Consider the following 144,179-nt stretch of genomic DNA (forward strand, 5'->3'; position numbering starts at 1 on the left):
GGGAGCAGAGCGTGTGGAGGGCTGATTTAGGGCGTGGGGGAGGGGGGGCAGACAAAGACTGAGGGGGAGTCCGAAGGAGGAGGGCCAGCGAGCGTGTGGGGACAGGGCGCGGGCGGAGTGAGCCTGTTTCATGGATCCATTGCTGATCGCTGGTGATGCGGCATCTGAATGACCCACGCAGGGGAGAAAGTCACCAGCGCGCAGAGGGCCAGCGCCCTCTGCCTGTGCAGTCGCCAAGCCAGGACTAGGCCGATGGCCCATTGCTGCTCTCAAACACACCTCGCGGCCTCGTGCTGCCTCCCTCCCTTCAGGGCCGAGGGGGAATTCCTCCATACGGCAATAAGGGAAAACCTGTCTTTTGACTCAACAAATGTCCCCCTTTAATGTATTTGTCCCTTCGTTTTGCCATGTCTCCATTACAGGCCACATTCCAGTTGTGTCCTAAAACAGCCCGTAGACCCACCCAAAGCCGCCTCTCCAAACCGGGGGTGAAGGAATGAGCGCTAACAGCAGATGCCATCGAACCTTGACACAGGTAACCCCCTTCCCCCCCAGTACTGAAAAATAGCCTCACCCTCTCAGGGAGAAGGGCTTCAACAGAGAACAGCCCCCGGTACAAGCTTTTCATGAGGCTTCATGTGATGATTGCAGTTTAAAGGGCGCGACAGACGCTTCTCCTGTCTGTTTCCTCAGTGATGATAATAATCTGGTTTGGTAGCACACAGGCGCTGCAGCTGAGAAGGCTGGGTGGGGTATGAACACAGAGAGACGGTCCCTGTGCCCAAGGGTGTAGAGTCTCAATCAGGAGTGCCCACCCTATGGCCAACGGGCTGTTCACGGCTCACCGGGGCGGCTCGCTTCATCACAATATCCTGAGGCCGATTCGTTAGCGTTTTGTCATCACGTTTACACCATTTTAGCTTCCCCAAGTTGTATAAGTCGACAATATTGTACACAGAAACAACCTAGCTAAATACATATGAAAGAAGCTGAACTTAAAATAAAGATCAGTGCAGGTGACTTTAAATCTTATTCAAATATGTAGACTCTTAAGTTTATGTGGCCCTCCTGTGTAATAAGATTGGGCACCAGGGGGGTAAACGGCCTAGATAGACACAAGGTGGTAGGAAAACAGAGCAAGTGACTTGCCCGAGGTCACATGGGACTAGAATTCAGGTCTTGTGATTCTCAAGCCAGTGCCGGCTCGGCTAGCCCATGCTAATCGCTCCTGTTGGCACTCCCAATCTGCTCCAAGTCCAGCTGCCGCGTGCTCACTCTGAACAGCAGTAGGGATGCATGCTGATTCCTCGTGCGTACGTTGTTCCCTCCCCAACACCACTGCCTTTGCCGACTCCACAATATTTGAGGCCACCGGCGTCCTCCCAATCTGCTTTGCCCCTGTCTGCGTTCAGCTGGATGTCTTCAGGGCAGCAGCCTGCCCTAATTGCGATGGGTCCATCGCCAGGTCACAAATGCAGCGTGGTGGTATTAATAAGCCACGTCCAACTCCCTGAGCTCTTCGTTGGCATAAGCCAGGGAATGTACAAAGGGGACCAAGTCCCAGAATGCAGCTCTTTGGTTCCACCCACTCCACTCCCTGCAAAAAACGCAGACCCGGAGGAAGGAGCCTCCAGCGCTCTTGTGGATGCTGCAGAGCTGGTCCTAACACACAGACACGCCACCGCGCTCTGCTAGCTCTGCCAGCTCTGCCTCCTCGCCACTCATGGAAGCAGAAGGGGAGCGCATGGCCTAGTGTTTGCTCATGTTTAGAGTTAGTGGTTTCCTGTGGTGCACTGGGTTTGATGGCAGCCTTGCCAAACTGCCTGCATCTGAGCTGCCCTGCAGCAGCCTGTGACTTGACTTGCCTGGTTTTCTGACAGGACGACGTTGTTTTGTTTTTCGCTTGGCGGAGGAGAATGCATAAAAAGTTGCCTCTTCCAAACAACCCGCTCCTGAAGGGCAATGCCAGCTCTTTAAAAGGCTGTGCGTAGCCTGTGGGTAACTGCAGACCTCCAAGTGGCTGCGGTGTTCTCTTCAGCCCTCCCCTCCCCCCAGGGAAGGTGGTTTTTTTCAGTGTTTGAATGGGGATAGAGCTGGTAAATGCAGCTCAGTGATGCACAAAGTATAAGCGAGGGCAGAGAACAGGGGCCTTTGCCTCTTTTCCTGCTGCCAGCCATTGATAGGCTTGTGCAATTGGTTTTCCACAGCCGGCTGGTTGTTATTTTTATTTGTATAATTGTAGCACCTGGGAGCCCCAGTCATGGACCCGTTGCGCTAGGGGCTGTACAAATACAGAACGAAAGACTGTCCCAAGCCCACAGGCTACCATCTCCAAATGCATTCACTGATTTTGAGGGAAGGGAGGGGTCTCGGTTTCTGGGGCTCCAACTTTTGTAACACCAGAAAGGGGCCTGATCTGAAGCCTGCTGGAGAACATGGAAACATTTGACTTCACTGGGTTTAGGAGCCAAGTCTGTTCAAAGGTGGGGAGCACCCATAATTCCACCTGAAGTAAGTGGGAACTGCGAGTGCCCAGCATTTCTGAAAATCAGCTTCAGTTTGGGTCAAATATCCATGGCCTCGGTGACTCCAGCTATTTAAAGGGTTCAACTAAAGAAAAAACAAATGAAGATCCCTTCTCATCCAAGGCTCCCAGAAGTGTTTAAAATCTCAAACTGTGTGTCCACAAATGAAGATAGAAGTAGCAATCTTCTGAGGAGATCTAGGGGCTGTTTATGTTGCAACAGCATCCAGAGAGCCTAATCAGAAGTGAGACCCCATTGTCTTATTCACTGAACCAACACCTTTGAGACATGGTCTCTGGCCTGAATAAATGTGCTCATGTAGGTGTATATAATATCTAGACGTATCTCTCTCTATTGGGTGTCTGGTTTGATCTATCAGTTATTAGCATGGGCATCTATAGTTGGTTTTTTTAAATGCACCCGTTGCACCAGACTTTGGGCACATGTACACGCCCTTAATGACGGCTGAGTCTCAAACCAAAAATCCAAATTAAAAACAAAGGAATAATTTTAGATTCTTTTGTACTTTTTATGAGCTCACCATTTTACCCAGTTTTGGCTCCATTTCACTTCGCAGCTCCTAAGTTAACAACCTCCTCCCTCACCCAACCGTTTGTAAACGGATCTAATACTTTTTGGCGTGCTAAAGTTTGTCAAAAGTTCTTAGAACGCCGGATAGCTGCTTTGTACTTCCACGTGTAAATGGTCATAAATAAATAAAATATATCAGCACATACATTACACACTCATAGATGCATATGAATGCACAGAATGAAATGCAATGCCTGAACTAGTTGTTAATTTCCTTGAAACACAGTGTAAGCTTCTGGTACAGTATATAGATAACATATGGAATACCCATCAATTTCTAGACCACATAATAAGCCCTTGCATTTGCCTGCATGAGCAAAATTGGAGTATTTAGATTTAGAGACACACCCATGGAAAAAATGCAGCAATTTAAAGAGGGGGGAATTTTATCATAAAGAAAACAGCTGGGGATAATTTCAGAGATGAGTATAACAAGGAAAGCACCCAGAGGCAGGCGCCTTGGCTACACTGTGCTGGAGCAAAGCATGTGTAAAGCCAACTTATCTGTGCCTGGGAGGATTAACGCAGTGCAGAGTAGAGTAAACCTGGGGTAGCAGCTTCTACTCCACCTTGGCTGGTGAGTTAGGGGGTGTGGCCCAGGAAAAGGAGGCGTGACCACTTTTCTCTGCACTTTAGTGATCCCCAGCTGTCCTAATGATCAGAGGGGACATCTGTAGTTGGTGTAAATCAGAACAGCTGTGTTAGGGGTCCAGCCTGGCATGCAAGGATCAGGGATAAAGAAGGCGGCTTAAGTCATCTCTGCTCCTCGTCTCCACTTTCTAAATTGCACTGTGTGCTTCGTGGGTGGGGTTTTCCAGAGTGTCCTCCTTGGCCTAACTCTGCTCTCCTTGAAGTCAATGGTTTTGAAAGTCCCAGTCCTTTTCCTCAATGAAGGATTGGGGCCAAGGAATCAAAACCTAGCATAAAATCTGAATGAGACAGTGGCACACGTTCATGCTACATACTTTTAGTCTTGCTGTGCCAAACATGAAAAATGTTGCACTGTAGGGAAGATAAGTCTATTATCCACCTTTTGCACATGCATCAGTGAGTTCAGTGGGATCAAGGCATGTGTGGAGACAGGAGACAAAATCCCTACTTTATAGAGCGGGACAAGGTTTGAGGAATCTTCTGTCCCATCCAGTTCACCACAGACCCTGACTTAAGCCCTGTCAAAGGACTCATGAAAATGGCCAGCGGCCCTGGAGCTTTGCACGCTTATAGTACTGCAGGGCCAGGCGGCAGCACGCAATGTGGAGAAGTGGGGAAGTCTGGGGAAAAGGGAGCAGGTTGACATTGTGGTCTGAGAAGATACAAGGCAAATGGAGACAAGGTGACATTGTCCTACTCCACAGGCCCTGCGGGTGATGGCTTGCGTTGAACCTTTTAAAAGCTCATTTGATATTTCCTCCTCCTTTTGTGCTGTAAAATGATCAGCATACCTTCCTCTCCCCCCAGCTTTGTGTTATCACCCTGGAGACAGGGGTTCTTTTAGTTACTCAGAAACGCATCAGGCACTGGCTGCTGTCAGAAGACAAGATATTGGACTGAATGGACCATTGGTCTGACCCTGCATGGCCACTCTTATGAAGGACAAACAGAGTCCCAGGATTTTGAGCCACAGTAAATAAGATCAGCTCTTACACATCTCAGTGTTAATATTCTGGGTGTCAATCATGTCTAATACTTCCAATTCCCCTGTGAAAGCCAAGACTGGGGCCCACAGGTACGTCCAGCAAAATCTAGCGAACGCGGGATTGTATAAACGCTGTTAGATCACACTTGTATGCACTGGAAATGCCACAAACCTTGGTACTTTTTGCCTGCAGATTTCATTCAGACTTAATTTTCTGTGAGTTTCACTTCCTCAAACATCTTTTTTTGGAAGAAAAATCTCTCCGCGTTTTAGTTAGTCACTTCTCCACCTATGGGGCCCCAATGAAACTATTTCTTAACCTGACATGACAGTGAGTAGGTCTCTGCAAAAAACACACAGAGAAAGGATCATCTTTGAACGGTGATTATCACCAGGATGTGAGCCACCCATGCCCACCAGATAACACTGCAGACGATAGGCATAATACCAGCCTTGTGTCAACTTGGTTCTCGAAACTAATGATGACTCATAAAAATAAAGGGCCAAATTCTGTTCCCATGTATGGCCCAAACTAAAACCTCTTTAAAACCAACAGCAAAAACACCATTGACTTCATTGGGCCTTGGACCAGACCCCTAGACTGGGATAAATATGCAGGAAATCCATCGGTTTCAACAGAATGTAGTGTAGTGGAGAACAGAATTTGACCCAATGGGATTTTTGCCTGATTAAAGAGAGCAGAGTCTGATGTAAATGGAGTTACTCTGGATTTACGCTGGTGCCAGTGAGACCGGAATCTGGTTAATGTTGACTAACTGGCCACTAACATGGAGGGACCTAATAACCTATTAGGAATACCTGAAGGGTGTAAACACTAAGAAGAAAGAGGAAATTTGAAGGTTGGTACAAGGGGCCTTTGTCTGGGTGTGTACAGGGGGACAGTACTGGAAACCAGTAATAATACGGGGGATTAACCGAGGGCAAAGAGGAGAGCGTGAGAGGGAAATTTAGGTTCAATATCAGGAAAAGTTTTCTGACCCTGAGAACGGTTAAAGTGGGATGATCTTCCAAGGGAAGTGAGTAGAACCATAGACATCTAGGGCTGGAAGAGACCTTGAGAGGTCACGTCGTACATCCCACCATGCTGAGGCAGGGCCAGGTACACCTAGACCATTCCTGACAGGTGTTTGTCTAACCAGTTCTTGAGGGGGATTCCACAACCCGCCGGGGACGCCTGTTCCAGAGCTTAACTACCCTCAGAATTAGGAAGCTTTTCCTAATATCTAACCTAAATCTCGCTTGCTGCTGAGTAAGCCCATTACCTCTTGTCCTGCCTTCGCTGGACACTGAGCGCAATCGATCACCGTTTTCTTTGTAACATCGTTATCAGGTCCCCCTGCAGTTCAAGCACTTTTAAGTAGTTAAAAATTGTGCTGCTCAAAGGACTGGGGAATGGACTGTAGGCACCAGGCGGACACTGGCAAGGAGGTGACCTAGATGACGTTCTCATCTCTGATTTCTAGGATTCTCTGGGCGGAATTCCGAAGTGCTGTGTCATTACTTCCATTTGCGGGGGTGTTCGTGTGTTTTTCACCTTTGGCTTGGGCATGTGTCTTTGGCCAAATCCTCAATAACTACTCACACGAGTCAATACTACTCACTGTGATTAAGGGAAAAGGAAAGCCCAAAACGTACAAGTGTAAGTGGAAAATTAGTTATTTGTAAGGTAGGAGCTCCTAAGCGTCCCAGTGAGGAACCAGGCACCCACTGCACTAGGAGTAATTCAAACACAGAACAAAAAGACAGTCCCTGTCCCAAAGAGCTTACAATGTAAATCTAAGACAAGAGACACCAGAGAGATACAGACAGACCGACGCCGGAGCACAGGGAAATAGACAATATTGGTCAGTGTGACTGGCAGTGGTCTCCGTGCACCAGCTGTCAAGTTTTCTGTAGGCATCAAGGCAAAGGAGAGTTTTAAGGAGACATTTGAAGGCCTTGCAGATGTTGATGCTACCAGTTCTGAGGGATCTTTAAGTTACGTTTTTACTAATGACCCTGCACCATCTAGTGCCACAGGACTTTATGCAGAACTTCCCTGGGAAATCACGGGGGAAGTTTGCTTAAAATGTGACAGCCCAACGTGCATCGCCCAGGAATGTTGTGAGGTTTATTTCCTGAACAGGTGAAATTCACCCCTTGGAGAAGGCCAATGTAGAGTAGTGTGACCAGATAGCAAGTGTGAAAAATCGGGACAGGGGGTGGGGGGTCATAGGAGCCTATACAAGGAAAAGCCCCAAATATCGGGATTATCCCTATAAAATCGGGACATCTGGTCACCCTAATGTAGCGTCTATGTCCCATTTAAGCCTTATTTTGAGGGCCATGGGGACAGATTTTCAAAGGGATGGAGGCACCTATAGATGAAGATAGGTACCTACTGGGATTTTCAAAAAGCACCTAAGTAGGTTGGGTGCCAAACCTGCTTTGATGCCTAAATACCTTTGAAAATCTGGCCTTTGCACTTCCCCACCTGCAGATATCAAAGCATCGTCGTTAATAATCAGCTGGTGACTATTACTCCTGAAAAACAAGGTGCCAGTCCCTGCAGTTTTACCCAGGCAACATTCACATTGACCCCAATGAATAAGCACTACGCAGCATGAGCAAGGGCTTCAGACTGTGGGCTTGAGCACCTTCCTTTCCCTGGAATGCGATTCTACACCTTTAAAGAATGATGAATGGCTGCAGTGCCTCCTCTTCAGCTAGCCATGTTTATTCTGCCGCATGTGCTTTGTGTCTTGCTTAATACTAATTCACATAAAATCCCCGCGAAGAAGAGCCACCCATCCACACATATGGAAATAGTCTCGACACGCAGTAACAATAATCAGCCAAGAGAGCTGGGAGTTAGAAAGCCATGTACAGCTAAAAATTATGATACAGACAAGTGGTAAATGTGGGAGAAAAGGCAGTTAAAAGGAGAAAACCACTGAATGTAAATGGGTTATTACTTCAATCAACCAATTAGAAATCTGAAGTCTCTCTTCTGTCTCTTTTGGGGCAACAATATAATTAATTAAAAGGAAATGTCTCGATGCTTCTGAGTTCTGCTTCTGTATGTCATTCACCATAGGGTCCGGGAGAGTCAACCAGGCCTCCCATGAACTAATAAATATAAACCATAAAAAAAAAAAAAAAGAAGAAGAAGCCACAAAGATGTTTCATGCCCCGTTGACATCACGGGTCAGCTGACTCTCCTCTTCCACTCAGCGAATGACTAGCTGGAGTCTTTTCTGTCTCAGAACCGGGGTTGAGTTAACACTCTTTCAGGCCTCATAGGAGACCACAGAACCACAAGCAAACTGCAATCTCCAGTTTAGAAGAGTACCTGTACCTCAGCGAGGAGGTTTCTCCCCCCCCCTTGGTTGTTAACACCAGCTGTATTTTTGTCTGTCTAGGGTAAGTTCCATTCATTCATTCATTTTGCTCTCCATACCTTACACCGCCCTCTGTCTATCTCTTTGCAAAGCCTGTTTTCTTCCCCCCTGTTCGTACTACTGAGCCAGTGTGCATATGCTTCTGTTGAAAAACTTGTGGCTAAGCATTCCTGTGGCACGGCAAAGCCAGATTCTTGGTTACAAACAGGCACTTAGCTTCCTTGTGGATTTCTCTCTCTCTCTCTCTCTTTTGTATTTCAGTTCAAACTTATTTTTTCAAGACTAGCGGGGGGAATATAAACAAACCACAAGGACTGGCCGAAGAATCATCTTGGGCTGGGGTCATGGCTTCCAACAGCATATTTGACTCGTTTGCAACCTATTCGTCAACCTTCCTCCGTGGTGAGTAGAGCCCTTGTTTTCATCTTCTTCAGGGCAGGAAACGTTGTTGTTTGTCACTGAACAGCAGCGTATTTTAATAACTTCGCTGGCACATCTTCAGTTGCATGCTAGCTGCTCGTACAGTGGGCTGTCGTGGGATGAGTTTTCTGTTGTGCGTGTGACCCATGCTTAGAGCACTCCATTGCTATGTGAAATGATGAGCTTCTGGATCTTCTCGGCGCTTTTGTCCAGGCCCTACTTTGATGTGCCTTTTCCTTCATGATGACTTTTTCACACTGTTGTTGACTCACCAGGCGTGGCGTGAAATCGGTTGTAGGACCGTGAACGTTAACTGAGTGGTAATTTGTCCAGAGGGCATTGCTTGGTGCTAGATATATGCTATATTTCTTTCAGTCCTACTCTGCCTGCATAGCCAAAGTAGCTAGTATCCAGGCACTGTGGGGACGGATGCCTTAGAATATGCATAACCAGCAGGTGAAAGAAAAGAACTTAAGTCATCAGGTAAGAGCTGCAAAAGTTAATATCACTCAACATTTTCCGTTTCTAAGGGGAAAGCTAGCTGTCCAGGGCACAAGAGGGTTTGAGGATGGTTGCTTTAAAGGTAGACTTGAAAGGCTTTCCTATAGTGTGTGTGAGCATCTAGTGTTTCACTTTTGAAAGGCACTTCAGAAATGTAATTGCTTTGGACAACGTTTATTCCACCTACTCGTTCTGCTCCAACCCACAGCAAATGCACAAAGATGAGGCTTTATATCTTTCTGTTATCACAGAGGGACCTTACATTTCCGACGTTCAGCATGTAATTAGGAGGTTTAGCTCCGTCCTAGAGCATTGCTGAATTGGGTCTTGTTTACAGAGTGCAAACGTCGGATCATTTTCCGCCCTCATTTTCTTTATCAATATAAACTGGGGACCACAACTGGGTTGAAAGCTTTACTAGGCCACACAATGAACCTTTTATTTGTAAATTTCAGCACGAATGTCCAAAAGAGTCCAAGTGTGAAAACTGTTGCTTGAATCTGAGTGCCCTCACTTCATTTTTACTCGGCACTTTTGCCTGCGTAAAAACAAAGCAAGGTGCCTAGGATCTGACCCAAAGAATTTAAACTAGACTGCATTTATTTTTTGTTGTATGGCGAAGGCACCTTTTTCTGCCGTGCATCAGTGTGGAAGCAGGCTCCAGCATATCATTCTGTCACTCTGTTACTTGGGAGAATACTGCAAACTGGGACAGTGTCATTTTTTTCAGCCTATTGGTGTAGAGGGACTATCTCATGCTCTGTGACATATTGCTAAAATCGGGGGTGTTTCTCAACGTTACCTGCTTTTGTAAATCCAGTAAATTGCACAAAATCAATTTGTGCGATTGCAAGTCCTGCTATCTGGGATGCTGGTTACAGAATACTTTAAAAACTTAACTCATCAGGACATAAAGAATGTGCAGGGGGTCTTCTCACTGACTTATTTTGAACTGGGGAGCTTGGCATGTTCTCAGTTCTAAAATCTGTGATGGATCCAATCTTTCATTCCTTCTGCAATCCAAATAATCCCTCATTAATTCCCTGAGTTGAAGATGTCTCAGGAATGCAGGATTAGACCTTAACATTAGAGTACTACAGATATGCCAGAACACTGTAAATTGTGGGGGTTTGTTGGATTTTTTTATACTTGTTTTGTAGCTGAATTTCTAAAACAAGATAAGACGTTCAAGCTGATTCCAAAGATAAAAGCATTAAAAAAAAAATTCTCAAATAGCAACTTAACACAATATACTGAAACTAAACGGATGAAAGAAAACGGTGTCAAAATCAATCAACTTGATACCCATCTACAAAAATGATTGGGGATAAATCTTAAGTTGAATGTTATCTAGAATTAGCAAAATACTACAGAAGTCACTAGACCATATTAGGGTTTTACCAGTGTCAGAGACCAGAATTTGGCATAGTGTTCAAAAATCCAAAAGGTTACATAATATTAAATGGATTAACATTATTAAATCTGTCTTAGTACATTTACTGTATTTGAATTTTCTTCTGAGCGGAGTGTGTTGGAAAGTGAGAATAATGAGCCAAATTCTATTTTTAGTTACATTGGTGTAAATCCAGAGTAGTTTCCTTGACCTCAGCAGAGTTACTCCAGGATTTACAATGGTGTAAATAAGAATGGAACCTAGTCCAAGGTTGGTACTTATCAAAGTACTGGAGTACAGTGTGAATATTCAGCAATAAATATAGTAGATTTTTATATCCTCCGCTGTGAGATGGTGTCATGTATCCTTTGTACTCCACAGAGCTAATTAAAGGCAGTCCTATGGCAAGAAAATAAGAGAAGTTTATAAAAAACATTTGCACGGTCCTTTTAATCTGTGCTTTTCCCGCCACAAGCCAGATGAAGAAGTGCTGAGGATCGGTCATAAAAAAAAAAAAAGAGAGAGAGAGAGACAGAAATATCACATCTTGAATTCAATTTCCATACAAATAGGAACTCATAAAAGTAATAAACATTTTTGTTTCAGACATAATTTTATTAAAGGGGGGGGGAGAAAAACGATTACACTGAAGATGGAGAATAGCCAAATTGGGAAACATTTGTTTACGATTAAGACAAGAAATCCTTGTTTCTTTAAGAGGTTAGATGTGTCCTTTCCAGTGCAGTTGGGTGCATAGCTGGATCTGGGTGAATAGTTAAAACATTCACGAATGTTTCATTTGAATTTCAAATGGCTTTCTGATTCAACTACATTCATATTGTGATTGATTTTCTGTCCCTGTCCATGCAAATGGCTATTTGTTTGCACAAATATTTAAGGAATGAAACAAACAAACAATTCCAAAAGCTATTCACTCTTCAGACTGGAAATGCTACCCCCCCCCTCTCCTTTTTTGCAGTATTTTTCACTTACCCAATCATGAAGCAGAGGCAATGCCATGTGATTTAGGATAACCAATCACAATCCAAGTAACTGGCCGAGGCTGAAATGTAATTGCATAAAGTGAACAATTTTGGATATAAAATCTAATTTAGAAAAATGGGCTGTTTGAGGGGAATTTGAGACCAGAGAAACCTTCCTTAGAGGTTTTTAAGGCCCGGCTTGACAAAGCCCTGGCTGGAATGATTTAGTTGGGGATTGGTCCTGCTTTGAGCAGGGGGTTGGACTAGATGACCTCCTGAGGTCCCTTCCAACCCTGATCTTCTATGATTCTATGACTGACTAACTGCATAGGAGAAACTCTTTGCCTACAAATAATTTGCCCAGCTCTTCACATAAATCCAGAGTGAAATGTAATGAAGGTGCAGAGCACTCCTGCAAAGTCGGAGAATGCCTCATTCTTGCTTAGAAAGGAGAAATACGCATGTAGGAGAGATACAGTCAAATTTTCATAAGTGTTCTGGTGCCGAGATCCTCAAATGCCCACTGATTTCAATAGGTGTTAGGCTTTTAAATACCTCTGAGCATCTGAGTTTCAGCTCCCACACAGTCACCAAAATAAGTGGCATGTTGGGTTATCTTGAAAATCTGACCAATACTACACGGCCAAATTCTGCTCCTAAATTTGCTGGTTTAAATTGGGAGTGACCCCATTGATGTCTGGTGCTTAATAGTTCATTCCTGCGTGCCATGAATAATCAAAGCTCCCAATGAAATAAGGGGAGGTGAGGCATATGGGGAAGATTGGATTTCTTTGCCCCCACAAATACTTTCTGTTCCGTAGGTGTTACATTAATGCAGAGTATTTTCCATGTCTCTCGTAAAGAAGAGGAGTTATTAAACTGTGCTGGAGGGAATCTTTCTCCAATCTATGTTACTCATCAAGACCGTTGACACTGAGGACTGTGGCTGGTTACAAGAACCATCGCCCACTATAATTTGATCTTGAAACTGCTTTAAGTAAGTCCATTATCCCGTTGGCATCTCAGTCCACCTCTATGAGCGTAGCTCATCCAGCCACAAATGTCACATTCATTAATCATACTCGTGTTATGCTGGCAAAGGCTTGAGAAATGATCACCTGGGCCTAATTTCTTCCCAAGCACCCTCAACTCCACAGGGGCTTCAGTGGAATTAGTGCCCACCGGGCAGTTTAAATATAGACAGCGAAACGGATCATGAGCAGTCGTCCAAGGGACCAGCAAAACTCCGTTGCTTCACAGAGGTGGGTCTTAAAGGTAGTTGATTTCGCTCTGTCCTTTCACTGGAGATTCTTGAGTTACTTCATGTACACGAGTGGTTCTCAAACTTTTGTACTAGTGACCCCTTTCACATAGCAAGCCTCTGAGTGCGACCCCCCCACTTATAAATAAAAACCACTTTTTAATATATTTAACACCATTATAAATGCTGCAGGCAAAGCGGGGTTTGGGGTGGAAGCTGACAGCTCGCAACCCCCCATGTAATAACCTCGCGACCCCCTCTGAGGTCCCGACCCCCAGTTTGAGAAGCTCTGATGTACACCAGCTAAGCCTTACAAGACTCATCTGAACAAAGGCTCCTCCTCTTCCGGCTGCTCTTTGGGGGCAGGGACTTTTTGTTCCGTGTTGGTCCAACACTCTCCCAGTGGGGTCCTGGGCTGCGGCTCCTGGGTGCTACTGCAACACAAAGAACTGTGAACCGCAACACTACCCAATGGTTCAGCACAGGAAGTGCAGGAGAGATCTGATGCAATTTGGAAGGGAACTTAGAGAGATGGAATGAAATTACCAGGGCTGAAATTGGGCCAGGGCAGGGGGTTTAGCACCTGCTGTTTCAAAAAAATACCATGGGATCTTTAAAGGCCACAAGGGCACTAGGATATACATCGTCATCCCCAGGGCTTTGATTTGGTGAGGATGGCTTTGCCAGACTCCAACTTTTCACCTGAAAAAGGAAAACTTCCTCCCCTAATTCAAGTATCACCCCCAGCACCCTGCTGGTCGGGCACTGGCTCAGTGAGGAGATCATCTCTTGCTGACCTATGTGCTCTAGTAGCTGGGACTCCTCAGGAGACCTGGGTTCTATTCTTGGCTCTGCCCCATGCTGCGAGGCTGGTCACTTCATCTCCTATGTCTTGCCTATTTGGTTGTAGGAGGCAGGGACTATCTCTTTCTGTGTGTTTGTACAACACCTAGTGGCTCTGATCGCCACTGGGGTCTCTCAGTATTTCCATACTACAAATTATTGATGGTAACTGACACCTCATCCTGGAGATGTTGCTTAAACATCTCCCATCAAAGTACTAAATTAGCCTAACTTGTGACATAGGATTTAGGGAAGCTGGCATGACTGCAGCACACACGAAACTGTAGTATACAAGAAGTCCTTATGGATACTTTAAAACGGGTGCTTGAGGCCAGAGTTTGCCTGCGGTTGCTGGTGAGTGCTGACTTCAAGGATGTCAGGAATGTGCTTATTCACGCTGTTTCTTCTTAGCTCGCAAAATTGTCAGTAGCTCTACATACTATTGAACCAATGGCTTCCCGCCATCCTTGGCTTCCAAGCTGCCCAGCTCCGAGCATGGTATCCCTGCAGCGTGCTCTGCTGCAAATCATCTAGGATGATTCTGAGTTCACGAACAGGCTTAGGTTTCAGATCACTGACGTTTTATATTTTTCCAGTAAATGTCACTTGGGCCCCGTAAATCTAGTAACGCAAAGGTGTGGCTGGTCAAACGCTGCCATCTGTACGTTTCCCAGTGAAAAGAAAATTATGATTTTTCTTTCCATCATCTTCCCAGCTGCGACATGCCCCCCGTGAGTCTCCTAAATCTCAACAACATATCGTGGCTTACCTTGGGTCCTTCTACACTGCAGGCCCAGTCCTGCTGCTTTTCCCCGGGAAACTCTCTATGAGTTCAGTTTCAGTTGAGGTCTGCCTGTGTGAGGACGGCAGGATCGGGTCCTCTGCTGGGAGTTTAAGGCTGAGTTTTATCTGCGCAACCAAACCTATATAAAATTTCAACATTAGCTGAGACAACGTGGTCTAGTGGGTAGGGCCTTAGAAGAGTTGCGTCCTACTCCCTGCTCAGCCGTTGATCTTGCATAAGACATTTCTCGGTTCTGCATCTCAGTTTCTCTTCCCACCTGTGTCTCTTTAGATTGTCAGATCTTCAGGGCAGGGACATGTCTTACTTTATGTATGTACAGTACCTACCACAATGGGCCCAAGATCTCGGGAGAGGCCTCTAGCTGCTACTGTCATACGAATAAGAGGCATCAGCGGTGCCGTACCACAGAGCTGTTAAAAATACAGCAGCCAACAAGAGGGAGGCAAGGATCAGGGTGCAATTCTCAAACTTCCTGTTTGACCTGGAGCAGGTTCCTTAATAATCTCTCTGGGCTTCAGTTCCCCATCTGCAAAATGGGTTTAATACTGACTGAGCTTGTAGGGATGTTCTGATGCCAAACAGATACCTAGGCAGACACAGAACTTAAAGCAGAGAAGAAATGCAGGAATACAGGGGACACAACATGGTATAATACCAGTATAAAGGACTTCCCACTCTGTACGAATATTGGATCTGCAACAGCATCCCGTTTAACCATCTCCTGGTCAAATCAGAAGGGCCACTCTGATTAACGTCCTAGGCTAGGACTCCCCTTTACAATCAGCGCCCCTCCCAACCCCCCGAGGATAACGCATGCCTCCTTTCACCCCGTCTCCATCTCCAGCGATATCTCTCACGCTGCCTTCCTAATTTATGGGGCTCTGGTTTTCCAGAGACCTACAAGTTCTATCCACCCGCTACAGTATTATCCATTAAAATGTCCTGTCTAACCTGGGAGAAGTGGAAAATCCTCCATGAGCCAGTGCTTGCTGCAGAGAGTGATAATCCAAAAACAGACTGCATGCTCTGTGTGATGGGTTGGGTGTACCCCAACCGCCAGGCTCTAGCGGTTAGTGTGTGCTCACCCCTGTCATATGATAGAGATCAGAGCCTTCTTAGCAACCGTGTCCCATGTCATGTGACTGGAGCCAGGAAACCAAGATCTCAGTCTTTTACCGGCAATCCCGTGTGTCACACTTTTATTACACACAGATTGGCAGAGACGGGGCTAATTCTCTCCCTCTGGCTAGAGGAAGGCTCAGTGTTGCCTGCCTTGGCTGCAGGATGGCAGGGCTGGGGAACTAATCCCCACTGCACCATTAAGGGTGCGCTGTGGGAAACTGCAGACCGTTGCAGGCATTAAGGAAGCCTGGCTCCTGGGAAGAAGGATGGAGCTGAGAGAGGAGAACCAGGAGAAAGGGTCTTTGGTTCTTCTTCCTACCTGGAACTTTGAACCATGCTTCAGATCTTCGTTTTTCCCTGAGCTGAAACAAACTGGGCCTTTCCCCGCTTCTACTGCAGACTTGGGCTGAGGGAAGCCCTGCGGACTCTGTGTCAGGGAGACTCCTTCCAGTCACGTCTGTTTGACAGTAAAACCCACTGCAAAGCGGTCTAGGCGTGCAGGCCCCTCTACCACTCCCACCAACCCATTCACCGGCTGTTAGCGTTGATCACCTAGGGGTTAAAACCCTTTTCTCTGTCGAAGGAAATGGAAGGAACCAAAGCAGAGTGAGCTCCCGGGACAAAGAGGCAACTGACTTCCTCACCAGGCATGTCTTACCAAGGTGTCCCGAGAGTTTCAGGTCTGCTGCTATTCTGAAAGGAGACCACTTGAAAGCCAGTAAATTGGTTCCAGACTCCAGCAACATGCTGGCCCTAAAGGTGTATTGAGAAGCTACCCCCCCCCACACACACACACCCTCCCCCAGTCAAAAACCTCAGCAATTTAAAGCCCTGGCCCTGAATCTAATAACTCCTTGTTGATTTTATTTCTAAACTGCTCCTAATTTGCCCGAGCTGAAAGACCACCCTATTTGACCAAAGCCACTACCCTGGGCACGGGGGGAGAAGGTGCAGAACTGGAATATTCCTTTTGATCGCTCCGTTCACCACAATCCTGGCTGAGTCTCTTGCGTTAGCATGAACACTTCCGCCCTCTCGACACATCTGTAAACAACTAGGGCTCTATGTCAGATGCCTCAGGAGAGAACAAGAGCAACCTCCCATAACTGCCTTATCCTTATGAAACGCGAAGGTTCTGCCTCGGAGAGGCCACAGAGCAACAGGCACAAAAAAATCACGACCCACCAGAAGGATCTGACAGGAACAGATCAAATGGGATGCCAGTTTTGATCTGCTTCCAAGCAACTGCTCCCACCGGAGCCAGGAAACATTTGCGATTTTTTTTTTTTGGAGTGTGAGTGGTGCCCAAAAATATCTTGGTTTTGCTGTCTTGATCTGTTTCATCCTCGCCCGAGGAAGTCTGAAGGCACTGGCTCCCGCCCTGCACAAAGCATTCTTGACATTTTCAGGAGCATTTTCTGGGACATCTCTGAGAAAATTGTCTTCCCCATAATGGAGGCTAGAAGACGAGAACGTTCTCGAGCAGCTATCCAACTCAGCGACTCAGACAAAAGAACTGAGTTTGCTGGACCCCCTGAACATCTCGCCACCAGATCTTCCCCACTGATGACTCTGATCAGGAAAAAAACCCTTCCTTACAGCAAAATCTACTTGACTGTGGAATAGCCTCCCAAAGGAAATCAGGGAAATCCCATTGTACAATAGGGGACGATGCTGCACTTGCTTGGAAGAAGGACCTGATAGGTCTTTTCTATCTCTAATTTCTGTGGTTTTATTAAGATACAAGGAGACAGGACTGCTGAGGCAGCAAAAACAACAAGCACCCAGGAGCGTAAGTCAGCTGTATTGCTAGCCACCAGAGATGAGTCTGAAATGGAACAATAGGTCTGCAGCTGATGAAACTTTGCAGCAGTTTTAGCTGCAGATCCGGATCTGGATCCGCTTTGTAGTACAAGCCTAGCTCTGTAATTACCTAAATTGGAGCATCCAAAGCAAACGCCCCTACATTTGGGGTGAATTTCAGATTCAAATCCAGAGCTGATTTCCACACCTCGGGTCTCTCTTGTGTTAGCAATATATTAGCATGGTCGTTCATTCCCTTCCCTTGGGAACGAGCACAACCCAAAGCACCAGATGAGCCATTATTTCTTCATCTTTTCTCTGCAAGGTCAGAAATGTCACTGAACTTGAAATTACACCAAGGAACAGACCAGAGCAGATTAGTCAGAGGTTTCACAATGACTGTTTTCTAGAGATTGTGGTCTCGGTCATTCAATAAACACTTGTAGGCCAATGTGCCACTTGGTTTGGGTCACATCCTGCTCTCAGTTACATGGGACGTAAATCCAGAGTAACTTTGCTGACTCCAGCAGCGCTACTGTGGATTTCAACAGTGGTAGCGACGAGCAGAATTGAGCCCTTGGTCGTTGTGTGCTACTCCGTCCACGCTCTCCTTGGAGACGTCAGAGCAGTATCTGTGTGGGTGGTGCGAAAGGGTAGAACTGTGAAGCCCAGGAAATAAATGGGAAGGCCACGCACAGGTAGAGAGGACAGCGATTCTTGGTAATGTTCTGGTGGACAGAAATTTTAGCCAGTTCATTTTTGGCGGCAAACCAAAGGCAGAGCCAGGAACCAATAATTCCTATAAATCAGCGGTTTTCAAACGGTGGGTCGTGACCCCGTTTTAATGGGGTCGCCAGGTCTGGCGTTAGACTTGCTGGGGGCCTAAGCCGAAGCCCGAGGGCTTCAGCCCTGGGTGGTGGGTCTCAGGTTACAGGCCCCCCATCTGGGGCCAAAGCCCTGGGGCTTTGGCTTCTATGCCCCCGCCCCCGGCCCAGGGCAGTGGGGTTTGGGTGGGCTCAGGCTTTGCCCCCCCCCACACCCGGAGTCATGTAGTAATTTTTGTTGTCAGAAGGGGGCCCCGGCGCAATGAAGTTTGAGAACTGCACTGCCATAAAATGAGGGGGAATGTCCAGGGCAGCCATTCAGGATAGAATATCCCGTGTCCTCCCTTGGTTTTCTGTCCTTCCCTCCTCTTTCCTTCCCTCCCTCCCCTTCATTGCTTTTGGTCACTGGCTCCCCCTCACGCGCTGGAGAGGGTCTCTCCAAGCTGGGGTTCATGTCTGAGGAACGCCCGCCGCTCTCTGTCAGCTCGAAAGCGGGCGTCTCTCCCCAACAGAAGCTGGTCCAGTAAAAGATAGTCCCTCGCCCACGTTGTCTCTCGGATAGACACAACGTCGTTCTCCGGGTGTGTCCAGGCAGCGCAGCCTATCACAAGCACCACGGTCCCCCTGAAAGGACACTCTGAAAAACACGCCGTTCGGGGGCTAGGAAGCAGCAGTCCATACGCCAAACCATGCTCCAGATCCAAACCAGGAAATGACGGCGGGAGATACCCATCAGAGTTCATTATAGGCCCTAGCATGGGGGATGATGAGCATCCTCAACTCTCCGGGAAGTCCCATAACAACCATGCATTGGTATGGTCGTAGGGCCAAGATGGGCCCCCCAATGCTAGTTGATGTCCTAGTGGCAGATGGTCCCTACAATCTGAGCAAACAAGGCTGATGAAGGAGGTATTGTCAGCCTCATTTTAGAGATGGCAAACTGAGGCTCAGGAAGGGAAGGTATCTTGCCCCCAGGCATGGAAGGGGTCTGTGGCAAATGCAGATCTGACTCACACTCTAGTGCCTTACCGAGGCCATTCTTCTTCTCCAGATGGGCCAACAAGCTCCCGTGCTCCCAAGGTCATTGCAGAACCTCTCTCCTTCCCATGCCAGCGCCCTGCCCTATTCCCTAAGCCAGTGGTCCCCAACGCGGTGCCCGTGGGCGCCATGGTGCCCGCCGGGGCATTTATGTGCGCCCGCCTAGTGCCCAGCAGGGGAGAGAAGCCGCGGCCCCACGCCTGACGAGGACAGAGAAGTCAGGCTGCGGGCGCGGTGTTCTCTGTTCCCGGCAGGCACAGGGCCTGCCTAGTGCCCAGCAGGGGAGAGAAGCCGCGGCCCCACGCCTGCCGGGGACAGAGTACTCCGGGGCTGCGGGCGCCAGTGTTCTCTGTCCTCGCGGCTTCTCTTCGGCTTCTCTCTTCTCTCTGGATTCATATATTATGTAATATTAAATATGATGGTTTTTTTGTATTATTTAATGTACAAATACAAAATAACCCTTGAAAAATTGTTGGCGCCCGCCCCACTCTTCTGAAAACATGAATGTGCTACTGGCCACAAAAAGGTTGGGAACCACTGCCCCAAGCCAGGTCTAGCTGAGTGGTTGCTTGCTTTGAACGGAACTCTTTCCGGTTTCATGGGATGAGCGCTGCGATAAAATGCCCCACTTGTCTCATTTGTTGTAGGCTGGAGGCAATGTCCACTTCAACACAAGCAGAGGTTTTTGATTTTATAATCTTCCCGTAATTCACCACCTCAGGATGCCTGCTCTACAAACTTTTCCTTTTAATGGATTTCTGTGTTGCTTTTTAACCACGGAAAACTGTAACCCTGACAATATTTCTCTCTCTCTCTCTCCCTCCTGCCGTGTTATGTGAAATGCCACATCTCAAAGCGGAGGAAGAGGGGAGTGTAGGAATGACTCATCTATAATGCAGTGTACGATAGGGGTAGATTCCAGACAAAAATGTCTGTGGTTTCATCAAGACTTTCTGGAGTATTTCTCTGAACTAAAAGAAAGGAGAATATTTTTCCACATTCTAAATCGCACCTACATGAATCGCCTCACGTGGCAGAGCTAAACTGGTCCCTTTTCTCTTCTTGTTTAATTTATGTCATAAAATCCTGGAAAGCATTGTGTATTATTTTACTACAGTCACACTCAGAGGTCCCAACTAAGAGCAGAAGGAGACATGCATTCCCGGATCTGAGGCACTTACGATCGAAGGCCCCGATCCTGAAATCTGATCCCCATGGCCAATATTTATTAGTCTTACAATAGCACCTAGCAGCTGCAGCTGAGATCAGGCTCCCTGGTGCTAGGTGCTGTACAGACACATAACGAGACAGTGCCTGCCCTGAAGAGTTTATAATCTAAATAGACAAGGCAAAGGGAGTGTTAACCCCATTTTACAGCTCCTGAGGCACTGAGAGATTAAGGGATTTGCCCAAGGTCACAAAAGAAGTGAGGCCCCCTTTAAATGACAGAACCCAAATACGTGTTTTGAGACCATGCTACAAAAGGCTAATTCAGTGGGCCGCATCTTGAAGTCTTTGCTGTTTGTTTAACAAAGGGTATGTCTCGACTGCAAACGCTGTGTACAGGTAGGCCCCTGAGCTGGCTCGAATCCAGGGAACCATAGCAGTGATGACAGCACATGGGGTGTAAAAAGTTACTGTGTTTCAAGGCAGAGGTGGCTGCAATTCAGTGGTGGGGAAAATGACTCCCGTGTGAAGGTTGTTAAGCTCTTTGGGATGAATGACTCTAAGGCCCTGATTCAGCAAAGTACTTCAGCAGGTGCTGAATTCTTAGACCATCAGCAGACATATTGAAGTCAGTGTGCGGCTGATGGGAATCTAATCGCACGTCCTGGGGTCACGCCACACACAGGAACTGCCTCGGGCATTTAGCAATCTGGGAGGCAGGTCAGAGAGAAGATTTTTGCCTGGAAACTGAGCTAGATTTGGAGAAAGGAGGCGTTAAAATGGGGTGTTCTCTAAGGCGCCATAGAGGTCCCATTCCTACTCCCATTGATGGCAACCGTGGAGGATCAGACCTTAGTGCTAAGGGGTGGGAGGGTCCCAGAGCTTGGGCTGGAAGTCTCCACAGCAATGATGCAGTCCTGCAGCCCGAGCCCCATGAGCCCAAATTGGCTGGCACAGGCCAGCTGTGAGTATAGCCACTGGAACGAGGGGGGCTGGAGGGGCTGCCGCACCCCCTGGCTTGAAGTGGTTTCCATTATATCCAGGGTTTACAGTTTGGTTCGATGGCTCTCAGCACTTCCACTATAAAAACTGTTCCAGCCCCCGGCTGCATGTGTCTAGTTGAGTTTTCCACTTGTGTTTAATGAGAGCAGAGGCAGGGAACATGCCTAGAGTGGCGGTTTAACCCTTCGCCGATGGCCATGCATGCAAAACAGCTACTTGCTGTGAAAGTTTTCATGAAACAAACATTCATCTGACATGAGCAATCCCTTCAATGACAATGCAGCTGCCACTGTTGTGTGCAGTAGCAGTGTCGGTCCCAGGATATTAGAGAGACAAGGTGGGGGAAGGAATATCTGTTACTGGACCAACTTCTGTTGGTGAGGGAGAGGAGCTTTCGAGCTGACACAGAGCTCTTCTTCAGGTCCTGAAGCTCTGTGAGCTCTGTGTCAGCTCAAAAGCTCGTCTCTCTCAGCAACAAGTTGGTCCAGTAAAAGATATTAATTACCTCACCTACCTTAGCTCTATAATGCCATTCCCAAACAGGCTACTGCTCTCGTAAACCTTGCATGGGCCGGTCACTCATGAGGCAAAGGGCAGAGAAGGAGAGAGGTCATGCAATTGCACGGCTGTCGTTCCTTTCATCTGAGCCCCGGAAAGTGCTCAACAAACACTGGTGACTCCTCCATTTTACAGATGGTTACACAGAGGCACAGAGTGTTTGAGAGACTGACGTCAGAGGGCAAGTGTGGGCAGGGAATCCTGACATCAAAGCCCAGGAAGATCCACCAGTCATGCAGGGCAAATGACACATGGAGAACACCACTCTACTGGTGTCCAGGGTGCGTTCCCAGGACAAACAAGAGTGAAAGTATCCAAATGGCAGTTTGCACAATCGGCCTTAAATTTGGGGGACACGCCCATTTGAATCATTGCAGGCAGATTGGGACATCCGGGCACCTTCTCTGTTCTAAATTCCCCACCCCCACCCCCGACTCCTAAGTAGAGATGAGCAAATCATTGACTTTTCAGAATGGGGGCCAAACTGTAAAACAACAACAACAAAACCCAGTTTCATTTCAAACAGAAATTGAATTTTTTTCAATTCTCTCGCCGAAATGGAAATCCAAAAAAATGTAATTTGGTTTGAAACAAAATGTTTGGAACGTTGAATCAAGTCCACATTTTCAAAAGGGCTCATGGTGATTTATTTTTAAATGAACGATTTTGACATTTCTGGGGAGGGGAATCCTTTTGTTTTGTTTTGGCCAAAATTATTAGTCAAATTCGACTCAAATTTACAAATAGTTTCGGTGCCCCCCCGCCAACATGTCTTTTGGCTAGGACACTAGCAATCTATTTGTTTTTTAACAAGAGGCCCATGTGATCTTTAATTATTATGGCCAGCTTCCTAGTTTAAGTCCCAGCCACAGATGGGTCTTAAGAAACCAGATACAATCAACATCACAATAGATAAAGTGTAGGGTATTTTGCTACTGGGAATCACAGTTAAAGAAGAAAGTGCTCTGGTTATTATTTACAGAAGATCCTAAAGGCCTGAGTCAGTGATTGCGACCCCACTGTGCCAGGTGCTGTACAAAGATGTAGTAAAAAGACAGGCCCTGCCTCAGTGGGCATACAAGCTTGGTTAATGACAAGATGCAACAGGTGGATATGGTAAATCACTAATGGGAAGAAGGCAGAACGTGGCTACATTTCTCTTTGCATGTACAATGTAGCTCACATCTGCCTGCATTAGGCTGCATGTCAGAGGGGATTACTGAAGAGGGAATTGAGGGACATTTTTAATTTCACACCTCATAATATTCTATCATGATATTGTTAGGCCAGGGAAGCAGTGTCGTCTCATTAGAGGCATGGTCCTTTCCCTGGGCAAAATCTGTCCAGGAGGCATTTAGATTTCATTTAGGTGTTTACAGTGATTTCATGGACGGTAAATTGTACTAATTCCTTTAACGCCAACTTCACTAAAACGCAACTACTTTGTCTGAAGCTTACCGCAGCCTGCGACACGTCAGCTTTGTGTTTCACGTCATGCAGACATATAGGAGCTGCTTGCTATTTGCATGTTACAAAAGGAGACATAGACAGGCAGAACCTTAGCCAGGAAGCTAATGAAAATGGTCTGAGAGACAAAATCCCTTCAGCAAATGACTCAGCCAAAGATAAAAGCCCAGAATGTGGTCAGTGAATCAATTCTCTTTAACCTTGCCTGCTTCTTCATGCCTGATGGATGCTACCATGTTACCTGGAAGCCATGTTATCGTAAAGGTCTAGGAAACATGACCTATGAGGCAAGATTTTAAAAACTGGGTTTGTTTAGTCTGGAGAAGAGCAGACTGAGAGGGGACATGAGGACAGTTTTCAAGTATATAAAAGATTGTTACAAGGAGGAGGCAGAAAAATTGTTCTTCTTAACCTCTGAGGATAGAACCAGAAGCAATGGGCTTAAATTGCAGCAAGGGAGGTTTAGGTTGGACATTCGGAAAAACTTCCTAACGGTCAGGGTGGTGAAGCACTGGAATAAATTGCCTAGGGAGGTTGTGGAATCTGCATCATTGGAGATTTTTAAGAGCAGGTTAGACAAACACCTGTCAGGGATGGTCTAGATAATACTTAGTCCAGCCATGAGTGCAGGGGACCGGACTAGATGACCTCTCGAGGTCCCTTCCAGTCCTATGATTCTATGAAAATAACATGTACAAGGCAGGCAGGAGACCTGAAGTAAGCACCCATAGCCTGGATTCAGAGCACATCTTCAGAGCATGATTTGAGAGCATTGTTATTAGAGACAGGCATGAATTGGAGCCTCCAGCATCTAAACCCCCTGGAAAGTCAGATCTGGGTCTGGATCCAGACATCTCACTTCAAACCCCAACTAGCTGGGTCAAAGGAGACTCTCCATTAACTGCTTCCTGTGTAGGGGCTCTGATGCATAGCTGAGCAGACCTGACTCCATCATGGACAGCACAATGGGTGATACATACACTCTAGCCAGTTCATTAGAGGCACAAATCATTTTCACCCTATGTAACATATTTCCATTGTGTACATTATACAAAATAGCCTATAAATTATACTGCCAGCGTATTGTTACCCATTGCAAATATCATCAAATGTATGTGTTACTAAAATTACAGGATATATGCTTACTACTACCTATGGGATCAATATAGATTAGAATGGACCGGGATGCACTCAGCACTGGTCTAACTCTGCTCCCACCGAACTCATTGGCCATTTTACAATTAACTGCGGTGGGGACAGAGTTAGGCTAACATGCAGGACTTTTTAAACATCTCTGCTCTGCTGTAGATCAGTGGCTCTCAACCTTCCCAGATGACTGTACCCCGTTCAGGTGTCTGATTTGTCTTGCGTACCCCAAGTTTCACCTCACTTAAAAAACTACTTAATTACAAAATCAGACATAAAAATACAGAAGCGTCACAGCCACACCATTACTGAAAAATTGCTGACTTTCTCATTGTTACCGTATCATTATCAAATCAATTGGAATATAAATATTGTACTTACATTTCAGGGGATAGCTCAGGATAAACAAGTCATTGACTGTGTGAAATTTTAGTTTGTACTGACTTTGCTCGTGCTTTTTATGTAGCCTGTTGTAAAACTAGGCAACTATTTAGATGAGTTGATGTACTTCTTGGAAGACCTCTGCATACCACCAGGGATAATATGTGAACCCCTGGTTGAGAACCCCTGTTGTAGACTTCCAGTGTGTCCTTGGGCGAGTCATTTAGTCTCTCTGTGCCTCAGTTTCTCATCTGTGAAACGGGGCTATTGTGTTGGTCTCTACCTCACAGGGGTATTGTGTTGACAAATACATTAATAACGGTAAGGGCCTAGGAGACGACACAGTGACGGGTGCCATATATGTACCACAGACAGACTGAGCTTGGGCAGAGCTGAATAATAATAAATAAATAGAAATGAGTAGTTATTTTGGCTTTCACCTCCCTCTCGTCTGACCTGTTGCTCCAGGGTTTTCTGCCATGCCTATCCCTGTGGCACTGGCCCACTGTCTCACACCCAAAGTGTGTTATGAACAGGAGATATTGGAGGCGTAACTTCTTACCAAAACACTCCATGTACACAGGCTGTGATTTTCAAAAGGGCCGACTGCTTTGGAGTGCTCAGCTAACCACACCCCAGAGAGCCCTTTCTGAAAGTCAGGGGCCTTGAAGGCCTGTCTAGTTGGGCTCTAAATGGCCCCCAAAATCACTCGTCACTTTTGAAAATCTTGGTCCCAGGGCCCAGTTCAGTGTTGCCCTGCTCCGTCCGCAGCGGTTAACATCAGTGCAAAGTGAGGTGGGGGTGTTTCACACTCCGTTTGCATTGGTGTAAATAGCTCTCCAAGGGGCATGGCCACAATGAACTGGACCTGAAATTCCCAAAAGATTCCCAGGATAGAGGGCCTTCAATCCACAGCACTGCCTGTCCAGAGCTCGGTCTGTCTGTCTACAGTGCGTAGATGACCCTGTCACTGTGTCGTATCCTGGGGCCTTATGCTCATTAATGTCTTTGTCATCACAGTACCCCTGTGAGGTAGGGCAGTGCTGTTATCCATGATTTACAGATGAGGCATTGAGGCCTAGAGAGACTAAATGACTTGCCCAAGGTTACATTGGAAGTCTGTAGCAGAGCAGGGAATTGAACCTAGATCTGGGGCTAGGGCCTTAACCCCTGGATCATCCTTCCTCTGAATCAGAGACTGCCTCTTCTCCGCTGTCTGCAAAGCACAAGCACTTTTTGAGTGCTACTTTTTGAGCTCTACTGTAAATACAAATATTCTTTTAAGCAGTCTCTTCACACAGTTCTCATCCTCGCCCCCACCCCTCCCACACAGCTCGGACAGCCTGGGAATACAGATGTGCCTTGCAGCATGTCCTAAAGATGGCCAGAGCCAGGCTTTTTGCCATAGGGTGAATGAAACAGAGGAGAATGAGTGAGGTCCTGTTATGGATCAGGAACAATTAAACCTGTGGGCCAGAGCCTGCAGTCCATGCACAGGCAAGACACCAGATGAAGTCAATGGAAGAGGAAGTCCGTGGGAGGAAGAAGGGTCCAGAGGTTAGGGCCCTAGCCAGAATCTTGTGTTCAAGTCCCTGCTCTGCCACAGACTTCCAGTGTGACCTTGGGCAAGTCCCTTAGCCTCGCTGTGCCTCAGTTTACCAAAATTGGGATAATAGCAATTTCCTAAAGAATGGGGGGACTCAGATACCGCGGTAATGGGGGGGTGTAAGCACCTACAATAGATAGTAAGTTGTGCCAGAGTAAAGACTGGGTAAAAACTCAAAAGGCTTTAGAGTCCAGCTCTATACAATGTAGAGTCCTCTTCTGATCTCTGATACATACAGGACTTTCACACCCCTTCCCTGCAGAGGGTGGGCTGTCAAACTGTTACCAGTCGCTAGACTGGAAATGTTTCTCTCTTGTCTCACCTGTTTGGTCAATTCGTCTCCTCTCTTTTTCCCTCCCTCCCCGTCCCGGTACGTTCACAAGCCAGACAAGCCAATGAAGAAAGAACACGGTATCGTGTGCAAGAGTCACTTTCCAAATGAGGTAGCTGCTCTCGCAGACAGAGGAAGTGGTTTCCCAGTCAATGGGAACTATGTGAAAGTTCTCAGAATAGGTCCCATGTACACACAGGTCAGGCTTCCTTCTGATTGAGCAGTTCACACATCAGTCTCTGACAGGAGAAGCAGACAGTGTGAGAACAGCACATGGGAAGAAGGGGCCGTCTGAAAACCCAGGTGTTTTTTTTTTGTATTTCTGGTGCACATAACTCCCACACAGGGTATTGAAAAACTCCACCTCTACTGGGTTCTGAGAAAAACAACTGGGTGGCTAACTCCTGGCATTGCTCATTGCTCAAGTCTGGAATCCCCCCTAAGTTCAGCAAAGGTGTCGCTGTCCAGGCCGAAAGCTGAACCAGGAATTTTTCTCCCCACCTGAAAACCAGTCCAAACTTCCCTAATTTAAGGTGATTTATGGCCTCGTGGAGAATCCTCTGACTAGCTCATTCCAGAGTAGCCTCGTATTTGGAACGCTCTCTATAAAGGCCCAAAACCCACTGCCCGGATGAATGCATGTGGCTCATTGACTCCAGTAATGCTGGGAATTCATAGGGCCTGAGTCTGATCTCATTCTGGAGTAAACCCACTGAAACCAGAAGAGTTACACCAGAGTAGATCAGCAAGAGACTAGAGTTTGGCCCGTCTCTCTTAAGGCCAGGAGGGACCATTATGACTGTCTAGTCTGAACTCCACGGGCCAGAGACTCTACCCAGACTTCTGTGTCTAGCGCAGTAACTTGTGGTTGAACGAGAACGTGTCTTTTAGAAGGGTTCTGCTGCAATAACTTCAGCATCCGCAGTGGGTGGCTTTTGTCTTTTTTCTTTCTTTCTTTTTTTTTTTTCAATTGCTGTAGAACCGCTTGCAGGTACTTTGGTTTGTGCCTGGAAGAGAACGAAGCCACAAATATAAGGTTTGCTCTGAATGGTTGGTTCTTGACACTCACCACACAGCTCAGGGTTGTGAGCCGACTCGGTTATACTGAGCTCCAGTTGTAAGCGCTGCAGGCGTCGTGGCTCACAGGCTTTGGCAATATTAGAGCCGCGCGTTGAAGTCCCGTTTATTAAATCTGCGTCGCTTCTTGCTCTGAAGTCACAAGCAGCGCAGCGGTGTAGCGGGCAAGAAAGGACGCGCTCTGTGCATATCTGTAGTGTATCGCCTCCAGGCCGGTGACATATCTGCTCCACTCCAGATCATGTTATTTAATGGGCACTCCCACTGCCTCTCTTCCCCTTCACTCTGCTCATTTTGGCCTAGTGCCGTTCCTTGGTGAACGATCAGTTTGATGTAGGTTTTGATACTGCTACCACTGAAGTCAGTGATAAACTCCCACTGATTCCAATGGGAACAGCAGTCCTGCTGCGAGGTGTCAGTCCTGCACACACTCATGTGCTTAACGTTAAGCATATGTGGAAGGGTTGGCTGGAGCCAGGTCTTATACTGTAAACTCATACGGGTGGGGACTGAGTCTTCTTCTATGTTTGTGTAACCTGTGATGCCCATCAAAGGCACTAGATTAATAATAATGAAAGGGAGGCTCTGCTCCTGCAAAGAAGTTACTACTCTCAGTGGTAAATTTAAGTATGGGAATGTTTGCAAGGTGGGGATCTAACTCTGGTTGAAAAATTAGGATCTGGAATTTGAACCCCCCCCCACCAAGTTGTGGGAGTGTTAGCCCCAAAACAACCCCTTTCCCTCAAGAGCCTATCGAATACGAATATGACTCCAGACTAATGATCCTATTTGACTGACAACTTTGCTTTGCCATTCTGGATGGCCTGTGAGAACCCAGGGAACTAAGTGTGCATCTGCTATAAGAAGAAAACCCCTTTTCCCCGACTGGATGATGTAGGAAGCTAACAACACTGCACTGTCTAGTCAACTGGACTATTGGCAGTTTGCACTGATTTAGTCAGTTACACAAATCACCCACACAAGTGTCGTAGACAACAGGAATTTGCAAAGCCTTTTGAATTTCCTCTCAGCCCCATCCCTTCAGTTTCTGCCCTTTGGAGAAGATCCATCGCCCTCTTCCTGCTACGTTCTAGTTAATGCCATTTGCACAGTTGCAATGCAGCTAAAAGTCTTGAGATCGTGGAGGTCTGAGGAATCTGTTAAAGCCTCTGAGTGCCAGGCCAAAGGCCTGGGGTTAGGCAGGTAGGGGAGGGGAGCTACAGGCTAATGAGCCCAGGCCCAGATTCTCAAAGATATTTAGGCGTCTCGCTCCCATTGATTTCAATGGGAATTAGGCGCCTAAATACCTCTGAGGATCTGGGTCATCGCACCCTGGGCCAAGCCGGTATCCAAGCAACAAGGTAGCTCTGCTCACAAGGGGCGAGGGAAAAGGGGGTCAGCACTGAGTGACAGACCAAGGTGTGATTGTCCTGAGTGTGATGTCGTGGTATTATTGCCTGTGCCTGGCTGTAGGTCAGGGTTCGCAAGCCTGTTTTGAGGGGGCGGGGGAATGTGTCTCCGTTGTGCTACTTCTGAGCAATAAGTCTCCTGGCTGTTCCCCTGGACCTGTTCCTCCCCCCAGGAGCGGCTCTAGGTATTTTGCCGCCCCAAGCACGGCAGGCAGGCTGCCATCGGCGGCTTGCCTGCGGGAGGTCCCCGGTCCCGCGGATTCGGCGGCACGCCTGCGGGAGGTCCCCGGTCCCGCGGATTCGGCAGCACGCCTGCGGGAGGTGCCCGGTCCCGCGGATTCGGCAGCACGCCTGCGGGAGGTGCCCGGTCCCGCGGATTCGTGGCTTGCCTGCGGTTGGCGGCACGCCCGCGGGAGGTGCCCGGTCCCGCGGATTCGGCGGCACGCCTGCGGGAGGTGCCCGGTCCCGCAGATTCGGCGGCACGCCTGCGGGAGGTGCCCGGTCCCGCGGATTCGGTGGCTTGCCTGCGGGAGGTCCCCGGTCGCGCGGATTCGGCGGCACGCCTGCGGGAGGTGCCCAGTCCCGCGGATTTGGCGGCATGCCTGCGGGAGGTGCCCAGTCCCGCGGATTCGGCGGCACGCCTGCGGGAGGTGCCCAGTCCCGCGGATTCGGCGGCATGCCTGCGGGAGGTGCCCAGTCCCACGGATTTGGCGGCATGCCTGCGGGAGGTGCCCGGTCCCGCGGATGCGGTGGCTTGCCTGCGGGAGGTCCCCCCTCCGCAGGCACGCTGCCAAAGACAGCCTGCCTGCCGCCCTCGCAGTGACCGGCAGAGCACCCCCCATGGCTTGCTGCCCCAGGCACGTGCTTGGCGTGCTGGTGCCTGGAGACGCCCATGCCTCCCCCCTTCCTCCCATCAGTTCGTTTCCCATGGAGGCTGCAAATACTGACCCACCCTTAATTAGTGGACTCTTGAAAACTTGGCTGTGGTCTTTTAAAGCCCTATCAGGGTAGATTTCTCACTTGTGCTACTTCTTGGCTATAAATCCCCCAGCTCAGCTGCTGTCCCTGCTCCTGCTCCATTAACTACTTTGACTAGCTCCTCTGGGTCTGCTCTAACCTGGGTTTAAAAGGCTACGGCCAAGGTTTCAGAAGGATCCGTTAATTTTGGGTGCCTCGTCTTGAGATGCTCTAGGTCCTAATTTCTAGAGTTGCTGAAGACCCCCTGCTCTATACTTGCTCCACACCTCTTGAAATCAAAGCGAGGTAGGTCGAATTGGCCTCCTAAAAACAGAGGCCTTCTGTACCCCCAAATGAACGGCCAGTTTTGAAACTGTTGGGCTTAAAATGTGGACGACTGCTCTTCGCTGGGTGACAATCACCCAGGTAAGCTCGCACTGACGCTGGGATGAGAGCTCTCTGCCGTTTTGATTCCAGATACGTCCCCCTTGTGATTTTAAAGTTTAGCATAAACATCAGGGAAAAACAAGAGAGAGACAATAGTGTGTGAATTAGTAATGAGGGGGGAGGGATTATACTGAAGGAAACAAGGCAGGGACTTAGGATATCATTATTGTTGTTATTTGCACTATGTACTATGTAGTAGGGTGACCAGATGTCCTGATTTTATAGGGACAGTCCCGATTTTGGTGTCTTTTTCTTATATAGGCTCCTATTACCCCCCACCCCTGTCCCCATTTTTCACACTTGCTGTCTGGTCACCATACTGTGTAGTGACCAGGATGGGGGCCATATAGTGTCAGGCCCTATATAGACAGACAGTAAAGAAAAGACAGCCCCTTGTCCCACAGAGCTTGCCATCTACAGAGACAAACAAACTGGCCCGAAGTCACAGGGAGTCTGGCAGAACCAGGTTTCAGCCTAGATATTCTGAATACAGCTGTGCAAAAAAATGATATTTTTTTTGGTTCCCTGGCCAATCTGAAATACTGAAGAAAAAAAAATGAATGAAATGTTTTGCTCAACCCAAAATGAAATGTTTGGTTTCCTTTACGAGTTTTTTTATTTGGTTAAAAAATAAAATAGACGCAAATTTGGAAATGGTAAGTTGTTTCGAATAGGAACATTAAAACGTTTTGACTTGCTTGGAATGATTGTTGGTTGGTTTCCTTTTCAACCAAAACAAGTCAGCCAATTCGATAGGACATTGCAAAATGTTTTGATCAACCCAAATCTGCATTTTTCAGTGGACAAAAAGTTCCGGGCAAAAACTTTCAGCCTGCTCTAGTCCTGAGTCCTGTCCGGTGCTTTCACCGCTAGGCCCTCCTTCCTCTCCATTCCTTCCTTGCCTTTTTTAAAAACATCATTTCTGAAGGGAATGGGACAGTCAAAGCATCTACAATTTCCCATAATATAAACACATTTAGAAATGATTACATTCCCCCCGGGAAGAAGTGAGCACAGTGGGAGCATGAGGAATGTATTACTTGAGTTTTCATTAAATAAAAGAAAATATAAAAACAAGCAACATGGAGCGGGGGAAGCAAAAAGTGTTTTGTTGAAATTGATCGTGAAGGGAGATACTGAAAAATTAGCCTCATGCAACATCACCCTCTGCCACAAGGCAGGAGGGCCCTTTAAGGGAACCGGGTTTCGTCTCAACCCCTTTTGCAATTGACTAGCTGCCTCCCAAGTGATGAGTTTGTGCCCAGGGAGGGTAGGTTTTTTCTGCAATAAAAGACCAGTGGCCCCTGGCTCAGAACAGCGGATCTCAGAGGCCAGGCTCCAGCCTGAGCCTGACTGTCTACACTGCTATGTTTAGCCCTGCAACCCAAGCCCCATGAGCCCGAGTCAGCTGATCTGGTGCCCTGGATTTCTTATTGCAGTGTAGACGTAACCTGAGAGGCTGCCGGTCAGCTGGACCTTAGATAAGAGTGACACCTGCAGGAAGCAGGAAGGCTCCAGCAGGAGGCAGGGCCTGATTTACCTGTTTGATCTGTGTAGCGCTGAACTGTTTTGATTTTAGGGAAATAAAACTCCACCCTGAAGAGAAAGGCCTGAACTATTGCTGGTGGTGGCAGTGATTTTTGATGTGCTCTCCAGTCAGGTGGCTTATAGTCTCCATATCCCTCAACTTCCCAGTACCCAAGTGAGGGATACAATCTCTGGGCCGGATCCTCAGCTGATGTAAACTGGGGCAGCTCCTTGTACGTCAGTGGAGCTCTGCCGATTCACACCAGCTGACCCAGCGTGTGACAACCCCTCAAAATGAGGGAGATAAAAATTATTCACGTGGGGAGACTTTTCAGATGCTGTGGGGATTTGTTCATTCGTTTGCAGCTCTCTCTGTAACGCCAGTTTCAAGATTCCTTCTGATGTAAATTTCTTCTCCACAATAAAAGTGGAGAGGAGGCTGCTTTGGGGTGGAGTGCAGGCAGTTCTGACATGAAAAGAAATGACATCCCCCAGGAGCAGACACGCTTGAGAGGTTATGCTGCCCCGTCATCCTTGGGCTCCATGGGTTATTTGGTAAGTGGCCTGTGGTGTTAGCTATATGGGGATGTGATTTCACAGCAAAACATGGCTATTGGTAACAAAATAACTTACCAGAATCAAAACCAACTGGGGGGAGTGATGAGAACGATGGTAACAGACCAGACTTGACTCTGACTTATACATCCTCAGTCTGCTTAGTCCACATCCGCAGGGCCTGAGCCTCCTTTTTGCTGCATCCTGTTTTCCAGGCTCTTTGCCTGTTTAGGGCCCAGATCTCATCATACTTACACTGGTGTAAATCCAAAGTCACTCCATCAAAGTCAGGAGAATTATGAAAACCACCAGGGCCCGGGAGATCGGAATCAGGCCCCTTATCGATGTTTGGCTATAAAGTGCCGTGCGTGCTATGGATATTGCACAGCACAATACTAATAGCAACTGCTGCAGTTCATGGCTATTGCATAGCTGCAAGACACTGCAGTCCTTCCCTTGGGTCTGTTCCCAGCCTTGCAGCTGTGTCTTGGGACTGATCACTGACCGTTCCTCATGCGTAAAATGGGGGTGATTGTACTGACCTGTGTTGCAGGAGTGCCCTATCTGTAAAGCAGTTTGAGATCCAGAAAAAGTGCCCTCTATGGGCACAGCACTAATAAGCAGAACAACTGAGAACTGAGCACGCCACTCCGTTCCAGGATGTGTAACACAGTACCTGGGGCTCTTATAGATTTACAACCTTCCCCAATCAGTCCTCACAATCCTCCTGTGGGGGAGGTAAGAACGCACCAAAGTAGCTGATAGTTTATATGGATTAATTTGCTGGACTAGCCTTTAATTTCTGTTTTCAGCTGTTTATTGGCGAACCCTCCCTGCCAAATCCTCTCTATCTGAGAATAAGCCTTCAGGGAGTGCTTGGGGTACTCTCCAACCCTCTTGAAACATTACAGTAACCACTACAGTTATGGGAACAAAATAAACACAAGGGACTTAATAATACTGCCGTGTGCTGGATGGTGCCAAGAAGAGCAGACATATATGAGAGGCATAATCCTGCTTCCATTGAAGTCAGTGAAAGTTTTACCTTTGATGGGAGCAAAGTTGGGCTTGTACAGGCCTGAGCTTGCAAACCCAGCCATGACATTAATAAAATTATTCATAGGAAGCTCAGTTTCTTGTGCCCATGCATGGAGCACCACAGGGCCCGGAACCAGAATCAGTGAGGGTCTGCGCAGGTGCAGGGGACCACCTGTGTGGTTCACCATGTGGGACTGAGGTTGAAAGTTGGTTGGAGGCGAGATTGTGTCTTTCATTTGTCTGCAAAATGCTAGGCTGCTGTTGGTTACTATGTAAATACTGTTATGACGGGACTTTCCAGATGAAGCTGGTAAACATAGGTAAACATAGTCTTGCAAGTTCTTAGTGTTGGTGCACTGATCAGGTTTTGAAGAAATGCTTGCATTGTTGTCAGTTTTGTGATTTTGTTTCTTTTTGGGGAGCTGTGGCAAGCAGCAGGGAAGTTTGATCTCTGCCTTAATCTCTTTAGAGTCAGTTCTTGCTCCCTGGAAACTGGGCATCAGTGTTATAGTTGAGTTTCTTGAAAGAGGGCATTGCCTGCATGCTGTTTGTGACCATCCCTGTTCAAGGACTGCTGTATGCAGTCTAAAACAAGTTGCTCTAAGAATACACCCAGATTGTGTGTCACTGATTTCTCCTCCAATGAAGAGACAACCTACAGTGCTCCAAAATCTGCTACTGCTCGGCAGAGGGGTGACAAGATAATTAATAAGCTCAAGGACTTGCCATTTTATTGTACACCAGTGGTGCACGAGGTTGAAATGAATAATGCTCTAGGAAGAAAAATTAAGCCTTGTTAATGGGATGAATCTAACTGGGGAAGAGGCTTTCCTTGATCACCAGGAAAAAAAGGAACAAAAAATTGGGGAAAAATCCATTTAATACAAATATTAAAATACTCATACAAATGAATAAAACCAGAAATACATTCCAATCCTCTTTTAGGAATAATAACACCCTTGCACTCCCCCAGCACTTTGCATCCTTGAGTAATTAACTTCTTCACAAGCCTCCGTGTCAGTCAAGGAGGGTTCTCCCCCATTTTGCTGCTGGGGAAACTGAGGCACGGGTTGTACCAAGTCGAGGCTGACCTCCGCCATGTGACGTGGGGGCAACGTTTCGTACCCCTGCCTCATGACATGTGACTGGAACTAAACATTGATCTTTTGTAGCCCTCCTGTGCTTCCTTACACGGAGGTTACGTGGTGCCAGAGGCAGTACAGGGAATCAAGATCAGAAGGAAGGAACCCATAGATCTCGGGTCTCTGCTCAGACCCCTTCTCCACATGTCTCCCTAGGAGCTCAGTGCTGAAAATGCACATGAGTCAATGGGACTAAATAAAATTACGCATGTGCCTGTTTGTAGAATCAGGAACTGTAACCAGAACTGCACATTGCAATTCAGAGGCCCAGATCCTCAAAGGCATTTCGGTGCCTAACTCCTTGGAAAGACAGCGGGAGTTCGTTCTGGTTATCATCTACAGAATTTGGATGTGTCTGAGTTCACAGTCGGTCTGGACCTGTGAAGTGTGGAGCACCCTCCACTCCCAACATCAGACTTGTGCATAAAATCCAACTTCTCATAGCAGAGATTTCAACCCCCTTTTCACCAACGAAAGCAGCCCTGGCCTCACTCTCCAAATGTCTGGTATGGCCAAATGCCGACTGGCAGACATTAAACTGCCTGCACAGACTGTGCAGTTCTCTTTAAACTCAAAGCATATGCCTGGAGATAATTTAAGGACAGATCACGGTGCTGTGATTTCACTGACTGTAAGTCAGGAATAAACTACTTAGCAGGGATTCCTGAAATACCGCTACCATTTTCCCTCATTAGAAGGAGGTAGGGACAGCACTAGCCAAAAAGCGTAAAGAATAAATCAGATGTGCCGTTCCGAAATTAAGCCCTTACGCTGCCGCTCCTTTGTACAACGCTGCGTTTTACTGGCTGCTTTTGTGCCCGTTCGCATTGAGCCCTGTAATTAAACACCTTTTTTTATTAGGGCTGGGTAGGTTTGGAAAATCCCGCCCAGGGAACGAGCCCTCTGTTTCTCCATAAAACTCAGCAAAGCTGCCAACCTGCAGAGAACCAGCAATGGCCCCGGCTCCTGCTTCTATTGAAGTCAATGGCAGAACACCCACCAATTTCAATGGGAACCAGGCCCAGAGGCTTTAAATAGGCCTGGTCTCATTGCTAGGGACTTTGCCATAAAGATTCATCCGGCATATGGCCCACAGAGCAGTTATTCTCTGTCCACCTTTCTCAACATCAGACGGGGGTCTGTATGTTATAGCTACATACCCACATCAGAGTGTGTTAGACCCTCATTAAAAATCCCATGCACATATTTTAAAACTTCCTTACCTGTGTATTAATAGGTACCTTTTAAACTGCAGGAATTGTCAGAATCTGATTTACTTGCAGGGCCGGTGCAACCCATTAGGCGACCTAGGCAGTCGCCTAGGGCGCTAGCATTTGGGGGGCGGAATTTCGGGTCCTTCGGCAGCGACCGCGGCGGCCAGATCTTCGGCCGCCCCGGTTGTCGTCGGCATTTAGGCGGAGGGGCCTGGGGGTGCGGGGAGGGCCGCCTGCAGCAAGTAGGGGGGGGGCACGGCACATAGGGGAACCGCTCCCCACCCCAGCTCACCTCTGCTCCGCCTCCTCCCCTGAGCACGCCGCCCCACTCTGCTTCTCTCCCTCCCAGGCTTGCGGCGCCAAACAGCTGATTGGTGCCACAAGGTGGGAGAAGTGGAGCGGCGACGGCTGCTCGGGGAGGAGGCGGAGCAGAGGGGAGCTGGGGCGGGGAGCTGCCGCACGGCTCCCAAGGCCGGGGGGAGCTGCCGCAGGGGGGGTGCCTCAGGGCAGGGGGTGGTGGAGAGCTGCCACAGGGCTCGGGTGGGGGCGGGGGGCAAGGTGGAAGTTTTGCCTAGAGTGCGAAACATCCTTGCACCCGCCCGGTTTACGTGTCATTTTTACTGTAGTTTATTTTCTTTTTGCATCTAGTTTGGACAATGAAGCTGGATCAATAAATTTCACTTTTCTGCTTTTCGCCGTTGCACCTTTCTCTTTCTTGTCAGTTTCACCTTCCCGGTTCTCCTGTAGTACAGCTTGATGCTGCCGTGTTTAGGCTGCAAGCATCAGAAGGGACTGTTCAGTCGGTTTCCTTTTAAACTGGTTTAATTGAAAATGTGTTTTGAAAAAATGTCTGGTAGAACATTTGGAAGGACGGACTCAGTCTTGCCTCTCAACCTGCTAAAATCGAAATGAAAGGTACAGTCTCTGAGCCTGATTGTTAGCTGGTGCAAACCAGCAAAACTCTTGTTTAAGTCAATGAAGCTGAACCAGTTGAGCCCAGATGAGACTTTAACCCAGTGGTTCTCAAACTTTTGTATGGGTGACCCCTTTGACAGAGCAAGCCTCTGAGTGCACCCCCCCTTATAAATTAAAAATACTTTTTTATATATTTAACACCATTATAAATGCTGGAGGCAAAGCAGGGTTTGGGGTGGAGGCTGGCAGCTCGCGACCCCACATGTAATAACCTCATGACCCCCCAAGGGGTCCTGACCCCCTGTTTGAGAACCCCTGCTCTAACCCCATATGTGACAAAGCCCCAGAATGAGGGACACTAAAAAATTATTCATACAAGAAACTTCAGATGCTGGGGTAGGCCTTCATTTCACATAAATGGCTTTTTCTGAAATCTCAGTTTCATGCGTCTTTATTTCTGATGCAAATTATTTATAGTGACAAAAGCGAAGGGATGCCACAACTGTGTGGAGCTGTGGGATGAAAATTAGTGATGTCTCTTGAAAGGAGGGACACTGGAGAGGAATGGGCCCAGTCCTGCAGCCCTTACAGGAATGTTCCTTTCTTGCATGACGGAAGTTAATGGAACAACTCGTTTGAGTGGAAGTTTTTCAGGGTCGGTCCCAAATATGGTAACTTTTTTAAATCAAAACCTATATGTTGTGTTTAAACTCCCCTACCTTAATCTCTCTAATATCAGTACTGGAGGTGCTCAAGGATCATCTCTGTTCATTCTGAAAGAACATTATAGAACGTCAGTATAATGCATAAATGCTGTTTGAATTTATTAGAAGGGGCTTAGGATTTTATGGCTAGACCACAACCTTTCTCATGTGTATGTTCTGAAGCAACCTAGCAGTCAGCTGAAAAACGCAAAAGCTGCCTGTGAGAGCAAAGCTCCCACCCCAGCTTTCAAAAAATCTCTTATTCTCCACTTCAAACAGAGCAAGAGTTTGCTTTCCCTACAGCTGCTCGTGGGTGGGTGTTGATCTGGTACAAGGGCCTCTTCTCCACTGGCAATTTTTCCCCACCCCAGCTAAAAGTTGGTGTAGCTGGACTAGTGCAAACCTCTCACGTAGACCAGGAACGCTGGGATCTTCAATGATAGAGCTCACCCCAGTTTTGAGCAGGGATGCAAATCATGGCTTACCTTGTCTTCATTGTGCACGGGGCCAGCTGTGTCAGTGTCTGGAACTGGGGCTAATCCCTAGTGCAGACAAGACCTAGATTTTCCCTGCTTGTCTGCTTTGGCCTCAGCCTGGTGAGAATCAGAGATGAGCTTAAGCCTTAAAAATCTAGAGCCACATTTCCATCACTCCAATGCTTGGCGGTGTTCAGATCTGGGGGATGGGAGGGGTGGTTTGGACCCCTTTCAAGTTAGGGAGCCCACTGCAGAATTTGAATGTAGATCTGGGTTCAGATTTTGAACACCCACAAATACTGGAGGTGTTTGGATCTGGCGTTTTGGTTCAGACCAGTGTCTAGGTGGCGCAGAGCAGTGAATTCAGTGAACCTAATGCAGGGATTGATTAGATAAAATGCAAGGCTGCCCCCACACATGGTGCACTCGGCAACAGCTCCTGTGCCGCCTGGAGCATTGCAACTGGCTTTATTGGAGGAGGGGTATTGGTCAGGACCCTAGGGTGATCCCCTATTCATTTTGAAAAGCATTCTGGGATTTCTGTTTTCCACCTGGACAGCCAGCGGATATTACAGAATCATAGCAAGGTCGGACTGGAAGAGACTTCAAGAGGTCCCCGAGTCCATCCCCCGGCACTGAGGCAGGATTAAGTATCCCTGACCTAGACCATCCCTGATAGGTGTTTGTCAGAGGACGGCTTGCTTTAAGCTGAAGGATGGCACCTCCAACAATACCGCACCATGGGTTTGACACTGAATACGTCATTTTTCACAAGGGTGGGGATGTTAACTCAGGTGTCCTGGCCAAATTCTATACATTGGGAATTACGCTCTGTCTTTCCTAACTCCCTCCAGTGGCTCCAGTAGAATCTGACCTGTAGCTGCTGTGGTTCGAATGAGGAGGGCTGCTTTCCAGCGGTGTGCAAAGCGATTCCTGTCTATTTATAGATACAGGGCCCGATCCTGTGAGAATCTAGGCAACTCACATTCCCACTGAGCGAAGTGGAAGTGGAAGTGAAGTTCGGTGTCTGGCAGAGATGGCTCGGAAATGTTTTAGTTTCATCATCCTGGGAATTTAAATGTCAAGAATGTGAGCATGGCCTATCATGAACACTGTACATTTCCATGAACCTGCCCAGAGGCCCCCACGGAGATCAGGGCTCCATTGTACACCCAGTAGTGTGGGAAGGGACTCGAGGGCGGAACACTCAAATGATTTCTGTAGTGTGGACACACCCTGAACTGTTCTTGCTTTGAAGAGCTTGCAGCAATCAATAGACAAGAGAAATATTGTCCTCGCGGCTTTACAGAGGGGGGAATTGAGGCACAGAGTCCTTGGGAAGCCTGTGGAAGAGCTGTGAATTGGACCCAGACCTCCTGAGTCCCTAGGTGTGTCGAGACTGCAGGCGGGAAGCGTGACGGCAGAACGTGGAGACCTATCCAAGTTAGCTTGGATCCAGTGTGTATAACAATAGCGATGATATTGGAGCAGCACAGGGGGCTGCACAGGCTAGCCCCCCCACCCCCCGGCCAGGACCTGGAGTACGTACTTGAGTGGCTGCTTCACTGCTCTGGTTACGAGAACTAGCTAGTTGCACTAGGTCAGGTGTGTCAACATGTGCTGCAGTCCCGTCTCCCGACTGCAGTGTGGACATAACCTCTGCCAGTTTCTTCACCTTCCTCACAAGGAGCACCCCCCCTTCAGTTTTAGTAGAAAATCTCAAAATATTCTCAAAAACCACATTATCTCTTCCAGTTTTTGAGGTTCAGACAGATACAAAACTGTGCTTGAGAACCCAGGAACCAGCTGAGGCTGCATGTTACAGATAAGATGCAGACTCTCACCGCAGCGTCACAGTGCTCACGCTAGACCAGAAAAGCCACTACCATTTTGTCTGGACAAGTTCTCCATTTCTATCCGTTCCAGCCCTAACCTGTTTCTGAATTATATTATTTGCTCTCCCCCTGTCTAGGTTGAGGCTGGGAGTCTGAGTTTTAGCCGTCATCCCAGACAGCTGACCAAGGCAGACAGACGCCTCCTGGTTTGCACACAAACTTTATGAGAAACTTCTGCAAAATGAGATGATCACATGGCTTGGGAACTTTGAATGAAACAGGGAGACCTGAAACCCTCTTTACACTATTAGTTAGGGCTGGGTGAACAGCAACAAAATTGATTAATGATTGTTCCTTAAATAGCTATGCATTTGATTTGTCTGAGTTCAAAGCCACCACGAGCCAGCAAAACACTTATTCGCATGCATAACTTTAAGCATGTGAGTAGCTCCTAGAGTCTGAAGTCAATGGAAACATTTATGTGCTTCAGTTGATGCGTACGTGCTGTGTTAGATAGTAACCTGAGTCCCCTGTGCAATTGCTTGCCACAAATATTTTAGAGCAACCAATCTTGCTGGCAGGGGTGTTTGCTGAACCAGCTCTATTTAGGGAGCATTTAGAGCATAACAACTTTTGAATGGTAAATGTGAGCCTTTGTACCGGTAACCTGATACTGAGAAATACATTCATCCAGTCAGGGATCGGAAGCAACACCATGTGACCTCTGCCTAGTCAAAACGCAAAACGCTGCTCGAACTTCGAATACCGGTAAAAAATCTGCAAGCCAAGAATTATTCATAGAAATGAAGCTGGTCAATAATTCCAAATAACAAATCAATCGAAAAATCCAAAGCAGTGGGAAGACAATTTACAACTAGAAAAAGAGGCTACTTTTTGTCAAATAAATTACCTGTGAGCTCCTTCACTGAGCTCCTTTAGGAGTTGAAGATCATTCCATGTGTCATTGGAAAGGTAATTTATTATTATTTCTATGTACTAGTGTCTGGAGAACCCAGATGAGATTGGGGACCCAGGGTGCTAGGTGCTGTACATATGCATAGCAAGAGATGGTCTTTGCCCAGAGATCTTACAATCTAAATAAGCAAGACAGACAAAAGATAGCAGGGGAAACAGTGACAGGAAGTAACTTGTACAAGCTCATCCAGCAGGTCAGTGGCACAGCGAGGAATAAAACCCAGATCTCCTGAATCCCAGACAGGTGTTCTATCCACTAGACCACACTGACTTTTTCTTAGGGCTATGCCCAGTTGTTGACCTTTTATCTGGAAAAAGGTGTTTCCAGTGCCAAGATGATTCATTCACAAGCAAACATGCTAGGCAGAGCAAAACTGGCAGCGCTCACAGAGTAAGGCTAGGCAAGGATGTCAGAATCTGGCCCTTTGAGGTCCCCAGAGAAGAACAAAGTGTCAGCAATAGAAATCCCTTCTGAAAAAGTTTTTTCCCTGTGTGGTTTAAAAGGGGAGGATGGGATGGACTGAGTCAGACGTCTGGGGAGAGCTCCATCAGCTAGCAGCTACCACAGCAACTTTGGTGCGCTCAGGACAAACTTACTTCTGGCAGCTTGCGCTAGGTTTTCGTCTGAAACTGAAACCGCTCGACCTCTGCGTGACGTTCTTACAAAAGGGATTTCTGCTGCTCCTGTCAGTGCAAACTGCCGGACAGCAGTGGCCTGTAAATAACTAGTCATTTCAAAAGTTGCACGTGGAACATGCTGGCTAAGTGTGTCATAGTCCCCTCTGCTGGCTGGTGTACACAGAGACTAAGAGCCTACTACTGCTACCAGGCAGCTAACGGAGTTGCTCCTCTAGCTTGAGTGGGAGGAGGCTGCTTGTTGTGCTGAAGATTCCAGGGGTTATCCTTGCTGGCAACCAAAGGGTTCTTGTTATGTAACTATTTACTGGGCGTGCACTGTCCCTCAGCAGTACAATGACTGAGAGTCACAGAGGGCTTAGCATCACAAAGGAAGAGGCCCCACATGACCGCTTTTCCAATGTGCCTTGCTTCTGACCTGGAGAAGACATCTTCTGGGATGAGACGGTCTACCTGGCCTGGTCGTTTTGCCAACATTTGGTTCCAGTTGTGTTGATGTCTGTAGTGTGGGCACTGTGAACTGGCCTGACCCCCACCAAACACACTTCACAAAGGCCTTGTGACAGTAACAATTCAGGGTCATTATTGACTAGGGCTGGATTTGAGCAGGCCACCTAACCAGGAGACTCCCTGTCCCCTGAGCCATTCATGTCACCCAACCTCCTACGTTATTTTTTCCTAGAGTTTAAGGCCAGAAGACACTGTTAGATCCCCTCATCTGACCTCCTGTCTACCACAGGCCATTACGCTTCACCCAGATACCCCTGTATGGATCCTAATGGCTTTACTTAAAGTATTTCAGTCTTCAGGAGATTACATTGTTGTATGCCACAGGCAGAAAACAATAGACACCAAGGTGCCACCAGGGCCTGAGGGCGGCCACTGCAATGGCAGGGAATTGATTAGGTGAGGTATGCACACATCTATTGCACACACCTGCACACACCTATTGCACACACCTATTGCACACACCTGCAGGTTTTGGCCTGTACACATGGGTAAGGATTCAAATTATGCCCATTGGAACCTTAGTCTGTTCTGTTTCAAAGCAAAGCCGTACCTTGTTTTTGCACAAATCTTTGTTTTATTTATGCCTACGTCAGTGAAACGTGTTTGGTAACAAATTGCCTGTTAGCCATCCATGCTCTAGTCATTGTTAAGGTCCCGATTAACCACGGCCTTGAGCTGCTACGTTGCGATCTGTTCGTCGAAATCAGCTATTTGGACAGGAACTCTGTGCGCAAAGGGAAATTAAACAGGACTCCTGAGCAGAACAGGCTTTTTTCAAAAATGGAGATTTTATTTTTAAGTGTGAAAAAGGAACAATCCGTTACATTAAGTGACACGCCGGCAGTGGAATCTACTGTGGTTAGAAGGCCGAGGCATTGGAAAATGGTTTTCCAGCCGGTCCTAACTAATGACTTTATTTAGCTCTTTCTGCCTTGCGCTTTTAGACCGAGTTAACGAGCTGTGTTTGCTGGCGATTTCATGGTTTAATTTGTAACTTGGGGAACAGTGGCTGAGTGCCTGGAAGAAAACAGTGAGTCTCGGTGCACATACAGTCTGCTCATGCACTGGGACACGGAACCAGATGCAGGTTCCTGATTGCTTTCCTCACATGTGTAGTTACTGATCTGAGACATGGTGTGCGGGGGGGAGCAGAATCTTCCATCTTGACTCACCCTGAGTAGCTCTCGGCAGCTGGTCCCACTGATTTCAATGAGGAGTAAGCTACTTACTAAGCAGTGTATGATAAGGGCATCTGGAGAATTTTATGGCCACATGTTGCCCTTCTATAAAAATGCAGCTGACTTCAGTGGCCTCAAGTGGGAATTCAGGCAGCGTGTCCAGCCCCGACTGGAGCTAGGTTAGATTTACCTTGTGTTTGGAGCGTACAGTAAATGCAGGCTGTCCTGTTGAAACCAGGCAGGACTTTTGTATCAGAAGCCCAGCCCTTCTCCCTTCCTGTCTGCCCCAAAGGCCTGATCCAAAGCTCGTTAACGTTAACTGGAGGCTTTCCATTGACCTCAGTGTGCTTTGCGGCCAGCTGCCTCATATCTCTTTCCATTTTGCCACACACCGTAGAATTCTGGACACCCAGTGCTAGTCCCTCCTCTTCGGGTGCTGCCTTTCCTTCCATCGTGGGTGCTGGTCCCATGGCAGAGTGACCGGGAATAAAATCCCCCCTTGGAGCATGTGTGTGAGCATCAGATACTGACGACAAATGGGCCCGGTGGGTTAAAAAACCGAGGAGGGCCAGTTAGAATCGTCCCCGATCCAAGCTGCAACACTCTCTTCCCTCACGTCTCTGTCCATTCAGGACGGCCCCATTCTCCCTGCTGTGCTGAGTTCTCTCTCCCTTTTCCGTTATTGTCCCAGCCTCTCATTCATTTCTCTTTTGGATCAACCTGTGCCGTCTTTTCGGCTTCTCGTTCTTTCTCTGCCTTATTTCCCTCCTCTCTGATCCCACCCCCAGCACGGCCAGCCCCCATCGCTGAACGTGGACTCGTTGAACTTCCTCTTGGTTAATTATGGCTCTTGGCTACTCCCTGCCTCTTTGCAATCTGCACTTGAATGGGCTACACCGTCTGGGGCACTTCGAGTGGCGGCCCCCAGGAGATGAAGGAGGGGGTTCCGTTAACAGCTGGGACCAGTGCAGAGAATTGGGAGGCAGGCACATGTCCTTTCATAGTGACTATGTTTGTCAAAGTGGGGCAATGCCCTAGATTCCCTTGGAATACAAACTCCACTGATGTTACCCCTCTCGGCCCCGGCTTTGTCTTCGTCTCCTCTCCTTGGTTCTCTACCTTTTCACCTCCCTTATTCCAGTCCCTTTCCCCACATCCCTACTCTGTTTAGATCAATTTCCCCACCCCGTCCTACTCACCGGCTCTCACATTAAATATCACAGGGATCAATGACACATACACAACAGCTGCTCTCATGGTATTTTTTCAATAGAAAGTGTCCCCCCTACACACACAGACACACACACACGCACATGCATGCACGCTCCTGGCCCAGTGACCCATTCCTTTCTCCAGCAGAATGGCCCAGAGATCTATGCAGCAAACTGAACCGAGTGCATTTGAAATGCTCTCTATTAAAGCCATCCCAAGCATCCAGTCTTGGGTTTCCTAATTTCCCCAGGGATGCTTTTGGAGTCAGTCAGTCGTTTTACATTCTATCTTTTTGTTCTGTGCTTGTGTCGCCCCTAGTCCGGGTCTCTGAGAGGAGGTAAAGGTGCAAAGGAGACGATCTAGCCCGGAATGGCTCATTTTGGTCCTGCGGCTTGGCTTGTTCTCGTGCCATTTTCTCGCCGTTCTTTCTCTTCCTCCTTTCTAGGATGAACCAGAGCACAGATTTTTGCCTGTAAATGTCATTTTGCAAGTTCTCTACCTGTCCTTCCTCTGCAGAAGAAATACCAGCTGACCCGAAATCCCTGTTGCATTGCAAACTTTATCTGAATTTAAAGGAAATGCTGAAAAGCCTCCCACAGATCAGTGCTCATAGGCTGGGCGATGTGACAAACCACATATACCAATAATAAACGCATTGTTATTTATACAGCACCCCTTCCACTCCCCTCCCTTCCCCCCCCCCATCCTCGCCGAGGCGCTCAGAGTTCTGCACAACAGTTCAAAGGCGCTAAAACAACATAACCATGTTAACGGAAACCACCCTCTGTAAACAACAGAGGAGATTAATCCAGTGGAGTCCAATGCAGGAGGGAAGAGGATGGGAGTGGAAGAGGATAAATATGGGGGCCTGTAGCCCCAAAATCATGGGGGTAGAAGGGATGGTTTTAATGTGGGGAGAGTTGGGCTGATACAGATGTCAAGAGGGAGTGGCTGACTCGCCCCCGAGCCAGCAAGAGCTTGATTGGCTGCTGTCTTTGGGTCCTGAGGGGTACAACACTAGTTGGTTTCACCACCTCGGCTCCAAGGATCATGGCCCAGACCCTCAAAGATACTTAAGAATCAATGGGAGTTAGGTGCCTAAATACCATAGAGAAACTGGGCCCACGTCCTGAAGGCACATCGCTGGGATTCTTAACGGGCAAGAAGTGTCTGGGCAAAACTACACCTCAGGAATGTCAATGGCACAACTCCCATGAACTGCAGCGGGGCCAGCGTTTCGCCCAAGGTCCTTAGCCTCTCAATAAGCAGGTGTGGCAGCCTCTTCTCTTGGCCTGCACACCCGGGAGTGATTGAACCAAAGCCCTCCAAGCAGGAGCTTCCCGTGCTTGGGCTGCAGAGCCAGCCTCTGTAGTCAGGGTTTGGATAGACCCACGTCCTCTGGCTTGGGCACAGAGGGGAGCACATCACACACACTGGCCTGAAGCGGGGCATAGGGACTTGACAAAAGTGACAATAGCCTTATAATAGCTGCTTCTGTTACTCTAGGGCCAGATCATTCTGGCACATCCGGGGGTCAATATTATCCAGCAATATCCACAGGGTAGAGACTGATCTTGCAGAATCCACAGGGCAAGAGATGCCTAGTTATCTATAGGCTTCTTGTGCTGTGCTCATCATCATCAGTGCTTTGAGAAAACTCTACTGCTTGCATAGAAATGATCTCCCACTTCTGGCTCTGCAAGTGTGAAAAATCAGGACGGGGGTGGGGGGTAATAGGCATCTATATAAGAAAAATCCCTGAATATCGGGACTGTCCCTATAAAATTGTGCCATCTGGTCAACCTATGCTAAGCCCAGAAACTGTGCTACACAGACTTGAAAACCAGCTACTGAGACCTTATCTATTAACAAACTATTTACAGCTATACAGGAACAGAGCACTCCTCTAACGATTAGTGCCAGCGAGTGAGCTTCCTCTCTCTCTCTCTCTCTGTATCCATCTAGCGGCTCTAGCTTCAGTCACTATCTGCATAACGGTTAGAGGTGAGCAAAACTTTTGTAATGAAACCTGAAACTTTGCTTGGTCCGAGGTTTTGTTACAGACCCAATGCTGGGCTGCACTCGGCTGCAAAGCTTGTGAATGTTTGTGACAGCTGACGGGGGGCTGAGTAGCTCGGCCTCCATTTACGTCCACCCCGCTTCAGAAAAGCACTGACGCACTTTGCTAAAATGGGCAATATAAATTCAAAATAGTCTTAGTATTCAACTGTGGTTTTACCTGAATGCCAAACTTAAAGCAAAACTTAAGAGATGTGAATCCCTATGGAGTAATAAATAATACTTACAATTGGCACATTCCATCGGTAGATCTCAAAGTGCCTACGAAAGAGTGAAAAATATTCCTGTCCTCATTTTATGGATGGGGGAAACTGAGGCACCGCGAGGTTAACTGATGTGCCCAAAGTCACACAGCAGGTTGGCGGTGGAGCTGGGAATAAAACCTTCTTCTGATTCCTTACCTATGCTGTGCTAACGGCCCCTGATGCTTTCCTTCTTAGGAGTCCGAAATGGCTGAGTTTCACATAGCTTCACTTTTAGCACCCACATGGCTTAGAAGATGATGACTGTTTCTGACTATAGGGGTGTTCTGACAACTGGCAGGAAGGTTGGACATATTGACGTTCACTCGTCTGCTACCCACTGATGCTGCAGTCGTTCTTTCCCCTGAAATCCCATCGCTCTTCTCCCCACCAAGACTCCTGATTTGTAGCATCAGATCCAATTATTGTCGGATCCTAAAGTGCCTTTTGCAGAAGCATCCTTGACCAGATCTGGGATTATAGCGTCCCCTTTTGATAGCTGATTTCCCCAGGTGGAGGTTCTAAGTAATCTGAGAATATCTGTAATTTAGGACGCTTCTTTCCTGTCTCCTCTCTACTCAAAATTTCAAACATCTAGATTAGAATGCTGGGGACTGAATTTTTGTTCACTTGCATATCAAAGACTTTTATATGATATTGCAAGAGCAAGGTATGGATTTTGTTTCCTCATTTTTGGCTCTGATGGGGTGTTGGCGGCTACATGATTTTGGCTGAACCCATCAGAGGTTGGTTTGGAAGTTTGCTGAAACATTTCTTGGGTGGTTCTGACTTCTAAGTGTCCTGTCATCCGCAGACTAGTTATATGAGTATGGTGTATTCACACATAGTTGCATTGCTGGTTTTGTTGGTTCTGTGCTGTACAGCTACCACAATGAAGAGGCCACAGCATATGTTTGAGATGCCGTATTAAACTATAACATCATGAGTTATTTGAGCTTCCTGTTCGATACTAATAACTACAGCAGGTTACCACAAACCTGATTTTCAAAAGCCAAGATTTTCAAAAGTAGCTAGTGATTTCAGAAGCCTCCGTTGTGGGGTGACCCACTTGAAACACCTCAAAGGAGCCTGATTTTTCAGAAGGTGGGTGCTTCACATTTACTGAAATTCAGGCTCCTTTTCAGGTATGTCAAGTTAGGAACCCCAAGGCTAAGCCACACAAGAACACTAGCTGCATCTCAAAATCTTGGTCATACTGAGGGTTGCATAGGAACCTAGGTGATTGCACTGGTATTTACTTTCTCGCCATGCACGAATGACTCTCTCAGAGTTCATCGTCTGGTCAGGATGAATGTGAAATCAATGCATCTACAGGGAGCAGACGGTGTTCTGTGATGCAATGCCAGACTTGTCCCGTGACTTGATGAGAATGAGTCATTGGTAGATATTGAAGTATTGTGTCTCGCTAGTCCTGGTTTCCTTAGTCCTTCCACATTCTCGTCCCTTGTCCTGTCAGCTCGGTGATGTTAGTATGAATGAAGAACAATGTATTCTATTACTATACGTGCTGATAATCTTCATCCCAAAGGGCTTTACAAGCTTCAGGCTGCCCACAGGGGTCCCTCCCTATGCCACCGCAGTGCAGCCACCTCTGGGATGAAATACGGCAACTCGTTAGCAGGCAGCAAGACCACCCAACAGCATAGGTGCTGGAGCTAGGGGTTCTGGGGGTGCTGTTGCACCCCCTGGTTTAAAATGGTTTCCATCACATAGAGGCTTTGCAGTTGGTTCAGTGTCTCTCAGCACCCCCACTCTACAAATTGTTCCTGCACAACTGTTTAGAGCCAGCTGTAAAGAACGCCATGTCCCGTAGAAACTGCGTGGTGGATTTAGGGCGGCAGAATGGGATTATTCAGTCGGAATCTGGCCGGAACACCGGGATTATCTCCCATTGCTCTTGGGAAAAGTGCCACCGAGTGTGCAATGACCTCACACAGGCAGGAGCCCATTTTTTTTACCTCCCATTATGGACATAACTTGGCAGGATTGACTGATGATTAGAGCTGAGGACTGGGAATCAGGGGAATGGAGGCTGCCATTAATTTGTTGTACAATCCTGGGTAAATCCCTGCGGTTTTCTGAGCTTCTCTTTCCCTAATCTGGCAGATGAGGATAATAGCACTGGAGTAGCTTTGTGTGGCTGTGGGAGATGTTCTGACGCAAGGTGGTCTGTAAGTGCAAATTACTGTTACCGCTGAAAGATGGCATCTGCCACAGCTCCTTGTGCATCCTGGGGTGCTGGCTCAGTGCAGAATCCCAGGGGAGGGCACCGTCTACTGAATGACCAACAGTCATCATAGTTACACCTTGGTGTTCCTTGAGGGTCGCCTGGCTAAGTAATGACCCAGCCCGATCCTGCCTGACTTGGGCCATCTGAAGAGATCACAGTCTATCGGAGATGGCTGCAGACTGCGCTGGTAGCGGATGATCTGCTGATGGATAGCAGCCAGGACAGTTTCCTGAAAGCCGTAGCAACTGTCTTGTACAAGAATTGGCTTTAGGTGTCCTTTCTGTGTCCAAGATTATTACCGTTATTTATTCGTATTAGCGTAGCCTCCAGGAGTCCTAGGTATAGGCCAGGACCTCATTGTGTTAGGCCAACAGATTTCCACACCAGCCTCAAATGGTGTCCCAAGATCTTGCCCCTCTGCTGCACTGGATGCCAGGGGGCACAGACTTGTTGATCTGTGTTTCTATGACATCCACCACAATGGGATCCTGATACGTGATGGGAGCTACCAGATTATAAATAATAAACTATAACTGTTTGTTTTGACTCCGCTGTACTTTTTCGTTCCCATGTGACTTTCACTTCCCTTTCTCTCATCCAGACATTTCCTCTTTTTCTTTCCTTTGGAAGTTTTCTTTCTTGCCCTTTTGGAGGGCTCAGCATATTGCCTTTGCAGCATCACAGGTCCTCGTCTACAGTGCGGATTTTAGGGACATCTCCCAGTGTTGCTCTACCACCAGTGCTAGCAACACTGGAAGTACTAATATAGCCTGGCTGGCGGTGATTTGACTATTGGGTCGACCACACCTACTGTGAACAGAGCGAGACATCAGCGGGTTCCAAATGCCAGTGGCTGGTTGACACTAGCATCCTACAAAGCGACTGTAATGGCGGGGGATTTGATACAATCTCGACTGCATCCAGAGTCAGTGATACTCAGATGTATCTGAGAGTCAGACATATCACAGTGTGGATTTCAAGGACTCTGGCCTTACGCCAATGTACCTGAGGGAAAAATCTGGCACAGCATGTGCATATGCATTTCAGGTTAGAATGTGGTGTTATTTATGATACGCCTTTGAGGCAAATGGAGTCTCCACTAGGGTGACCAGATATCCCAATTTTATAGGGACAGTCCCGATTTTTGGGTCTTTTTCTTATATAGGCTCCTATTACCCCCCACCCCTGTCCCGATTTTTCACACTTGCTGTCTGGTCACCCTATTCTCCACCCAATCGTGAAATTCACCACTTTCACATAAGGCCCAGCTCAAGACGTTATGCACGAGCTAAATTCCACTTAAATCCATAGGGAAAGACACCCATTGACTTCAGTGGGCTTTGGATAAGCCCGTAAAGTCCCATTTCCATTAGCAATCCTTGATCGCTTTCGAACGGGCTGTTCTGTCTTTAGGTGCTTTATTACCCTTCAACACAAATAGTTCATTTTCTCTTCATAAGCACATTCCTAGAAGAAAGTTGGGATTTCATTCTTTCATTATTTGAATGGCCTTACCCCTGTGCTCACTTGTTTAAATCAAGCATAAAGCTCGAACTGTTCTTTGAATATTTATGACTAGTTTTTATCTCATGCCATGCATACAAAACATACTTGATTCCTTTCCTAAAAGTTTTTTCAAGTGCAAAATTTTAAAAACATGTGGCTTTTATTGCAGGCAGGAATGGATAACAGCATTCCACACGTAACCACATTAAATGGAACAGTAATATTCATGTGCGTAAGGGCAAAAGCTGCCTTGTTTCCTATTTGCAATTGAACTCTGAAATTAATTAAGAACTAAAAAGGGACTGACAGTCATTAGGGTCTTTTTAAAAAGAGTGGGAGAAGCAGATGGGACCCACACTCAAAAAAACCCCTCGACCTCACTGTCAATTGCACACAGGACGTGCGCACCGAGCAAGTGTAACCTTAATTGTTATGTAGTGAATGGGGAGGGGAGTTCTGATGACGGGGGGCCTAACTGACTTCAAAGCACAAGTCTCAAGAAGTGGAACTGGGCCTTCTAAGTCACTTAGATGCTTTTGAAAATCCCACCAAAATGATCATCCATTTTGACTGGGTTTCAGAGCATCTTAAACATTCATGCTAGGGCAAAGGGCAGAATGCTCATGCCTGTGAAGAAAATAGCACCTTTTGGGTGCAATTCTCTAGCTCAGTGGTTTTCACATTGGCCTGCTAAACCTGGGGTTGTGAGTTCAATTCTTGAGGGGGCCACTTAGGGATCTGGGGCAAAATCAGTACTTGGTCCTGCTAGTAAAGGCAGGGCACTGGACTCAATGATCTTTTCGGGTCCCTTCCAGCTCTATAAGATAGGTATATCTCCGTATAGATTATGCTCTTTACACATTGCCTGACTTCCGTGGAGTTACTCCTGATTTATACCAGTGTGAGTAAAGAAATGGGTCCCAAATAGGCAGGTGTGTGTGTACGTGTACCTGATTCTTCTGTCACTGCTGTGGGTGTAAATCAGCAGTAGCGCCACTGAAATCCATGGAATTACACTGGTGTAAATGGGAGGAGAACCTGGCCCAAGGACACGGAGCCAGTGTATGAGCACAGCAAAGCAGGGGTTCTCAGATGTTTGTATTGGTGACTGTAGCGGGGAGAGGGCTGTGGCAGGGAAAGCAGCTACGAGGCTGATTGGGGAAGCAGCCGCAGCTGAGCCATGCCCCAATCAGGCCTCAGCTGGCCCTATATAAGAGGCTGGGAGCCAGGTGCTGGAGTCTTTCTCTGGCTGTGGAGGGAGATGGGCCTGGCTGCAGGGAGCTAGAGACAGGGCACCTGAGTGGAGCAGGGCTGGGGAAAGGCAGAGGAGCCAGGGAGCTCCAGCCTGGAAAGCCCCAGGCTGTGGCCTAGCATGGGGCTAACAGGTACTGGGGGTTGCAGAGGTAGCAGGGCCAAACCCAACTTTGGCAGGGATGAGTAGACTGACGCTGCAGTCTGCCCCAGGGCGTGGGGGCTAGATGATGACTGGCAGTAGCTGTATACTGAGGTGAGGTGGGGATAGTGGGTGGGGGTTCCCTGGGGAGGGGAGACCCTAAGACTGAGGGGTTCCTGCCAGGGGGCAGTGCCCCAGATAACAGGGCACCAGGCCCAGGAGGGATATGGGGGGGCCTAGCGGGACACTGGCCTGCAGAGGGTGCTCCAACGGCTGGAGAGCTAATTCCCTGAGACCACCAGCGGGAGGAACCACAGGGGTGAGTCTGCATTGTTAGTGACCCCTTTCACATAGCAAGCCTCTGAGTGTGACACCCTCCCCTTAAATATATAAAAAGTGCTTTTAATGCATAACACCATTATAAATGCTGGAGGCAAAGCGGAGTTTAGGGTGGAGGCTGATAGTGGGTGACTCACCCATGTAATAAACTTGTGACTCCCTGATGGGTCCGAACCCCCACAGTAAAGAATAGAAGGTGATTCTTCTGGCTCCCAGACACACATTTTAACCACTAGACCAAAGAAGACCTACCGGCCTTGCAAACCCCTACGGTGAAATTCTGGCTCCACTGAAGTCACTGGGAATTTTGCCATTTACTTTTGGGGCCAGGATTTCACCCCTAGGATCTTAAACTCCAGCTGGAGGGAGTCCCCCTGCTTCTCTCACTGCTGCTAATTATAAAAATCCTTCAATTGGAGCCTGGCTGACGATTCTGTTGATGACGCACCCAGCAAAATGGAACTGAGTCCACTCTCTGTGAGGCCTGCTGGCTTCTGAAGGGCTAATGGGAGCAGAGACTTGGTTTTAATTGTCAGAAAAGCAGCTCTGAGAAGGGAAGCAGGCCCATTGCATGGAAAAAGGACCATTCTCACGTCAGCATGTTTTCTGGTGTAATCAATCGCACAAACACTCATGTTCAAGCAGATTAAGGCTCTTTGGGACAAATGCATCACTGCAGTTTCTGAGCACCATGCAAGTTCATTGAGTCAGTGGAGCTGTACATGGAGCTAATCCCAGCCCAGGAGCTGATTTCTTACTGTTTGCCTTGCCTAGACAAACTCCCATTGACTTTTGCAGGGTGCAAGGACCATCTTTTAATTCTGTGTTTGGGTAGCCCCTGGCACAGTGAGATTCTGATCCATCCCTGGAGCTCTTGGGCTCTGCCACAATTCAAATATTAACACTATCTGATCTTTCAAAGATGGAGGCACTCTGGGGTTATTAAATGTGTCAGCCTGTTCCCCCTTGGGCCCTGCCTCTGTTGTTTGATTTACGAATGAATGGCACATCCCTTTCCGCACATGCTGCTCTCAGATCCCGGCCCTTAACTGCAAAACAGATCCAGACACCCGAATGGCTCTGCTGAGAGATGTTTGCTCCTGAGAGCTTTGGGACACAGCTTGCAATGAATTTTTAATAGAAAGCTTCCTATAGACCATGCATTTACTTCCTTGATGTTAAAGCGAATGGATCTGCTGCTAAATACCAGCTCAATTGAATTAAAAACTACAGAGGATATAGTAAGTGAAGTAATCCCAGCAAGCAGTGATTTAAGGGCTTGCTGACCTCCCTGACACAGGAACAGTAGCTTTAGAGTATTAAGTATTTTAGAAGAGGCACATGCAAATCCTAGGACTTATTCACTGTTAACCTTTTCTAAAATGCACTCGCTACCAAGGGGGAAAAGCTTAACTAGTAAGAGCTCTAAAACCTATTTCCCACATGTCGATACTTACTGATTTGTGAAGGGATAAAGAATATGCTGAGAGGAGAGCGAAGATCAGAGACGAAACGAGGTCTGGCTGTAGCTCCATTCTTGCCATTTCCACCGCAGCCTCAAGAAAGAGAGCTTGGAAACTTCAGCTTTCCCTTGCAAAAGGAAGGACTAGGCTGAGTTTGTGAAGGATGCATAAATTTCTCCCCACTGTAAAACACACATGGGGCCTGGTTTTCCTCCCACTTCCACTGGTATAAATTGGGAGTGACTCCACTGAAAAGAATGAGGACATGCCCTTGTGAGTGAAAAAGGCCTATAAGCTTCTTTTGGTGCTGAGGGTCTGTTGGGCCAGGGGTATTCTCTGGGTTGGGTGTTTGCTTTGCATCCCCTTTGCAAAAGGAGCCACCAGGCACTGCGTGTCTGAGGATGGGCACCCGGCTCCATTGGCCACCTTGCTGACTGCTGGGCCTGATCCCACATGGCTTTGCACTTTGTGCCGTCATTCAGACCAGCAGCAACCTGTGTGTGAAAGGCTCCCAGATCGGAGCCGGAGCATTTGGCACCCTTGTGCACTCACTTGGCCTGGCTGCAAATGAAGAAATAAGGTGCAGGGCAATGGTGACTCAGGCTCCTGGGGCCTAAGTCTGCCCTCGGTTACACGGGTGCAAATCAAATGTCACTAGTGCATCTGAGTGCAGAACTGAGTCCATAGGGTCTCAGGGAAAAGGATCAAAAGCCACTGATTTGAAATAGCTTGAATTTGCTGCCTTTCTAGGCAGGCTACAGAGCTCATCTTTTTCCCCCCAGGCAGCTGAAAACAAGGGGGAGAAGGGACAGCGAACCAGAGCGGGGAATTGTTGGAGTGGGAGGAGGATTTGAGTTTTGAGTTGCATGTCTTGCTAGCACTGGGTTATGTTAAATTGTTCTGCTGCCCTTAGGGTATAGTTGGGAAGTATTTACAGGTTGTGTTAGGAACGCCTAGAGCATATGGTTAGATGCCCTTTTTAGCACGTGCATAAAGCTAAATCAATAAAGTACCAATACAACTTCCAATGAAAACTCTTGGCAGCACCTATGATGCTCAGTCATGGACCATTGGGCTAGGTGTTGAACAAATGCAGAACAGAGAATTTACAATCTAAACATCTACTGCATCTCCTTTGTAACTATGGACAGAAGGTAACCCATTGCCCTACAGTCCGTAGGCATAACTCCTGTTGCTTTCTGTGGTAGATTGCTCTGTGGGATCACCTGGCCCAAAGTTAGGAATCTGGAGGCCATTTTCAAGGTGCTTCTCTTCTTTCATTTTCCCTTTAATCCCCTCACAGGAGCCACCTTGCCTTTCCACTTGCTCTCCGAGCTCCTTCATTCTGCATGTGCCCATGAAACCTGATAAACAGCTCTGTTCATCACGCTTATTACATGTGTGTCCTCAACAATAGGCTCATTGTCATGCAAAATGAATGGTCCTGTCACTTGTGGCTTCTGTAAACAAGAAAACAGAACTTGTCACTTTTCTGTTACAGTTTGTCTTCTGGGGTGGACTGGTTTGTATATATGTTGTTTGTTTGTTTTGGCTTTTTGTGTCTGTCTGTCACATTTTAGGAATAATCCCTTAAAATTATTAGCAGAAACTTGCCTTTAAAGAAAAGAGAAGGGAATTTAAAACAATCAAATAAACCTCAAATATCAGGATTTTACTTTTGAATCAGATAAAACAGAGACCTTTTAAAATTCTAACCTACTAATTTTTCTTTGGGAAATGCTGAAAAGGCTTTAACGGTCGGGTTTCCAAGCACCCACAATAGAAGACAGGTTATCAAATGTGCTCAGCACTCTGCTTCCCCACAAGGTGGTCTGGTCTTTTGAAAATCTAACCACTTGTTTAGAGGCCTAAATGTGAGCTAAGCTCCTTTATTGACGGACTCTAAATGCCATATTTTTTTCCCTTTAGCTTTACCATTCACCCAACACAATCCAATTATCTCTCTGCTGATGTCCTTAAAGTTTTAAAACAGACCTTTGTTCTTAAAGGTAAATATTACTTTAAAACTAGACAATACAGTATTTAACAGTGCACACTCAACCTTCGTTCTCACATAGTGACCACCATTGAAATCACTGATAAAAGGCAGCTAGTATTTTTTAAATAACATATTTAACTTGGCTGGCTAAATGGGATTTGTATCTGCGTGATTTTCCCTTAGCACAACTGCTCTTTATCCTGTTCTCCAACAAGTCATGGTCCTTTTGCTATTAACTTCACTGGGACTGGTATCTTCCGATTAAACTTTGAGCTTCTTTCAAAGCTTCATAGTGGACTCATGCAGCCTGACAAAGCCATACAAACCAGCGTGGAAGCAATTATTTAAGACATTTAAGCCAAACACAAACTGCCATGTACAAGATCAGAGAGAAGATGGGGGCGGTAATATCTTTTATTGGACTACCTTCTGCTGGTGAAAGAGACAAGCTATCCACAGCTCTTCTTCAGGTCAATATCAAACAGTCCAGAGACAGCCCCTTCTTGGCTATTTTGAGGTTTGATCTATGAGGTTCTGTGTTAAAATAAGGGTTTGTAAATTACACACAATAAAACAAGTCTGTTTCTCTAATAGGATCATGCACAGAGGTTTCCTAAAGCTTGGGGAATTGCACCTTTCAGATGATGGTCTGTCTATCCTGAATTAAATCAGCTGTCTCTGAGTTACTCTCCCTCAGATATGACAGGCTGGAGGCTTTCAAAAAAACAGCCAATGAAAAGGCCCAGAGACACAGACAGCTTCCATCGCCTGTCAGCCAGCCCTCCACCCCCGACCCTAAAGCAGGACACACCCCCTTCGTAGAGTGTCTCTTCACAAGGGTGGAGAGTGGGATTTGTGCACTGGGCAGAAAATGCCGGAATAATCTTTCAGCTCCCCAGTGTAACTGACCCAACCACGTTTGCACGCTGGAAAAGAATCTTTCAAACAGATCAGAACCTACAGCCCTTGATGAGTTTAGTTAAAATCAGTTATTTCATCTAAATACCTTCCCAACTGTAAAACCCAGCCGGCTCCCAACCACCCACCTTCAAGCAATTTACCCATAGAGATCGTTTATTTAAAAAAAAACTGTTTAGACTATAAAGGAGCATCGAAATATGTTAACGCCAAGATCCTTCTAAATCGCTCCTTACCTGAAAATAAAATCCATCTACTACATTCCTCAATAGCCAAAGAGACAGGACCGATTCAACCAAAGGAAACTCCCGATGGGTCTAATTCCGAACTGCACCGAATAGGGTATAAATAGGTAATTCGGTTGAATCGAGCTCCGTGTATATATAATGCCTGCACGAAACAGGTAGAGCTGGCCTGGAAGAGGCTAATGATTTAAATGCCCGAATATATTCAAGAATTTCCCTTACTACGAGTATTAAAATGATGGTAAATCTGTTGATTTCTGTTGCAGAATAAATCAACCTCTGTTTTAAAAAATAACAGTGCATTCGGTATGCAGCAACTTGTTACTGAAGAGAAAAATGTTTTCGTGCTAAATGTATTCTTTGTGGGGGGGGTCTGATTTGTATTGCATTATTTCTCCATAAATACATGCTGGTTAAGGAAGGCATTGCCTGTAGGAGTTGGGGGTGTAATAGGGGATTAAACCCTCCCTCCCCATGTTTCAGGTATCAGAGGGGTAATCCTGTTAGTCTGGGTCTGTAAAAAGCGAGAGTCCTGTGACACCTGATAGACTATTGGAGCATAAGCTTTCCGGGGTGAATACCCGCTTCCTCAGAGCTTATGCTCCAATGCTAATAGTCTCTCAGGTGCCACAGGACTCTTTGTTCCCCTTCCCATGTTTGCAGATCGTAGGGATGCCAACAGGATCCCCCCACCGAGCACTGCAGATCGGAGAAAGAAAACGCGGAGCGACGGGGTTAGAAATGAAAACAGAAGGGGTGGGTGAAACGTGTCCCCATTGCAGGGCTCAGCGTTGTCTTTTGCAAGGGACGTGCTACTAAGGGAATGAAGGTGATTTCATTCCATCGGGCATTTTAATAAGCGGGGGGGGGGTTAATTGTAAACCCTCTCCGAGGAGCTGGCTCGTGGGAAAGCAGCGTTGGGTTTATTTCGTGCTCGTACACGAGAATGTCGGTGGAGTCCAGGCTGCGTGGGGACTATGTAGGCCGTTATTTCGTCCTTCCCCTCCCCGTTCCCTTTGGGTGTCTTCTCAAAATACCCCCGGGCACGGACTGGGCTTAGCACCCTGCGAACGTGTGTCCCTGCCGAGCTGAAAAGAGAGCAGCCGTCTGCCCCCCAGGCGGCTGGAGTGGTAGATTTCAAAGAATATTTGCTCGCCAAGCAGAAAAGGGGATCGGGATTGCAATGGGGGGAGGGAATATTTTGGTAAAAGCCTCCGTTACTCGGGAGAAACCTGTAGAGCAACTGAGAAAGGAGGCAACTAGCGGAATCACTGGAAAATGTGCTCCCTGCAACTGACTTTCTGCATTGTTTGCCATGTTGTATGTAAGAGCAGGCTGCCTTGCTTTGTATACAGAGCAGTCTGTAGAACTCTCTCTGTGTGTGTACACAATATAGTGTGTGTGTGTGTGTATTACAGAGAGAGAAAACCAGCATTTATCTCTGGCTTCTCCAGTAAACCCACTCAGGTGCATTAAACCCCTGGTGAAATTCTCGTGAGCGGCAACGTATAGAAAATATTAGACACGAGAGTCTGGAGTATCTTATCTTTTTTTTAATTATTATTTTAGGCATGGAGTTAAAGTGCAGCGAAGCGTTTGAGGGGGGTTAATTGGGGAATGCCCTGGGGCTGGCACCGTTCAAAATCGGTGAAAATATCAACGCTCGTTTGCGATTCACACCACTTAGATCGGGATCGTTCGAATCCGTTTCCACTGGCAGGACGTTTCCAGCTGGTACCGCTTCCTTTTGACGCGAGGAGTTTAAGTGGCGGATTTCGATCGCGGAAAGAGATTGAAAAGTTAGACATTTATTTTCTGCTTTAGTCTCTCAAAACCAGGTGCTCCAAAGAGCTCAGCTTCTATTTAAGCAGCTCAGTAAACCAGCCAGGTTCTCCCCTGGCAGCTGCTGAGTGAGATTTTGACAATCTGGCAACTTCTGTGAGGTCAAGTCGTGGATAAAACCTGCCCTGAACAAAAAGTTCCTGTTGGAAAAGCAGCTGAGCTCGCTGTAAAGAGACCCCCCCCCATCTCTTTCTCATGATATTAACCGGGAATAAATCGGGGGGAAATAAATGTATCGAGTTTAACATAAAAAGAAACAAACAAAACCCCCCAGATAGATCGAGTTTAAATGTCGGAATAAATTCGGAAGCCCAGAGGAATGTTCCTGTGTTTCCCCCTCCCGTGTGGTTGATCCCAAAGATTGCGGCAAATACAGCCTGGAACACAAAGTTCCCCTTTTGGGGGAAGTCTGGGGGAGCTTACAAGGGGGGGATGCTGCTCTCCAGGTGAAAGAGACGGTGTCTGTGTCTCTCCCGTGGGGAGAGAAGAGTCGGGAACGGACTTTCTCGGGGGGCACCGCCGGATCTTCGGGGAGCACGTTGCTTTTAAGCCCGGGGTCGGATTGAACAAAGCTGGCTGGGCACAGTGGGAACCTCCTGGCTGCAGAATGTCACAAGCCTCCTGCTGGTAGCATGGGACTAATCGAGGGAGCCAGGCTCCGGGGCGGGGAAGAGGGATTGTTGGGGAGACGTGGGGGGGCAACGGGGTGCGGGTCTCTGATTCTGCACAAGCTGGAAAACGGAGCCGCCCCGAGCTGGCAAAGCTGCTCCCAGTTGCCCGGGTCCCTTTTCTCTTAGGGCCGTTCAGACGTGGCTAAAGCGCCAACTAGCGGCTGAGTCGGAGAACTTCACTTCCTCCGCCGTTCAGCTCGGGTGTGGCTGACCCGCCCCTCCAGGTTTTCCAGCGCGCAAACGTACGTGTGTGGGGGGGGTGAACATCTGTGAGCCCCTTCCCCCCAAAACACGCCCTTTAAGTGGAGCCATGGAGGAACTTGGCTTCGTTTGAAGATACCCCTTCTAAAAAAAAAATCTTTGGAAGAGACAGATCATTTGGGTCACATCTACCCACCCCCTGCTGCCAGGGCTGTATTCAAATCCCTCCCCTGTTACTGGGTTTGTAAGTATAACCAGACATTGGTACTTTCTGTGGAACATGGCTCTGTCGATCTCTTGTGTTGTGGAAAAGAACAGGGATGATTCTACGGACCTCAGACTTTCACCTAAAAAGGGAAGGATTGCAGCATTGTTAAGAGTTGATTAGGCACACACGTCAATTACAATCACAGCTGTGAGACAAATAGAAATCCATTATCAGAGGGGGGGCTGTTAGTCTGGATCTGTAAAAGCAGCAAAGAGTCTTGTGGCACCTTATAGACTAACAGACGTCTTAGAAATGTTCTTCTGGATTTCTCCCTTTGTGATTTCATCCAGCCGTCAGCCCCGTCCCTCCTCCCCTCCGCACCCCCATTCAATTTTCCACGATTGTGTTTCAAGATGGTCTAAGTTTGAGGTTTCTTTTCATTTAATGTTCATTACGGAGAAGTCTAAACACACACACACACAAAAGCAACTTTCAACATGAGCATGTTTGGATCCGTTTTACTACATAACCAAACCATTCACAGAGATTTGGTTATTGAAAAATCATAAATTGGCTTGGAAAAAAATGTTAAGCTTAGTGAAATTGACATGAGTTTCTTCTGTTTAACAAACACTGCAATGTTGGCTCCTGAGTCAATTTTCTAGATTAGAATTCTGTAGGATAGGATCAAAGTAAACAATCGTATAAAATGATATCGATAAAAGGTTCCAGGGAATGGATAGAAATTGGAGGGATTTGGAAGACAAAAGCCCCTAATCGAGTTCAATGTGTCGGCGCTGCCGCAGCCTCAACCTTCTTTCAGTATCTACGACCTCAAAAGAAAAGTGTCTCATCACCAGTGTTTGTTTATGATGGGTGGTTGTTTTTTTACATAGTCCAACAAACAGTTTACCCAGCCCAGAATCTAAACAGTTTCTGATCCGGTGTAGACTGAATGGCTTGCTACAGAGAACATGCCATGTCCCGTAAAGGAATTTGTAAAACCCACCAGCGAAGCTGTTGAAGTAAAGCAATCGATTTACCTCCCTGGACATGATGGTGCAGAAATATAACGTCCTTTTAGAAATGTCAGCAGTTAAACTGTGTGTGACGGTGCTTTAATTTCCATTGGACAGATTAGTATTATTTGTGTTCAAATGTGACAAAAACACTATTTGGTTTTACAGACTATTCTGCGGTGCATTTCGTTGTAGCGGTTTTATAGTTTATTAGACAGACGATTTATCTGTTAAAAAAAAACCTGTATGCAAACATGAAACAAAAACTACAACCGATCAATTAATTTTATTCTCACAGAATCAGTATCATTTTTGCCCCCTACAGATTTTCTTGTTCAAATTCCATTTTGAAAACACGTATTTCCCTGGTTTTAAATCCAAACAAATGCATTGGGAAGGATCATTATTACTGTTTTAAGAGTTGCTAAAATAGACATTATTTTGTTTTTAAAAAGGATAATAGTAAATAGGACTTTGTCCTGAAACGATCGGCTTGTCTATCTGTGCCTGTGTCAATTTCACTCTGGGACAGTAAGATAGCGGACGAAGCGTGTTAATAAAAGAAAAGCCCCAGACTCCTTTGCACAATGTATTCTTAGGTCCCTATGTCAATTTCCGTCTGAAAATACAGTTCACACGACCTGTTGCGGGGATCAGAGTGATAACGAGGGCTGTCGGTTGTGTCCTTTTGGTGTTACACACACAGCAGTGAGTTGATCATTAGTAAATAATCCCTGGATCTTTTTTTTTTCCTTTTGGGTTGGACCATTTTAAAAACTCCTAGCAAATCGGTCAGCCTCGCTGCCCTCTCGCTAGCGCTCTGCGAAAGGATGGCATCGCTCTGCGGTTTCTTATTTTGACCCTTGGACGCTTTTTTTGAGGCGGCAGGGCTGCGTGTCGGCTCCAGACACGTTTCGCTGGCGGTGGCAGCCATTTAGCTGCCTAGCAGCCGAGTTCGCAGGGGGGGGATTCAGACGGGCATCTAGACGGACTCTCGGCTTAAGAGCCACGTGTCCCTGCAGCGTGTGAAAGTTTTGGGAGACTCGGAGACAATCGCCGCAACTGTGGCGTCCTTGCACCGTGCTCCGTCCCGCGATAGGTGAGGCTATAACGCAACGTTTTAATTGGCCCCAGCCGCTTAATGAAGCCCCGCTGAATGGAGCGCTCTGTCTAGGCGTGTTTTTAATATGCCACCGGTCCGCTAGGTGCGTCCTCCTTCCCGGCTGGGGCTTGGGGGCGGGGCTTCCCGCAGAGATCCCGCCCCCTTGCCTCCTCGCTCCGCCCACTCCCCTTGCTTCTATCGCTTTCCCCGGCAACGTGTGCAAATGAGGGTCCCGGCCCTTCCTCCCCATTGGCGCTCCTGCCCGTCAGTCAGCGAGCAGCCCCGCCCCCGGGCTGCTTGGAGTAAATAGGGTCCCTCCGAGTCTGCCTGCGGACACTTTGGGCTGGTTTCCGAGCTCGCCAGGGCTCGCTGGTGTCTGCCATTAAAAACCCACCGCCACCTGCGAGCCATAGAAGTGGGGGTGGGGGAGCCCAGCTGGCCAGGATCGGTGCCCCACACCCAGCGAGGACTGTGTGGGGAACGGGCCGGAGAGGACGGTGGAGCTGTTTCTGGGACTTTCGTGGGGGTTGGCGGGGGCGCGTCTCCTCCCGGACTCGCTGCCTGGTGGCTGGGCCCTCGGGTGCCAACTCAACTCCCGCAGCGCTGCGCCTTCGGGGGCACAAGTTTGGCTGGAGGAAAGGCCCCCAGCGACCGCGCACCGATTTGCAAAGCGGCTTCAGCACCAGACAGGAAGGAAACCTCCCGGGACCGAGCGCGGGCTCCGGCCAGCTCCCCAGCAGAGCGCACGGAGAGCTGCCCAGTGCCAAGGGACCCGTGCGCGCCCGGGCACACTCGCCCAGATCCGGCAAAGAGAGGGACTCGCCGCCTGACTCCAGGGCCGGCTGCTGCGGGCAGGGAGGGAGGAGAGAGCCCAGGAGCTCGCCACCCGAGCCCTGTCTCCACGCGACGCCAGCCCGGCGCCGGAGCCCACGGGTGACCCTCAGGAGCCGGGGTCCCCCTTCGCCCCAGCTGTGACTCGACCGCTCCCGCGGCTCCTTTGGCCCGAGGAGGAGGCGAAGGGCTCTGCGGGTCCCAGCCCCTGACAGGGCGGAGGCGCGTTTCCTGAGCGCAGGTCACACCCCGACTCCCTCGGCCGCTTCTTCTTTTCCTGCTCTCTATAAAGCGCTGCCCCGCGAAGCTGCATCGGACCCGGCCGGCCCCTGGCTTGGAGAGGGCGGCGGCGCACTCCGGGCGCCTCTCCCCAGCTCCCCCGGCCCGCCAGCCCCCCGCGCCCCTCGCTCGCCGGCTCTCTAACGCCCGCTGTTGTGATGCGTATTCCCGTAGACCCCAGCACCAGCCGGCGCTTCACACCTCCCTCCACGGCCTTCCCCTGCGGTAAGATGGGAGAGAACAGCGGGGCGCTGAGCGCGCCGGCGCCCGGCTCCCGAAGTCGGCCCGAGGTGCGCTCGGTGGTGGACGTGCTGGCGGACCACGCGGGCGAGCTGGTGCGCACCGACAGCCCCAACTTCTTGTGCTCGGTGCTGCCTTCGCACTGGAGGTGCAACAAGACCCTGCCGGTGGCCTTCAAGGTAAGCCCAGGGGCGGGGAGGGGGAGGCAGATGTTTCCAGATGTGGCTTCTGCCAAAGGGCTGTGTCTGACCCCCCTGAGCAATGGCTGGGGACGGGAGGAGAAGGGCGAGAGGCTTTTTTTTTAGTGGAGAGAATCTTACCTACGAAAATCAACCTTAATATTTACCCTCCAGCTCCCGCCCCCCTTTCATTTTAAATCAATTCTGCCTTCACTTTCGGGGCGCGTATTGACTTTTAATCAAGCTCTCGCGCTGCCCTGCGGTTATAACCTCTCCGATAGGGTTAGGAGCTCTCAGGGATCTTTGAAGTTTAATGAGAGTCAAGGCTAATTACCTAAGTGGGGGGATGGGGAAGATCTGCTCTGAAATAATAAAGGGAAGAAGTGAACTGCAGAGACAACTGGGCTTCATTAAAGAGCAGCTTCCATGTCGCTTCGTCGTGGCTTTGGTCCCAGCTGTAATTCACTCAGACAGTATGGGATATTTAAACATTAAAAATCGGCCGGGTTTCTGTTTCTGGATGTATAGACTGAACTGGGGGAGGGGGGGACTATACGAGGAAGAAAGATAGCAGACAAAAGTGACAGTCACCTTACACAGACCCAGATCTTTCACCACGGATCAGAGAGACCACAAAAGTCTGACAAAGGAAAACCAAATATTTTTTCCTTATTCTGGATTCATGATCAGGCCAAACAATACCGGCGAAAATAAATCTTTCGCGGTCAACTTGAACGCAGATCCCTTAAGGATTTATGGAGTTTCTCGTCAGTTTCTTAGGGAGAATGGGAGGGTGTTCAAATATAGACATGGAAAAAACCAAACAAACCAGGAGCTGAAGGCTGGAGTTAATAAAGAAGGACGAAAACCTTTCAGAGCGCTGTGTTGCAGCGGCTATAGGCTAGCAAGAAAAGGCGACACAGAAAAGGTTCTTTATGGGGGACACATATGTAATTTTTTTTTTGGCTATTGCAAAAAGTAATTATAGGTGTGCGGTAGGGAGATGCGACTAGACAATGGATTTGACCTGAATGGATGGAAAAGGGAGTTAATATAAAAATGATATAAAGAAACTGAAAACCAAACCCAACACATTCAAACCAGTGGTGGTGTGTTTTGGGGGCGGAGGGAAGCGATGAATGATCGTTTAAAACTCAAGTTTAATTTCTTTTACTCAAATGATAGACCGACAAGAAAGCAGCCTGAGCAATAGCAATAGATAAAACCAAAGGAGCTTGACCTCATTGGTGCAGATAATATTTTAGGAGCACAAACGTTTAGCAAATAAGCCTGGGGAAATTATCGAAGTCAGAAGATCCATTTCAACTGTCGGAGTGTAAATATCACTTTTGAATGCTGTCTCCCCTCTCAAATCAAGAAAAGGCTGAAAAAGGAAAAAAAATCATCCCTGCTTAAAAACCCGATGATCTTAAATAATATGGAGATCTCTCGCTACACGAGAGAGATTGAAAGTCTTTGGAAAAATAGGAGTTTCTTTATTTCTGAGTTTTCCAAAATTCTAAAGCTTAACAGAGCTACAGCCAAGTGAAATCAAAGCGGAAACCTGGTAGGTTTCGATCCAAGGTATTTAGAGGGAAACTGTCCTTTTGCATAATAGTAAAAATGAGCCCTCCTAAATTACATGGCTTTTAAAATATTCTTCAGCTCCAGCGGTTTATTTGAATCCTTTTGCAAATAGGTATTTATATAAACGAGCGTGGGGCAGAAAAACTCCCTTTGGCAATGATTTGAAAACGAATCCAGGCTCGGCTGTATTTTCTAGGACTGAAGAGGATATTTTCTGTCGGCTTCCATAGCTGTTTAGAATAACAGATGCACCTGGCCCTTTAAAGGACTGAAATCTTGACAATATTTGGAATATGCTGTGGGGTTTTCTGTTAAAACGGTCTGTGTTGTGGTGTGTATAATAGACAGCTTAGCTTCTGAAGTGGAAATTAAAGACGAAATCCTCGAGTATGTAACTGAGTTACATACAGTGGAATTGTTGACATGTAAATTCTCTTCCATGCTTGGATAGTGCTATTAGCGATCATCGCAAGGAGATTATATCGAGAGAGATTTCTTACAAGAGAAATCCGACTGTTTTCACTCAGGCAAAATTTTCACTGAAAATTATTTGCATTTTAACAGTAACATTTTTAACATTTGACTCTGACTTTAAAAAAAAAACAACCCAGGAATTTCAAAATATACAAATCCACCTATTAAGAAAACAGGGGGGATCATTCAGCTATCAGGACACGATTTGTCAGATTTATTTGATGAAAGGAACTTGAATTCTTTTGAATTTTTCTTAAAGAAATATATTTCAGTTTTAATTTTAAAAAAATCAATACTTTTTTTCTACTCAGAATGACAATTCCTCCTGTCTGGTTGCAGAATGACGAGCCTGCTTTGATCAGCTTAATAATAATAATTACTAATAATGAATAGTATAAAATAACTTTGTTGCACTGATCTCTAGGTGGTCGCCCTTGGAGATGTACCTGATGGGACTGTAGTCACAGTCATGGCTGGAAACGATGAGAATTATTCTGCAGAGCTCAGAAATGCCTCCGCAGTCATGAAAAATCAAGTGGCAAGGTTCAATGACCTCAGATTTGTTGGGCGAAGTGGCAGAGGTAGGTAGTCACCTTAGTAACTACAATGCTTTGATTTTAAAGCAGCTGCAAATCAGCATGGAGATGGCTTTGTAGCTGGGGAATGGCCTTCTAAAGTGGGGGGAGGCGGGGAAATCCTCTATAACGATGTGTGATTTCACGAGAGGCACCAGAATTGCCAGCTTTTGAAATGAGCGATGCAGGACTTAATCGTGCTCCCAATGAAGTCAATGGAGGTTTTGCCACTGTTTTCAATGGAATCAGAATTGGGCCCATTCAATTATTACTAGGGTCAGTACACACTGGATTCCACTGCTTTGCGTTGCAGCTATTCTTTGGGGCTTTACCTACATTTATGCACAAAAGTCATACGTCAAGAGGGAAAGCAATCTATTTTTAACATACGAAGCTGTTGATTACTGTAACCTAAATCTGCTCGCTTTCCTCTTTCACCCTTCCACACTAAAATTGCACAAAAAGACACGTATCCATTTTTCCAGACCGCAGGCCAGATGCAAAGCCCATTAAAATCTGTGAAAAGATTCCCATTGGATTAGTCCATAAATGGATAGCAGCGTAAAGGTCCAAATGTCTCTTCGGTACCACTTTAAACACGGTCACTTATACTGCGTCTGTTCAGGATTTATAAGAAGGGAAGTAAATATTTGCAGTGGCTGGACATAGTCAACACAAGCTTATAATTATTACTAGTGCTTGTAGGTGGAGAGTTTGAAGTGTGACTAATACTATTCCCCTCCCCTCCCCTCACCCCTCAAAGAAAAGGAAGTTATTAGTAAAATATATTGTTGAATATTATAATCAATTTACGGTACTTCCAGGTTAAATGCTGCTAAACTTATTAGAAGACGAGTTAAACAAACAAACAAAAAGATTTGAAACTCTTGTGAAAAGAAATTCCAGAGTGCAGTATATACCATGACATAGTGTCATATTCTAAAGGTGTGAGACTAACCTAATTTGTTAAATTTAATAGTTATAGGACGTTAAAGCAAGACAAATTCAAATTAGAAATAGGGCACAACTTTTTAACAGAGAGGGTGATTTACCATTGAAACAAACTACCAAGAGAAGTCTTCAGAGCATGACTGCAGAGAAGATATGCTTTAGTCAAGCATGCTATTAGTCTTAATGCCGGACTAACTAGATAAAATTCTATGGCCTGTGATATACAAGAAGTCAAACTAGATGATCTGATGATCCCTTCTGGTCTTAAAAAGCTATGACACTATAATTTAATCTTAAACTAATCATAATGCATAACTTTTAAAAACAACCATCAATGAAATGACATTGTGCTATATCACTAACTACAATTCTAAGCTATACAGCAGGCCAGACAACTTTTGAAGGCAAGTATTATATCCCTTACCGTCATGCATTATTCATTGCAGCCATATTTGACATAGAATTTTAAAATTTCATCACCAGTAAACCCTGCAGATTTAAGCAGTTCGTTCTTCTCAAAAAGTTAAACCCAATATTTTAATGGCCATATGGCAGTGTTTTCTCTAACTTTTCAAATGTATACATACAAATGTCAAAGATATTTTGACTTCTCGGCATTAATTAAAACCAGCGATGTTAAAAATTATTTGCATGTAATAATTGTTTACTTGTTACTCTTTATGAAACTGGAATAGTTTACATTCTTTCAGACATTTCCGTTTTCCTGTTGGCTCCTTTTCCAAGTTGCAGATTTTCTTTAAAACTCTCCACTTAACTGGTTGCAGGTTGATGGATGGAAAATGTTTTTCTTTTCTGAATTCAGCTGTCATTTCTGTAGTCAATTATTCTCTTAGGCTCTCTCTTTTGTTCATCTTTCTTACACAAATTTCCAGCCCAAATGAGTAAATGATGGATTCTCTGTAACTTGATGTTTTAAAATTAAAATTTGAGGACTTCAGTAACTCAGCCAGAGGGTAGGGGCTTATTAAAGGAGTGGGTGGGTGAGCTTGTGTGGGCTGGGATGTACAGGAGGTCCGACTAGAGGATCCTTCTTGCCCTATGAATCTAACCCAATCTCAGCCTGACTCTTGAATTCATTAGTAATTTTCCTCCCCCTGGGTTCCCATGTTCCTGCCCTGAAACAACAGGAGTTCACTGTCTCTTGAAAGCACTTATGTGTACAGTCTGTCTCCCAAACCATGGACCTGATCAAAGCCCATAAAAATCAGTGGGAAGGCACCCATTGGCTTCAATGGGCCTTGGGTCTGGCCCCATGTGCACTCATGACTTAGGCACATATGTCAAGACTAGACCCTAACATGTTCATCTTGTGCTGAATAATGGGGACAATCCTGCTTTCCCTGAGCAACAAGGAAGTCAATAGGCATTTGGGGAGGGTAGAAGCAAGAATGCACAACCTGGGCCCAATGGGCCAAATTCTTCTCTCTTCGGTCTAAAATAACTCAACTGACCTCAGTGGAGTTCCGTGGAATCTGCACTGGAATGTGTGTCCGTTTTCTAATTTATCTGTACCTCACTTATCTATATGGTATGTGAAAGTACCTATGTACATGCTTAACTTTAAGCATGTGCCTACAATTGAACATCATGCGTAAGCACTTTCCCAAATAGCGAGGCTGAAAGCAGAATTTGGCCAAATATCTTTTTTTTAAAAAATTAGGGATAGAAATGATTTCGGTCAGGTTTCTGCTTTCTCTGTCACACTTTGCTTTCTCCTGTTTGAGCTTTTAAATCTCTAAGAGGGCCAGATTCTGCGCTTGTCTACACGAACAGAAATCTGGAGTGTTGGATGTGAGCAGAATTTGGGCCTCTCATTCATGTATGTTTCCGTATCAGCTATGAGAGAGATGCATGAATTGTATGTGTAAAACCCGATTAGACCGAATCTATTCCAAGATCTGGTATATTATTATTATTATTTATTAAGGTAACACTGATAGGTGCCAACTGAGATCGGTGCCGCATTATTCCACGAGCTGCACAAACACATAGCAAGAAAAAATCCCTGCTCCAAAGAGTTTACAGTCATAGACAAGGCAAAGAGTGGGGCGGGGGGAGGGAGAAAAATATACTTACTCCCATTTTACAGATGGAGAACAGAGGCACAGAGAGATTGAATGACTTGCACAAAGACTTTATCTTGCTCTGGGAGTAGCCCCACTGAAATCAGTGGAACTCCTTATGGAGTAAGGTACTACTTATTGTGAGTAAGGGCGTTTGGAATCTGGCCCATAATTAGCAATTTGCCTGCAGTAGGAAGCTTGGAACGTGAACTGAGGCCTTCTTATGCAGTCAGGCTGCCTAGCATGATTGATGTTGTGCATAATGGTGTGTCTGGGGAGGGAGATGGGTTGAAATTGCTCAAGTTGTACTTGTTCTAGTCTGTCACCAAAGAAGGATGGGAATGAGTAAATTGATGCTGAGTAATAATCATCATCATTTGCGCTACATAATGCAATTCATCTGAGGATCTCTACAGTGCTTCAGAAACACTAAGCATCACATATCGCTATCAGATGAATACGGGTTGCTCCTCCTGAAGACAATGCCCCTAGTGAGGGAGGAAAGTGGTGTTATGAACCCTATGTTACAGAGGGTGAAACTGAAATTCGGAGAAGTCAAGTAATTTGTGTAAACTAGGCAGAGCTGGGAAGAGAATCCAGGGTTTAAATCCCCTAAATGTCCAGACTAGGCATTAGATCATCTGAACGTTAGTGTTCATGTATTTGTGCTGAGCTTCGTACCAAATGATTTACTGGAAGACTTTTGCCTCCAGTTCTGTTTGCGAATTGCGTGCAAGCAGACAGAAATTGTCTCTAATCTTATTGCCTATAGTTGAACTTGCTCCATGAATAAATTCTGCTAATAATTCCTGATCTGTAAGTTGTTTCACTGAGAGTATTTTGCTATGGGATGTTCTCACTGTGTTGGCTAGTTCTGATTGGATGCAAAGGTCGTGTCACGTTATTTGTGTTTCCTACCCTGCATAAGTGGAACTTTTAAACATAGGTTGCAAAGAATCCTGTGGCACCTTATAGACTAACAGACGTTTTGCAGCATGAGCTTTCGTGGGTGAATACCCACTTCGTCTTGCATCCGACGAAGTGGGTATTCACCCACGAAAGCTCATGCTGCAAAACGTCTGTTAGTCTATAAGGTGCCACAGGACTCTTTGCTGCTTTTACAGATCCAGACTAGCACGGCTACCCCTCTGATACTAAACATAGGTTGTGAGTGCAAATACTTGCATTTGATACTGAAATGTACTTTGGGGAAAATTCACCTCTATGCAGAAAGCCAGTAAGAAGGTATTTGCACCATTTAAGTCCTAATCTGAGATTTTAAGTGATACCTGCGCTCTGTGCTGGCTCTCTGCATCAGGGTGAATTTCACCCTTTACATGACTATTCTCTAGTATCCATTTAAAATTAGCCATTTTCCATGAACAGTCCTGCAAGGAAATATTTTCAGTAGAATAGATGTGAGACATTAACCCATGGGGAGAGACTCCATCTTTTTAAAATTCTATTTGATTTTAGATGAATAAATCATTTAATTGCAATGTTTGTTTTTGTCACTGGTATCTGGGGTGTGTGGAGTTTTTGGATAGGGCATTCCTTTAAAATTATTGTAGATCTCTAAAAAATGATATTGGAGCGAATGATTATTTTTTATTTTTGTTTTTTTGCTGTACAGTATTTGCTCAGCTATAGTTAATGACAACCAGTGAAAGTGTGTGTGTGATGAATGCACAAGGACCTAAGGGCAGTAAAATGGGATTTGTCCAGACGAGATATATGGTAGCAAAAGTGCTTTGTGGCTGGTAGTCAAGGTGAAACAGCGACAAGCTCATAGCACAAACAGTCCTGAGAGCTGGCAAGGGTAGTGTCCATTATAACAATGGTTTTGTTAAATCCTGCATTCTGGCTAGACAGTGAGTCTGGTGATAATATCAGTGAGCCTCCACCGGTGCTGAGCGCAGTCCAATCCAGAAGGGCAGCTGTGATCTAATGGTTAGGGCACAGGGCCCGGAATCAGGACTCCTGGTTAGACTGCTTTTCTCTTCCAAGCTCTGAGAGAGTATAGCCTAATGGTCAGAGAAGGCAGTCGGGAGGCAGGATTCTTGGAGACAGATCTTCAGCTGGTGTCAACTATGGCAGTTCCCACCAGCTGAGGAGCTGTCCCTTGGGTTGCATCCTTGGCTGTGGCAGAGAGTATTGTCTAGTGGTTGGAATGGTGGGAGAGGAGTTTGGAGACCTTGTTTCCATTCCTGGCTCTGCTGTCGTTGAGTCACCCTGTGACCTTGGCCAAGTCATTTAGCTTCTCTGTGTCTCTGTTTTCCCCCTCGGTAAAACAAAGATAACGATAGCTCACCCCTTGGCAAAGTGCTTGCAGAGCTCTGGGTGAAACAAAGTGTGTCTATATCAGTGCAAAATATTGCTACTTCATTATTAACAAAGACACAGACGTTCCCCGAGCCGTTTGACAACATTATCCCAATTTAAAAATAAACGCTATTAACTTGGAAAATGTAATGTAACCCCTCATCCCTACGACTGGTATTTTAAATCATTTTTCTGTCAGCCTGGCTCCTGATCTCGGTCCCTCACCCCAGTACACCTTAGTGCTGTATAGACAAGGAAGCAAATGAGTACGAGCCCACAATCATCAGAGCCTCAAACCCTCACTGGTCTGCTTTTGGTTTTGCAAAACTGAAAGCAAGGGGGTTGGTTTGGATCCTGTTTCCTTTTTATCTTTGCTCCCAAAGTTGGGGGCCCGTTCAGATGCAAGGTTCAGCTCTTACGGCCCCTGTCTCCAGATAATGAGGTGAAGAACAGCAACAGAAGGAAGAACGGAGGGAGGGTGGGGAAGAGCAGACAACAAGAGGCAAGAGAGGTCTGCTGAGAGAAGGACGTTCATTTAATGTCAGAAAGGGGAACTGGGCAAAAATGAGGAGGTTAGTTAAACCGAAATTAAAAGGTACAGTGGCTAGAGTGAAATCCCTGCAAGCTGCATGGACACTTTTCAAAGACACCATAATAGAGGCCCAACTTCAATGTAAACCCCAAATTAAAAAACACAGTAAAAGAACTAAAAAAGAGCCACCGGGCTTAACAACCATGTAAAAGAAGCAGTGAGAGATAAAAAGGCATCTTTTTAAAAGTGGAAGTCAAATCCTAGTGAGGTAAATAGAAAGGAGCATAAACACTGCCAAATTAAGTGTAAAAATGTAATAAGAAAAGCCAAAGAGGAGTTTGAAGAACAGCTAGCCAAAAACTCCGAAGGTAATAACAAAATGTTTTTTAAGTACATAGGAAGCAGGAAGCCTGCTAAACAACCAGTGGGGCCCCTCGATGATCAAGATACAAAAGGAGCACTTAAAGACGATAAAGTCATTGCGGAGAAGCTAAATGAATTCTTTGCTTCAGTCTTCACGGCTGAGGTTGTTAGGGAGATTCCCAAACCTGAGTTGTCCTTTGTAGGTGACAAATCTGAGGAACTGTCACAGATTGAAGTATCACTAGAGCAGGTTTTGGAATTAATTGATAAACTTAACAGTAACAAGTCACCGGACCAGGTGGCATTCACCCAAGAGTTCTGAAAGAACTCAAATGTGAAATTACAGAACTATTAACTAGGGTTTGTAGCCTGTCCTTTAAAATGGCTTCTGTACCCAATGACTGGAAGATAGCTAATGTAATGCCAATATTTAAAAAGGGCTCTAGAGGTGATCCCTGCAATTACAGACCAAAGCAGACTGTGAAGAACTTCAAAATGATCTCACAAAACTAAGTGATTGGGCAACAAAATGGCAAATGAAATTTAATGTGGATAAATGTAAAGTAATGCACATTGGAAAAAATAACTCCAACTATACATATAATACGATGGGGGCTAATTTAGCTACAACTAATCAGGAAAGAGATCTTGGAGTCGTTGTGGATAGTTCTCCGAAGACGTCCATGCAGTGTGCAGCAGCAGTCAAAAAAGCAAACAGGATGTTCAGAATCATTCAAAAAGGGATAGAGAATAAGACGGAGAATATCTTATTGCCCTTATGTACATCCATGGTACACCCACATCTTGAATACTGCATACAGATGTGGTCTCCTCTTCTCAAAAAAGCTATACTGGCATTAGAAAAGGTTCAGAGAAGGGCAACTAAAATGATTAGGGGTTTGGAACAGGTCCCATATGAGGAGAGATTAAAGAGGCTAGGACTTTTCAGCTTGGAAAAGAGGAGACTGAAGGGGGAATATGATAGAGGTCTATAAAATCATGAGTGGTGTGGAGAAAGTTAATAAGGAAAAGTTATTTACTTGTTCCCATAATATAAGAAGTAGGGGCCACCAAATGAAATTAATGGGCAGCAGGTTTAAAACACATAAAAGGAAGTTCTTCTTCATACAGCTCACAGTCAACCTGTGGAACTCCTTGCCTAAGGAGGTTGTGAAGTCTAGGACTATAACAGGGTTTAAAAGAGAACTAGATAAATTCATGGAGGTTAAGTCCATTAATGGCTATTAGCCAGGATGGGTAAGGAATGGTGTCCCTAGCCCCTGTTTATCAGAGGGTGGAGATGGATGGCAGGAGAGAGATCACTTGATCATTACCTGTTAGGTTCACTCCCTCTGGAACACCTGGCATTGGTCACTGTCAGTAGACAGGATACTGGGCTGGATGGACCTTTTGGTCTGACCCAGTACAGCCATTCTTATGTTCATGACAGTAAATTAAAAAAAATAAGGTCTTCGTCATGCAAATATTGACTACTGGGTGCAGTGCCAATGAAGTGAATAGAATTGTGCATGGTAGTAAGTACTACTCTTGGTAGTAAATGTTTGCACAATCTGGCATCTATCTATCTATCTATCTATCTATCTATCTATCTATCTATCTATCTATCCTTATCATCCAAATGTGTGTATCTATCCTTTAAAAAATACTTTATTTTTATGGGCCCAATTCTGGAAACCTGACTCATGCTGAGAAGTTTGCTCATGCTCATGCTCATCCCACAATCTGGGACCGGTTGTGCAACCACTGTTTGTGCCATCAGGCCCTCGGTGCCCAGGTGCTGGGGGGCAGAGAGCTCCCGGTCTGAGAGTAATGATGGGAAGTGAGTTGAAAGCATCGGGTTTCGAGGGTGGATTTGCATGGGGAGGAGGAAACGCCCTGGCACATGAGAAGAAGGAAGCTGTTCTAGGTAGAGGGGAAAAATAATCCTGGCTGTTATAATGTATCAAAAAGGGTTCTGGCTTTGATTCTGAAATGGACCCATTCTCTCAGTGGGAGGTTTGCCATTGACTCCAGTGGGACCAGGCCCAATTTCTTGGTGCCTGCCAGCAACAAACAGTGCCTCACAAATTTAAATAGATGAATGAGATGCTCCCTTAGTTTCATTTGTACAGCAGCATTTGTGGCTTCATGGTCATTTCTGAACTCTGGGCCTAAGCTTCCCAAGCCTCAGGATGCACTCTGCTTACTGAAGAAATCAACCCATGTGCATTTCCTCTCCTCTTTTTCTCTCTCCCCCTTTAGGAAAAAGCTTTACATTGACAATCACAGTGTTCACAAACCCCACACAAGTCGCTACCTATCACCGAGCCATTAAAGTGACTGTGGATGGACCCCGGGAACCAAGAAGTAAGTTATGTATTTTATTTGGAAGCGGGTGAGTAGGAGCGGGGTGTGTGGAGCAGGCTGACGTTACCACGTATATGTGTGTGAAAGATGCTTCTGTGCCAGTGCACAGCCCAGTCAGGCTTTTTATTGTGCTAAAGTGCATGCCAGTGCAGGCATGTCATGAGAGCGCTCGGAGGGGTCTGGTTTGCAGCATGTGCAGGGTTTCTTTGGGACGGTGAACGTTGTAAGCACACACTGAATAGGTGTGTTGAAAGCTGCCTGTGTGCTTGAAACCCTGTGTGCTTACACAAATAGTACTATGAAGATGATTGGTGGGATATGGTTTTACTGCTTATAGCCCTCGGGATGCAGACAAATGCTTTTGGCTTAAAAAATAACCACTGGCTCAAATCCTGAGCAATGCAGAGCACCTGCTAGTCTCGATTGAAGCCAATGGTGCCCAGCGCCACTTAGTACACAGACCCTAAGCCAGCCCATTTCTTGACGTGTTTTTCTTAGATTATTAAAACAGAAAGGGCTTTAAAAGTCCCGTTTCCTTTTCATGGTTTATTTTCTCTGTGCATTTCTCTCCATCAGAGTCATGCAAAGCGCTGAAGCCAGTTGCCCTCTTTCGGTTGTAGTCAGTTTTGCTTTCAGGTTCCCAGCCCTGCGGCGTTGGGCGGGCATGTGCTGTTCCTTTGTTTGAAAACCTCTCCGCTCTTGGGTTTTGTTTTGATCAAATTCTGGACAAAGCTGAGTTGAGGGCATCTCGAATCGGCCTGCCCCATGTGACGTGAGCCGAGCTGGTTTGGGCCGCCCTAGATTTGCGTGGCTGCTCCATTGAATTCCGGAGCGCTCGGAAAGTCCTCTGCGTTAATCAGATGGAAGAATTCTTCCAGCATTATTATTTATTTGTACTGCAGTAGCACCCAGGAGCCCTAGTCATGAACCATGTGCGCAGAGGTGATGCGTGGCGGGGGGGTGTCAGGTGGGGTCCTGTGCCTCCCCACCCCTGATTTGTTAGTTGGCTTGTAGTGAGCATGCTCACACGGACTGAGCATGCTTAGTAACATCTGCTGAAGCCTCTGGCCCCCCCCAGGGGTCATCTCTGGCTGAATGACACTATATAGGAGCATCTCACACACACACACACACACACACACACACACACACACACACACACACACACACACACACACACACACACACACACACACGTTTACTTTGCATCACTTCTCGTATTTGCAGATCAAGCCCTTTCTTCCGCTCCTTAGCTCCCAGTGGCTGCCTGGCTGCTTTCTGCCTGGCATTGAACTGGACTGCTTTGCCCAGACCTTACATTCCTTTATTGAGGATTACGCAGTGCGACCCTCCTGGACTATAAGGCGGAATTTGTTCTCTTTGGCTGGAGAGCTGTCAGTGTCAAGATTAAAGGGGAACATTTTGATCCTTCTAAACACGCTTTAGAAAATATTTTCTGTTGATGCTGTGGCCATATGCTCTCCTGAATGCCAGACCAGGATCAGAGTGTAACAAGCGTCAGGGCTCCGTGTGAAATGGTCCGATTTGGTTTCGTTTTTGTGTGTGTGTTTGTGTGTGGGGGGTGTTTGGTGGTGCTTTTTAAATTTTGGACAAAAGCACAGTGGTTTCGAATGTCACCCATTGGGGCTGGTTTGATGTGGTGGTTATTGTTTGAAATGGTCAGAGTCCAGGTGATGCCATTTTTTTAAGCAACAATGGGTTTTTTCCTATTACAGTAGTGCTCTAACTGAAGCGTCTGGCGATGTACATACACATAGTAAGAAGCAGCCCCGGCCTGAACAATTTGGAATATAAATAGACAAAAGGTGGGAGAGGCGTTTGGATAAGGTCACCATCGGGTTCAGAACCTAGATCTTCTGACAATCCAGCCCAGGCCCAATCCACTAGGCCACGCTGCCTCTCTAACAAAAGCTTTCATAGTTAATATTTTTACAATTTGGTTTTCTTTGATTGACTTGTCCAGTAATCAGCACTTGCCAACAATCAAACTGAATCATTTCCACTCTTCCTTTGAATTTCAGTATGGGGATTAAATTAAAGATTCTTAATGGTCTGAAGGTCGCTTTGTGGTGTGTGGGCTAAGACTTCCTAACCGGCTGGGTTACTGTGGGCTTCAGCTAGAGGCAATCTCGCTCCTTGTTTTGTTTGTGTGCGTACGTTGCAGTTACTTTGTTGTAAAACTCATGGCTGGTTATCATCCTCCTCCTCTATGGGAGGTGGGGTCTAGTGGGTTGAATCCTGGATTGGGACTCCTGAGTTCTAGTCCTGGTTTCGATGCTGGGTGACCTTGGGCAAGTCACTTCACCTCTTTTTGCCTCAGTTTCTCCCTCTGTAGAATGGGGATAATGCTACTGACCTCCTTTGTGAAGCAGTTTGAGATGTATTGATTGGAGCTTAATATTCTTATTATTAATTCCCTGTCTCTGGCCATTAGTTGATCACTGCCAGGGTAGCAATGGTCTCCCACCACCCGCCCCATCTCCAGCATTGTACAGTTGGCAGAAAGCTTTGCGTTTGTTCCTTCTCTTGCAGCACCAGGCGTCGGCCAGTGCTGGAAGCGGGGATACAGGGCTGGGAAGGCCACTGGGCCAGCCGGGTATGGAACAAAAGCCATCTTCTGTACTAAAAGAATCAGCCATTTGTATCAGTAGCCTGGGAAATCCCAGGGTATCATCTTCTGAGATGGAGAGAGTTCTGCATTTTGTAGGGTTTTCATCCAGAAATACGCCCCAGCCCCTGTACACAATATCATCACCAGCCTGCAGGAATGGGTGTGGAGATCCTCTGAGGCCTCCCATTTGGCTGGGACTGAGGTTTTGATTTTTTTCTTCATCCCCAGCCCCCATGTTTGAACACTGAGCTTTGTCCTGGGGTTTGCTCTCTGCACCTGTATCCTCAAGAATATCTTAACTAGAGATGTGGTCCAATCCCAACCCCAGATCACAACATCCCTGAATTTTAAGGAGAAGAATCTGCATCCAGGGGATTTCATGGGAAATTTTGAAAGGTGTTTTTTGTTGTTGTTGTTGTTCCAGTTTGGAACGTAAACAAGTTTTGAAACGTCAGAATTTCCCGCAGAACTGAAATGCTGAGTTTCAGCCAGTTCTAAACCTATATCTACATTAGGTTAGATTAGGACCCAGGAGCTGCGGATTGGGCTGGAAGTTGAAAGCTGGCCTGTGGGGTGAATGTTGCAGTGGAGGTGTCTACATCTGCTCTTTACCTGTTTAAATCCGGCAAGAACCAAAGAGTCAGGACAATGTATTCAAGGCTCTCTTTTTCAAAGGGGCCTTTATCTGGTCCCTAATTTTGCACAAATGGCAGGCAAAAATAACAAGAGAATGTAGTAGCTGATCTAATGAGCTGCAGCCGGGAAGCTGGATTTGGCCATTTCTCTCATTTGCACCTGCAGTTTTCCCCAGCAATCCGTCATGTGTGCAAAACTGCGTGCGGGAAATGTGAGAGGGTGGGGTCTGAAAAAGAGGCCATTCAGTGAACCTGATGGGAGCTTTTACAGCACGTATCCTCCCTCAACGTGCCAGATCAGGTACTGTTTGCACCGGGAAAGAGTTACTCTGAAATGCTGCGGTTGTTTTCTTTTTCATTTATTACTTTGACTAGTGCGCTAAAATTTGTTGTGGGTTAGATCTGGAAATAACATTTTTCAAGCTGACACCTTAAGTTCTAAACAAATGGCACTTCAAGTGCCAAGTGTTGACATGCTTGTTCAAACAGGAAGTAATAAAATATTTGAACTTCCTGTGGAATTTCCTTTTTTCTTTTTTTCTTTTCTTTGCAAGCTCTTTATTTAGAGAGAGCCCAAACTTAGATAAACTGCAGTTTTTGTGCAGAACTATGAATATCCACAGCAGCTAACAGCGTAATCCACAGGAGGCAGAAAATTGAAAAATCAATAGTCTGAAGCTGTTCAGTAACATCGAATTCAACCCTGGAGTAAATTGGTACATCTACTATTGACAGTCCTCTTAACTGTACCTGCTTAAATCGGTGCTGAATTTGGCCCATAATATTGTTCTTAAAACAATCACTTTTTGAAATCTTTCCGGGACTGGACATTGATAGTGATGGTAATGGTATAAAACCTGGAGAGATGTTAGATTAGAAAGTGAGAGAGGCAGCGAATTGTTTAATTTACCCTGCAAAACATAATGCTGAAGTATGGAAGCTGCCGTTACCCTGAATTTTGCAAGCGAGTGTCTGAAATTTGCCAGGGCAGTTCCTCATTCTTCATGTGCCATTCATGGCACTGTTTAGCTGGCCCGTAAACTCTTTCAGGCTGGGAAAAATGTCACCATCTTGCAACCTGAGGTCACAATTTGAAATTTTTTGCATCATGTGATCACATTGTGTCATGAAGAGTCATGACTGGGCAGAAAAAATGTCCAGTTTAGATTTTTTTTTTTCGGTTGAAAATTCTATTTTTAGGGAAACTCCTTCCTCCTGGTATGAGTTAGACAACCCACGTGTCATTGACTTTTTTATGTTTGTGTTTGTTTGGGAGCAGCTGAGATGTTTGACATTTTTTTACTTTTGTAAAATGTCATCAGAATTGCCAACTGCCATCCAAACACTCCAAGTGGGGAGCGGGGGGGGGGGGGGTCACGTTAAGAACAGTTCACACCGCAGCAGGAGGCTGGAACAAACTCCCCCCAAAAGCCACCAGCTGATCCCACTTCTGAGCAACCAAAACGCTCCCTCCTCACCTGGCACAGCTCCCTTCAGCATCCACTGCCAGCCCCACAGATGTTAAACATCTGTAGGTTAGCTCTTCTCCAAGAGGCAAGCAAACTTGGTTCCTTGGGGCCGGGTACTTGTGAATGAATATTTGATTTTCCCTTTGGGGATATGGAGAAAATTAAGCCCCGCCCTCTTTCCATATTGTCTTATAGTGTGAGACACTGGCCTTCAGAGTGGATTCAGCAATGTGAGGGTACCCCCTAATCCCACTTCATCCGAGCCATGACCTTCAGTCATCGGCCTGAAGCATAGGCCATAGGTGGAGCTTTCCATACACCGAGTGCTCACGCTGTCCCCTGTGTAACCCACTTCAATTCGCCAGGGTTACATGGCAATGACTGAAGGCAAAAAAGGGGCCCACTCTCTACTTAATCCTCACAGCCTGCCCTCTGTGGTAGATGAATACCATCACCCCCCTTTTAGGGGGACAGAAATTGAGAACCAGCTTCCTGCTCTTCGTTACACAGGCTCAACCCCAACAGTGGGCACGCACACACATCACCAAGGATTTGGCCTGGTGACGTTAAGTGATTTGCTCAAGGTCACCCAGCAAGTCGGTTTCGGAGCAGGATTAGAGTCTAAGTGCTTTAGTCTCCCAGTTGCCTGTCCACTAGCCTCCACTGTTCTTGAGAACTCTGCCGCCTGAGCCATAAGAGTTGGTGCAACCTTTCCACAGCACCGTCGTTGGTGGTGGTTATTTTTTACCAACATTGTGGTAGTGCCTACAGCCCTGTCCAAAGTCAGGGCCCAATTGTACATACACAGTGTAAGCAACAGTTCCTGCCCGGAAGCATTTACAATTGAAATAGACATGGCAGAGAAAGGAGGGGAGAAACTGAGTGTTGTTATGCCCATTTTACAGGTCAGGCACTGTGGTGCAGACAGATTAAATGACTTGCCCTAGGCCGCAAAGGAACCAAGAATTTAACAACTGGAGCTGGCTGAAAAATGGAAATTCCCTTTGGCAGGAAATGCCGACATTTCAAATCTGTTTTTGTTCTGAGTCGGAGCAAAGAGCTGAAATTTCCTGTGGAATGAAAGTTTTAAAAAAAAATCAATTTGGACCCTTTTTAAATAATGGCAAATCATTTAGATCATGCTGAATCATTCTAATATTAAATATAGTACATGAAAATTTCATTTTCTGACAGAAAACTGTTCCCCCTAAAATTTTTCAGCTCTATTTCTATTTCTGTTTCTATGAAATTCGATAAGGACAAATGCAAAGTACTCCGCTTAGGAAGGAACTATCAGTTGCACACATACAAACTGGGAAATGACTGCCTAGGAAGGAGTACGGCAGAAAGAGATCTGGGGGTCATAGTGGATCACAAGCTAAATATGAGTCAACAGTGTAACGCTGCTGCAAAAAAAGCAAACATCATTCTGGGATGTATTAGCAGGAATATTGTAAGCAAGACACGAGAAGGAATTCTTCCGCTCTACTCTGTGCTGATTAGGCCTCAACTGGAGTATTTCAGGAAAGATGTGGACAAATTGGAGAAAGTCCAGAGATGAGCAACAAAAATGATTAAAGGTCTAGAAAACATGACCTATGTCTAAAGATTGAAAAAATTGGGTTTGTTTAGTCTGGAGAAGAGGAGACTGAGAGGGGACATCATAACAGTTTTCAAGTACATAAAAGGTTGTCACATGGAGGAGGGAGAAAAGTTGTTCTTCTTAAACTCTGAGGACAGGACAAGAAGCAAAGGGCTTAAATTGCAGCAAAGGCAGTTTAGGTTGAACATTAGGAAAAACTTCCCAACTGTCAGATTTCAGAATAGCAGCCGGGTTAGTCTGTATCCGCAAAAAGAACAGGAGGACTTGTGGCACCTTAGAGACTAACAAATTGATTTGAGCATAAGCTTTCGTGGGCTACAGCCCACTGGAATAAATTGCCTAAGGAGGTGGTGGAATCACCATCATTGGGGATTTTTAAGAGCAGGTTGGACAAACACCTGTCAGGGATGGTCTAGATAATACTTAATCCTGCTGTGAGTGCAGGGAACTGGACTAGATGACACCTTGAGGTCCCTTCCAGTTCTGACTCTATATGCTTTACCACGGTTAGGTAGCTGCCCGTCATGCTGATCAACATTGTCTCATTGTTTCCGTGTGCTTCCCCATCTGTCGTTTTGTCTCCTGCCTTGTATTTTGGTTGTAGGCTCTTTGGGGCAGAGCCTGTCTTTGTGCTCTTTGTCTGTACAGCACCTAGCACCATGCAGTCCTGTTCCATGATGGGCTCCTAGGCGATACGATCATACAAATGAATGCTAATCGTAACCATTAATGGAGCCCATTGAACCCAGCTCTCCCAGAGACCATCCCAGTGTCTTATCACAAGACCATCCCTCCTCCCAAAAGGGGCTGGTAAAGAAACCCCGAGGAAGATTGACTCTTCCAACCCTGAAAGGAGAATTGAACAGGGACAAAGGGATTTGCCAAAGGTTTCTTCTGGGAAGTGGAAATGTGATGCAGCCGGTGCCTGTGAGATCTGATCATTGCTCCAGAGGAACAGGAGCAGGCAATGTTCAAAGCCTTCCCTATTTGCGTCGTGAGGGCTAAGACCGCTCCAAGCGTCAAGCCTGTTTCTAATGTTTACAGTCACAGTTGGAAAACCTGTTTAAAATAGATGTTCTCCCTCCAGCCAAAAACCCGAGTAGACAAGCAAGCAGGCTACTGGAACGAGAAATGCACAAAAATGGCCCAGCCTACGTATTTATCCCAGGGAAGATTCTGGTTGAGCCATTGCTCCTTCTATGCTAATGTCGGCTGAGTGGCCATAATGTTACTTTAATGCACGACGTTCATTTCTTTTCATTTAGTGGTTTGCTTTTCTGTTACTTATTAATGCTGGCCCAAAGGTAAAGGATTAAATGATACAAGAGGAAAATTCCAGCTCAGAATTCATCTCCTGTAGAAGGATCTTTCCTCTCACACCCCTGACTTCCCTCAGGTCTGTTGTAAAGTCCACAGATCACAACCGTATTTATACCTACGGTGCTGCTATTAATAATCAGACCTGTTGAAAGATGAAATTATTTCTGTCTATGTTGCAACACGTTTCCTTTGCAAATTCAATATTCATGATGACTTAATGAATTAATTAATATTGTGCCATTTTCCTTGTCCACTGGAACACAGGCAGGAATGAACTTTCCCTTATTATGAACAAATTAATACATAGTAATGGTTATTTGCGTAAAATGGGCCTGGTTCAATGATATTGTGCAGCTCCCACTGATTTAATGTGTGCATGTAATACACCGACTTAGTGCTTGTGGTCATGTTTCTGTTAATGACTTGTGATGGCCACTCTAATGGCCTGAGTCTTACATCACGTGCAGCTCCTGGCATACAGGCCTGTGTAACATACTGGGTTTTTAAGTCATGACATGATCTATGGAAAAGCTATTTTTAGAAGTTTGTGCAATTATTATTACTTTCTCCCTTCTTCCACTAATATGTTTGGATTCAGGTGGCGTAAGGCACTCTCTGTGGGTCAAGCTTTAGGACACTGTGAGGAGATTACAGAGCTATTCTGCTGACTCACCCTGGCAGCCGGATTAGATGGGTCACTTTAGCTCTGACTCAGGGCTATAAAAGGCAGGGAGGAACTCTGAGAGAGAGAGAGAGAGCTACAGGGATAAGAAATCCTGCTGGGAAAAGCCCCTTTATGTTTGTGAATCAGTCCTGATTAGGACTTTGTTACTTCAATCCCTATCTGTATGGCGGGGGAAGGGATCGGAATGGGAACTTTGCTTAGTCAAGGCAGCCTAGCACTGCAGATGGAGGGATATAGCACATAGCACCATAAACTTAAATACCTTAAATATCAGCACTCACTTGGATGATCTACATAACTAGTGTGTGGCTTTGCCATCCCAAAGCCATGCCGATTAAAACCCTTTATACCGCACCACCCCATCCTGCCGTATATTTATATCAAAGGCAGGCACGCCTCATTTCTTGCTGCCCACGCGCACTGTATCTTATCTTATCTATCTCGGTTCTCATACCACACCCATTGTCATGAAATCTGAACACCTCACTGAGGTTTCTGGCGCCTTCTCCTTTGCCCATTCTTGCACATCGAAGGGCAGAATCTAGCCTGATACCGAGGGAGATTCGGGAACTGGTGTAAAGGTCTCTTTTTAAAAAAGAGCGATTGAAAGGTGTTGAAGTGCTTTTTCTTTAAAAATCCTGTATGACCCAGACTCTTTGAGTGGGAAGCCCAGACCTTAAAGGCACTGTCCCCAAAATCACATGACCATTCCGCTTTTCTAAAGAATATTCTTATCTGAGTCTTATACAGCAGTGATCCTCAGTGAGCCACAGTAGGAGGGGGAATCATCCTGGGATTTAGCATACCCCACTATCCTTTGCGGCTGCAAAGGCTTCTGGGATTTGGGTCACAGAAAGAAAGACTTGGGAGATTTTTGGGTGCCGGAAGGTGGGGGATGGGGGTCGTATTGTACACAGCTGATTGAAACAGTCCTTGTGTACTGTACAACACCCACTGTGAGGTTAACTGCACGCGTACGTGAGAGGAAAAGCTTCAAAGCACAAATTCACCTGACTTAAAGCAGCATATAGAACGTTCCGGAGTGGGGGGAAGTTTAGAGCCAGAGGGGCCGGTTGGTCGTTCAAATAGAGGTGAACCACAGAGTTTAGGGATGTTTGTATCCTGTTTTGGTTCCAGCTACTACCAGGACAGTGCTTCGGCTTGGCTTTCATTACAAATGAGGCACTGCATAAAGACCCGTGCTGGTGTAAATCAGGCTAGCGCTGTCGGCCTCATGAGATTTACACCAGCTGAGGAACTGGCCCGTAGACGTGAGCTGAGAAGTTTGGACTTGGAGGTGCCGGGGAGAGGGGCCGGGAGCTGTGGTTGCAGAAGAGCTTCATCTCCCTAAGTACTTGGTAGATCCTTAAAACCAATTCAAGGCACTGAGCTTTGATAATGGTGCACAGAACTATCAGTTTTCTTGATCATGGGTGGCCACCCTGCACCCACTAATCTCCTGCTCCAGGATGCACGGGGTTCAGCATGAAGCCTGGGAGAATTTTTCTGGGAGGCCCTAACCCCTCTATGTGGGTTCTTAAGCCAGGCCTGTCGGCCTGCTGCAATTTTCACAGCTTCGCTGTCTCTGTGCAGGATTAGAACCCGGGATTTTTGCAGCTCTAGTCTAGGCTGGCAGGCCACCCGCCCTTCTTTGAGTCCCCACAATTCCAGGTCAGGTCCTGGGCGGGCCGTGTCCCCAGACTGTTACAGAGAGTTCTCATTTCTTTTTTTAAACAAAGAAGGGTTGTATGTTTTTTTCACTCTATCCTCAGAGCGTTTTTCAAAAATAATCCCTCACCCGCCCCTCCCCTTTCCCAATCTATTAGCCCTTCTCACAAACGTTCCACCACCTTGACAGGAAATGCTGAACGGAGACCAGGGCCATTGTTTTCTCCAGACCTTTCATCTCAATTTTGTTTTCTGAATCTCAGCTCAGCACGGATTCATTCCTGCCTGGCGTCTTTCGCGCGAGCACTTGATCCACAGCTCTTGGATGCTCTCTCCGTCGATTGCAGTGGGCTTTGGTTCAGTCAGTTTCACACCGTGTGGTTTTACGTTTGCTTTTGGTTACACTGGGAGAGCAAGTGCCCTCCACTGTGTCATGTGGCACCCGTTCGCCAGGCTCTGGTAGTATTTCTAGCAGAGCCAGAGTTCATCTTGGGGAGGTTATTAAAAGGCTCAGGCCGTGCAAAATCATTCTTTGACCAGCTTCATATTTTCATGCCTTAATGGCTTAAACACCATAACACATATGAAATGACTTGTTTAATAAACTGTAGGGTTGGTTGTTTCTTTGCCAGCTGTGGGCTTGGTTTTTTTTTTTTTTCCTTTCTTTCAAGAAACGACAACAATTATCAAGTCTGGCCAAATTTCTGACTCCTCGGTAATTACTAGTAACAAAGAGCACCTTTTTAGGGCTTCCTTTATTTGCACTGTGTAAAAAAAATGTTCCAATTACCTCTCAGAAATATGACTGCACGGGGGTCAGACGATTAAATTAAATGGTGCATGAATGCACTCATTACACCCCCCCACCCTCGGTAAACTGCACTTCGTTCAAGGCAAATTGCTAGCAGTTTTGAGAAACTAAGACCTGAGAGCCACACAATAGGTAGAGAAAAATTCTCAATGGAGCTGTTTATAGAACTCACCGTGCTTTAAGAAAGCTGTTCGTTATTAGAATAGTTCTGCACTGTTTTCCACCATAGTATCAAACCTCCTCACATTGAATGAATGAAGTCTTGTCATACCCCTGGGAGGTAGGTTATTTCTCCCCCAATTTACAGGTGAGGGAAACTGAGGTACGGAACCCGGGGCAGAAGTGGGATTAGACCTGAGTTAGCAGCCACTGCCCTAACTGCAAGGCCACTTCTCCACGCCTGGTGTCGCAGCTCTGATTTAAGGACAACTGTGGATTTTTTTTCCTCTCTTGATCCCATGTTAGACTTAATGGGCCAGATCCTCGGGTGATGTAAATCAGTGTAGCCCCATTGGAGTCAATGCAGCTCCACTGACTTACATTGAGGTCTGGGTGATTACTGACTCACTATAGCAATCTTGCAAAATCATTAAAAAAAAAACAGGCCAGGTACCCCGGGTAGACTGGGATGATGACAATCTAATGATATTTCGCTTGCCCATCGGCCCAGGTGAAGCAAGCAAGTAGTATTTTGGGAAGGGTGATTGAAGGATATTTTTATCACATTGCCATGCATTGCGGGCAGATTTGCATAAATCCACCGCACACTTCCTCCTCAAGGAAAACGGAATAATTTGTATAGTGATGTCATTACAGTTTGAAGCAACTTTAGAACAGACGTGGAGCTGAATGCAGGGGACCGGACTAGATGACCTCACGAGGTCCCTTCCCGTCCTCCGAGTCTATGATTCGATCTCTATAGCATCTTGGCTCAATACAGGGTAAACAGGTGCGATTCATGGCCTGTGTTATACAGGATGTCCGACTAGATGATCCAATGGCTCCTTCTGGCCATAAATTCTATGATATGAAAAATCTCTGTACGTGCCTGGGATGTGGGGAAAGTAACGTGGCTTATGAATGAACAGCAGAAAGTAGCTGCGTGGAGAATAAGAGGATTGTAGCCAAGAATCTTGGCCTGGGGGTCTGGGCAAGGGTTCCTGGTTTGGGAACCAGGGCCGGATTAACTCTCCTGTAGGCGCGGGGCTATTAGATTTTGTGGGGCCCATATACAAGTCTTTTTCCTGGGAGGGAGATTGGTGCGGAAGGGGGCTGGGGCAGGGGATTGGGGGGCAGGAGGGAGTGCGGGGGCTGGGAGGGAGTTTGGGTGCAGGAAGGGGATTCTGATCTGGGGCAGGGGGTTGGGGTGGAGGAGGGAGTGCGAGGTGCAGGCTCCAGCCGGGAGGTGCTTACCACTGGCGGCTCCCGGCTGGCGGCGCAGCAGGGCTCAGGCCTGCCTGCCTGCCATAGCCCCACCCTGCTCCCTGAAGCGGCTGGCTCCTAGCATGTCTCTGCGGCCCCTGCGGGGAGGGGGACAGTATGTCTCCGTGAGCTGCCCGCGACCGCAAGCGCCACCCCTGTAGCTCCCATTGGTCAGTTTCTGGCGAATGAGAGCTGGGAGGATGATGCTGGGAGCGGGGGCAGTGCGCAGAGTCGCCTCCCCCCACCCACCAGGGGCCACAGAGACATGCTAGCAGGCAGCCGCTTCCGGCAGCGGCGTGGGGCTATGGCAGGCAGGCAGCCTGCCTGAGCACCCCGCTGTGCCGCGGGACTTCTAGCAGCCCAGAGTTGGAGATCGCTGCCTGTGATTTATTTTTGCGGGGCCCCACTTGAGCCAGGGCCCTGGGCTGTAGCCCCTAAAGCCCCTTCCTTAATCCGTCTCTGTTGGGAAGAGCAAGAACTTCCCTGAAGCTTCACTTGTGTTTAAACTGAACCTTGTTCTGAGATGCTCTGTTTGTTTGTTTTTTCCACTGCTGATTTTTGGTTCTAGGTAGTGAAATACTGTAGGATAGACTGTCCCCACTGTAATATTTTTGCATGTAGCATATTATTCAATCACTAGATTTCTCTATATGCTGTATGGAGTTCCAGACAGGGTGGGGTCCCTGGTAAACAAGGGAGACAAAGCTGGAACTCAAGCCGTGTGGAAGAAGCCTGCTTTGTGGCTTCTGTGTATTTTCTTTAATAATAGACTCCTGGTTAGAGTAGACTGTGATCCCATGTATTGTGTTATGCATGAGATTGCCAGCCTCGCTTTTCCAGCCAAAGGGATCCTAGTCTGAAAGCTTATTTCAAACCAAGCTGGAGTCTGTGGAAAGGCCAGGAACTCACTCACCGTTTCCTGCAAATTGTCCCCCCATCACACCCCACACAGGAGTAGGGAGGGAATGGGGCCTACAAAACCTGTGGGTATCCTGAGATCAATGTGGGAATCCAATGGTGTCCTAGGGCCTTCGCTCTACTCTATGGACCTATCACCTTCCCTGTCCACAGAAGCATGGTTCCTCCTGCAGCTTTACTGCCACTCGCCCCGGCCCCAGCTACTGCTCCATCACCCCTCTCTGGGAGCAGGGGTTGTGATCAGTGTGCTGAGTGTGATTTTTGTGAAAGATGATGCTGAGAAAAGGAAATATCTGCCTGTTTGAAGGTAGAGGGGGCCACAGAGAACAGTCATTGCCCAGCCCAGCCATGCATACCCTTGAGCTGTGCAGCCCCAGATCCATGGACTGGGGGTGGATCTGGAGGAGGGAGACAGGATGCTTCCCTGGTTGATTTCTGCCCAGTTTAACGCCTCCCTGTTGGTGTCAGTGGCGGGGCGGAGATGGGTCTTTCTGCTGAACATACCCAACTGTTTGTGTTATGCCCATAATCCATGTACAGCGTAAAACCCTAGAGTGATAACCAGGAGCATTTGCTGCCACTTTGACCCAAGGAAATTTTACGCCACGTTGGTATCTTACCAGAAGACGGGATAATTAATACTGGAGGGGGGCTGCTTCCCGGAAGCCTGATTTCAGACTCAGGATACAAGCTGTATTGTGCCAATGCAGTACATGTCAAGATCTTTATCTTGGCAAAAAATAGTTTCTCAGGGGGATGAATTAAACTTGAACTTGAGATGTTTATGTATAATGTGGAGCAGGCTAGTTGCTGAAACGCTTCCCTGGGGTTGCAGTTTGGGGTTTTCTTTTTCTTCGACTGAACTCCTCATTTCGCAGAGGGCTGTTTGTGGATAGAAAATTGCTACAATTGGTTCTACTTTAAAGTATGTAAAGTATTTTAAAAAATGCTGATTTGTCATTTGTTGGGACCCAGCCTCTTCTCAGGGGTGGATGAAAAGGAAGCCTTGAATAACAGATGCTAGCTTCCTTGTTAATTCTTAGCTCTGAGAGGTTCTCAGCTACGCTGGCAAAGGGTATTAGAAGAGAACGTTGTGATTCTCATTTCTTACCCAGGCAAAGCAACTGTTGAAGCTTGCTGGGCATGAAGTAGTTTTCTCATCTTGTGAGATTTTTTTGAGATTTGGAATTTTTTTCCCCATCTCAAATCAGAACAAAAAGCTGAAACCTTGAAAATTTTCACCAACTGACAAGCCAAAAAAAACCCCCAAAACAAATTCTTTTGGGTCAATCAAAACATTCCATTTAGAATTCGATGTTTCATTTCTTAGTTCAAACTTTTTTCTTTTTTTTAACCTTTTTTTGAGGCTAAATTTAATAAAATTTCTAAGCAAAAAGTCCTTTCTCACTCCAACCCTCCAAAACAAACTTTTCCTTTAGAAAGGACATTTTGACAATTATGAAACCTTTTCCCAGAAATGGTTGGAGCTGGGAGATTTGTCAGAACTGACCCTGTTCCACAAACAAGTTTTGGATTTGACGATTTGGCATTTTTCAGCAAAAAAGAAACACTTCAGTAGTATAGCTGGTCAGGAATTTTTCTGCAGAAGTCCTACTGTTTACTGTGATCTCTTTGTCTGAAATGCGGTCACCTCTGGGGTGTAACACAGCGATGGCTCAACAGTTCATAGTAGCACTACACCACTGTGTGGGACAGAGGAATATTTTGTCAAAATGGCAGGGAGAATTTAGAGTAGTTGAATCTAAAAATATAGATTGAAATTTTGCTAGGGGCTTTTTCACATGGTCAGCAGCTCAGTTTGACAGGTCTCCTGAATGATGAGACCCCAGCAGCATAGTGCCCCCTAGAGTCCTACTGGGGCACTGATCTCAGACTGACCCTAAGGTGGCCGAAGAGTGAAGGGGCATACGAATGTTTAGCATATCTGACATGTAAATACCTTGCAACACCGGCTACAAAAGTGTCATGCGAACACCTGTTCTCACTTTCAGGTGATGTTGTAAATAAGAAGCAGGCAACATTATCTCCCGTAAATGTAAACAAAGTTGTATGTCTTAGCAATTGGTTGAACAAGAAGTAGGACTGAGTGGACTTGTAGGCGCTAAAGTTTTACATTGTTTTGTTTTTGAGTGCAGTTATGTAACAAAAAAAATCTACATTTGTAAGTTGCACTTTTACTAAAGGAATTTCACTACTGTACTTGTATGAGGTGAATTGAAAAATACTATTTCTTTTATTTAATCTTTTTTACAGTGCAAATATTTGTAATAAAAATAACAGCAAGTGAGCACTGTCCACTTTGTATTCTGTGTTGCAATTGAAATCAATATATTTGAAAACACAGAAAAACATCCACAAATATTTATATTAAATTCCAATTGATATTCTAGTATTGTTTAACAGTGAGATTAAAACTGTGATTAATCGCGATTAATTTTTTAAATTGAGCTAATTTGTTTTGAGTTAATCTCTTGAGTTAACAGCTATTCATTGACAGCCCTAATAATAACACCCCTTTCTTATGAAAGCGCCAAAATTTCCATGAAAATTGTTCAACCAGAAATCGTGGATTTTTTGCAGTGGACATTTTTCATGGGAACTCTTCTTATCAGTTTTCCGACCAACTCTAGTCAGAAGGAATTGAAGTTCATGGACAGGGTTAGAATGCCTGAAGAAAGGCGGAAGGTCTTTCTTGCAAAGCGACTGCATTTGACAGCCAAATCAGCTGCCTCAAAATGTCTTTAGTTGGAGTCGTACTTCTTCTGGATGGAAGCCTGGAAGTTCCTTCCTCACTTCCCTGTCCTGTGTGCTCTTTTAATGAAGACAAATTACTGGCAAAGAGAATGCTTGAACTGAGCTTTGCCGCCTTCTCTTCATGGTGTTTGCATCAGATGCTGTGCGGTTGATGGGCTGCGTAGGAAACTTAAATAAAGAAACCCACAAAGGCCAAATCTGCTGTCATGACACTCCCTAGCCACTAAATCTGCCCTGCTTTAGGCCCTGATCCAGCAGAGTACTTAAGCGCATGCTTAAATTTAAGCACGTGTAGAGTCCTATTTACTCCATTTGTTTAAATGAGTCATGCTGAAGTGTTTTGTTGAATAGGGCGTAACTGCTGTTACCATCTTGTGCATATCAACCTAAATGGGCCCTATCTTCAACAGAGCTATGCTGATTTACATAGCTGAGGATCTGCAATTTGCATTGTTGTTGACCTCAGTTATGGAATAAAGGTAGAGGCCTGGTCTCCTCTTGAAAACCATGGTGTAAATCAGGAGTAACTGAAGTCAGAGGAGAATCTAGCTTAGGTTTCGGGAGCTTCCAGGTTAGCACAAAAGATCTTGCAAATCAGTACTTGCTGGAAAGGACCATTTCTGTATTTGTATTCCCATTGCTCCGTTTTTTTATCCCAGCGGGTGGGAATCAACCTTCCGTGCATGGCTGGTCCGGACAGTGCATTGTATTCCTCAGAAGTAATTTAGGTCTCTTGTTGATACATGTAACTTGAGAAGTTCTGTTAGCCAACATGAGCCTTTTATTTCTTATCTTCCTGACTCCATGCACATATATTCATTTAACCCATTATGGGCCTGCCGCTGCATGGTGCTGAGTTCCCTCCAGTTCTAAGGGAAGATGAGGACAATAACCTCAAGAAATGAGCCCTAAGTAACAAAACCCAAAGAGAAGTAGAGAGTCACGGAGTTTAAGGCCAGAAGGGACCCCTTGATCATTCAGACTGACCTCCTGTATGTCACAGGCTACCAGCACTACCTAGCACCTGCACACTGCACCCAGCAACCGAAATTACAGCCACAGGAGACTAAATTATTATGTGCCACAAGCAGATAATAAGGAGGTACCGACATGCACCGGTGCCCAAGGCCCCTGCAATGGCAGGGAATTGATTAAGTGAGATATACTCAGATAATCCTGGGAAGTGACCCATGCTCACATGCTGCACAGGAAGGTGAAACCCCCAAGGTCACTGCCGATCTGACCTGGGGGAAAATTCCCTTCTGATCCCACACACGGCAAGCAGTTAGACCAGAGGTGGGCAAACTATGGCCTGCGGGCCACATGCAGCCTGCGGGACTGTCCTGCCTGGCCCTTGAGCTCCCCGGCCCCTCAGCTCGCTGTGCCACCAGTGCTCTGGGCGGCGGGGCTGCGAGTTCCTGCCGGGCAGCGCGGCTGCGTGAGCTGCCGGGTGCAGTGAATTAAATTGCTCCCCGTAGGAATGTGCTACTTACGGTGTATTATGGCTGCCAGTCCTGGTGCTTCGTAAGTAGCACATTCCTGCGGGGAACAATTTACACTACACCCCAGATAGGGAAGGCCCCAACCAGCCTGGCCTCTGACCCCTATCCGCTCCCTCCCACTTCCCGCACCCTGACTGCCCCCCTTAGAACCCCCGACCCATCCAAGCTCCTTATCCCCTTACTGCCCCCTCCTGGGACCCCCTGCCCCTAACCACCCCTGGGACCTCACCCCCTATCCAACCCCCCCGTCCCCTGACTGCCCCGACCCCTATCCACATCCCCGCCCCTGACTGGCTCCCTGGGACTCCCACACCTATTCACCCCCACCCCGTTCCCCATCCCCTGACTGCCCCCCAGAACCCCCAGCCCCATATCCAACCCCCCTGCTCCCTGTCCCCTTACCACGCCTCTCAGAGCAGCAGGACTGGCAGCCGTAATACACCATAAGTAGCACATTCCTATGGGGAGCAATTTAATACACTACCCTTGGCCCTCCATACAGTTTCAGAACCCCGATGTGGCCCTCAGGCCAAAAAGTCTTTACTTATCTACGTCACAGAGGGTGTGGTGAGAATGTAATGAATGTGCCTAAAGCACTGGGAGGCCCCCAAAATGAAGGCTGGTGTAGAATTGAAGGGAATTATTCAGGTCTATTTGGGAACGTATATCCTAAGGTACTAATAAGGTTATCCCGGCTTATGTTTGGCAGGATTAGCAAATCTAAGAGGATAATGCGAGAGCTGTGGAAAAAACCCAGTCGATGCTAAAAGCAAGGTTTCATTTCGGGGAATACGACAGCTCAGCGCCTGAGCTATCAAACAAAACCACAAGAGCGCCACAGATCTCAGGGCCGGGCTCTCCGAAGAGCGTAGCGGTTTGGCCAATAACTTCAAATGATGTGGCAGAGAAAGGAAGAGAATTTGACTCAGAGTGCGATTAAGTTGTTCCCAGGGCCCTGCTTTTCCACGGCAGGGTACCAGAGGCCTCCTTTGAAATCAACTGGAGATAAATTGTGTTCGGTGGAGGAAGGTGCTGAAAAATGATTTTGCGTTATTTTGTCTTCCCCATGAATCAATATCACGCACAGGGAGGGTGCAGCTAAGGGGTCAAATCCCCGGGGCTCCCCATCTGCCTCTCATCTTCATCCCATAAAGACCAAAATCAACGACTCACGGTGGGTTAGGAAGCAAAGATGCCGCAGACGCCGCCTGCAGGTTCCTATGGCACAGCAGGGGTATGGCCAGAGGGTCTGTGGACTGCACTGATCCACTGGAGCCCAGCCTCCTACATGGGAGTGCACCTCTAGGGCAGCCTCTGGGCTGCTGGAGCTCTGTGCTCTGTGCTCTGTGCTCTGCCCAGCCTGAAGGTGGAGGTGGCCATTTATCACACCACCGACACCGTTCCCCATGCAAAGTGCTTTTATTCTGACTTGCATCATCAGTCGATGGGACTGAGACTCTTAAGTGCCTGAATCCCTTCTGAACATGGAATGTAGGCTCCCAAGTCACTGCGGCCCTCTTGAAAATAGCACCCTAGATGGACACGTAGACACCTGCAGCGGCGACCTGTTTTCTCAGGGTATTAAATAGGTTTTTTGGATCTGAGGATATAGAATAAAATGCCGCCAGCCAGAAGAGGCTGCTCCATAAACAGCCACATCAGTCAGCAACAGTGGGGGCGGGGAAGGCTGGAAGGAGCAGAGAAGGAGTTAAAGGGCTTCCCCACAGCGAAAGGCGAGCAAGGGAGCTACGGACCAGTCGGCTGGTTTTCAGTTCAGCTAATCAGCACCAGGCCGTGTATAATGAACATCTCTCCCACTGTTCTCAGTTCAGACAGTAAAGCCCTACTGTAAATGCAACATCTCTCTCTCTGCTCCCTGCCAGCTGGACCAGAGCCAACCTATTTCCTTCAAAAAGGGATATTTATTTTCATCCCTTTATAGGCAGCCATTCATCACAGACCACCACAGGCTAGAAAATCTTTTTAAATTATCATCAGCCTCTCCCTCCCGCCCTTCAATATTATTTTCCTTTGGTTGTTAAAGTCAGTGCAAATCTGCCGACAGAACAGGCGGGCTGAAGGCTGCGGCGACACTTTGCTCTCTCGTTCAAGGCTGGAGAAAGACAGTAGCGGCAGTGTCTTGAGAAGCCAGGAGGAAGCCAAAGCAAAGACTTGGCGTGACTGATTCTCTTTCCAAATGGCGTAAGCAAGCCAGCTTCAAACATGTGCATAATGAGTTATCTGTGGTGGACGTTGTTAGGCCGGAGAAAAGTCTCTTCTCCCTCCCTTGAACTTCTGGGCTTCGCTTTATGAAGCCAGCCAAAACCGCACTGGTGCTTGCCATTTGCCACCCTGTGCAGATAGACCGATATGCAGATGTGTGGACGGTGTATTTGTGCTCCTTCCAGCAGCAGAAGCTACGGTCAAGGCTGAGTTCCAATTTCCATTCTTTACCTCCCATCTCTCTTTCAGTTGCTCATAACTTTCTCAACCCAAGTCCTCGTAGCGTGGCATCTCCCATGCTTCGTCTCAGCCCGCAGGTGGATTTTTCTGAGTAAAAATCAGCAGCGCCGTTTTTAATTTACGGGAGCGTGCAGCTGAACCCCCTTTCCCCATCTGTTCGGATTGAGAATGTGGAGATCAATTAACTCAGGCTCTGCGGAGGCTAGTCATTTCAAATACAGCTTGTGTCTACACAGTACACCTGATTGTCCAACCGGTGCTCGGATCGAGGTGAAGTTCACACCATGCAGAGGGCCAGCGCAACATCTGGGTCCCACTGACGTGCCTACATCGAGGTGTTAAGTAGGACGTAAGCCGGGCCTTCGTCCTTGCACTGGCTCTGCACAGGAATGAATTTCATCCACTGGTGACCACTTACCACGTGTAATAACGCCATTGAAATCAACAAAATGTCTCATACAGCAAGGAACTAACCGGCGGGGGGGCGGGGGAAGGGAGGCAGAATCTAGTCATCACTTTGCCATTTTCATGTCTAAACCATTAGAATTTGCTGTTGGTATCTTAACAATGCCTTTGTTTAAGGGCATCTCAGAGTCTTTAAACCACAATTTGAGGACTTCGGTGGCTCAGAGATAGGCTAGGGGGTTGTTACAAGAGTGGGTGGGTGAGCGTCTGTGGCCTGCGTTGTGCAGGAGGTCACACTAGACAATCATAATGGTCCCTTCTGACCTTAAAGTCGATGACTCTATGAGAACACCTCTGATGGGGGTTCCTTCGGCGAAGTCTCCATTTAAGGCTGGATGGATGAAGAACTTATCCACTGATGATGCCTCAGTTAAAGCCACTTCAGTAGAGGACAAGCTAGTTAAGGGGGCCACGCAAGTTAGCAGGATATTTTACTTACCTCCCCACCCCCTTCTTCTTAGCGGAAACCAGGGGAACGAACTGCAAAAGCCACGCGCGCCCCTCCCTTTCCTGAAACAGCCCAACCATTTTAAAAGTTTACCCTGACCAACTTCAGCCGTGACATGACTTGGGGTAGAAAAACCAACTCCCCCTGACCACCAGCACCCTGCCAGGGCCAGTGCTGATGGGGAGGTCACACGAAACGACCGTGACCTCTGAATTCCAAAGGCACTGAGAGAAAGCGTGTGCCAGGCAGTTCCCTTGCCCGTCACAGTGATACCGTTCGACACGGGTGTGGGCCAAAACCCCTGAGCTTGGGGCTGCATAGCCGTGTTTTGCAAATGGCTCCTATCTTACTAATGGGCCAGACCAAAAACCGCAGAGCTGAACTTTGGAAGCCTTCAAAACCCGGATGGAGAGTTTGAACCTGGGGGGTCGATTTCTACCTTTGGTCTAACACAGAATCAAGTGCTAGCTCTGCTCTGCAGTAGCGCTGACACGTTCAAAACGATGGTGATTTGGCTCCTTAGCAATCTAGGAAAACGAGATGCTTATGTAGAATCCTGGGGAGACGCCCCCCCACCCACGAGCACATGAAAAGTTCCAATCAGGGACTTTCTGAAGTCTTGTCAGTTTCCAAAGTTCTAACAGGAAGAGAAGGGCCTGTTTTGCCTTTGAAATGTTTTAATGCGGAAGGCATGTCTTTAAAGCACAGCTTTAAGGGCTACAGTTTCATGGCTTGCGGACAGTATTTCACTGTCGCCATTCCAAGGAAACACCCACAACTTCCAACGTGCTTTTTATTATTGATCAGAGAGTCAGATTCACGTCGATTCTTTCATATGGAAAATATTCAATGGAGTTGGGTTTGTTTGATGTAGTGATGCCGATCTTGTTACATCAGTGATATAAGGTGACCTGTCATGGTTAATGTCGTGCTGGATAGCAAAATTACCTGACTGGGAAACTGCATCTCTCTTTAAAAACGTCTTCCTTGTTGACAAGAGGCAGACCAAGTCAGTAGCTGTCTGTGTTTTGTTACATCAGGACTTAACATTTCCATAAAGACATGAGTCACCATTTACTTGTATTTGTTTCAGAATGTGACTGCTAGGCCGGAGGAGAGGCAGCTGGGTGACATCTGAGAGCAAAATGATATAACCTTGCGGGCAAAAATACACCCCAGCAGTGCAGTGATGGGTTCCGTATGCAAAAGACTCAACACCTCTTGGGATTGGGTTCTTGGGACTTGAGCCAAGGCCCTTTGAAGTCAATGGAAGGATTCTCACTGATTTCAATGGGCTTCAGGCGAAGGTCGGGGTTTGCAGAGCTTGGAAACGACCTTCCTTTTCTTTAGGGTGCAGCACTCATGTTAATTTGTCCGTGTGGGTTTCCTCTGTGTGTTGAGTGTGGGTTGATGGCGAAGGGCTTTAATGAAATGAGCCTCTGCGGAAATCAAAAGCCGAGGACGTTCTCATGAAAGAAGCGCATTAATAGTGACTCCGCTCTTGCATGACACAGTCTGACGTTCCCAGCTCTAGCGAAAAGCGACAGGAAGTCTCAGCAGCACAGGGTGTGCAAAAATCTGCTTGTTATTTGTGGAGGCTGGGGTTGGGGTTTTTTTAACTCGTGTGCTGCTTTCTTCAAATTGTTTTGCACTGTTGGGCCCTGCCTATAGGAATGGAGCTAAGCCACCTTTCAAACACTAGCTGGAGGGTCAAAAGGCCAAACAACAGTATAGCAGAGTTGGCTTCCAACCATGCAACGTCCCCATGCTTTAACACTGCCTGTTTCATTGGGTAGATGGGCCCTTGGCTTACATTTTTCAAAAGTGACTACTGATTTTAGGTGCCTCTGTTTGGGGGTGGGTGGGCTCAGCTCAAGACACCTTAAAGACGCCAGCTTTTCAGAGTGCAGGTGCTCAGCACTTTCTGGAAACCAGTTCTTTTAAAGATGTTTAAGTGATGCACCCAGAATCACTAGCCATGTCTAAAATACCCTCCCAAATCAGGGCACTTCACGGCATGCACCACTCCCCCTGTCAGGAGGATGAGAGACCAAACATGACAGATGTCAGTCATGTTGCTTAATGCACAACTGACGCCCACCGTATTTCGTTGATGAGCACAGTATAAGGACCTGTAAAGACTAGAATAGACCTTTTTTCACTTCCACATAGTTTGGAATCCATTTTTAACCATTTTTGCTTTCTGGTTCCCATTACTAGCCTGGTGTGGGGTCTGCAACACATCAGGAGAATTAGAGGGTAGAGAAAGAGGAGTGGGAAAGAAACATTGATTTTAAAAATGGCAATATTTTTATTCCTCTTGTTGTTATTTTGTTCCTTTCCCTGATATTGTTAAAACACCCAGATGCCCCTTTTATGACAAATCTAAGGAGGGAATTCTGCCTTTCGGTAGATTGGTGCCATTCCCACTGATTTCAGAGGAAGTTGTGGCAATTTATTCATTGGCTGAATTTGGAGCTTTAAACTAGTTGCCAGGGTGTCCCTTGAAACACGAGGTTTGAGTTTAATAACTCTGATGAGCAATAAGAGAGGTAGGACTATAAATGTACAAGGACCTTTTCAAAGTGAGGCTCAGATCCCGCACTCAGATCCCAACAGGATCCTTCTCTCCCCTACATGCTTGTGGAGTTCCATGCACAGAGCGACTGCAGAATGCAGACCTGAGTGAGATGAGACAAACCAATGCAAGATAGTGAGACAGTGGGCAAAAGATCTGTAAAGGGCAAGTGTGGGGACTACTTTCATTCGGCTTGGCTGTGAATTGTAACTTGAGATACTATAACCATGGGGGGAGGCAGGGCAGAGCAAATATGGAGCAGTTAATTTGGCGTTTTTAAGAGCTGAGAGTGTCCCTTTTTAAAAGCCAAGTGAAGTTGCATTTCAGTCCCTGTATGTTATGTTATTTGGTTGCATCAGCTGTGCAGCTGTGGTCTGCTATGAGTCAGAAATCCTGGGTTCTGTTCCCAGCTCCGCTACTAACGCCTCGTGTTGCCTTCCCCTTTGAAACGGGGATAACGTGTTACCCATCGTTGCAAAGTGCTTTGAGATCCGTGGATGACAGGTGCTGCAGATGTGCAAAGTGTTGGTCCGTCAGGCGGATTTGTAGACTTCAGCCCAAGAGCGTGCTGAGTAGAGGCCAGAGCCTGAGTTCAGTTACGCCGATGTCAATCTGAAACAACGCTGCTGGTTTCCCTGGAGTCACTCCAGGTGTGCGCGGGTGTAACTGAGATTGGAATCTGGCCCAGAGAGAGAGAAGACCTTTCATGTTGATTAACACAGTCAAATGTGAAAGTGGTGTGGCAAGTGCATTCCATGCTCCCTTTGCTTTGGCATCAATTAAATGACTATCCCCCTGCTCTAGCAGCTTCTGCCTGAGGATCTCAGAGTACTGTACAAGCATTCCTTGCTCGGTGCAGTACCTCGCTGAAGTAGGTGAACATTCTTCCCATTTTACAGATGAGAAAACTGAGGCCGAGAGCAGCAAAGTGGATTCCCAAGGTCATGCACACAGTGACTGTCAAAGCCAGTTCTCCTGACTCCCACTGCTGTGGCTTAGCCATGCCATCTTTCCTTCCTAGTTCTCTGTGCACTTCTGGAGACTGCAGTGAAATGCCTGTCGTTTGTGCAATGAGCGAACACAATGAAGATAGTTTTAATTCAGCTTGTCCTTTACTTATTCCCCAGGCGTGCCAAGAAATGGTGTTTAAAATCATTTGCATCTGTTTCCATTTCTTTTCCCAAATGAATTAAGAGCTGTGGCAAGGCCTGGCGACTAGGGCAACATGGAGAGTATCAGGACTCAGGAGACCTGGCGTCATGTCCTGGCCCTGGCAGTGGGGGAGCTGGGTTTTGCAACCAGGAAGGCTGGGGTGGGAGCTGGTTAAGGGAAAATGGGGAGCAGGATCCTGGCAGGTTAGGAGCAGAGGGGGTGAAGGTAGGGCTTTGGGACACAGAGGGGCAGGAGCACTAGGGCAAGGAGCAGATGGGGGCCAGAGAGTGGCACTTACCTGCTTGCTGCCTGGCTGCACAAGGGGGCCCCTTTTCTCGCGCTCGTCCAGCGAGAGGCCTCCTCGGGCTGGGCCAGGCTGTGGGCTCCTGCGGGGCTGGGCTTTCCAGCAGCATGGTCCATGCCGAGGCCTCTGCACGCACCGTCTGCATTCTTCTGCTGACACGTGTTAGCCATTTGTTAACGTGCTTTGATCTGGTCCCATTTCAAAAACTGCATAACTTGCCTATGCCTAGAGCGGCCTCTGTGTATAATATGCTGGAAAAGGCACCACACATACCACTAAAGGGGGCAGTCACCCCCTCCCCAGTCCCCTATTAGCTCCACCACTGACTGCTGGGGTGACCTTGGGCAAGTCACTTCCTCCCCCCTCTGTGCCTCAGTTTCCCCTTTCACTCTTGCCATTTAGATTGGGACAGGGACTGTCTCTTACTATATGTCTGTACAGCGCCTAGCACAACAGAACCTGATCTCAGTTGGGGGCCTCTACATGCTACCGCAATACAAGTAATACGACCAGGCTGTAAATTGTTGTACCATTCTCACTTTTTATTGACAAGGGCTCTCTAGCCAAAGGGTGACTGATTAAATCTCGGATTTTCTCACAATGTTGCAGGGCACAGACAAAAGCTAGAAGACCAAGCCAAGCCCTACACAGACCGCTATAGCGAACTGGAACGTCTGCGCCAGTCTATGAGAGTTACCCCAACAACTCCCAGTCCCCGAGGATCCCTGACCGCCCCAGGCCACTTTGGGTCACAGACTCAGACTCCAATACAAGGTAACCGGGTTGGGTTCATTAGCACTCACCTGCCTTGACACTCGAGTCCCTGAGATTCTGCCGGGAATCTTCCTTGCGCAGGTCATGAGAGGTGGAATTCTCTCTCTCTCCCCAACCTTGAGCATGGTGCTGCCAGATGATGTAGTAACCCTGCCCCCCATGTGGGCGGGGCCTAAGGTCCCCATGTGGGAGGGGTTAAACTGCTGTTGGGGAGATGGCAGGATTGAGAGTTCAGAAAGGAGCCAGCAGGAGTCAAAGGAGGTTGAAACAGGAGGGGATCTCTCTCACTGCACCAGCCAAGTCAGAGGGGGAGCGTTCAGATGGGGCGGGGGTCTGCACTCCCTCTAGCTCCCCTTTAAATCCCGGAGCCCCGTGCCCTATCATGACGGGAGGTCACATTAAATGAGAGAGGGCTCCCGTGCTGGGAGCTGTATCCTAGCACTCCCTAGGTTTAATTCAGTGTGTTCGTTAACAATCACAGGAAGAATGCATTTGCCTACTTAGGCAGCAGATCTGCGGGGGGAGCTCTAGGCATGTACACTTCTACCCCGATATAACGCTGTCCTCGGGAGCCAAAAAATCTTGCTGCGTTATAGGTGAAACTGTGTTATATCGAACTTGCTTTGATCCGCCGGAGTGCGCAGCCCCTCCTGGCCCCCCCCCGGAGCGCTGCTTTACCGCGTTATATCCGAATTCGTGTTATATCGGGTCACGTTATATCGGGGTAGAGGTGTACTTTAAACTGAATAACTTTTTTAACATGAATGCACCTGTGTGTTTAGGCTGTTAAGGGTGTATTGTACACTATGTGATAATCAGAACGGTGTCTTGTCTGCTTGCATTGTGCTTATGCCAAGTCTGCAGACGGACTAACCCAACAAAAACAACTCCCCACCCAATGCACACACAGAGTTTTCTGCAACCCTCATTAATGAGCAACACAGACAGACCTCAAGGTGTTGCACATGAATCTGCATCCAAGGTGTTTGCAAGTGAAAATGCACAAATCACTACTTATGCCTATAGATAATTAACCTGGAGATGTCAGTGTGTTTATCCCAGCATGCACAGATTTTGGATTTCATCACTAGATTGGGCTAAGCATTTAAAAACAGACTGTCCTGCATTGCAACTACCCGTCCCCAGAGACTTGCTTGCTTAATGTTCTACTGTGAGAGGTTCTTTTATCCAACCTCTTACTTCTGTGATTTATAATCACATCATTTTCTCCCCGTGGAAATTAAATATAAAGTAATAAAAGGCTTGAATGAAAAACAAAATTACATTTTTAGCTAACATTTTGAGACTTTTTTTTTTCAAAATTCAGATTTTTCATCAAAAATTTGAAATTTCAAATGTTCTTTTGGTGGAGTAAATTTTTAAAAAGTGCCTAAGTCCCATTTCCAAAGGTGACTTAAGTGCTTAGGCCTGGACTCTAAAAATTATTCAGGTGCCAAGCTCCCTTAGAAACCAATGGGAGATAGGAGCCTACATATCTTTCAGTATCAGGGTTTTAGGAGCCTACGTCATTGACAGACAATGAGACTTAGGCAGCTAAATCACTTAAGCACTTTTGAAAATTATACCCCAGCTCGAAAGCAGTTAAATAAATAAAACTAAATTGCAGTGAAAATTTTATTTAAATTCTTTTCATTGAAATTCTAATTTTTTTTTACAAGCTGTCCTTGGAAATTGAATTAAGATTAGTATCTCCTATTAAAGGGACTCTGCCAGCGTGTTTTAGAACCACTGTTTAAGTTTTGTTTAAAGGGGGCGACGTTTTAGAGACCTCAAAGACATAGTGCTCTTTCATGATTACAAAAGATTCACTGTATTGCATATATATGTATTTAAAAAACTGCCATGTTCCCCTGCTGAAAACCCATAAATAATGGTTTCAGGCAAGTGCCTGAGAATCAGGTAGTGAGACTGACTCAAAATCAAAGTGAAACTGGCCAGGATAATTTCACTGAAATGCAAAAGGTCAAGCAACAGCAGAAATGGTGAAAAGCAAATTAGGTGTATAACATTATTTCCTTTTTGATAATCTAAGGTAGAAGGAACTTTAACAAAATACACAGGGGCAAATTCTGTGCCCAGTTCCACGGGTGTCAATTTGGAGTGACTGCCTTAAAGTTAGCAGAGTTACTCTGGATTTGCCCAAGGCCGCCCAGAGGATTCCCCCGCGGGGAGTTGTCGTCCTTCCCCTCGGACCCCCCGCCCCGCCCAGACCCACCCCGGACCCCCGCCCGGACCCCCCCCCCGCGGGACCCCCCGCGCCCGCGCGCCCCGCCCCCCCACCAGCGGGGGGCACTTTGGCGGCAGGTCCCACCCGGGGACCCCCCCCCCCACGACAGCTGCACTCCGCCCCCGCGGACCGCTCCGCGGCTCGCGCGGCGGCGGCGGGCCTTCTGTCCGGGAGAGGAAGGACCCCCCCCCCAGCAAGCCCCGGAGCGAAGAAGCGGGGGGGCCCCCCTGCGAGAGTTTTCCGGGGCCCCCAGAGCGAGTGAAGGACCCCGCTCCAGGGGCCCCGAAAAACTCTCGTGGGGGCCCCTGCTGGGCCCGGGGCAAATTGCCCCTCTTGCCTCCCGCCCCGGGCGGCCCTGGATTTGCCCCAGGGTAAGCAGGAGCTAAATCTGTGTTATAATGTTTTAGCTTGAGAGTGTCCTTTCAATTTAACACGAACTACAACCAATAATAATAACAAAAACCCCTCACAGACACCCGTGTGATTCACAATGATCATCATTTTTGCCCAGACCATTAGAACTCAGGCCTGCCAAGAATAATACAAGAGTTAATAGGCCTGTAATTTTTCTCATGTCTTGGCACGTTCTTAGGTAACACGTATAAGAAGACGATTCGCTCTGAGAGATGACGCAGGGTGGGAGGGGCAAGAGGGAGATGCCAGAATCTATCTATGGTATTTAGACGGCTCCCATTATCGTAGCAGCTCACAATCTTCAAAGTAACCTCACAACACTGCTGTGTGGTAGGGCAGCGCCATTATTCCCATTGGCTAGATGGGAAACAGAGGCACAGGGAGACTAAATGAGTTGCCCAAGGTTATACAGAGAATCAGTGGCAGAGCCAGCTCTTGAAGCCAGGTCTTCCCAGTCCTAGGCGAGCACCCTGACCCCTGGGAAATCCTTCTTCTCTGGGATATGGTTTGGCTACCCAGGTGTGTCGCTGCAGATTGACAGTAGGGATTGAGTGGATCATAGATAGTTCATGGGCGCCTATGTGCTATTCTGCAAGTTGTGTGACTGTCACCAACAAAAGAAAATGGGCTGGAAGCAGCATTCGACTGTAACCTAAGTGGGCCTACACCCAATCCCTGGGGGTGGGCTGTGCCTGCTTGGCGTTGCACAGGGGGCTTTTGATCTGTGACTATCACTTGCTCTAGTCACGGGAGGATCAGTGTTCTGAGCCTGCCTGTGTCAGCGCCACCCCTTTTCCTCATTCGCCCGGCCTTGCTCAAACCGAGACAGAGCCAGCTCCATCTTCAGCCATGTTGAAGAACCCTCCCACCCAACTGCCGCGTCTCCACGCTGCCTGCCGCAGCCGAGGCATCTGCTCCTGTCTGTAAATTGCAGAGAAAATGAACATACTGGTCCAGACCCCACTCTCCAGCTGAGGTGGATGGAGTGACTCTGGAGTTAATGCTGGGGTAACTTAGAGCAGAATCTGACCCTCTGCACAAGCCTCTCACTGAGGCAGCCCCTGGCATGTATAAATAGCACCCCCTCTCCCACCCCCAGTGAAACGATCATCCTGAGGTTAAATGGTCTAATCTCAAAATGAAAAACCTCCCAGGAAGAGAAAAACCTGATCATTTCTGGTGGGCTGGTGAGGAAGCACATAAGGAAAGTTTGACTACACCCGAGTTCAGAGCACCTGATTTTCTTCTCACTTACGCTGGTTTCACACCATTAAACGCCATTCATTTCAGTGGGGTCAGTCCTGGTGTACACCAGCATTAGTGAGAAGAGAATCAGGCCCTTCATATATCTGCATGCAGCTGCAGTTTACTCCTGTTACCATCTCTCGTCAGGCCACGGTCTGCTTTCACTTGGCACCAGTGTAAATGCTACTGGAGACAAAGGGGTTGCTCTGGATTTACACCAGAGTAACTAAGAGCAGAATCTGGCTCTGCAGTGTGTTAAATCAGCAGCTCTGGTCCATAAATCAGCGTAGCGCCATTGACTTCAGCAGAGCTGAGTTCATTCTACTCAGCTCAGTAGAAAATCTGGCCCGATATTTCTCGAGTGAGCCCTGTGAAATCTGAGGTTTTAAAATCCTGGCTCTCCCATGCGCTGTAAAATGCCAAGCTATCATTAGAACGGTTTGAAAATGTTCCCTTATTATGGGGCATGCACAGACACGGCTCCGTGCTGCTAAATTTCCCATCTATGTTATCTTTGTTTCTTTTTTCTTTTCTATTTGTTTTAGGTCCTTACCTTGCGGGCTTTGTCTCTTAGCTAGGATAGTTGATCAGCCTCCAAAAATGAAACGCTATGTTAAAGGAACATATGTCAGACGCCCTGAGGCTGTTCTGAGGACACGTTGTTCAGTGAAGGCAGTCTGAATGGTAGCAAATATCTGCGGTACTAGGAAAAAATGTAATTGTCCTAATAGCTGGCTAGCTTTCCTTGGGATTCTTTCTTTCTCTCTGTCCAAAAGAAGGGCCTGGTTCTGCTCTACTGAAGTCAGTGGGAACGTTACCAATGAGTCAACAGGAGCAGGGCAGAGATACTATACAACCCAGCATTCTAGAGTACTAAGGGCTTGTCTACATGGAGAGTTATTCTGGAGCAGCTATACCTGATTAACTGCGTGTGTGGATGCTCTTAGTCCAGAATGTGAGTTCCTTAATCCCTGGGTTAAGATCATTCAGAAGAAGGCACTCTTATTCCTGAACAAGAGCATCTACACATGGAATTAATCAGGAATAGATAATCTGCTTTAAATTCATGCTTTACTTTATTCCGGATTAATTTTCATGTGTGGACAAGCCTGAAGTAATGCAAAATAGACTCAAAGCCAGTGGATTCAGATGTGAGGATTACGCTGAGGAGACAGGACATCTCAGCACCTGTGCAATCCCTGGCTGCAGGAACAGGTCTTGGGGGCCATCGGCACCTTGGGGAACCAGATCAGCACAGAATCAGCCCTGAGACTGGGGCACAAACGTCCCCCCACCTCCACCTAGCCACGCCTTGGGGGCAGCTGAGAACAGGGCATCTTGTTTTTATAGCAGACCACCTCAAAATGGTGGCTTTTAAAAATAATGATGCGTGCGTGAGCCACGGATTTCACAAATCCAAACTGACGCCTCTTCCAGCCATGGTGTAACACAAGTGGATGGGGTGACGTGCCTTTCACCTGGCAGAATTTGGTTTTCCCATGTGGAATTTTCCTAACTTTTTAGAATTGAGACGAGACGCATCCTTACTGCAAACTGCCAATCTGACCCGAACCCAGACCAAACCTCAAGCACCCTTCCCCTCATGCCAAAGACAGTGACAAAGCAAAGTGTGACATGATTTATACACGCACTTGCAACACGTTTCCTCTGGCTGCACTCCGGGCCCCTGGGCTGTAGGGGCTTCATGAATGACTCACTGCCGCATAACTGACATGGTTCTCGCTAGTATCAGTTGTTGCGGGGGGGTGGGGGAGGCAGGGAGGTTCCTTTTGAAAACAAGAAACGTTGTCACCTTCCTGTTGGGTGTTTCAAAATTGTTTCCCTGGGTTGGCTGGCCGGTTGCTGCAGTGAGCCCAAATGCGGAAGAATCTGATCCGGTTCTCATCCCATGGTTGCTAATGGGAAACTTTCCATTGACTTCAGTGGGCGTGGGCTCCGGCCATATGCCAGTGGTGTTCCACAGAATGCTGGGGCGTGATTTTTTACAGGCATCGAGCAGCCCCCAGCTCCAGCTGATGTCAGTGGAAGCCGCTTGGCACCTGTGAGAATCCGGTTCGTGGCACCTAGCACCTGATGTTTAAGAAGGCCTCTAAACCCATCAATCCTTATAAGCAGCCCTGTGAGCTCATTACTATTAATGGCTTGTGCTGGGTGGGAATTCAGGGGAGATAATTAGAGTGGTCCCTTCCAAGCCTGGAATCTATTAATAGCCTTATTTTATAGCTGGGGAAACTGAGGCACAGAGCAATGTAGCGATTTGCCCAAGGTCACCCAGTAGGTCGGTGATAGAGCCAGGACTAGAACCCAGGTCTCCTGAGTCCCAGGACCGCGTTTAATCCATAAGGCAGTTTTTCCCCATGACCAGGCTACTGCAGGTAACACAGTGGGATTTGCTTGGTGATGGTTTATAAGCCAAGAAGTTAGCCTGGTTAGAAATGAATCTTGGGGAAAGGCCCTGTATCCAAAGGCAACTCACGAGACCTAGCAGGGACCCCTGGATTAAGCATCACAACCCCCTGCAACCCCCTTTATCGGGGTGTGCCCGCCCCACCTATCCAGTACAATCACAGCAGGGTCCCCTGTTATTTTTCTATGTTGATATTCAATTCAATGTATTTAATGTGCCCCCCCACACCTCACCCCACCCCATCCACCCCCCCCACATTTTCAGGGTGCTGCAGAGTTTGGCATTGACACAGCACGACTGCCTCGTAGAAGCTGCTGGGAGGAAGGAGGATGGTTTTCAGGGGGGCTTAGGGTTTTTGATCCCGTGGGGAGTCCATTTTGGTATCCTGGGGACCATGAGACAAGGGGGGCTTTTGGGACAGAGGGGATGGGGGGTTGGGTGGGGAATGGAGGCGACTTTAAATATGGTGCAGGGGAGTTTGAATTCCTCACGCCCCATCCCAGAACCTCTCCGGAGATGCGCTACCTCCCACCCCACCCCAACGCAGGCCAGTGCATCCAACACTAGTTCAGTAGCTGGCCAGCTCTCCTAAAATGGCCAGCCGTGGAATAATTAACAAGGGTGACTTTTAAACAAGCCAAATTAGGGTTCAGCGTCAAGACCCCCGAGCGGATCCTGGGGGTAGTTCACACCTCTCCGAGTTATTGTTTCAAACTGCCTGCAGACTCAGGCAAACAGTGTAGCGGCCAAAGGCTCCAGTCGAGATCGGGGACCCAGTTGTGCGAGGTGCTGTTCAAACACATAAAAGGAGACAGCCCCTGCCCTGAAGAGTTCACAGTATAGTGTAAAGACAAGGTTCCATCAGGGAGGGTGAATATCACGCCTGCAGCAGGGCGTGTGATGATACTAGTAGAAGGACATGTGGTGATATAGACTAGCTGCGTGCACAAATAGGATGCATTTTAAGGATCCCAAATAAAAATGAAATATAAGTCACCTCTCTTGCAAATCCCCTGGAAAGGACCAGGTAGACGTGAGTCTTTGCTACATTAGAACAATTGCACTGGTTTAACCAAATTGATCTAGTTAGAACCAGAGCAGCACCTTGTGTAAATGCACTTCAACTAGTTGAACCCCCAGCTTAAATTGGTCTGGCTTATTTGGACAATTTGCAAACCGAATTTTGCTGCCATTGAAGCCCAGTGTCCATTGACTTCAGTGGAAAGAGGGCGAGGCCAATGCTGAGCGCTTTGGAGAATCCCGCTCCCGGTGCAGCTACGTTAGGGGTTCACACCAGGTTGATTTTTAAATCGATTTAGTTAAACCGAGGACAATTTTTCAAGTACAGATTAGGCCACAGAATCATAGAATATCAGGGTTGGAAGGGACCTCGGGAGGTATCTAGTCCAACCCCTGCTCAAAGCAGGACCAATCCCCAACTAAATCATCCCAGCCAGGGCTTTGTCAAGCCTGACCTTAAAAACCTCTAAGGATGGAGATTCTACCACCTCCCTAGGTAACCCAGTCCAGTGCTTCACCACCCTCCTAGTGAAGACTAGAAGGCTGCTTTACCATATACACTTAAAGAAAATCTTCCTTCCTCCTTTTTTTATGTTTGTAAAGTACTGTATTACTTTTAATCGTTTTATGGCCCTGCAGCATCACAACTGCTGGGCCATTGTAATGACTGCAGTGTAGACCTGGCCTCAGAAATGCAACGTGGCTGGTTTTGAGGTTAAATTCTAAATTATAGACCTAGCCAGTGCATTTCATTTCTCCTCCCTCGTCCTCCAAGAAGCCATCCAGATTGACTTATAGTCTTTTTAAAATAGCTGTTTCTTAATGATTAAAAACATTCTACCGTAGGCAGCTACTAAATTGTATCCAAAGGAAGTTAGGCAAGCATTAGTGGGAAGAAAATACAGTGTGGGCTATAACTTTCGCCTCAAAGGAAGGAACACACCAAGATGGGTTTCCTGGCGTCTTTCTATCTCTGAGTATTCCTATGTCTTTAAACTGCTCTTCTGAGCCAGTGAATTAGATTTGCACATTGGACAATATTCCGTGAAATGAATCGAGTTTAAAATATTTAAAGATGGAATATAACCTCGTAAAGAAATGCAGCATCACGACGAGCCACAATAATAGCACTTAAGCACTTTATTTCATAAAGAGCCTGCGGAGCAATCACTCACCTACCACTGATGTGCAGCCACCGCTGGATTAGAGCATGGCAGCTGTTTCCCAGCAACAGTTTATGAAGGGAAATAAAACACTTTCTTCCTTTGCAGCTGCATAAGATCGAATGTAAGGAGCCCACCTGGAATTTGGTTTCGACACTAGGGTTAACAGCTCTCCTCTTGCGGGTGGGCCGTGGGCTCTTGAGCGGTCAGGATCTTGGTTTTCCTTCAGTCCACACCGACTTAGCTCTTGATGCTCCACTGACATTGTCTAGCACAGACCCCCTGGAAGAAGAGAACTGCACTGATGTCGGTAGGATTCTGCTTTGTTGCACAGGCCTGGGCTACTGTGTTCTGAGGCGGGTTTGTGGGCCGTAGAGTAAAATGAGTGCTGCCTACTGAATCAGCTTGGTGTTCCTTAAGGGGTCTCCCCCTCCAAGTATTGACCTGACACACAGCTCATGAGGTAGTCGGGCTGCAGGCTGTCAATCTCACCGAATACCAGCCTATCAGGGCTTTTGCTACTCTTTGCAGTACAGGTGCATAGTGAACTGTGAGCTAGAATGCTGCTAGCTTAGGCCCAGATTCACAAAGACACCTGGGCACCTCACTCCCATGGGAGATCCATGGCAGGGAGACACCTAAATACCTTTGGGAATGTGAGCTCCACCCAGCAGAGCTGAGGTGTGTCAAGGGCATGAGCAAAGAAGCTGACTTGGGTGGATTTTGGTGAGTAGATCGGAGGGCTCTGTGTGCGTGTTCATATCGCTCTAAATTTCAAGACATTTATAAAAACAGGTTTCAAGCCGTAAATGTTCTTTCCCCGCTAGAGCAAGTGCCCCTGAGATGCTCAGATAAGCTGGATGGTATTTCAGACACAGCAGAGGAAGTAATCACATGTAGTTCATGAGTTAGTTATATCAGATATAGAACAACCGCTTTGCTGGTTGTTGCAACGGACGCTGTTCACACCTTGGCTTTTCAGTGCCCCGAAATAAACTCTCTTCTGTTTTCTTTCCAGAAACATTCACCTTTTTTTTTTCCCCTCGCCTTCCTCTTTGTCAACTCTGAGTTGAGAGTAAATGAACTCGCGCACAGACGTGAGAGGTGACAAGTAGCCATGAGAACTGGCATTTAAGGGAGGGTTTGGAATCCTCTCTAGAAAGCGGGAGGATTTGCCATTATAGAGAACACACTGTCCCTCTCTGTGGACCACCTACTACCCGTGCTACCAGGTGGACCAGGCATTAGAAGTACAAAAAAACAGGGAGAGACGCAAGTGAGGAGAAAAGAGAAGCATGTTGGAAGACAATTTAGGTACAAGGAGAACAAAGACTAGAAGGGAAGGGTGGGGGGGAAATCAGAGGCACAGAGAGATGTAGAGAAACAGTTTTCTCCCCCACTACTCGCTGTCTTTCACAGACACAATTGTATACAGAAGTGTAAAATATCATTCGTGTTTACATTGTCATCAATCATCATGCCATATGGCAGGAAAGTAGATCCCCCCTCTCCCCCAGGCTGGATTTTTCATGTCAATTTTGCAAGGTATGTACATACACATCACACGGCTAGAGTCAAGCTGAACAAAATGTGCAGGCCTATAAACACATACACATACACACACAGCGCTTTGCTGCTGACTTACTTGGGGAAGACATGTTACCTGTCCGTGCCTCAGTTTCTCCATCTATAAAATGAGGCTCATGACACTTTATGGTGGGCAACATTTTCCAAAGCCCCAAAGGGCGGGATTCACAAAAGGATTTAGGCACTTAACACCCACTGGTTCAGTAGGAGTTAGGCACTTAAAGACCCTTGTGAATGCCACTCTACGTGCCTAATTCACTCTTGAATTACCAGTCACTTTATGGGCGAAGCTGAGAGTTTTACCCGGTAACTGTGTGAAGCACTTTTGGTGACGGGCCGTGCAAAGCATCGCTGCTTTCCCATTGGCTATTAGCCTTCACGGTAAGCCGTGTTTCCTAGTGGTCAGCCTACATTTTCCTCTGCCCCCTCCTTTCATCCTCTGTACTCCTCGAGTATTTATACCCCAGGGACGTCCCATGGCCCCAAAATAATTCCTTCCTCCTTGTAACCTAAACCTGTTCCTGCTCGGCAGGGGATCAGGTCTGGTGGGAATGGTGCAGGCCAGGAAAGGCAGCGAGTTTGGGGTGCCCAGCCCTCCTGGGACAGATAGCGGCTCTTCGAGGAGGACGCAGAACTTTCCGCCCCGCATCAGAGACGCGCCTCCCTCCTGCTGCATGACACAAAGTGTCCCCGCGTTTGCTCCTCCGCTGCTGACTCGCTAGGGCTTTGCTGCCGTTAATAAGCAGGCATTTGGCACCGCGCTTGGCCTTTCTCTCCTCAGCGCCAGAAAAGGCCGATATAGGCGCCCACGCTGCTGGGACACTCCGTCACTTGGGCTCAGTTGCTTTAGATGGAAAAGCGCGACACGGCTTTGAAAGCGGGTTTGTCTGCAGCTTGGCAAAAGCAGGGGGGTGGGGGGGCTTTAAGACGTGCATATTGCACTGGCACAATTAACTAATAGGGAGTGCGCTGGCCTGCTCCTCCACACCATCCCGATGCCAGAACGAGCCCAACTACGAGACAGTGCCATTAGCAATCAGGGCTTTGACCTCTCCATGGCTCTTAGTTAATACACATTCCACGCTTCCCCAATCTCCCATCCAAAACACTGACATTTCCGCTGGGCGATTGGGTCAGATTTTGGAGTAGTTGGGCACTCGGTTCAATCTTACAATGGTTAAATTCTTACATCTAAATGGGCTTATTCAGTTAGTGCAGCAGCTGGTGTGATTTCGAGAAGAAAATAAACATTTCCTTCAAATATTTTGATTGGCAACTGGACAACTGAAATACTCAAGCTCAAATTGCCAGGGTCTAAAAAGCGAAGGGGGCTGGACGGCTAGAAACCAAGGCAAGCCATCGTAAATTTGCAGATCCAAAGTGTTGTAGATGCGTGTTTTAGATGCAGTGGAGTGTGTGTGTGTGTGTGTGTGTGTGTGTGTGTGTGTGTGTGTGTGTGTGTTGCAGTGGATTGTGTGTCGGTGTGGGTGTGGGTGAGAGAGAGTTTAAAAAGCAGCTCTGATTTCAAACGGAGTGAAGGGCTGATGAGGAGACTGTAGGTACATGGTACTAACTCTCACTTTCCTGGCATGCGCCTAGCTGGTTGTGCAAATGGTATGCCCCTTGATCGCTTATTTAATGTGACAGAAGGTTCCTTTGCTGTTGCAATAAGTGGTTATGGAACACATTAATACAGCTGTTTTATTTGGAACTTGCCGAGGCTGTTATGATTCAGAACGTCAGGGATGACCCTTCTGATTGCCGCAGGAGGAGACTAGGAACTCAGGCAAGATGAACAGCCTTCCAAATTTCATTAGAGGACAATGATGCCCAGCAAATATGTAGGGAAATTTTTTTAGCTTAGTGACGAATTACAGTAAATTGTTTGCTAACTAATTGTGCTTATTAATTGTGTAAAACTTCAGGCTGCAGTTGTTTGGTTTGTTCTTTTGGGGATAGAGTTGGTTGAATGCTGCAGGAACACAGGTTCAGCATTATACATATGACACCAGTGCCTAGAGACTGCAACTGAGAGTGGGTCCCCATTGCGCTAGGCGCTGTCCATACACATACTTCGAGAGCGTTCCCGCCACACAGAGCTCACAGTCTAAACAGACGAGACTGACCCTGCATCGGGGAAATAAAATATTATTATCTCCATTTTACTGGGGAAACTGAGGCAGGGGGACTAAGTAACGTGTTCACAGTGACACAAAGAGGCGGTAGCAGAGTTGGGAACTGAATCCAGATCTCTCCGACGGTGGCTTTGCCACAAGACCATCTTTTGTCGCCAGTTGCAACCTGTATGTCAGTGTGTGTAAAGTGTCTGGAATGGGGTCCGTGTGCACCACTGCCCTCTAGTGGGCAGAATGTCAGGTCTCGTCCAGGTGTTGCTCACTTTGCAGGGCTATTGCCAGCTGATGGGCGCAGCCTGATAGAAAAGCGACTGTTGCTTCACAAAGAGACGTTCACCCAGCATGGGAGAGCTGCAGTTTTGTAGCCGAGGGTCCTTTGGTCAAGTCCGAGTGGGGCCAGATTCTAGCTTTCCATGCACCTCAACATCGCGGTAACTGACATCTGGGCTGTCTAGCCACATGACGTGTGCCAGGCTTATGGGCTGGCTCTGGCCTTGGCTAACACGCCACAGGTTGAACAGGAGCCTGCCAGGACGAAAGGCAGGAGCTGCTACATCTGGCGCTCCAGAGGCAAGGTTCCCTAAGCAGGGGCTGGAACGTACCAGCTCATATTATCCGTGCGGGGGGGAACCTGTAGCATGGGGTCACCAGCTTCACTAAACCACCCCCAGTTCTGTCGCTCATTCAGCAGCTGCAGTTGTGATGTCCTGGGGCAGGGTTTGGCTATCACTGTGGGGCAGTGAGTTGTAGGCGCTAGAGACACATGTGCCTTACTCAGTTACCCTTAGTGTGTCTCTCGGTGAGGGACAAAAAGCTTCAATGGTTAAGGCCTGGCGGGTAAAACCTGAGCTTAAAGCCCTTGGGTGCCCCACCTTCCACTCAGCGTTTGTATTGACTCCTTGTTGGAGCCGGAAAGACCCGACAATACACATGGCTTTGCAAAGCGGGGCCTTGCTCATTCCAGGAGTGCAGGCTGCGGGCTCCCAAGCAGTCGGGGATGTTCCGTGGGCGTGCTAATCCGCAGCACGCCCGTTCTGATCCCTGGGAGGTTGTTATACAACCCAACTGTGGCTATAAATAGAACGAACGCTGTTATTCAGCACACCAGGAATCTTTTTCCCGTCCCTCCAGCCTGTCAACCTCCCCCATCTGCCCTGTTTGGGCAGGATCTGCCAGAAGGATACTTCCCACTTTCCCGTTGGCTTCAAGGCTGGCGGTGTCAAGTGTCTACAGCTCCAGGATGGAGCCATTTCTCCGCTTTTATATCGGAAAGGTGGGGGGGATAGGGGGAGTGGGGAATCAGAACACAAAGGCTGCCATTATATGGGGAGGTGGTGTGTTGGTCCGTGGCCACTGTTTGGATTTTCCTGGTGGGACAAAGTCCCCAGAGATGAAGGATGAGAATTGAAAAACAAACAATCAGGGCTAGTTTTACTGCTGCTCTGTAAAAGCTGAAACCTTCTTCCGGATAAAGATGTTAAACCCAGGTCCTGACCACTGTTTGCAAGGGTGATGTTAGCCCAGGTCTCCTGGCTAACTTCCAGCCCCTCCTGTTCCTTCCATAGTTTCAGCTGGCCAAGATATTCGTCTTCACTTCCTGCCTTAAACCGCTCTGCACTGTGGCACGCCAGCACTGAGGTGGCTGTATTTCGGTGGGCAGAGGCATAGTGATATAGACTGTTAGAGGCGTGGGTGTGTTGCAGCGAGCCTGCAAAGCGTACGCTGTAGTTTAAGTTGATTCAGGATGAGACTCATACCACTACTTCACATGCGAAGACTCAGTGCTAATGCGCATACAGGGCAGCATACCGATCCAGATTCAGCCCTGGTTTAATTCCATTGCATCTGGCTCATTATCACTGGCCTGTGCTAAGCGGGTAAGCGCTGACGCCTGGAAAGCTAGCCATATTTGCATGCCGTAGAAGGAGTGTCCATAGACCTAGCCATGCACAGAGCTCCCTGCACAGGACCTGTAATTAACATTTTGATACTGTTGCATCTAAATAGTAGCAAGGGTGGATTGCCAAGTGTTGCAAGTACAGACCAATAAAAAGTTGGCTTCAAAATAACCCCCTTTTGAGTGTCTTATAGAGGCAAAGGGAAATGTGCCCTGAGAACTTATGTTTTATTTCAATTTGCTTTTTATGGAATGTTATTTATGGGCATATGAAACATAATGAAGGAAAGTAATTGCCTCTTGGCTCAGCTGTTGGGATGCAGTTTGGTGCGGTCTGCTCACCATTTAATGTGAGGTAGTCATCATCTGTATTGGCCGATCGTGTGAAGCTGAATTCCCAGGGATGGCCTAACCCTGGGAGAAATGTAGCAAATTTGGAGCCTGCTTCCCTGAGAACGTGACAAAAGAGTCCAAAGATTACAAATGAAATTGCAGGTGCAGGAAGCAATTGGGGGCCCGGGCTCTGATTCAGTAGGTGGTGCTGTTCACCTTATCACGGAACGGCGCTGTTCCTTTTATGCAGCCATACCATCTTCGTGTGTTGGGAACTTATCAGGTGTCAAAATTAAGCAGGTCTAGGCGGCCCAAAGCTTGCATGAGAGATCTCCAAGCAACGCCTAGGCACATCAGGAAGGGCTGTTGGTGCTTCACTTCTCTTTTGTGGATTCATGGCTTCCTGGGAGGATATTGTGCTGCTAGAGATCCTGCCTTTAGGATGAGATGTAAAGTGATGGTCCTTCGGTCATTTGCAGTGGTTAACAATCGGACAGTGCCTCTCCCAGCAGCATAAGGGTGTTAGCCAGGAGAGACCGGACAAATTCCAGCGTGAATCATTCCATTCTCCCGCTCTAAGCTCCCCCTGCATTCATGGTAGGACAGGGCCCTCTTCGTCTCTTCCTGTCCCAAACTGCCAAGTAACATTGCTGGGCTGGATTTTGGTGGTAGATGGACGGATTTTGTTCTGCTTTGCAATATAGACATATAATTTGTAAAGCATTTTGGGTTGAAAAAGCACCATCTAGGTTGGGCTTTATTTATTATCCCCACATCTAAGAAAAAGGCAGTGAAACGACATGGCACCTCACATCCTTCCCTGGGTAGCCTAATCTATTCGCTCCCCAGGTGAGTCTTGCCCCCATGCTCAGGATTTAGCTGGTCGCCATATTTGGGGTCGGGAAGGAATTTTCCTCCAGGGCAGATTGGCAGAAGCCCGGGGGGGGGGTTCGCCTTCCTCTGCAGCATGGGGCACGGGTCACTTGCTGGAAGATTTTCTGGACCTTGAAGTCTTTAAACCATGATTTGAGGACTTCAATGGCTCAGACACAGGTTTGATACAGGAGTGGGTGGGTGAGATTCTGTGGCCTGCGTTGTGCAGGAGGTCAGACTAGATGATCATAATGGTCCCTTCTGACCTTACAGTCTATGATTCTAAATACGTCTCCACTCCTACCCACTTGCAAGGATCTCACTGTTATAATTCCTCTTCTGATATAAAGCTACAGGCCAGCTCTGATTGTGGTCTGCAGCTTAGACCAGCTACTTAGACCAGTACAAATCAGGAGTCAAGCCTTGAAAGTCAGTAGGGTCACACCAGTGTGAGGAAGATCAGAAACACAGCGTCGAACTGTATTATTTCCCTCCTCCTGATCCACTGACGTGTCGTTCTTTGGCATTCGGGAAGCTCATGTCTTAGGGATACAGTGCAACCTACAAAGCGCCCTCTCTGTATAGACGTGTATGGAGAAGGATCCCATCACTTGTGTTTTGTCATTACAGAAAAAAGCTACAGTAAAAAACGACATTATTCTGGGCTAGGGACTGACAAACAGCAGCCAGGGTTGACCCTATGGGCCAGATTCAGAGCCGGCGTAAGGGGGAGCCACGCCACTGAAATCAATGGTGCTAGCCAGCCTGTGGCTCGGGCTGGGACTCTAAGGTCATGTTGTGCGGTGACCGCGGATCTGAGGAGAGCGGCTCTGCACCATAATCTCACGCAAAGGTGGTGTTTTGAATGGGGCTGAGGGAAGCTCCTTTCTTGTACCTCCTTTGGCCAGCTCCATTCTCCTGCTGCTGCTTGGTTAGACCAGGAATAGTCCAAGGGCCCGGAAGCGGAGCTGCTGGGAAGACGTCTTGCCCACTCTCTGTACAGCGGGACCCGCCGGCCGGGGCGGTGAGGTTGTAACTGGCCCAGCAGCAGCTTTCACAGTTGGGTCAAGAACCACGAGGCTAAATCTTGCCCTCCCCCTGCAGGAGGGTCAACGTAGGGTGGGCAACGGTAGGCCCTTGAGCGCGTGGGCTTTGCGTGACTCGTAGGCTTTTCTTTGCTTTGTAGCAGGGCCCCCCATGCCCAGAGATGTGCTGGAATCCAGGGGGAGATGCCACAGATCTTAAAGGCAGCCACCAAAGTCTGGTACATTCATGAGAGGGCCCAGTGCTCCCCTGGGAACCCCTTTCCTAGCTTGGTCTGCCTGGGAAATCCTTTGGGTTTCCAGCGGTGAAAGGTGGCTCCATATCTCCTTGACCTCCCCCCAAACAGACGGGGGCTGCCCCAACGTCTGAGGGAATTAGAGAGGATGCCACTTTAGATTGGCCTCCCGGCTCCTCCCTCTGACTTTTGGCCAGAAGAACCAAGTTTTCCACTCTTTATCCCCACAGAGGCAAAAAGCAGCAGGGACATGGTGGCTCAGCTTGGGAGCTTTCAGCTGTGTGTTTATCAGCTCCATCCCCTGATGCTATCAGCATGAACAGGCCACCCACACGAAGGCTTAACGACCTGGCCTAGACTCCGGCTTTCCCTCCCTGGCTCTGTTTGTGCGTGTGTGTGTACACCAAGGGGGCCTGACTGACTGGCTCAGGGACTGGCTGTCTGGGGCCCTGTGCTGGTTTATTTGCTACACAGCCCACGCAACGGCTAAACAATTTTTTTGTGTTTATAGCTCTTTTTTTTTCTGCTGGAGGCGGATAAACCGCTAGAGAAATAAGCTGATCCCCGTTCTTTCGTGGATAAGAAACATCAGCTTTTAGGGCAGGAAACCGGACTGGCCTAAACAAATGACTTTAGGCCTTTTTTTTTAAGCTTCCGCGACTCTCCTTAACGGCAGATGTAGAATGTGCCTCTTACTGCCAATTTTTTTTTCTTGTGCTGGAGACACAAGGATTAACGCACCAACCCCAGGCGGTGTGCCACGCTGTAGAGTACAAAGAGACCTCACCCTCCTCATCAGTAGAACTCAAAGCGCTTTTACCAAGCACATTATGCCCATTTTATAGTTAGGGAAACTGAGGCACGGGGAGCTGACGTAACTTGCACAGTCACTCAGCAGACCAGTGGCAGAGGCAGGCGTAGAACCCAGGTTTCCTAAGCCCCTGTCCAATGCTCTAGCCACTAGGTAACACTACTTCGTTACACAGCCGCCGATTGGCGGTAGATCCCTACTTTCTGTTTTGTTGTTCACACTCCTAAATGGTTTATTTATTGTTTAGAATTTCTTCAGTTTCATGGACTGATTTAAGTAAAGGCTGCAATCCTTTTGCCATCTAGAAAGGAGAGCGACAGACATAATGCTGGGCTGCGAGGGCTGGTCTGTTTTCGTATCACTTTTGTACCCGGTTTAGAAACCAATACAGTTAAGTCAGTGCAGTCCCTTGGTGTGGATGCAATCCCTTTATGGATGCAGTTCTACCTGTATAAAGGTGTTTCGATCAGCGTGGCTTTTCCCCGGTTGCAGAGGACTTGTTGCTCACAGGAATCTGTTTGGACAAATCACTCACTCTGCACGTTAAGCGTCAGCCCCAGGTCCAGCCTGAAGCTGGGCCCATCAGCTGTGGTCTTTGTTTTCCACCGGGAAAAGCCTAACCAGGCAATGTTCTTTTTTCTTGCAAACAGGCACGTCGGATCTGAGCCCCTTCTCCGACCCACGTCAGTTTGATCGCTCCTTTCCCACGCTGCCGGCCCTCACCGAGACCAGGTTTTCCGACCCCCGGATGCATTACCCCGGCGCGATGTCAGCGGCCTTCCCTTACACCGCCACGCCCTCAGCCACGGGGATCAGTGGCCTCAGCATGACCAGCATGCCGACCACGACCCGCTTCCACCACACCTACCTTCCGCCGCCCTACCCTGGCTCCACCCAGAACCAAAGTGGACCCTTCCAAACCAACCCCTCCCCTTACCATTTGTACTACGGTACGTCGTCCGGCTCGTACCAGTTCTCCATGGTGGCGGGCGGGGAGCGCTCGCCCACGAGGATGCTGTCCTCCTGCACGAGCGCCTCGGCAGGCAACAACTTAATGAATCCCAACCTTGCCAATCAGAACGATGGAGTGGATGCGGATGGTAGTCACAGTAACTCGCCTACAGCCATGACGACCACCGGGAGGATGGATGAGTCTGTCTGGAGACCCTACTAGAAAGGACTCAAGGAGGCACGTGTAACTTGAACCGAATAAAATGCCCACCAATGTGTTACTCTTGTCAATCGCGAATAGAGCAAAATGAGGCCTAGCACGGGACGCCTCCCAATCTGAAGGCAAGTCAGGATCCTTCCTTCATCAATATACGTAATTGGCAAGCAAAGACGGACCAGCGCTGTATACAGTTCAAGACACGCGTCCACAAGGCTCGACTTGGTCACTCAGTAAGGTCCCTTTGGTCTCTCTGAAATGGGTGGATTGTATATAGGAGTGTGTGGAATCAGATGTTTGTTAATTGCGCAGCTATGGCTATGTTCGGAATGCCGATCAATCATCTCGCTCTTAACCAAAAAAACCCTGCCCTCCTGCAGAATCATAGGTGTTAGAGAAAATTTTACAAAGCCCCCAGAAATCAGCCAGTCCATCTCTCTGCAAATACAGGAAGAATGAACTAAGACGCCTTAGCCACTCGCCCCCTCCAGAAAAGGGCCTTTAACCACCAAACGAACTCAGTAAGGATACCAGAGCTGCCCGCATCAGCTGAGACGCGAGTCTTGTTTACAGCAAAACAGATGTGACTGGCTCTCGCTGACGCAGTTAAGGCTCTGAAGAACATTGCTAGCGAGTGAGCAGGTATCAGCCATGTGAACAAGTGCTGTGATATGATTTGGAACGTGGTTGTATTGTGATTTTTGTTTTGTTTTGTTTTTAACAGTAACATGGCTGATCCCACGGTTGACGACCTCCCCAACCCCCTTCCCATATGTTTACATGAGATGTAATTTTTTACACAATGTGTTTTCCTTTTGTCCTGACATGGACGTTAAGTTCTTGCTACTTCTAGTTAGTCTCGATGGTTGCGTCCGAGACGAAGAATGCGTTTGGGACAATCCAGTGTGTGAGGTGCACTTACAAACATGTTTGCTGCAAAGAGGACTTGGAAGCCTTTGGAATCATAAGAAATCCAGGATAGCGGCTTCTCCTCTCTCATTTCCAAGTGGCACACAGGCAGCTGTGGCAATACTTAGTATTTATTTTATGGTTCTCTTCCATTTTTACACCCAGAGTGGCTCAACACACCATGCATCTGTGCTTAAAGAAAGGAGATTGTCAGCTGATTCTTAAAGTACTGACTGAGATTTGAATGACCCCTCCATTTTAAATAAAATGTAACTCCCTGGTTTTTGGGGTTTTTTTAGACAAATTAAATCATAATCGATAGCACCTCTCATCTCAAAGTACTTTGCATAATTATTCTTCATATCACAGCCCCTGCAGTGATTTAGGGCACTTATTATCCCCATTTTACAGACAGGTAAACTGAGGTAGAAGGATTTGTCTAAGGCCACGTTCAGTGGCACTATTGACCCACGCGTACCACTGGTACCGGAGCAGCAGCTAGAGGCCTCAGCTGAGATTACGGCCCATCGTGCTGGGTGCTGCACAGACACATAGTGACCATCCTCCACAGTGACCTTACAACTGAAATAGACAAAGCGCAAGGAAGTAAACAGGGGACATCACACAGTAGCTCTGTGGCAGAGTCTGGGCTAGAACCCAGCATTCCTGGGATCTCCCTGGACCATACTGCCCCTCCACGTTGCTAGCTGACAAAAGTTAGCTCCCTGGGCTTCAAACGGGAATTAGGGCCTGATCCTGACATAACCTTACTCACACTAGTTGTGCCACTGAAGACAAGGAGACGACTCCTGTGAGTAAAGTACGTTTGCCTGTATAACACTTTGCCCCATCAGCCTGCAAGTGGGTTGGAAGAGCTGCCACACTTGATAACTGAACATAGCGCACCAGTGGCAGGGTGAGTGGGACCAGAACCCAGGACTCGTGTGTTGCAATAGCTATTTTAAGGAGAGGGGGTTCCTGCTCCCGTGTTGCAGTGAAACGCGTACACCCATGCAAAATGGATACAAAATGCTACTGAACCAGACTGGAAGCATTTTCCCTCCACTTTGAACTGGTGTAAATGACTGCACATGGCGACGGGCGATTGAGAGTCAGGGCCTAGAATTCGATTCCCAGTCTTGTTAAATAGGACGGCCCCGTGGGAGTCGGGTGCATCAGTCAGTATCTTTGAGGATCTGAACTAGAGGTCTCCTGTAGTTGTGTAGCCACTTCAGATGAGACGCGTTCATAATGCTGAAGCTTAGCTCTAAGTTCATCATAACTCTGTGAGTATTTAACAAAGCATGTGGCTGGAAGCAAGCATCTGTCTGGCAGGGTGATGTAGGCCCAGAGCTGCCCCTTTTTTCCCCTTAACCTATTATGAAACTGCTACTACTCAGTCGGGGGGGGGGGGTTAAAGATATCATGAGAATTATTTGGCATCTGTTTGCTTATGTTTGAGTGATTTAAGGTTGAATGTCAATGAGCCCTTGAGCTAGGATGACCGGACAGCAAGTGTGAAAAATCGGGACGGGGGTGGGGGTTAATAGGAGCCTACACAAGAAAAAGACCCAAAAATCGGGACTGTCCCTATAAAATCAGGACATCTGGTCACCCTACCTTGAGCGCCTTTGAAAATTCCACCCTACGCACCACAGCTAAAGCAAAGATGGTTGGCTTGTCAAATCTCAGTGGGTATCTTTCCAGCAATCCAATGACATATAATGCCTAGAAATTGCACTACCGTTTAAATATGGGGTTGAGACATCAAATCATACGTATCTGGAGTTAGTTGCAAAGCGGCAATGACCACTCATGGATTTAAAAACCGCAAACTCCACTTGCCTTAGCAAACAGCAAGCCCGTGCCTCTTGATTGCTATCTGTCTGTCAAACTGGACTGTGGCAGCCTGTCTTGTGATGCATTCAAGTTCATCAATACAATATTTCCACTGATAGAAAGCACAAAGAAAACAAGGAATTCTTCACACCAATTTAATGGTGTTCATGGAGTATTTAAAACCCCCCCAAAAAATAAAAATCTGCAACTATGTTCCTTTATGACATATTGTCATATGAAGGGGTAAATACAGGCACCTCTATTTTATGCAAATGGTCGCAAGACTGGCCAAAAGAATTTGCTTTGCACTATCATTTGCTTTTTTAAAAAAATAAATAAATGCACAATCGCTTGTACAGTAAAACCTTTGTCTGGCTTATGAAATATTTAACTGTAAAATCTAATTTTTTGGTCTTATGTGTTATAATAATATAATTCTTAAATATGTTGAAGGATCCGGTTCTTAATAATGCTTCCTATACTTGCGCGTGCAGGGTCAAAAACCAGAAACAACCAAAAAGTGAGAACGGAAGAAAGATCTTGCTGTAGCTAAAGAGGGCAGAGATTGTTTATGGGTTTTGTTTAAATGGAAATTTGTGACGGCCATTGCAAACATGCTAGTAATACCAAATAATGTGGGTTTTTGTGTAATATACCAGCCCTACTTGAAGGTAACTCCCTATATTTAATATGTAGCCCATCTTTTTACCTGTAGCACTTGTCACTGGGGAGGGAGGGGGTCTGCGCCCATTGAAGTCATTAGCGAAGCTCTCACTGCGGATGATTCTGCTGCTTTTAGCTTCAGTGAGCGCAGGATCAGGCCCCCTCTTCTTAGCCTATCTTGTGAATAGGTGGACTCGAGTTTGTAAGAAGCCATAGCGAAGTGGCCAGTTCTGCTTTTCTATTATAAACGTCGATGTTCGTATCAAATGTACGTGATTATCTTGTCAGGCATCTGTGTAATCATTTTAAGGCCTTTCCACATGGAATAATAAATGTATGGTTACAAGTCTCCGCGGTGCCTCCCGCCTGTTCGATTGCCTCGTGCTGCTCACCAGTGTTTGTGCAAATACACAACTCAATCCCAACGCTTTCCCCGTACCCAGTGCCTCATACCTGAGGCGCTACAAGCATCTCAGAGACATGAGGTCAGGTCCTCAGCTTGTCGGCGGCGCACCACTGACTTCAGCGGGGCTCTGCTGATTTACATGAGCTAGAGGTTTGGCCCACTACGGCATTTAACTCACAGCGCCCCTGAGAGGTGCGTAAGGATAATTGGCTCCATTTTACAGATGGGGAAACTGAGGCACAGAGCATCTACTCACACTGAATTCGCATTGGAAAGCAGAGGGTGCTCAGCACCCAATGTGATCAAGCCCTGATCTCCAGATTTTACACACACACACACACACACACACACACACTTTATTTTAAAGTGTATGTAATATGTAACACTGACTCCAACGGCATCAGCCTCCATTCACACCAGTGAGAAAAGAGCATCATGCCCAAGGAAAGGTGCCTGGTGTGGCAAAGTGCTGAACCTCCCACCCCCCTTTTTTCTCTATCACCATCCTCCCAAGAGAACCCATGGGCTGGGAGGTATCTCCTCCATGCCAAACAGCAGACCCTACTCATTGCCAGAGAGACCAAATCAACCATTTCTACTGAAACCTGGTTTTTAAGTGACTCTAGCCCATAGCGTAGCTCCATGCAAACTTGCGCACACCACAAAAGAGCCGAAATGCATCCAGGCCATGTAAAGATGGAGTTGCTGAGACAGCTCCATAGCTCAGGTGGAAACTGGCTTCTTGTTAGAGGCCTGATTTTTGACCACTCCCTTTGCAGAATTCGGAGGTACCGGATGTTTAGATCTTTGTGTTTTCATAACCCACCGGCTCTGGAAATTCTACTGCGCTTCAACAGCAGACAACAATTGGGCCAAGCTCCCAATCTAAAAGAAGGTGGTGTAAATCCGGAGCTATTCCACTGAAATCAATGGCATGACTCCAGATTGACACCAGCGACTCCGCAAACAGAACTCAGCCCGTTTATTAATGATCCTGCACACAGCTGCTGTGAAGTCAATCCGCATGCCGGCTGCATCACCGCTGGGTAATAAACTGAGGCATGGCGCGATTGCGGGCCCAATCTAAAGCCTAAAGAAATGAATGGAAAGACTCCTACAGACTTCAGCAAAACGTGTAGCAAACCCTAAATGAATTGGCCAAGGCTACGCATGGTAGCATGTCAGTTGCAGAAAAATGAACAGATGCCAGGGATGCTGATGCCCAGCAGCCTACCGTAACCACTACTCCCGCTCCTAGTAAACAAGAACTAAGTCCCTTAGCAGCCACAAACACGGTGTCACAATTACAGCTGAAAAGCAACACCACAGATTGCAGTGAAAACCTCTGCCAAGCTTCCTAGGGGCTTGGGCTGCTGAGAACCAGAGCCAGCTCCTGCAACTCTTTTTTATTTATTATTTTGCATCACTGCCATGCCTAGATGCCAGCTGTGTTCTGTACAAACACACCTCAAAAAGCCAGGCCCTGCCTGGAGCGCTAAGGCGCTTGCACAGAATTAGGAGTGCGGCATGTGAGAGGGTTCTGAGGCTGAGCAATGCTTCAGATACGCCTTTGCAGACGGTTGCATGACTTTAGCCCACAGTTGCATTTAGGGGAAAAAAAAACCCAAAGAAACCACAATAAAAGCTGATATGGGTGAGAACTCAGCTTCACAGCCTCGGCCAACGGAAATGCGTTTCAAGTGAAGCCATAGGCGGAACTGCCTTTTTTTTCACAGCTACTGGAAGAGGAAGCACCCAGCGATGAAACTATTCTTTACAAGAATTTTCCATCCCAAACTGATCCAAGCTACACGCAGCCCTGTTGAAAGCCGTACCGACAAAAAGAGCAAGGGGCGTTTTGTCGTGCTGGCATAGGGTAACCAGACAGCAAATGTGAAAAATCAAGACAGGGGTGGGGGGTGATAGAAGCCTATCTAAGAAAAAGCCCCCAAAATCGGCACTGTCCCTATAAAATCGGGACATCGGGTCACCCTATGCTAGCACAAAAGCACCATCCAATGGCCATACGAGAGAGACAGCTCCCAAGCAGTACTGAAAGCTGCAAAAGGTTTTTTGCAAAGCTGCTGTTGTCTCTAACCTGCCCCTACCTCCTTGAATGGGCTTCATGCAGTTGCCGCAGGTGATCTTTGCAGTCATGCAGGGTTTATCAGGGTCCTAATGTGAAGCAGCAATTCTAAGGCATGCTGGTTAAACCTGTATCAGGTGATTGTTTTTGGAAGCCTCTGGGTGGGAAAATGAGGACGATCACTAATCAACGAGATAACAGAGTAGATTGGAATGCTAATGATCTTAGATGTATACAGCACATGTCAACCAAACACAGTAATAGATTCTAAGGCCAGAAAGGACCAGTGTCATCATCTACTCTGACCTCCTGCATCACACAGGCCACGGGACTTCCTTGAAATAATTCCGGTTTGATCTTCTTAGATCCTGTCACTGCTTATTATTATTTATGTAGGCCCCCATCCGAGATCAGGACCCTCTTGTGATAGGCAGTATCCAGACACGGAGCTAGGATGGGTCTACACAGGTTTTGTACCAATTTAGCTAAACCAGTGGGGTGGGGGGGGGTGTGTAGGGGGGAAGATGTACTTTGGTCAATGCAATCCCCTAGTGTGGGTGTAGTTATAGCTCTCGGTGCTAGTGTAAAAAGGGGTTGTAATGAGCAGGGGCGGCTCTAGGAATTTGGCCGCCCCAAGCACGGCGGCACGCCGCAGGGGGCGTGCTGCCGGTCACCGGTCCCGCGGTTCCGGGGGACCTCTTGCAGACGTGCCTGCGGAGGGTCCGCTGGTCCCACGGCTCCGGTGGACCTCCTGCAGGCATGACTGCGGAAGGTCCGCTGGAGCTGCCTGCCGCCCTCCCGGCAAAATGCCGCCCCAAGCACACGCTTGGCGCGCTGGGGTCTGGAGCCGGCCCTGGTAATGATTTGACTACATTGTTTTTTCTATCGGTGTAGTTAAATCACTGGGACAGATGAGCAGACAAACCCTAAGAGACAGACCTTGCCTGGAAGAATTTGCACTCTGAATAGAGAAGGCGTGGGAGAAAAGGAAGTATAACTATTCCCATTCAATAGTCTGCAGCAGATGAAGGAACTGAATGCAGGTTTCCTGAGTTCCCAGTGTTCCCCTCTCCCCATCTCAAAGTGCTTTTGTACAAACTCTGTATGCTAACAGTATAAATCTACCCTATAGAATCACTTTCCCCATCCCAGAGAGTAAAAGCATCAACTTTTCAGCAGCACACAACAGCGGAGTTTTGGAATGGAGGAAGAACAATCTACCCAACTGAAACTAGAGCAGCCTGTTAAGTCCTGGGGTGGCAGGTGGAGCCTACCAGAACAACGGAAGGCCCCCTCAGCTGAGGGAGGGACCCCAGAATTTCAGAGATTACGGGGAATGATAAATGGGGCTGGGGGTTGCAAATAAGGGATCCAGTGGAGAGAAAGCAGAGAACCCCGGAAAATGCCACTGATCCAAGAAGGAGTCCCAGTGCACCCTGCCGCCAGGAACTCTGCCCAGGCGCAAACATGAGCGAGAGATGGGGAAAAGGCTGCACAAGGTAGAATATAACTCACTTGAAATTAAATTTGCCCAGGAGCTACTAGGTTATTGTGAAAAGTGCCAGTTAAAGTCCCAGGCTGTCAGTTTTACATGTCAGCCAATAGACCACACCGTTAGCCATGCAGCACCCCCTAGCATCATGGTGCTGTAATGGGCCATTGTTGACTCAGCCGGAAGACTGCCCCCACTGGACCTCAGCCATGCACGTCTCACAGGGGCAGCGTTTCATAGAGCCCAAGGCCAGAAGGGACCTTTGTGACTATCTAGGCCGAGCTTCTGTAGAACACAGGCCATAGACTGTCCCCTGAATAATTCCTAGAGCCCGCGTCTTCTAGGAAAACAGCGAATCTTGATTTAGAAATGGTCAGTGATGGAGAATCCCCCATAACCCTGGGCACATTGGTCCAATGGTAAATGACCCTCATTGTTAAAAGTTTACATCTTATTTCCAGACTGACTTAGTCTAGCTTCATCTTCCAGCCATTGGCTCCTGTTAGACCTTCCTCTGCTAGCCTGAACAGCCCAATATTAAATATTTGATCTCCGATATAGACTGTAATCTAGTCACCCTTAACCTTCTCTTTGTTAATCTAAATAGATTCAGCTACTTAAGTCTATCACTCACTATGAGGCAGGTTTTCTAATCCTTTAATCAGTCTCATGGCTCTTCTCTGAACCTTCTCCAATTTATCAACATCCTTCTTGAATCGTGGGCACCAGAACTGGACACGGTATTCCAGCAGTGGTCGCACCAGTACCAAATACAGAGGTAAAAAAAAAACCTCTCTATTCCTATTTGAGATCCCCCTGTTTATGCATCCCAGGATCGCATTGGCCCTTTTGGCCACAGAGTTACACTGGAAGCTCACATTTACCCACTTATCCACCACAACCCTCAAATCTTTTTCATTGCTTCCCAGGGTAGAATCCCCCATTCTGTAAGAGCGGCCTACAGTCTTTGTTCCTAGATGGATACATTTACCTGTATTAAAACACATATTGTTTGCTTGTGCCCAATTTACCAAGATCTTGTCCTCTTTATTATTTACCACTCCCCCAATTTTTGTGCCATTTTAAACTTCATCAGTGATGACTTTATGTTTTCTTCCAGGTCACTGATAAATAGCATAAGCCCAAGAACCAGTTCCTGTGGGACCCCACTGAAAACACACCTGCTAGATGATGTTCCCCATTTACGATTACATTTTGAGCTCTATCAGTTAGCCAGCTTTTAATCCATTTAATGTGTGCCATATTAATTTTATATCGTTCCAGTTTTCTAATCAAAATGTGGTGTGATACCAAGTCAGATTCCTTACAGAGGTCTATGACATCAACATGATGACCTTTCTCACCCAAACTTGTAATCTCATGCAAAAAAAGATAAGGAAGTTAGTTTGCTAGGATCTGTTTTTCAACAAACCCATGTCGATTTGCATTAATTACATTACCCGCCTTTAATTCTTTATTAATCAAGTCTCGTATCAACCATTCCATTATCTTGTTTGGGATTAATGTCAGGCTGACAGGCCTATAATTATCCAGGTCATCCCGTTTCCCCTTTTTAAAAATTGGCATAATGTTAACTTTCTTCCAGTCTTCTGGAACTTCCCAGTGCTCCAAGACATATTGAAAAACAACAACTCATGATTTTATCGCCAGTCTTGTGCTATTGGTTTTCCCTAAATCCCCAGCTCCTGGAGACAAGTGATTAGGTGAGAATCTCACCTTTCATTAAAAAACAAAGGAAGTTTCTAGCACTTGTGGTTATGGAGAAAAACCTGAAAACGTGTCTTGAATGAACCCTAACAGCTCAAAAAGCAAATAAAAAGACCTCTTTTTTTTAAAATCACATGCTTTTTAAGCCACTTTCAGGATTTTGAGGGCCAAGACCATGATTTCTGAACCCTTAGAGGTGGCAGTACTGCAGGGTTTCATGCAATAACCCCGGTAAAGTTCTAGTCATTGAGTATGTCACATCTGCTTCCCACCCAAGGTCGTATTCATTTAGTAAGTCTTTATGAAACTGACCAAAACTGGCTCCCAAGTGGAGTTCTTTCCAGATTAAAATTCTATTAGTGCTAACGTGTGACAGCGAGGATCTTAACACAGCTAGCGCATGTCATAACGTAAGAACATAAGAACGGTCATCCTGGGTCAGACCAAAGGTCCATCTAGCCCATTATCCTGTCTTCTGACTGTGGCCAATGCCAGGTGCCCCAGAGGGAAAGAACAGAACAGGGAATCATCAAGTGATCCAGCCCGTCACCCATTCCCTCACTGTTTACCATTTTTTTCCAGATCATTTATGAATATGTTGCATAGGACTGGTCCCAGTACAGACCCTCGGGGACACGAGTATTTACCTCTCTCCATTCTGAAAATTGTTTCCTATCTTTTAACCAGTTACCAATCCATGAGAAGACCTTCCCTCTTATCCCATGGCAGCTTACTTTGCTTAAGAGCCTTTGGTGAAGGACCGTGTCAAAGGCTTTCTGAAAATCTAATTACACTATATCCACTGGGTCCCCCTTGTCCACATGCTTGTTGACCCCTTCAAAGAATTCTAGTAGATTGGTGAGGCATGATTCCTCTCTACAAAAAACATATTGACTCTTCCCCAACAAATTATGTTCATCTATGTGCTTCACAATTTTGTTCTTTACTATAGTTTCAACCAGTTTGCCCAGTACTGAAGTCAGGCTTACTGGCCTGTAATTGCTGGGATCACCTCTGGAGCCCTTTTGAAAAATTGGTGTCACATTAGCTAACCTCCAGTCACCTGGTACAGAAGCTTATTTAAATGATAGGTTACAAACCATAGTTAGTAGTTCTGCAATTTCACCTCTGAATTCCTTCAGAAGTCTTGGGTGGCTACTATCTGGTCCTGTCTGGTTTATCACTTTGTTCCAAAACCTCCTCTAATGCCACCTCAATCTGGGACAGTTCCTCAGATTTGTCACCTAAAAAGAATGGCTCAGGTTTGGGAATCTCCCGCATACCCTCAGCCATGAAAACTGATGCAAAGAATTCATTTAGTTTCTCCGCAATGGCCTTATTGTCCGTGACTGCTCCTTTAGCATCTCGATAGTCCAATGGCCCCACTGGTTGTTTAGCAGGCTTCCTGCTTCTGATGTACTTTAAAAAAAAATTGCTATTACTTTTTGAGTCTTTGGCTAACTGTTCTTCACTTTCTTTTTTGGCCTTCCTAATTATACTTCAATACTTCATTTGCCAGTGTTTATGCGCCTTTCTATTTTCCTCACTAGGATTTAACTTCCACTTTTTAAAGGATGCCTTTCTGTCTCTCACTGCTTCTTTTACTTTGTTGTTTCACCACAGTGGCTCTTTTTCGGTTCTCTTACTGTGATATTTAATTTGGGATATACATTTAAGTTGAGCCTCTATTATGCTGTCTTCAAAAAGTTTCCATGCAGCTTGCAGGGATTTCATTTTGGTGCTGTACCTTTTAATTTCTGTTTAACCGACCTCCTCATTTTTCTGTAGTCCCCCTTTCTGAAATTAAATGCTACAGTGCTGGGCTGCTATGGTGTTTTTCCCACCACAGGGCTGTTAAATTTAATTATATTATGGTCACTGTTACAAAGTGGTCCAGCTGTATTCACCTCTTGGACCAGATCCTGTGCTCCACTTAGGACCAAATCAAGAATTGCCTCTCCTCTGGTGGATTCCAGGACTGGCTGCTCCAAGAAGCAGCCATTTAAGGTATCAAGACACTTTATCACTGCATCCCATCCTCAGGTGACACGTACCCAGTCAATATGGGGCTAGCTGAAGCCCCTTGTTATTATTGAGTATTTTATTTTATAGCCTTTCTAATCTCCCTGAGCATTTCACAGTCACTCTCATCATCCTGGTCAGGTGGTCGGTAATGTATCCCTACTGCTATATTCTTATTATTAGAGCATGGACTTACTATCCATAGAGATTCTATGGTACAGTTTGGTTCACTGAAGATTTTTACTTCATTTGATTCTACGCTTTCACATATAGTGCCACTCCCCCACCAGCACAACCTGTTCTGTCCTCCCTATATTTTGTAACCTGGTATTACTGTGTCCCATTGATTATCCTCATTCCACCAAGTTTCTGTGATGCCTATTATAGCAATATCCTCATTTATACAAGGCATTCTAGTTCACCCATATTATTTAGACTTCTAGCACTGGTATATAAGCACTGTCTGCCATTACATGATGTTATTAAATGGGACTCTTTTTCATTGGACTGTGTCTCAGCAGATCCTCCCCGTATTTTATCACTCTGAGCAATCAGAAGTCCTCATTTTACTCTGCAGACTGTTTCTTTCTGCTCTGAGTCTTTAATTCTGGCATCTCTTAGCTAAGGGCTGTTGTACTCTCTAGCTCAAGCTCCTACTCACTGATCCACTGGTGCACAGACTGAGTGCTCCCCCTAATGGAAGGAAGTGCTTACTGCGCTCCAGATTTCTGAGGCTCCAGCAATAGAGGTTACTAGCTTAATGCTGCAGGACCATTTCCTTTAGGCAGCAGTCGGGCTTCTGCGAGCTTGTTGCATGTAGTTTAAGCCACTGAATTTTCTCTTGTGGGGTGAGCGCACGTCTCGGTGCTTTGTGGGAGGTCAGTGCCTGGCTCTGTGCTTTGTGGGGTCAGTGCATTTTAGGGTCAGTGCCTGGCTCAGTGCTTTGTGGGGTCAGTGTGTGGCTCCATGTTTTGGGGGTGGGGATGGGGGGTCTGCGTGTAGCTGCTCCTTTTTTTATTTGCTTTTACCTGCCCTAGCAGAATGAAGCCAGTGCACAAAGAGCGTAGAACTAAGGGTACGTCTGCTGAAGCTGGGCGCGGGCTCCGCAGCAGGGGCAGACAGATACATGCTAGCGCTGCTCGAGCTAGTGCACTTGGGTGACCAGATGTCCTGGTTTTATAGGGACAGTCCTGATTTGGGTTTTTTTAATATCTATAGGCGCCTATTACCCTCCACTCCCATCCCGATTTTTTCACACTTCCTGTCTGGTCACCCTATAGTGCACTAAAAATAGCAATGTAGCTATTTACCAAGCACATACCCAAGAGGTCCAGGGTGGTAGCCCACTGCTGCCATGTACCCCTCGTTACACCACTATTTTTAGTGCACTCGCATGAGCAGCGTTAGCACCTGTCTGTCCACCTGCTCTGGGACGCACAGTCCCAGCTGCAGCGTTGACGTAGCCTCAGGGCTGACCCTCACGGGCCTGGGATGGATTTTCATGCATTTGAGGGTGAGGAAAATTCCTGCCTGCCAGGGAAAGAAGATTTTCTACACAAAGCAGCATGTGCACGTGCTCTATCACTCGCTTTCTCCACTCCTTCCTGCCGTTCCAGCTCGCTCCTTTCTCGCTCTTCTTTCCCCTGTGTAAGCAGCTCCCAACAGGCCTGACAAACTCACTACACCCAACACACTGCTTTCATGGTATTTAGCCCTAACTGGTGTTATGTGTGGTGGCTGACAAAAGCTTATGTCCGACTGGCCACATGCTATTTAAGGAGATCTGTGTATAGGTACTGAAAAGATTGTTTTAAAGTCTGTGATCTCCATTCACTGACGAAAGCCTTTGAAGAGCAGGGCGTGTTTATGAACGTTTGGTTCCTGATGGCTTGAAAACCAGCTAGCTCGGCAAAAGACTGAATCCTTGGGGATGGGAGAGGGGAAATCTACTTTATTATCTAGGAGCCGTAACTATTGATAACTGTAGCCCCAGATTTGCGTTTTATATGTAAACATTTCTGTTTCCAGTATCCGTAGTCACTGTCTCTTAATTCTTAGCCTTTGATAATAAACTTGGGATTGTTTTCACTATAACTAGCTCAGTACTGGGATGTTCTAAAGAACCTGATCCTGAGTTGTAGCAGTCAAGCTGGATGGATGCTGGTCCCTCAGGCACTGGTGGTAATCGGGTAGTAATTTCTGAGTGTGCCCAGTGACAAGGTCTGGATACTACAGGGGGGCAATTCCAGAGGGGCTCAGGGACTGGGGTGCACCTGCTCTTAACCTCCAAGACAAAGTAAGAGCTGGCAGAGCCCAGGAGGCTACCAAACTGCACAAGCAAATCTTCCTCTTGCTGGAGGCAGCGGGAATAACAAGGTGACGTACAGCCCTGGCCACCCTGAGCAAGTGTAACAGATGGTACGTCTACACTGCCATAAAAGACCCGCGGCACCCAGGCTCAGAGCCCTGGTTCAGCTGATTGGGCTTGCGGGGCTAAAACCAGCAGGATCAGGCTAGACTCCGGGCCCTGAAATCCTCCACCCTCACAGTGCCTCAGAGCCCAGGCCCCACCCCAAGCCCGAACGTCTACACTGCAGTTTTATAGCTCCACAGCCCAAGCAGCGGCCATGCTACGGGTCTTTCACTGCAGTGTAGACACAGCCCGAGATACACCCACCTAGACCCTGCTTCAGGTGCCCGGGAACCACCGGGAGAGAGCCATTCCGCAGCAAATGTCCTTGGTGGGAATGGAGCCCATGATTGCGCTTATAAACCACAGAGCATTTTTCTGTGCAACATGAAACACTTTAACTGTCTGCTATGCAACCCGATTTGCACGTGCATCAGATGCTGCTAATTCCGCCGCAGGGATGTCCTGTTGTAAAAGCTGGTTTTGAATACTGCCTATTTAGGAGCGAACCGGTGGCAAACATGGAAAATTCATTAAGCGTCTGGGAACGCGTTCTGTTCCATGGCATTCCCATCCACTTACTCAGCCGGACCTCACGCCTTGGGGGGAGATTGGGGTTTTTTCATTCTGATTCACAGATAGGGATCAAGAGAGGTTTAGGTTCTCACAGGCTTTCCAAACAAGAGGCAGCCTATGCCAGAGGCAGCCTGGCATTTGCCGCTCCGAAAGGAACGCCAGACACTTTGAACTAGACAGCTAGGGCTGCGTTCTCATCAGCGCTCACCCGCTCCTCAGGGTCAGGCTGAGTCGGCGGGGAGAAAGAACAGCTACTCTAAGTGTCTGGCCTGGTTGCCAACTTGCAAGGCAGTGCAGTTGTTTCTGAGTCAGCGTTGCACTGGAGTGAGGGGCGGGCTCCACTGCTGGAGGTGGCATCTGCCGCTGGAGACATGAAAGCAAGAACCTGGCAGCAAGTAGCTAACAAAGATAAAAGAACACTTCTTAGGGGAGTATTTATTACTAGTATTACGGTAACCCCCTGCATGAGCCAAGTGGTCCCATGGCCATTGTAATGGGTGACCCGGAGCACATAATCACATTCTGCTGCCCTCCTACTGTTTCACATGGCAACTATAATTCTCTTCCTGTCCCAAACTGTTGGCTACAGTTGTTGAGCGCTGTTAGCTGATGGGTTCTGCCTTAGAGGTGGCTGCATTTCAAGAAGCTGGCAAACTCCTGAAGTGTGATCTGGGGCCCGGTGTCACATAAACCTGGGTGGGTGGCTGGTTTCTGGTGGAAATGAAGTGAAATGCAGTTGTGTTTTGGGGGGGTGAACCCCAAAACTCAAAGTGAGCCCTTGGGGTATGGAACTGGATAGTATAAACCACATAGGCTGGAAAAACTGAGCATGGACACCTCACCCCTCAAACAGAAACCATCCCGTCCGGCAGGGGTCTCATGGAGCAATTCAGTTCACACTGGACTTGTCTGTCCAGTCCCAGCGAGTGGCCTGACCCTGAGACTTGCTGAGCCGCTGCAGAAGCTCAGCATGGCTCAGGCTCAAGCCCTAGATGAAGAGACGCCTACGGCACGTTCAACCAAACCCATTGTAACTAGCATGAAAAAATAACGATGTTCTATTAACACGGCGACCACCTTGCCAAAGCAGAAGCCTTGAAGAGCCGGGACAAGAGGTTTATAGACCTCTGTGGGACATACACCCAGTGCTAACATTAGGGGTGTCCAGGGCCCTGTTAGAAGGACCCCCTTTCAGGAGAGCTCTATAACCTACATCCCTCCAACCCCTCTCTGCTAGCCAGCCCATTGGACGCTTTCAATCTCAGTGAACTTTTCCCAGTGAATGGAAGACAACGCTGGTGTCCAGATTCCTGACCAACACTCGTTCTCTTTGTGAAACAGCTTTAAAGGCTCTTGTGAGACCTACAGGATGAGCATAGGATAGTTGCCTTGCTGTATTACCAGCAGCTAATTCATTATTACTTGGGTTACAGTAACCGTATTAGGGGATGGACAGTCCCATGGTAAGAAGCAGAACGTGCCGTCCTCACCGACGAGGACAGGCTCTGAGTTGGAGAAAAGGGGCATTATCCCCATTTTACAGATGGGGAATGGAGGCACAGAGACAAGGAGGGTTCTATTTTCAAAAGCCCCTAAAGGATTTAGGAGCTTAAGGTCCATTTTCAATAGTGAATCAGGCCCAGATCCTCCAAGGCACTTAGAGGCCTAACTCTCATTGGCCTCCCAAGTGACTACGGGCAAGGCTTTGAAAAGTATTTAGGTTGATTCCAATGGGAGTTAGGCACCCAGGTGCTTTTGTAAATCCCACTCGGTGCCTATCTGCATCTGTAGGCACCTAAATAACCTTTAAGATCAGGCTGTAAGTGACTTTGGAAAATGGGCGTTAGGTTCCCAAGTCACTTGAGCGTAAAATTTTCAAGAGTGCTGAGGACAAGGTCACACACAATTCAGTGGCAGAACCTGACTTGAACCCAGATCACCCGCCTAAGTCCTGCCTCACTAATTCAAGGCCTGCCTCGCTTTGTGATACCTTGAGGAATGTGCTACGTAGCCCCCTCACCGAAACACGAGTCTCATGCCTTAACGCAGTCAGTCAATCATCGGGCAATGCGTCCTTTGATAGCGGCCCAAACTCTCCCGCTGAAGCTGGCGGGTGTGTAAAACATAACAGAGCGCAGGAGTAAGTCTCACACGTGTGGCAGCTATTTACAAAGCAGCTGCCCGAGGCCTAGAAACCATCTCCAAATTCCCCCGTGCAACATTATGGGCCTTTCTGAACCAGGCTGTCAGTTAATAGTTTTGCAAACAAAGTCGACTGTGTAACTGTTAATTCCCTGACAGTAGCGAGGCCAATCCAGCTAAGGTGTTGTCTCATGCTGGAGAAACCTACGGAGATTTGGCTGGGTTGCCAGATCAGAAAACACAAACGACAGTATAAATTAAACGGTCCGGCTGATCCACGAATCTTTGTTCTTGGCATAATCTACCGCCATAAAATTGATGGAAGTGACACATCTTTGGCACCGTGGCCGAGTGTGCTAGAGTAGATACTTGTCTGCAGCAAATGACGGCGAATGAAACATCAAAGGGGCGGGCAGGGGAAGATGGAAAACAATTATTCTCATTAACTGTACCTTTGACTCACGTGAGACGACGGCAGAGAGAGATGGTTTTAATTAGGAAAACAGAGGCAAGCCAGCGAGAGAAAACGCCACACCCACAGGGGAGTGCTTGTGCCTGCACATGGGCACGTTTGATACTCACACATCCTTGCACCAGGCGGGCACAGACAAACACACAAACGTAACCACAACCACCCTCTTGGCCAGCACCCCAAGGACTGAACCAGGGACCTTCAGGGCTAAAAGCATAGAGTGCGACCAGTTGAGCTGAAGTTATTAGGGGCTGTAACAGACTCATAGCCTCACTTGAACCTGAGCATTTTAATGCCTCCTTTAAACAAACTGGAAGTGAAGGACACACAAGGAAAGCGAAGCCGGACCTCTCCCGCCCAGCCCACCGAGGAAGCTGCCTGCCTTCAGTAACCACTTTGATAGGCTCCAGTTAAATGTTGTTCCACTCTGAAAAGCCCCTTCTGAAAATCTGTTGGTCTCTTGGGTGGCCACTCATGACGGGGGGGTGACTGTAGCTTGGTTGAAAAATATTATGAAGCGATCTGAGACCGACCGAGAGACAGCGTCCAAAGTTCTCTGGAACGAACTAAAGGCCCTGCTGCTGGAGCAGCTAGGAAGGGGATGCGGCCAAGGAGTTCAGAGCCGGATGAACATATGCCTGCACACCTTGGCACTGGGCACCATCCCTGATGGTCAATTCACAGCCCTCCCTTTCCTATCCAAACACATCCAACCCTTAGGACGCATGCCCTCTTCTACCTAGTCAAGCAATCACCCTCCCCATGTACCAGCTAAGCCCCTAGCCCCTGTCAGCTTCTAGCCGCTCACAAAAGCTTACTTTGATGGGCTAGCATTAAGCAACGGTAACTGTTAATATCACAGGGTGCTTACTAACAGAGATCAAGGTCTCACTGCCCCAGGCCCTCTTCAAGCCCCATGAATGCGCCCCAGCCCCTGACAACGTAACTAGACAAGACAGACAAGTCTCTCTGATTCCCCTTGGCGAGGCGGGGCACTGGGCACAGCGGATTAGCCAAGCTCGGGACTGGAGCCAGGTCCCACACCAATGTGCGCACCACACGGCGACGCGTCCCCTCTAGACAGAACAGAGCTTGGGAGACAAGGCCCCAGGTTCTGTTACTGACTGGCCGCACGAGCTTTGGCAAGTCGACGAACTCCTCTGTGCGTGTTTCCCCAGCCGTAGAGCGAGGAGCGTGCTAGCGCCGCACCCCACACCTGTGTGGCGAGGCCTGCTTTACAGGTGTCTGCAAAGCCCTTTGAACCCTTCCACTGCGCAATGCTCCCTCGTTAGCACTACACCCAGAATAAAGGGCCAGAGAGTAAGGGCTCGATTCTGACCTGTTACCCCGGTGTCTAGCCACAGGAAAGCCAACATCTTCACACCAGCATAACTGAGGTCAGAGCCTGGGCCAAGACACGGGGAAGGAAACAGAAAATTAAAGTTGCATTTTAAACTTTACCGGCTGGTTGAACACAACGCCTTGAAGCCTGCTCCCGACTTCCCTACCACGGGTACCGCAGGAGCAACGCCATTGAATCGGGCCCTTCGGTTCAACACGTGCACTTCCACACCCTCCACAGAGCGTACTTGGTTCCTGGCCTAGGTCCAGGTGGACTATTTTGTGCTAGTCAAAGGGGGCATTTCCTTTGGCTCTGGGGAGGTTGCAAGGCCTTGGGTCCTTAAAAGGCTTTTTAAAATAGCGAGCAAGTTGACTGGAGAAACCGTGCAAAGCAGAATCACCCGTGACCCTGGTATCTGCAGCGTGGTGCCAATGCTGTGCAAAGCACTGGTGGCTTAATCCTCAACGCCCTCAGAAAGCGGCGCTGTGCAAAACCCAGCAAGCCACAGTTCAGGGGCTGCAGCCTGCAGCTCGCACTTCACCAGCTTGGCAGGGCCTGGTGTTTATCTTTGCAGCCGTTGGGTTTCTTATGACTGTGGAACACCCAGGGTTGGATGTAGGCAGTGAAACCGCCACAGTAATTTCATTTCTCAGTCATAAATGAAATGGGCTGTAAAATAAAGCTGGGTGTTTAAGCCAGACTGGAAGAATTAATTGTTCCAGTGGGCAATGTTAACAAGAGGAATAAATGTGCTTGAGATTAATACCTAAGGAGTCCTTGGTCTTTTCCTTCCTCACTCTTTTGTATTTTTAATGTTCAATGCAATCCTTCCCTGCTTTGTGTGGTCTAGTGGTTAGCACGTGGCAGCAGGAGCCATCATTCCTGGGTTCTGGTTCTGGCGCCACCATTAACTCCCTGTGTGGCCTTGAGCAAGTTGCTTCAATCAGTCTGTGCCTCAGTTTCCCCATGTGTAAAACAGGGATTTCAAAACGACTTCGTCCCAGCCTAGGTGAGATTTAATTCAGGAGCATTTGTAAAAAGGGCTTTGAGCTCCTTGGATAAAAGATGCCATGGATGTGTGAAACCTAGAACAGAACCCAGCAAGGGTGTGGCCCAAAATAACATGGTACTGGAATCACTGGGGGATGAAGGCATCACATCCTCATCCTTAGACTGCCAGATCCTGGCCATACATGGGGTTTAATAGGAACTGCCACAGGGGAAATCAGACTGGAGGACCAACCTAGCCCAGTATCCTGTCTCTGACAGTGGCCAGTACCAGGTGCTTCAGAAGAAGGTGCAAGAGTACCGCTGTGAGTAGCTGTGAGGTAAGGTGCCCCACATATTAAGTCTCATCCTGATCCCTAGTAGGGTACCAGTTTAAGGCCTGAAGCATGATGTTTGGTGTCCATTCTGGAATTTTCATCACAATTAATTATGAGAACAAGACTATCTAGTGTTATCCGTATCAATAGTCAGCCCCTTTTAGAATCTTGCTAAATTCCAGGTCTCAACAACTTCCTGTGCCAGTGAGTTCCGCAGTTTCATCCCTCCCAGTGTGAAAAATTATTTCCTTTCTTTAGTTTGCAAGATGTCACCTTCTATTGTTGTTGAATGTGCCCTGGCTCCACACCTAAAGTTTCCCCTCCAGAAGGAGCTTGGTGGGCCCCCCCTCGCTTGATTACGTGTCATGTCCTGTTAATTGCCTGTGCCAAGCAAAAGGTGCTGTCCCAGAATGAGAGAGAGAGATCTAAAGGCCAGGCCTCTGTCTTCATGGGAACATAGGAGTAGACATGGTTTGGAGGCTTGAACCAGAAAAAAATAATCATTTTTTCGTCCAATCAAAAAACTCAAAACAAACAAACAAAATCATTTCAAATCAACCAAAGCATTTTGCGTCAACTCTAAACCAAATAATTTTTTTCGAGTTTTTCATTTAGTTTCAGCCGTGTTGGGTGATTTTCACCCTTTTTGTGTTTGTGTGTGTGGGGAGGGGGGCGTAGTGGTTTTAAACTGGCCCAATTTGAAATTGAAACAAACGCTTTTGAAATTTATTTTTTCAATGGAAACCATGAGTTGAATTCAACCCACATTTGATTAATAGTTTCAGGCTCAGAAAAATGCATTTTTCCATGAAAAAAGACCAAAAAAAATGTTCCCCAACTCTCCCCCGGACCATGGGAAGATTGCATGGAAAGATCAGGCTGGGAGCTACACACTTGGTACTGCCACCCGCTAGCATTATGTTCTCTCTAGCCTGTGTCTACCCCTCTTGGTATGTGAGCTTGCACCTTTCATCGAACTGGATCTCAGTGTGCCTAAGAAATGTCACTAGCTGATGGTGCCGATCACTGATGGGTCCCAAACAAGCCCTGGCGTCTGAATGGCCCCAAACTTTGCCGGGCTTCAAAGCCAGCATGCAAATGCTGTAGTTGCTCGCATCCATCTCTTTAGCAGAATGAATATTTACTGGTAGAGTAATAACAGGACAGTGCATGGAGGTCTCAGCTGAGACTTGGGCCCCTTTGTGCCAGGCGCTGTACATTCACATAGCAAGCGACAGTCCCTGCCCCAAAGTTCTTACAGTGCAATTCAAGAGAGACAAGGAATCATTTAAGGCTTCATTCCACACTTTCCAAAGCGGGAAGTCTCACTATGTCCATTTTACAGATGGAGAACTGAGGCATGGGGAGGTTAAGACCCAAATCCTCAAAAGGTATTTAGGCTAGGGTGACCAGATGTTCCGATTTTATAGGGAAAGGCCCCATTTTTGGGTCTTTCTTATATAGGCTCCTGTTACCCCCCTCCCCTGTTCCGATTTTTCACACTTGCTGTCTGGTCACCCTAATTTAGGCACCTAATTCCCACCGGAATTAATGGGAGTTAGGCACCTAAACACCTTTGAGGCTCTGGGCCTAAGTAACTGACTCGAGGTCACATGGGAAGTCTAAGGCGGGGCTGGGGGGCTTCTGAGTTCCAATCCAGTGCCATACCGACTTCTCTCGCCAGTCACAAGAGCTACACACTTGGCGGTACCAAGTGTGTAGCTCCCAGCCTGCTCTTTCCATGCAATCTTCCCATGGTCCAGGGGAGAGTTGGGGAAATTTTGGGGGGGTCTTTTTTCAGAGCTCTTTCTGCTTGATGCAAGCGATAGCAGTTGTTGTAAAGTGATGAGTTATCAGCGCCTGTATTCTGGCCCAAGTCCTCGGAGAAGCCTTTCTTCCCAGCTCATCAGCCCAAGGCAGGAGACAATACCTCTTTGTGAACAGGCATGCAGCTACAAAAAAACCAACACTGGGAACAACTGCAGATATTGCAATCTCTCCCCTCCCTCACCCATTTCATAGCTTTAATTTATTTTCCAATGAAAAACAATTCCACTTTGATTGAGGGAGCGGGGGGGCAGCGAGAACTCTGACCAGTATAAAAATATGAGGGCCATATTCGCCTAAAAATATATATTTTTTAAAAGTAACTGGGAAACTTGGGGAAGGGGAAACTTTCGTCAAGTTCCTGAAATCAGCCCCCCGCTTCAGTTGTATTCCCTTGGAAATCCTTGCAAAGAAAAACACAGGGAATGAAAAATTTGGTTTTCATTAAAACCTCGCCTGTAAGGGGTTCTGTAGCTTTCAATGGGTCTTTGATTCCGATGGATGATGGAATGTTTTCAGAACATTTAAAAAATGTTCTCCACCTTTCTATCTTATATCTGCAGAAAACTACATTGGATTTCAGGGGGGAAAAAAAAAAGCCCACGTAGTAAAAGTCAATAGAAGCGGAGTGTGTTAAATATAAACACAGCACCATTGCCTTTATTTACCCTGAGGTTTTATTTAAAATATGATATTTTCTTGCGGTTTTGGAAAGATGGTAGATGATCCAGATTGGGGCTGTGAGGGAAAAAATGTGGAAAATGTGGGTAGAATTAAAAAAAAAAAAAAAAGGGGGAATGTTTCATTGAGAGAGCAAAGGTGCCAAGTACAGCAATGCCCCCATGTAATGCAGCCTCAGAGATAACTTATTTCCAGTGTCCTGACCTCCCTTTAGTCCACTTCCACATTGTAGTTACAAAGGATGTTTAATACAGATCACGGTCTATAGCCCACAGATGGGCTTTGCCTTGGTCTGAAGACATTATTTTATTATGGTGTTGCTATAAACAGCACCTTGGCCATACTGGCTAAATAATAATGTTCAGTTCCTATGGAGCAGAATTTACTCCTGGCTGCAGAATTATGGTCTTAAATCTCAACTTTCACTGATTTCCCCTAAAGTATGTTTCCAGCCCATATGGTTGCGAAGATTACTGCATCTGTTCACATTTGAAAGGTTATGTCTGCCTGAATTTGCTCACAGCCTGAAACTGTAGGTCTAAGGCCTGGTCTACACTAGGACTTTAATTCGAATTTATCAGCTCAACCGTCCACACCAGGAAGCCATTTAATTCGAACTAGAGGGCTCTCTCCACCCGGCAGGTGGACGCACTTGCTAGCTCGAATTAGGCTTGGTGTGGATGCTAATCGAACTTAGCAGCCCGGGAGCTATCCCACAGTGCACCACTCTGTTGACGCTCTGGACAGCAGTCCGAGCTTGGATTCTCTGGCCAGCCACACAGGAAATGACAAAATTTGAATTCATTTTCCTGTCTGGGCGGTTTGAATCTGACGTTCTGGTTGCACATCGGGCGAGCTCCGCAACACCTGCAACGATGCAGAGCTCTCCAGCAGAGGAGTCCGGGCAATCCCAGACTAGAAAGAGGTCCCCAGCATGGACTGAAGTCCAGGATCTGATCGCTGTGTGGGGCGAGTCTGTGCTGCTCGGAGCTGCGCTCCAACAAGCGAAGACCTTCGAGAAGGTCTCTAAAGCCATGAAAGACAAAGGATACAGCCGGGATGCGATGCAGTGCCGCGTGAAAGTGAAGGACCTAAGACAAGGGTATCAAAAAGTCAGAGCAGCCCCAGACATGCCGCTTCTACGAGGCACTGCATGCCATTCTAGGTGGGTCTGCCACCAGTGCCCCACCAGTGACGGTGGACTCGAGGACGGAATAGTACAGTTCCCCTCCTGTTCGCCGATGGGGAAGATGAGGAAGGGTCTTGAACCCACTCCCGCTTTCCCTGACAGCCAGGATCTCTTCATCACCCTCACAGAGATCCAACCAGGACTCGGAATCAGGGAAGGATCAGGCGGTAAGTGCTACAAACAGGGAAACATTTATTTTTTAAGAAACAGGGATTTATATAAAAATAGAAATACTATATAAACATTTTTAAATATGAAACTAAACAAACAGCAGGTCTACACAAACAGCAATGGAGCAATAGTCCTCTGGGGATATTTCAAAAAGCTCTCAGAGAGCAGCTGGAAAAGCCTCAGCAAGAGGTTTCTTGGGAGAGGTGCTTTATTGTGCTCTCCTGAAGCACACTCTTCCGCGCCATGCCATCCTCAGGTAGAGGGGGACCATCGCTCTACGAGCATGGCAGCGTAGGGTCCTGGTCTGTGCAGGGCTTCTATTAACATCCGCTCTCTCTGTGTGCCTGACACGCCTCAGGGTGATGTCGTTGTGGAAGTGCTGCATCTAATTAGTGGAATTAGTGTACTGTTACTATTGTGCATGGTAGACTTTTACTTTGCATAAGAATGACCCTCGCTTAACAGAGTTTTACTTTGCATAAGAATGACCCTCGCTTAACAGAGTTTTACTTTGCATAAGAATGACAACAGCCACTTGTGGCAGGCCTCAGAGGAAAAGCATACAGGGTCTTTCCGTTCACTGGCGGGAGATGCCCATAACGCTCATCTTTTCTGCTTTGCACATTGCCTCCAGCAGGAGAGCACAGCTAAGCACTAACTGATAAGCACTCTGTACTGTAAGGCTTACCAGGACTTTGTGCAAGAGGATGCAGCTGTCTCTCCTCGCTCTCCAGTGCAATGGCGCCGCCAATGAGAGCGTATTCAAATCTCGGACTAGTTCTGAGATCTCCTGAGACTTGGTTCCCTCTTTGGTCTTGTTCACTGAAACTGACTAGACTGTGTTTACTGTTGGCAAACATGTATGTGTTCAAGGAAATCACCTACTTTTTCACATCACACAGCGGCTCCTTCCCGGACTGCCGAAAGAAAAAGACAAGGGACGACATGTTCCAGGAACTGATGGCCAGCTCCAGAGCGGAGGCGGCAGAGCAGAGACAGTCGAGGAGAGCCTGTGTCAGCAGCATCGCACACACCTGGAACGGGAGGATAGGTGGCGGCAGGAAGACCAGCAGGCGACTCAAACGCTGCTTGGTCTAATGAGGAGCAAACGGACACGCTCGGCGCCTTGTAGATGTTCTGCAAGACCGCAGTCAGGAGGAGAGAGCCCCTGCAGTGCATCTGCAACCGCCCTCCAACGCCAAGAAGTCCTGTCCCCTCACCCAAAGTGACAAGACGGAGGCGGTAGGGGCCGTGAGAACTGTCCCTGCACCGCAGCACACCGATAATGTTAGAGACAACTGTCGCTGTAAATTTGTACAAGCTCTTTCTTTACAGCATCAACCAGTCCCAACTCCAAGTTCAAACCCCACTGTGTATTACATTATTAAAAGCGGTTGTGTGTTACTGACTGTTTCCGTCACGTTTCTGGTGTCAGAAGACTTTCTGTTGTTCTGTGGGGGGGGGGGGGGGGTAATGTCACTGCATAGCCCACAGTGCCATGCTACAGACTTGGCTGCAGGGTCAACTGCAGGGCACACACAGACTGCAGTCACTAGGCACCAGGGACAGTCTGTGTGGTGTATGCTGCCCGGTCTTTCCTTGAGGTGTATGCTTGTGCAGGGTCCTGGTGCCTGACATCCCGAATGTAAAGGCAGGCTTCCCTTCACATGCATTTGGACCGTAGTCACGATCCTCCCGGTGCCCCGAGCCCCAAAAATAGACCTCATCCAGGGGCAGATACTCACCCTTCCCACACCCTCACCCCTTCCAACGCCCAAACCCACAGCCGTCATGGTAACCC

General features: G+C 47.3%; 1 protein-coding gene across 2 annotated transcripts; it reads left to right on the top strand.

Annotated features, from left to right (window-relative positions):
- The first annotated feature begins 8,066 nt into the window (after positions 1 to 8,066).
- Positions 8,067 to 121,582, top strand: RUNX3 (RUNX family transcription factor 3). Of its 2 annotated transcripts, XM_039511851.1 has the most exons (7): positions 8,067 to 8,175; positions 8,415 to 8,555; positions 63,374 to 63,618; positions 66,104 to 66,260; positions 74,769 to 74,873; positions 100,333 to 100,497; positions 118,581 to 121,582. In XM_039511851.1, the coding sequence occupies exons 2-7, from the start codon at positions 8,498 to 8,500 to the stop codon at positions 119,102 to 119,104; spliced, it is 1,254 nt and encodes a 417-aa protein (XP_039367785.1). In that variant the 5' UTR covers positions 8,067 to 8,175; positions 8,415 to 8,497; the 3' UTR covers positions 119,105 to 121,582. The 2 variants fall into 2 exon arrangements, with proteins under 2 accessions (XP_039367785.1, XP_039367786.1); XM_039511852.1 differs by lacking the exon at positions 100,333 to 100,497.
- Positions 121,583 to 144,179: the final 22,597 nt, after the last annotated feature.

The sequence above is a fragment of the Mauremys reevesii genome, linkage group 23 (assembly GCF_016161935.1).
Source record: "Mauremys reevesii isolate NIE-2019 linkage group 23, ASM1616193v1, whole genome shotgun sequence".
Taxonomy (NCBI): Eukaryota; Metazoa; Chordata; order Testudines; family Geoemydidae; genus Mauremys; species Mauremys reevesii.

Coding starts and splice junctions, on each gene's coding strand:
- RUNX3 (XM_039511851.1), top strand. CDS start 8,498: ATGGCTTCCAACAGCATATTTGACTCGTTTGCAACCTATTCGTCAACC. Junction 63,619..66,103: donor CCCTGCCGGTGGCCTTCAAG/GTAAGCCCAGGG, acceptor ACTGATCTCTAG/GTGGTCGCCCTTGGAGATGT. Junction 100,498..118,580: donor GACTCAGACTCCAATACAAG/GTAACCGGGTTG, acceptor TCTTGCAAACAG/GCACGTCGGATCTGAGCCCC.